The 144,179-nt window shown below is 34.3% G+C and overlaps 9 protein-coding genes across 9 annotated transcripts in view; 4 read left to right on the forward strand and 5 right to left on the reverse strand.

The window, feature by feature from the left end:
• Positions 1-5,463, reverse strand: part of LOC133333904 (transport and Golgi organization protein 1) — a 5,725-nt gene extending 262 nt beyond the window's left edge. Inside the window, exons 1-10 of the mRNA XM_061542218.1 lie at positions 5,305-5,463; positions 3,042-5,207; positions 2,063-2,680; positions 1,686-2,005; positions 1,484-1,627; positions 1,265-1,425; positions 1,097-1,198; positions 825-1,030; positions 228-758; positions 1-162 (exon numbers count right to left, since the gene is read on the reverse strand). The exon at positions 1-162 is cut by the window's left edge and continues 262 nt beyond it. Of these exons, the coding sequence (XP_061398202.1) occupies positions 53-162; positions 228-758; positions 825-1,030; positions 1,097-1,198; positions 1,265-1,425; positions 1,484-1,627; positions 1,686-2,005; positions 2,063-2,680; positions 3,042-5,207; positions 5,305-5,428 (4,482 nt within the window). The 5' untranslated portion in view covers positions 5,429-5,463 and the 3' untranslated portion in view covers positions 1-52. The remainder of the gene's footprint in view (positions 163-227; positions 759-824; positions 1,031-1,096; positions 1,199-1,264; positions 1,426-1,483; positions 1,628-1,685; positions 2,006-2,062; positions 2,681-3,041; positions 5,208-5,304) is intronic.
• Positions 5,464-11,734: 6,271 nt separating this feature from the next.
• On the forward strand, positions 11,735-14,279 carry LOC133333905 (UDP-glycosyltransferase UGT5-like). The gene is made up of 3 exons (XM_061542219.1): positions 11,735-11,963; positions 12,921-13,930; positions 13,997-14,279. The coding sequence occupies exons 1-3, from the start codon at positions 11,742-11,744 to the stop codon at positions 14,277-14,279; spliced, it is 1,515 nt and encodes a 504-aa protein (XP_061398203.1). The 5' UTR covers positions 11,735-11,741.
• A 1,746-nt stretch (positions 14,280-16,025) lies between these two features.
• Positions 16,026-18,640, forward strand: LOC133333893 (sterol carrier protein 2). Its single transcript, XM_061542202.1, has 4 exons — positions 16,026-16,139; positions 16,574-16,897; positions 17,154-17,344; positions 17,545-18,640. The coding sequence occupies exons 1-4, from the start codon at positions 16,095-16,097 to the stop codon at positions 18,614-18,616; spliced, it is 1,632 nt and encodes a 543-aa protein (XP_061398186.1). The 5' UTR covers positions 16,026-16,094; the 3' UTR covers positions 18,617-18,640.
• A 1,974-nt stretch (positions 18,641-20,614) lies between these two features.
• Positions 20,615-25,646, reverse strand: LOC133333906 (lysine-specific demethylase 9). Its single transcript, XM_061542220.1, has 8 exons — positions 25,241-25,646; positions 24,843-25,177; positions 23,217-24,782; positions 22,988-23,128; positions 22,785-22,924; positions 22,584-22,723; positions 22,220-22,510; positions 20,615-22,149 (listed from the first exon to the last, which is right to left on the reverse strand). The coding sequence occupies exons 1-8, from the start codon at positions 25,644-25,646 to the stop codon at positions 20,615-20,617; spliced, it is 4,554 nt and encodes a 1,517-aa protein (XP_061398204.1).
• A 1,403-nt stretch (positions 25,647-27,049) lies between these two features.
• LOC133333907 (UDP-glycosyltransferase UGT5) lies at positions 27,050-29,515 on the forward strand (the record flags this gene model as incomplete). The annotated part of the gene is made up of 5 exons (XM_061542221.1): positions 27,050-27,128; positions 27,405-28,056; positions 28,156-28,589; positions 28,956-29,175; positions 29,233-29,515. Coding segments are annotated over 5 exons (1,668 nt in total), but the record flags the coding sequence as incomplete, so codon positions are not given.
• Positions 29,516-31,471: 1,956 nt separating this feature from the next.
• On the reverse strand, positions 31,472-32,228 carry LOC133333908 (kunitz-type protease inhibitor 2-like). The gene is made up of 2 exons (XM_061542222.1): positions 32,111-32,228; positions 31,472-31,959 (listed from the first exon to the last, which is right to left on the reverse strand). The coding sequence occupies exons 1-2, from the start codon at positions 32,226-32,228 to the stop codon at positions 31,472-31,474; spliced, it is 606 nt and encodes a 201-aa protein (XP_061398206.1).
• An 11,899-nt stretch (positions 32,229-44,127) lies between these two features.
• LOC133333909 (trypsin inhibitor) lies at positions 44,128-44,511 on the reverse strand. The gene is made up of 2 exons (XM_061542223.1): positions 44,463-44,511; positions 44,128-44,311 (listed from the first exon to the last, which is right to left on the reverse strand). Exons 1-2 carry the CDS (start codon positions 44,509-44,511, stop codon positions 44,136-44,138), a joined length of 225 nt encoding a protein of 74 aa, XP_061398207.1. The 3' UTR covers positions 44,128-44,135.
• Positions 44,512-45,105: 594 nt separating this feature from the next.
• On the forward strand, positions 45,106-45,416 carry LOC133333881 (male accessory gland serine protease inhibitor-like). The gene is made up of 2 exons (XM_061542190.1): positions 45,106-45,175; positions 45,232-45,416. The coding sequence occupies exons 1-2, from the start codon at positions 45,106-45,108 to the stop codon at positions 45,414-45,416; spliced, it is 255 nt and encodes an 84-aa protein (XP_061398174.1).
• Positions 45,417-50,041: 4,625 nt separating this feature from the next.
• Positions 50,042-84,142, reverse strand: LOC133333884 (cGMP-dependent protein kinase, isozyme 2 forms cD4/T1/T3A/T3B). The gene is made up of 8 exons (XM_061542194.1): positions 83,751-84,142; positions 83,100-83,266; positions 58,738-58,957; positions 52,814-53,050; positions 52,569-52,718; positions 51,877-52,496; positions 51,616-51,805; positions 50,042-50,231 (listed from the first exon to the last, which is right to left on the reverse strand). Exons 1-8 carry the CDS (start codon positions 84,125-84,127, stop codon positions 50,066-50,068), a joined length of 2,127 nt encoding a protein of 708 aa, XP_061398178.1. The 5' UTR covers positions 84,128-84,142; the 3' UTR covers positions 50,042-50,065.
• Positions 84,143-144,179: the final 60,037 nt, after the last annotated feature.

Genomic DNA, 144,179 nt, shown 5'->3' on the forward strand with positions numbered 1-144,179 from the left:
TTTTATGTGGGGGCTTTATTTCCTCTAACGTGGAAGGGAGTTTAAGAACAAATCATACTAGCGATTTACCACCCCCACCACCTCCTCCGCTGGACTTTGATTTGTTGCCACCTTTTTTGGATGAGGAATTGTAGGATTTGTCGGAACCGGAACTGATATTACCTGAAAATTGAATAAACTATCAGATAAAATTTGCATAGAAATTAATTGCCCATTAGGTAATTTACCTTTATGGCCTGAAGACGATTTCTTAGAATTATTGTATGGATGTCTACTGCCACCCTTGTCACTGTCATAACCAGCCCGCCTTCTTGATTCCCGAGGACTGGGTGGTGGGCTGAAATCGGTTTCTGTGTCATAGGTGGACATAAGATCGCGTTCTGTGCCATAGTTGTAGCGGCTATCTGTGGGTGAGAGTGATCGATATGTTCGTGGTGGTGGTGAATATGTGTGATGCCGATGCCACGAATTGTTACTTTCGTAATCCAGATAGTCATCGTAGTCCATTAGACTTGAGCGTTGTGGTGGCGGCGGTGACATGATACGTCCCAATGGTGCTGGACGCATCTCACCTGGTGGCACAAAAGGAGGTGGTGGTGGCATACCCATAAATGGTGGAGGTGGTCCCATAAATGGTGGCGGTAGGAATGGTGGTGGTGGCATTCTGCCTAACATGGGGGAGCCAGGAGACTCCATATGTATGGGTGATGGGGCATTTGCTAAATCATCGCCCAGGCCTGCAGGACCAGCTGAAGGTTCTAGAAGAGAAAAGGAATAAAACAATCATACTGCCGTGAATTCAGCCAAATGCGGTATTGACTTACTATTGGCTTCATTAACATTGCCACCAGCTAATGCTGTTAATTTTCTACGTAAAGCTGTGGCTTCCGCCCTGGCTTCTTCATAGCGTCTGTCCGATTGGCGTGCTGCCAACCATGTCTCATGGGCACGATTTTCTAGTGTGCCTGTTTGGGCCTTGTGTGCAGCTACTTGAGCTTCAATCTCAGCACGCAAAGCATCATTTTGAGATCTAAACAAAAATACAATGGGCTTTGAGAACATTGAACGGATTTAACGAAATTTTAAAACAATTTACTTCAATGATTGTATTTCCTCTTGCATAGCCGTTAAACGTTCCACAGTTGTACTGGTTTCACCTTGTTGCTGCAACCACATGGTTTCCTTTAGGCTCAACTCTCTAAAGTTGTAAACAAAAAAAAAGTTTTTATTTATTTGGTTTAAATGTCTTTGGGTGGATTCATACTTTTGTAACTGGGTCTCCTTTTCCTTGAAGTAATTGGATAATACTTCTAGACGAGTTTGAGCTTCCAACTTGTCTTTTTCCGATTGGTTGAAGTCTTGTTTCAGTTTTTCCACTTCAGCTGTTGCCACTTGCAATTGATTTTCACATACTTTTCGGGCATCCTACGAAATGAAGTTAACTCTTACAACGTTGCTAATATATTTCAATTTATTGTATTACCAGTTCTAGTTCCAAACGTTCCTTTAGGGTGGCATATTTCTTTTGGGCGTCCAAAAGTTCTGCTCTGATATTGGCCACATCTATAACTTGGGTTATATTTACATTGGGATCCTTTTTCACATTCTTCAGACACTCTTCTAAGGCCTAAATATTTGTTGTGTTATTATTAAATGTCTTTAGTGTACTCATTTGACAATCTTACCTCCACCTTAGCCAGACTAGTCTGCCATTTAGTATGCTCCGCTTCCAGCTTACCACTTAAATCTACAATTTCGTTTTGTAGGCGTTTTATTTCGAAATTCTTTCCCTCCAATGCAGCGGTGATATCCTTGTCAAAATCATTTTTAACTTCATCCAATCGAGTGATAAGACTACCCTTTTCAGCTTCCAACTCATCATTGTCCCTTTGAAGATTAGAAATTTGCGATTCGTAGCGAGCATTTTGTTCGGCAATCAATAGCTGTAATTCGCTATTTTCACGGCTCTTTTCGGCCAAGCTGGCATTAATCTCCAAAATAGTATCTATAAATAGATGGCTCTGATTAGTAAAAGTTTTAAATTGTCCACTCTATCACTTACTTTGCTGTTCGTTCAATTGTTTTTGTAATTCTTCGACACTACTTATGATGCTTTCGTCTCCAGTCTGGTTACTTAATAATTCCGAAACGATTTTATTCAACTCAATGCCAGCATCGGCAGCAGCTTCTAATTCCTTTTGCAATGATGTTATTTGTTCTTGCAATCTAGCCTTTTCCACTAATTCTTCCTCTAATTCCTTTTTAATCGACAACACCATATCATTCGAACCGAAAGAATTATCCTCAATGCTGGACAGCTTCTGTCGGGTCGACATTAAGTTATGCTTAAGAATAGCATTTTCTTTGTGGGAAGCCAATAAACTACTCTCCAATTGATTGAGTTTCGAAAGTAAAGCACCCTCACTGCTGCTATTGCAGAAACAATAATAACCAAAAACAAAGAATAGGGTGGTTGCAGCAACTATGGCTAAGAATGCCAATAAATCACTGATTTCCAAGACCTTAGATGCCAAAGCTTGGACAAAGGTTTCCAGTGTGAATTCGGTGGTTATGAAAGACTTCAGCGAACAAGTACATTCTTCTTCTGAATGGTGCTTAACGGTGTTTTGTGTCGAATGAGGGCAATCATTGGGGCCCAATTTTTCACAGAAACTTCCATCTGCAAGACAAATAAAAGAAAATTTAGCAATAATATATAAATATGTAAATAGAATTAAACATTGACAGAGCATTTGTATATAAATGTGATACTTAATGAAACCACAATTGTTTTGGAAAAGATAAGAAGTAGGCCAAAAACCTCTAAAACAGCGATAAGAAAGTTGTGAGTGACGATGCCTCATTATGAAATTTATTTATTAAGTAAACTTTTCATATTCATATTGATTGTCTATAATCGGATCTATGTGTCATTATCAGAATTATCCACAACAAAAACCTCAGAAACAATCTATTCTTCACTAATCATAGAAGAATTTTTTATACATGTATAATAATTGAATTTGTAAAGGGAAACATACCTTCGTTAGTTTGGTGTAGTGATGCTGGATGTTTGCCACCCATATCCGGATACAATATTCTATTTAACTCATTGTCATCTTCAGCTGGATATTTGGGTTTCTTGCTGTTAGGTAATATATTATTTACGGTATCCATTATGGTGGCAAATAAACCTTTATCCTTCTTATCAATGTGATCGTCATGATGATGGGCTGGTGTAAGTGATGGCAATGATTTTGGCTCTTCTTCCGTTGATTTGGGTGGTTCCGGCGTTACTAGGGGTTGAAGAGGTTCAACATAACCCTGACCTTGTGGAACATCATTATAATAAGAATTGTCAACAGATTGAGGTTTAATTGTAGTAATCTCCGGTTCGCTAACTATGGGAGTGTCGTTAATCGTTATCTCAGGTTTGATTGTTGTTGTTGTTTCGCCTTCATATCCCGTAGATTGCTGCTGTCCGTAATAATCATAATATGGAGTTTCAGTAGGCAATGATGACTCAGTTGTGACTTGATGGTAATCGTATTGAGGTGGTAATGGTGTGTTGGATGATTCAACGTAAGGATTATATTGTGTGGGATTAACATAATCGAAAGTATTTTGCTGTTGATGGGAATCGCTATAGACAGGGGGAATTTCGGTACTAAGCACAGGTGCTTCAGTTGGTTTCAACTCTGGTTGTTGATATGGATCACTGTAAACAGGGGGTATTTCTGTACTAGACATAGGAATTTCAGTCTGTGAATCAAGGTTTGTGGATACTATGGGAGATTCAATTTCATTTCGAATATTTGCTGTGGGAATTGCGGGAGGTTGGTCTGGGGATGTAGGTATATCTGTTTGTACTGTTCCTTCCTGTGTATTGAGTGTATTTTCAATTGGCAATTCCATTGGTAAATCACTTTGTACCACTTGCTCACTTACAGGTTGCTCACTGGAATTTTGCTCGCCTTCTGTTGAGCTGACTACATTTGATGTGGTTTCAGGTGTTGTGCTCTCAGGAAGACTTTGTTCAGTAGATATGTTGATTGTGTTGAGAATTTCTTCCTCATTGTTGGCAGTATTTAAGGCTTCAGTGGTGGAGTTGATGGTACCAGTCTCAGAGGTAATCTCTTGTTTTAAACTATCTTGATTTTGCTCTTCGATAGGAACTTCTTGTTGCTTATATTCCTCTGATTTTACATCATCTGTGGGAGTAGAAGTGACTTCCACTGCAGGTTCTTGTTGGGCATTAGAATCATTTTGGTCCACATTTTCAACACTTTGCTCAGTTGAGGCTTCATTCAACTCAGTCACAATTTCCGGTTGTTCAGTGCTAGACGTAACTACATCACCCTCAGTACTTGGAGAAATTGTTGTAGTCTCCGATAGATTATCAGCAACAGTGTTGGGAGCCTCATCAGTCTTTGTGGTAGTATTTTCTGGGGTAGTAGTTTCCGTTGTTTCTGCTTGCTTAAATTCATTTGTTTCTACATTGGACTTGAATGGAACTGGTTCCATGGGTTGTTTGGTCAATGTTTCCTTGCTATGCTCATCATCTTCTTCGAGTTCTTCGTCTTCATCATAATCACCAATTTCGCCATCATCTTCTTCATCGTCATCCTCGGACATAGGAAGCGTGGAACCCATTGTATGATTTTCTTGATGGTTATCATTTAATGTGGGAATTCTTGTTCCATCCACAATAAGTACATCATCCTGAACAGGTGTTGCAGTTTGTAATGGCAACTCGGCACTCTTGTCTACAGGACTGTTATTGATAGGTTCCGCTTGAGTATTGACAACCGCGACATTTAAAGGAGTAGTAGGAGTTGCAGTTTCCACGTTATTTTCCTCTTGGGAATTGACAACCACGTCATTTAAAGGAGTAGTAGGAGTTGCAGTTTCCACGTTATTTTCAGATGCAGCGGGTAAGGGAGTAGGAGGAACGGCAGGCTCTTGACTACCGGGCTTTACTACATCCACAATATGTTTTAGATCCTTTTCTCTTATTAAGATACGTTCCTCCCTGATGTACTCTTTGGGTGCATATCCTTCACGGCCATTTACCTCTACTCCCCACAGAGATGGATTGGACCCAGCGCTCTTCGACTTAATTCGAATGGGGGAATTGATTTTAAATGAGACCATGCCCTCCTCTCCCGCCCGATAGTTAATTTTCCCCTTGCCCAAAGATATGATTTCTAGAAAAAACGAAAAACAAAAAACAAAACAAGAAAGTTAGCTCTATTATTTGGGCACCACGTAAGTGAGATACCAAGGTAAACCCCTTTCACTTACCTTTACATTTCTCATCGGCACACAACCGTTTGTCTGAAAGTCCATAGGCTGTGTCCCAAAAAACTAGGGTAAATACTAACGTCAGTGCTAATAAATTCGTTGTTGGTGCTTTGGTTTTCCACATTTTGCATTGCGTTTTTCGTTTCTCGTTTATCAGCAAATTTAACTGCTACAGACAATAATAATATTAATATTATTCACTATACTTTTCTATTTCTCTCGTGTAAAATTATAAATTTTTCTTTTTCGTTCGCCACATCACACATATAAAAATGAGTTTTTATTTGCAGAGTTGCCCTTTTTCGTATGACAGTAATGACTAGGGATAAGTAAATCGATTTTTGACTTATCGATTAACTAATCTTTTGGTTTGAAAAAGTTTAAATGTCGAAGTCGACGTTTGATCTTTGAGGAAATCGCAAAGTCGACTTTGAAAAATATACTTTCGATTTTCTTCATAAATACTAGGTTTTGTTATAACCAAGTTATCTGTTGGCAGCAATTAATATAAAAATATGAAGTCGATTTTGAATTAGTCGTTAAAAGACGTAAATGGGGTTGTAAAATTCTTCAAAACGTAGAAGCGTTGATAACAAGCTTCCGATAATAAAGACAATTCGGAAATAATGTTTCATTTCGATAAAGTGATTCGGTTAGGAAAAAAATAAAACATGAGTCTTCTAGCATATTATACATATATTGACTGCCTGAAAATAGGCTATAAAAATTGTATTGTATTTTATAATTCGAAAATGTTCTAATTTGAATTTTTCTATTAAAAATTTGAATTTAATAATGAGAATTGGTATTAAAAATATTTTGAATTATAATTTAAAAAAATCAAATTATAAATTGCAAAATTTGATTGCTAATGCCATGGGCGTTGTTCCCTCTCTCATTCGTTGTTCGACCCATACAAAATTTTCTGCGCGAACACCGACTTTTGTGAACAAAGAGAAAATTCGGTAAATTTTATAGTTTTTCTTTGGCAAAGGCGAAAATGCAAGCCAAGCTGCAAAAATTGCGAATGGTCTTTTAGTTTCCGATACTGTAACAGCCAATTATGTGCAATTTTGGTTTCGTAGATTCCGTTCAGGAATTTTTGATGTTAAAGATGCACCTCGAACAAGTAGGCCAACATAAAACTGTTTTAAACCGTCATACATTATTGCATTGAAAAATTTCTTTAATGATAAAATATAGTTATCTATGGAGGACTTGTATGAGAGAGGCATTATGAAGTTACTTTCATAATGCCTAAGAATTCTGCTTAGCCCTTTAAAATGGCAACAAATTTTGCAACAAAACCGTGTCCAAATAGGACATTCCGAAGAATGTTAAACAAAGTCCTACACTTCATATAAAAAATGAATTTCTTTGGATTTGGGAATTTTTGGGAATTTTGACAAGAATTTAGCTCAATGCTAACCACCGACAAAACCATCTACATAAAAAGAGATTTGTTGCGTAGACGAAAATCTGACATTGCAGTGAATGTTTGCCACCCACTTATATTTCTTCAGGATTAGAAAGCAATATGTAGAAGTATCTTGCATTAGAATCTGTCGATGGTGAAGTTGTTTACCGAGATCCACCAAACCACCTCAACTTTATATTTAGATGGGTATGTTCCAAGTGAAGTTGTCCCCTAGATCCGGATAATCACCTCAATTTTATATTTGGAGGGGCAGCTTTGGAATCCGATTTTCGGGTAGTACGGACTTCGGCAATATAAAAATAACGGCGTTTCCGACCAGGATGGACATTTTTAAGGCAATTATTTTTTTTATTTTCGATATAATGTTTCTTTAATTGCACAGCTTTTGTCAAAATTATTTACTTGTTTTTGCTTCTTCACAACATAAACTAATTGTCAGCATGACAATTTTATTTCTATTACAACAAAGTTGTTTTTGTAAAATGTTCGTTGTTGTAGCTAATGCATACACCTTATTAAATACAACTTGGTCTAAATGTAACTAAATTGAAATTTGTGATATAAAGATATAAATGGTCTAAAGAGTAAAAACTAGTAGAATCTTGCAGTACGGGAACAGACCCTATAGTAGTAAAATGTAGTAGGTTATTGGAGTACGGGAATAGACCAATTTCTTTTATAAAATTCATATACTATTTACAAAATAAAACCACTGTGCTGTGCTCGTATTGGAATAAAACCAACGAGAGTAAACAAAGGCAAATACGCTGCGTTGTGATGATCATTAACGATCTACCGGCAAATCTCTCCCTACCCAATGTAAATACATATTCTCATTAAATGATGGAGGTTACGAGAAATGTAAGCGAGCTCCAAACCAGAGAGACACGTTTTTTGTCCATCATCATTATCATCACGACGACACGAATCGAATAGCATTGGTGGCAAATGAAAGAATTCATTTCTCCCAATTTTAATAGTCGTCAGCTGTATTTCAACGGGAAAAGTTGTGTGTGCGGGTTAGTTCGAAGTGTGTTTCTAGTTCAAAACAAAGTGAAAGGAAAAAAGTACGTTGTCTTTTTACAAATGTCCACACATACTCCGACGAACGTGAACATTGACTAAAAAAACACTCGCCCATGCAAGAATAATGTTTCCTCATACACATGGTTTCCCACAGAGAGACAATTTTCCAACAAAATAAAAAACATCTTTGCGGTTTATTAAATGAAAATTGTTTGGCAATTTATAAAATTGATGAAAATGAAATTACGTTTCTTTTTTGTCTTCATCATCTATTACTTGGTGTGATGCAACGACAGACAGACAACGCATTTGCAATGAGTGTATAAAATGAAAATAGTTTTTTCTTATTTTATATAGATTTAATTTTGTGTAGCCGTTGTTGTTGTGGTTTATTTACATAATAAACTTTACAGAAATTGCAAATGATTAATGCGTGCGTGTGTGAGTGCAGAAAATTTCTTTCATTTTATTCAGTGAGCCATTCAAGCAACAATAACAACAAAACTGTGTTATCGATCGAAAAAGTTCTGTTTTTGGCCGAGATTCATTAGCATTGACTTTGAGTGTAACAAGTGGTCGGCCGGGTCATCATTACAACGGGTGTAACATCCATTAAAACAAAGTGTTGTGTGAAAATTAATTAGTGATCTAAATTTGTGGTAGTAGTGTGGGTAACAACCATACCATAATATAGTCTTCAATTAATGGCAATTGTTGAATTGAAAAACCGATTTATCTATCAAGTATTGTCAACATAGATCTTATGAAATTGCTTAAATTATCAATTATCTCAAATTAAATATAATCTCTTATATGTATGTATGTACATATTTAGATTTTGAACTATACTAGACTAGTTCTCCTAAAATTACAACTTATTATTCATGGTCATGATCCAAAATGTTGACTTTTTAGTTTTTGAATATTTAATAAAAAATGCGTTAATTTACGGAAATGTAAATGAACTGGTTATTTGCAACTTTAATTTCATACATACATTTTGTTTGGTGTATTCGCTAGCTGTGGTTGCTTCAAATTTTTGTCTACTCACATAATGTTTGTTGGTTGAGATATTTCTAACATTTACGTTGCAATGTTGTGATTGGTATTACAAACACCGAAAAAATGCGTCCTAAACCGACAATTTTAAGTTTATTTATTTAGAGTTTGGCCATTGACTTAAACAACAATAAAACAATTTTTTACAATTAGCAAATAAAGGATTTGTATATGTTAATTTTTTTCGGAATGAAATCACTTTTGTATTGGAATTGTATTTTTTCAGAATATTTTACTTAAAAACACTATGAAATTTTTGACACCAAGAATGGGGGGGGGGGGGGTCCCCTTAAACTCAAATAATGTTTATTCATAAGGTTAACAGGGAGGCGAATGCATAGCTTAGTCTTCTCTTGCTGTCAACATTTTAATCGTTAAATACAAACAAGAACAGGATAAAAACTCAAAATATCTTTCAAAAAACGTAATGATAGTAATGTGCACGTATCTGTGCAAAATATCTTTCAAAAAACGTAATGATAGTAATGTGCACGTATATTTTGGTTCGAATAAAAATATGTTTTGTTTATATAAATTTGACAGTCAATGAAGACTTTGAATTCGCCTCCCTGTTAACCTTGTGAATAAACCTTGAACTCAAACTTGTTTAAAAATCGATTTCAAAATACCAGGAACATGTTTTAGAACCCTTTCTTTAATTTTGTTTTAAATTTTCATAACGCAGTTACGTTTTTATTTTGAAAACATTTTTAAAATATAGTATATTTATTTACTTATTATTATTTAAAATATTTATTTATTAATTAATACTTTTAAAATAATTTGATTGGCAGTCATTGGTATGATGGAAATTTTCAACACTATGCAAAGAAGTGTTAACGGGCCGCCAAATGAATTAATTTTAGTTTCATCCGAAATTTTGTTTAGCCTTCGATTAAATTATTTTATAGTAAAATGCTGCTGACTTGAGGAAACTGTAATCCAATATAGCATTGAATGTAAATTAATAGTTCCCAATTCTAGAATCCATATTTTGGGTGTTTATCCAGATGTTATTAATATATTTTTATATCCTTTAAAATGTTAATCCAACCCTAATTCAGATATGTCTGTTGAGTTGTGTCATTTTTTTTTGTAACGCATATACGAAGAAATAATCAGTAGATATATTACAAAGTAGGCTATAGCAAACAATTGATTACAAATTGTCTGGCCATTTAAACCAATACACTGGTTTTATACTTGTTGTAAAGTCAACTTCTTGTAAAGACGTGCAACAGGTTGTTCGGTTTTCAAATATTATTCAAATACTGAACTTTTCTAAAATTCAGAATTTTTTCTCTCCACGAATTTTGAAATGTTAAATTTAATTACAATTGATTTATAAAATATTGCTGTATTTATGAAAATTATTATATATCTAAATTAAGTAAATTGTCTTAAAAGAGAAACTTGCGTCAAACGGCATTTACACTAGAACTTTTTACCGGTTTAACCTATTATATGAAGATTTATTTGGCATATAAAACTGGTAAAACGATTCAAGTTTATAAAAAAATTTTTAAGTGAATAATAAATTGCAGATGGATGATTTGGGTGCGGATCATTCAATATAAGGGAGACAGAGCAGCTTCGGCATTCGAGTACATTTGCTAGCTTTGATTAGCTTGCTAGCTTTGATAGAGCTCTAAACCAAAATTGCAGAAGCTGCCCCAGTCTCCCCTACTATTATTTTGATTAAATTCAATTTCTTAATTGCAAACAAATCGTTAACGGCTTTGCGGTTTTAGACATTTATTCGAGATTAGGTATTTGGCAATTTTTGAGTACCATTTTCCAAATTTTGAGGGTATTATGCCATATTTAACTTCTAGTGCAAATGCATTTGAAATAAAATCATTCTAATTTGATCAAAAAACTAATTTTGTACATTCCTTTGTAATAATCACCTTATCTACTGATTATAATTATTTCAAAGCGCAAAAAATGTTTTTAGTTACTTTGTATATTTTTTCTACCATGAAATTGTTTATTCAAAGAAAACAATTGAAAATTATTAGTTAACAAATGGGAAGAAAAAATAAAATGCTTTCACGTAACAGATTGCCTGCCTGTGCATGCAATAATACAATCGCTTCCCTTCATTTCGATCCACAAATTGACTGCACTTGAAATATTTTTACGGTTGTATTTTGTTAGTTTTCATTTTGTTTCAGCTACAAAATATTTAATTGTAGCTAAATATAGCCATGGCGTGAAATTCAGTTCTAATCAAAATGTTTTACATGTTTTCCTGAATTCTGTTTCCAAAAGTAGATTTCCGTTGAGCAAGCAAATACTTGTGGTATGGTTTGTATGCGAGCTAGTAATCGTGTAATCATTTGTAATCATTAAAAGTAAAAAATTATTTGTAATCAAACAATTCTACATCTACGTTTAAAATTCTTATATTTACCATTTGGGGTATCAAAGTAATAATCAGAAGATAAAAATTAATATAATTTGTCTTAAAGTAATTTATTTATTCGGCTTGAAATGAATGATGACAAACAAAAATACTCAAACTAACTGAAAAATGATAAGGTGTATGTCGATCGCATTTGTGAAGTGGTGAATATTAGCAATAACTAATTTAAGAGTGTAAAACCCAACAACATCTGGTCACTTTATCAAAAAAAAACAACAATATACGACTTGCTATGTAATGGGACCGAGTAGCAACACGTTTTACTCACATGCTATGTATAATCAGATGATGACTTTGCAAAAATCAAAATATCTCTATATGAACACAAACAAACAAAAATCGCCAAATACCGCTATAAAGCAATTTTTAAATCATTTCAGTTTAATGCACTGCCACTAATCGATCAGACACCATAGACCATACCAGATGGCTGCCGTTGCTCTAATATGGATTGCAGCTCTACTCGCTGTAGCTGGTCCACTACCAATGCCGGTAGATGGAAGACGTCATAATTTGAAAATTTTGGGTTTATTTCCACATCCCGGCGTGAGTCACTTTCACTTCTTTCATCCGATATTAAGAGGTCTAGCGGAAAGGGGGCATGATGTCACAGTTGTAAGTCACTTTCCTGACAAAAGTCCACCAGTGGGTTATACCGACATACCGTTGACGGGAAAGGAAACATTATCGAATAGTGTGGATTTGAAGGTAAGTTTGTTGCATTTCTATTGTTGTTATTTGTGTCAATCCATAAGACAAAGCAATCAAAATCAATTACAATAATGTGTGTACTTTATTCGCGATAAAATATAGAAAATAATATAAATATTAAATTTCCATAGAAAAGTGAAAGCCTATATTGAAATAGTTGTGTTGATTGCTAAACGTATGTTATGGGAATTTATGTTATGTGATATTATGAAACCCAATTTATTCTATTACAAAGTAACATTCGTGTCAATTTATTGTTTAGTTTCAGTACTTTGACATCATATGTTACAGATGTAGATATATGTACATTATTCTAAATACTGTCAACATTAATTTTATTCTTCAATGCATTTTGAAATTATTATTGCTTTCATTCCTATACTACATAATTAGCATTCAGCGATAGTCATTGAATCGGTTCAGACATCTGTTTAGAATTTCAAATCATTCTATAAACCCTTTGATGTCAACAAATTGTTCTCGTGTATTAAAATATGGTTTTTAGTTTTGAAAGTTATAAATTATAATATGTATATTAAACACATACATGTAAACCTCCACTTTATACATAAATATGTCTTGGTTCAGTTTAAGCAGCCAAATAACCCCATGTCCGACCCAGCCAATTCAACATTTTAACATAGATTAATATATTTTTTTACTAACTTTTTTAATATTATTGACTTTTATAAAGTAATCTCAATGATTGTGAACTCAAATCAGTGGGGGGTGATAAGAAAACTCAGTTGATTTAAGAATGTTTTTAAATTAATTTACTTAAATGTAGCTCACCACATATTTCTCAATGGTAATTAATAAGTACAACATTGAAATCATGGGACAACCATGACATGGTTTTGATTGCTCCTCTTATCTCATTTTTTTTCATACAGCTAACTAACTTATCAACATAATCAATGACTTACAACTTCCTGTTTTTCTTTCTTCACCCAGGTATTTGAAAATAGACGCTTCTATAATCATTTCTTGGAATTCTTTATGCTCTACGAATGGGGAAAGGATGCATGCAATCATACTCTTCGATCGGAAGCCCTCTACAAAGTAATGCGTCAAAAGGTACGCTACGATGTTATATTGCTGGAACAGTTCAACTCGGACTGTATGATGGGTGTGGCACACATGTTACAAGCCCCCGTAATTGGTCTCAGCAGTTGTGCTATGATGCCATGGCATTATGAACGCATGGGTATGCCAATCATACCATCATATATACCGGCACTGTTCTTGGGACAATCCGAAGATATGACTTTGGGTGGGCGTCTAGCAAACTGGATTACCTTCCATGCGATGAATGCTATGTACAAGTTGTTTACCATACCGGCAACTGATTCATTGGTACAATATAAATTCGGTCATGATATGCCTTCGGTCGGTGAATTGGTGAAAGAAACATCTTTAATGTTTGTCAATCAGCACTTTTCGCTAAGTGGTGCTAAACCATTGCCACCCTCGGTAATAGAGTTGGGAGGAGTGCACATTCAAAAGGCTAAACCGCTCGATGTTGACCTACAAAAGTTTTTGGATAATGCCGATAATGGGGTGGTATTCATAAGCTGGGGTTCAATGATCAAAGCAGAAACGTTACCCGTAGCCAAACGTGACGCCATCGTTAGGGCAGCTAAACGCCTAAAGCAGCGTGTCATTTGGAAATGGGAAAACGAAACATTAGCCAATAAGCCAGATAATATGTATATTAGCAAATGGCTTCCGCAGAGAGATATTCTTTGTCATCCAAATGTGAAAGTATTCATGACACATGCAGGTCTCATGGGTAGCTCGGAGGCAGCATATTGTGGTGTTCCAGTTGTAGCAACACCAATGTACGGTGATCAGTTCCTCAATGCAGCCGCAATGAAACAACGTGGCATGGGTGTAGTTCTGAACTATGAAGATATCGATGAAAATACCGTCCTCAAATCTATTAAAAAGGTTCTTGAAAAACAGTAAGTCTTCAAAACGTATATTTAATCAAATTGCATATTAACTTATGTATGTATTTGTGTGTTTAGATACTTCGACAATGCCAAAATGATCTCATATGCTTACAAGCATCGACCAAACACAGCCTTGGATACAGCCATTTGGTGGGTGGAATATGTGGCCAATACAGAAGGAGCTCCCTTATTGAAGTCTAGCTCAACCTATATGTCTCGGTTTGTCTACTACTCCCTGGATATTTATACCGTCTTGGGTTTGGTTGGTTTTACTTCGGCGGTAACATGGGGACTATTGATGCGCAAAATTAAAAATGCCAAACGTAATAAGGCCACGACAAAAGTTAAATCTAATTAAATTTTGAACTAGACTTCTTCGTATATACAAAATTATGTATATGTGGAATTGTTGTGATAACTCCCACTCACATTTAATGGAAGGTGAAATGTTTTCGTGCCAAATTGGAGAATTTGAAAATTAAATCAGAACGACCCACACATTGTTGGAAGTTTTTACTAAAATTTAATCCAGTACAAAGAAAAATTGTTTTTGAGAAACCACTATTTTTAATTCAGTATACGAATTTTGTTAATATAGTTTGTAGAACATTTTTTTAGTTTATATATATTTTTTATAATAATTAGTTAATAAAATAAATAAACAATTTTATTTTTGTTTTAGTTTGCTAAATTAATTGTATTTATCATTTGTTTTGTTCCCGTACTGCAAGAATCTACTCGATTTACTATTTTCTTCTATAACATAAAGGAAAATTCGTTATATTAGTAAAAAGTAGTAGATTCTTGCATTACGGGAACATACTAATAATCACTTATTTCATTTATAGAAGTCACGGAAGAAAATGATAAATAAAATAGCAAACTACTATGGTGGTCTTAAACTAATAAATGGATATTTATTAGTTTATGAGAAGAAGTGATATGGATATTTCAGAAATAGTTTTTACATACCTCTGTCGAAAACTTCCATATCGATCCAATTCCCGTTGCAATGTTCAAGTCGATTTGTAAATTTTCTTTGGATATCAATTTAGATATTCGATACTGTAACACTCAAGGGCTAAGCAGAATGCTCGCGTTGAGCCATCCGTTGCGTTATGTGTTAGCGAAAATACAACAACCACAAGGAAACGATAACAAAAACAACCGAAGTTGATGTGCGCTGCGCTTCGGAGTTAAATATATTTTAACTTTTTGCGTGCGTTAACGCGATAACAAAAAACGCCCTTCACAAAATTAATGCCAGAACTCACAATTTTCATTTATTTATCGCTAGCGTCATTTAAATGAAACATGTCGGTAGTACTGTAGAAAACACCCGTTATGTCAGTGATTTACTTTATATGTTTTTTTACTGACTACTTTTCTTTTGTGTGCCCGTAGCATCATAGTAAAGCAAAAATGTTATTTGTTATCGAAAATCGCTTGAAGTTGATGTGCATAGCACTTCGGAGTTAAGGGCTAAGCAGAATGCTCGCGTTGAGCCATCCGTCGCGTTATATGTTATCGAAAATACAACAACCACAAGGAAACGATAACACAATCGCATATCGTTTCCTTGTGGTTGTTGTATTTTCGATAACATATAACGCGACGGACGGCTCAACGCGAGCATTCTGCATAAGCATAGGAATTGGGACTATTGTTCTGTTCCAGAAAAATGGAAAAATGTCAAAATCGCTATCAGAGTTTAAAATCATACGAAATGTTCTGGAACGGAAAACTAATAAAAATGTCAAAATTAAATGGAAATACTTCAAAATCAGCGCAACAGCCAATCAGAAGTAGGCATTCCTGTTTACCATTTTTACTCGGCCAAATTTAACAACTTTCGATTAGGAATAGTTAGTGAAAAAAATAATTCTCAATATTGCGTAGGCAAATCTGTGTTCATGTGTCATTTAAATTAACATGTACCTCAATCGTTAATTTTATTTCAAACCTTCATTTCGAACTAATCATTCTAATAGAACGGAATGATATAACTCTATACATCTTATCGGCTTATCTATCCCTAGTACAAAATATAAATTGTGGACCTTTGTCTCGTTTGCGCAGAGAGTTCCACATTCAACAAGGCACCGCTGGACAAGTGACATTCCTCAATACATTCGACAATTAGAAAAAGTTTATTACCAAAATTAAAAGCAATATGGCCAAAACCCGTGTTTATGTTGTTGGTGTTGGTATGACCAAGGTAAGGCGCTAGAAACCATTTTCATCGTACTAAGTTACCAGAATCCAAGATTTGAAAGTACAACAACTCTGTTGAACTTTGATCTGTGCTTGATATTTACAAAAATTGTTCGTATGGAGTTGTTGTTTTGATTTTGATGTTTGTAAAGAGGTTCCCCAATGCCCAGGGGTCACACCCATTAGCAATAGCTGGGATCAGCTCCTTTGTATTTGACTCCTCACTGTGTATACAGTATGAATTGAGATATTAAAAAATATTACTGCATTGCATATACTATGTACAAGCATTTAATCTACAACTACCGATTAACTTTATCTGAACATGATTGTGATTTCAGTAGTGCCATGGGTCAATGTTCAATATCGCTTTTGAATATTGAAATATTAAAAATACACCTGTACAAAGAGTAACAAAACATTTTTAATTTTTTTTAGTTTGAAAAACCTGGTCGCCGTGCTGATGTCGATTATCCCGATTTTGCCAAGGAAGCCATTACCAAGGCTTTAGCTGATGCCAAAATCTCATACAATGAAGTGCAACAAGCTACCGTTGGTTATGTCTATGGTGACTCCACCTCTGGTCAACGTGCCTTGTATGAAGTTGGTATGACCGGCATTCCTGTGTTCAATGTTAACAACAATTGTTCCACTGGTTCCAGTGCCTTGTACTTGGCCAAACAAATTATTGAATCAGGAAATGCTGATTGCGTTTTGGCTTTTGGTTTCGAGAAAATGGAACGTGGCTCCTTGTCCGCTAAGGTATGAACACAAATTATCTCGAATATATATAATAAACAACGTTGATATGTAAAAAAATATATAATTAAAACATTACATAGCTACATATAATTATATATATATATATATATATATATAAAGCAAGTGTGATCGTCCAAAGGTCGAAAAATGATAAGGACTTGTACCCGTTATGAACCAGGACCATAATTAATTATTATGAATTGTCATTGACTATAACATAAAACGTTAACAAAAATATATTTGTATATGTTTTCAGTACTTCGATCGTGCTAATCCTATGGAACGTCACATTAGTGAAATGTCTGAATTGGCTGAAATTGGACCTGGACCAATGGCAGCTCAAATCTTCGGTAATGCTGGCAAGGAACATATGAAGAAATATGGAACCAAGCCCGAACATTTCGGCAAAATTGCCTGGAAAAACCACAAGCACTCTGTCAACAATCCGTGAGTATCTTTGCCCTTTTTATATATAGCAATACAAATTCCACATGAAGTGGTAACAAAGATCAATCTGTATTCATATCATTTTTGACTTATCTTATCAAAAAACACAAAGACTAATCCATTAGTGCAATAATACATATTTTATAGATTAGCCGTTAATCGAATACAATTTATATTTATTTATGTTTTATCCTTTCCAGTTACTCTCAATTCCGCGATGAATACTCCTTGGAACAAATTATGCAATCACCTGTTGTGGTCGAGGGTATTCTCACCAAATTGCAATGCTGCCCCACCTCAGATGGTGCTGGTGCTGCAATTTTGGTTTCTGAAGCCTACGTTCATCGTTTCGGTTTGGAAAACCAAGCTGTTGAAATTGTTGGCATGGAAATGGCCTCGGATCCTGAATCCACATTCAAGGACAAGTCGCTCATGAAAATTGCCGGTTATGACATGACCAAAATGGCTGCTCAACGTTTGTTCGCCAAGTCTGGCTACAAGCCCACCGATGTTCAGGTTGTTGAATTGCACGATTGCTTCTCCGCCAACGAATTGATTACCTACGAAGCCTTGGGTCTTTGCCCCGAAGGTGGAGCTGGTGAACTCATTGACCGCGGTGACAATACCTATGGTGGTAAATACGTTATCAATCCCAGTGGTGGTCTAATTTCTAAGGGTCATCCTTTGGGTGCTACTGGTTTGGCTCAATGTGCCGAATTGTGCTGGCAATTGCGTGGTTTGGCTGAAAAACGTCAAGTTAAGGATGTCAAATTGGCTTTGCAACACAATTTGGGTTTGGGCGGAGCTGTAGTTGTCACCCTCTACCGCTTGGGTTTCCCAAAAGCTGCTGGTGTCGTTAATAACTTGACTTCTGCTGCTACACACCCCACTGGTGAGGGCTTCAAGGTTACACCACTCTTGAAATTGTTGGAAGAGGAGATGCAAAAAGACACAGAAAACTTAATTGAAAAGGCCCGTGCTATTTATGGCTTCAAGGTAACCAATGGTCCCGATGGCAAAACTGGCTTCTGGGTTATCAATGCCAAGGAAGGCAAAGGTAAAATCACCTACAATGGCAAGGACAAATGTGACGTTACATTCATTATTTCCGATGAGGATGTTACCGAATTGATGACTGGCAATTTGCCACCTCAAAAGGCTTTCTTCCAGGGCAAAATTAAAATCCAAGGTAACATGGGTGTAGCCATGAAACTGATGAACATTCAAACTGCTGCCCAAAACCGTTTCGAAACTTTGCGCGCAAAATTGTAAATATTTTGTTATTGTTTTTTATTTGTATTTTGTAAATGTTATTTAATATTCGTATATAGCCCATATATGAATATTAAGATAAATGAGTACGAGGTGATTGTATGTATTTTATAATTGTAAGAGATTTTTATATTCCATTTTAATTTTATTAAATAAACTTTGTGTATATTGTAGAACATATTTGCGACTGTTTTCTATTTTATTTTTAACTGTTACATCAAATCGAAAAACTATAAATTTATTCTGATTGTTGTTCGGGTTACCGCAATTGAACTGCTGTCCTACTCTAATATTCTTATCAGTAAAGGTTTATTTGTAATGCCTGCCTGTAAATCGACGTATAGATGTATGAGTGTGGGCAAAAGAAATTAAACTCGATAATTATTATGCATTTTTATAGGCGATTAAAAAGATACATACTAAAGTAGTCATCAGGCTCGTCTTTAATAAAATTTACTGAAGCTTTACGTTTTTATACTTCCCTGTTCAACATTAATGTGGCTCCACATAATTTGGAACTGTTGTGTTTAATGTGTATAAATATAATTTATGCATCTCATTTGGCCTAATAAAAAATTCTTGAATTAAACATTTTTATAAATGACGTTGTTGATGTAGCAGCCCTATTTTTTACACAATGTAAACAACGAATATAATTTTTTGAAACCACTATCTTTTTCAGTTTTCAATAGCGGTCTCAATCCCCTTAATTCGCAAATTTACAAACACCACTCATCCCCCATTTGTCAAATAAAAGATGCAAATTTACAACTACATTATGATTATTTTATTTATGGTCTTAGACTACATCTTAAATATGTTTTTTTATGTATTTATACGCTATGCCGTTCAATTCTCACTTCTGTTTCTTCTTGTCCCAATAGGTGAGATATAATATATATATTTATATATGTGTTGTGTGTTTCATATATTCTTTACTTGCTTTTGTTTGTAATATGCATTCTCTTACATATTTACTCATTCTGCTATTCATTTTTTTAATCTTGGTAAATGGTAAAAATTTAATTTGAGTTTGTTTTGTTGGCTGATTTTTTTTTCCGTCTGTTTCTGTATAGTGCATGGTATGCCTAAATGTGTTTAAAATAATAAAAAAATAGTCCAACACAATAAGCAGTGGATGGCTGCACCCACACATAGACAACAAGCGGTTGGCTAACTGATTTCTGAACCATATAAATATATAACGTATGTATACTGTGTTTATAACTTTATGGACCTAATATACTATAATTATATAAGTGTACATTGTTATACAAAATTGTAACAAATATTAAAAAGAGATGTGCCATGATAATATATGTAAGCTAGCTTGGCTTATGTGTGTATAGGTGAGTCGTTTGAAAACAAATCACGTTGGAGCAGATGATATCAAAGGAAAGGATTGTTAGATTACAATTAGGGAAGCCTTATTTGTGTAAAAGATCTAATGTTATATTAAATATATATTTCAAAAAGGAAATGTGTTATCAATAAATAAAAAGAGTTTAGTTAATATATGCGTGGTTTATCCTCCAACGTAAATACCATAAAATAAATATCAACAATTTTTGATAGTTGGAGAAGACACTGATTAGGATGATGTTAATGCAGCATTAGCTGGAGATAAAATACAACATGTCTAAAATATATATTTATGTACATACACAATTCTATAAACAGTAAAACTACAAAAAAATATTTACGGTTTGAGGAAAACACAGGAATACGGGAACTGTTCTAGTTTAGCTAATTTGAGAAGGTAACCTTTATATCATTCTTAGGTTAAATTTCCCAGTGAAAGTGAAAAAAACGAATAGGTCACAGCTAAACTAGTGATTCATCTGTAACGAGTAACAACTAATCCCAATCTTATTTAAATATATAAATTTCCTTTTCATTGGGATGCTTTATGTCCACAAAAGTTCAAACCATTGTCCTCCCAATATATACAATTCTAAACGCGTCCTTCATTCTTTGGGGCTGAGTAATGATGGCAACTCAATGCATGGAAGATGTATAAGGTATGGACGACGACGACGATGAAGAAGTACTGCCGCTACTTGATGAACTGTTAGTGTTTGTTGAACTGCTAGTAGTTCGATTATCCATGCAGGCCAATATGGAGCTTATGAGATCCGCCGAAGATTTATTGTGCTTGCTCGAGGATACCTTTGAACAACTTTTATGAGATTTCGAAGGAGTGCCTGATGAAGAACTACTTGATGTTGAAACTTTGGTTGTCTTAATGGCTTTTGAATCGTTATTGTTTACTGGGGGAGGAGGTGGTGGTGGCTGTGGGGTTTGTATGGGAGGCGGTGGTGGAAGTGGCGGCAAGGGAGGTAAGGGCGGTAATGGCGGATAGGTTTGATTGGGACACGCCACTACCGTTGTCATTGGCGCTGTGGTGGTTTCAATTTCCTCTGATATGATCACTTCTTCCTCGTGGTCAACTACCAATTGCGGTTGTGATAAAATTATATCGTCAGCTATGTTTCCAGTTGCGTGAGGGGGTATAAGGGCTTCTTCGACGCGTATTATATTATTTGGAGGAGCAGGTGTGGGCGATGGAGGGGATGTTATAGTAGTGACTTGAATCGTGGTGGAGGTAGTAGTAGATACAACATTCGGTAATTGGGGAGATGATGATACGCTAGTGGCGGGTGGAGGAGGTTGAAAGCTGCTTAAATGAGTTGATGGTGTTGATGTGGGAACTGATGATGATGATGATGATGGAGGAGGTTCATCGGATACTATTTGTACTTGTATTTTTATTTCTGGTTCTTTTTGATTTAGGCTATTCACATAAGCTTCTCGGTGTGTAAACGGCGTGGGAGGTACTAGAGGCATAGGTAATGCAGGCACTATTGGTTCTGGAAGTTTAACCTTATTACTGGGTAAGTTACTGGAATTTGTCAGCGGCACCGTGTTAGTGGTGGATAGTGTTTTTGTTGAGATTGTTTCACTGCTTACTACTATATCGGCGGACGAAGCTTTGGGCTTCTTGGGAGTCAGCGAAGATGATTTATTCGATTTTGATGCACTACTGTCATCCTTATGTTTACGTTTTTCCTTTTTCTCTTTCGGGTATTCACCATCACTTGACTTAGCTTTCTTCGGCTTTTCTGCCTTATTGGGTGATGAAGCCACTGTTGCAACAACTTTATTTATCATATTGTGTTCAATTACCATTTTGCGCATATCGATTTTGGGTTCATCTTTTGCTGATTGTTTCTTTTTTGTGGGAGTTTCCGGATCATCTTTCACAGCTGCTGTAGAATCGTCGGTACCACTCTCACTGGACAAACGACTACGACTTTCCATGTCAATAAGCTTCTTTGTTTCAGATTTTTTAGCTTTCCCCTCATGGTTACGTTTGCATGGTGTCTTCTTAGTGTGGACATCATCGTGAGAAATGGGATTCGGTAGAATTGTCTGTTTTTCTTTGTATTGTGGTGGCTCTGCCAATACTGGATTATTCTTTTCGTTAATTACCTCCTGGCCAGGATAATACTGACGTAATCTCAAGTGCCAAGCTGCAAATAAAAAGGAAGGAGAGTATGTTTCAGGTTACAAAATCTAACAAGCAACTTAATATTTATTTACCAACACTGGTCACAGCCGTCACCGTGCGAAACTGGTGTATAATATTTCGCGGTAAAAAATATATATCGTTATCACATAATTTGATGCGAGCATAACGTATACCATCGCGTCGTAGCTGATTTAATTTGGCATCCTCAATCCACTGGACACATTGCGAAATTGGTGGTTCGTGTAAATCCAACTGGAGTGTTCCCACCAGTTGATTGAAATCTTGAGCTGCAAATGCTACCACATCTTTGGTAATGCGATTTTGTGTATACGATTCACCTCCATGGACTGCTTTAAGAATGCCTAAAAATGTGTTAAATGTTGAAGAGAGTATTAACAAATAATACAATGATGAATTAGGCGGATTCTAACTTACCAACAGCTGCTGTTGTTATACGTTCATGGCCGTGGCCTACATGATCCGCGTGTGCCTTAGTACGATCTTCTATCATTGTTTCACGAGCCTCTGATAGACGTGGTAAATATTGTAAGTTTCGTAATTCATTGATCCGTGTCCTGTAAAAAGTGTACATACAAAATTCATGATTTCATCTCATATAAACGCGCTATCGTTTACCTCTGACGTTTCAAAGGGGTTTTGCTATTCAGCTCAGCTGTAGGCACCAATTGTTCACCAGATCGTATCCATAAAATTGGACCATCGTTAGATAATCGAGGGTCGGTTTGCAATATTGAATAGGGTCCCCAAGGCATAGTCTGAAATCATGGATTTTATTTAATTTGCACTTTTTTCATAAGTTTTGTAAATAAAAGTTTTACCTTCTTTAAGAAAGGATTTTGTTCTATTCTCCCCAATAAATCGGGAAAATAACCACCGACTTCTTCATGTACTTTGCCCACCAAACTAATTTGATGTAGAGGTCCATAACGAAATGTTCCTTGGGAATAATTTCGAACAACCTGAAAAATTATGTTGATTACAATCCGTTCACAAAAATCTCTTCAATTGAAACAATTTATGTTATAATTCTCACAAGATTGAACTTACCTGTTCATAGTACTGTGCCATTGTACATGTTTCAATGTCTGAATTCCTTCCTAGGACACCAGCCTTTACTGTAAGAGTTGAATAATTTTCTGCCATATGTTGTAATAAATCCGGCAAGTATCTCGCCGCATCGTGCACAATTCCCATGACATGATGGGCATAACCTTCTTCATCTTCTGCGAAGCAAACTTCGAAGAACTCATCCACTAGTTCGTCCATTTCGTGGGGAGGAAGATCTTTAATTTCATCCTGGTATAGATGCACAACGGAGGCACCACCATTCGGATAAACTTCTACCTCGAAGTACTGGCCATATTTTAAGTGCTCAAGACCCGGTGGTACACGATTATTGTTGCGACTGGTACGTGAAACATTAGGCTGGGGTGGTGCCGGTACATATTGCGTTCCAACACTGGTACGTCTAATTTTTGAGCGTTTGTAACACCTGGAGCATTCACGACTACTACGCGACGATGAATTATTAGTCGAAGATGATGACGAAGAGCTGTGTTTATTAGACGACGAAGACGATGAGGATTTGTGGTTGTGATGGTGATGTGTGTGAGAACTGCTACCAGATGAAGATCTTCTCGAAGATGTAGCCGATTTTGATGACGACGAAGTGGACGACCCCAGTACTGTGCTACAACTGCCTGAAGGAGTGGAGGAATGAGTTTGATGTTGCACACTTTGGTTATGAATAACAGATGATGATGCTGTGTTTTGATGACTTGAGCTTGCATTTGAATGCGGCACAGTTGATGTTACCGCCGAAGAAGTTTTGTCAGCTGGAGAGGGCATCATAAGACATTCCATTTTTATTTGATTTTCTGTAAGTTTTGGCAATGGTTCAGCTTTGACAGGTGTTTTTTGACTTATATCTTGTTTTGGTATAAGCGATTCTCCTGTCGACTGGGGCTCTTCAATTGATTCAGAATTTTCCACTGCACTTGCAACTGTTGCCGATTTTTCTTTTTTAATCTGTATATCGACATTTGTTATCTCGCTTTTTACATCCATCGCTAAACAATTTTCATCCGTCTTTGTTACCTCGACATTATTGAAATTTAATTGTCTGGAGACTTCATTTGGTGTTTTACTGGTTCTCGTTTTGTCTTCGATATATTGTTTGATTTCCTCCTTAATTGCAATTGAAGAGGCATTCTTGTCGACGGTTGCAGAAGGTGCTTCAGAATTTTGTTGTTCATATTCGATTTTAACTGCAACAATGTTCTCGTTCACTTTTTTGGGAACTTCACTCTCCTTTACATTGCTTGATTCCTTTTCTGTTTTCTTTATTTCCTCTTCACTGCTCCTTAAGGAGTTATCGGATACAATGGCCATATCTTCTTTTATGATATTTGAAGATTTCTTGGAATCAAGTGTTTCAATGTGATTCGTTAACGGTGTACCTTGTTCTATGGGTTTTGCTTTTTCCTGTTCACCTTCATTCATGATATTTAAGCAATTTAATTTAATTCCACTGCTTTGGCTACATCTACTGCTTTCGGAACTTCTTCTACGGCTACTGGCCTCAGACGTCGAGGTTGATGACAATGGAGCAACCTAGAAATTAAAAAAAGGCTGTAGTTAATTGTTATTTTTAAATTAGGAAAATGTTTGTACTTTATCCTTATCCAAAGGTGATTCCTTAGTAGAAGATGGTGCACTACTGCTGCCACTTGTTTTGGTTTTTGATTTGCCACTACTAGAATGTGTGTCCCTGTGATGATCACTTGAGGAATGAGATTTCGACTTTGAAGAATTACTTCGATCAGAAGAGCTTTTCGAAGATTTTCCCCTCCCATGGGTGCTATGTGATTTGTCGCGATCGCTTTTATCCTTCGACTTTTTGTGGCCATCTTTATCACGCTCTCGATCTCGTTCCCGTTCTCGATCCCTGTCTCTATCGCGATCACGATCCCGGTCCTTTTCTTTTTTCTTCTTCTTGTGCGATTTATCTGGAATGATTCGAAAGTATTGAATCAGTGAATCTGATGGTTCGTATTCTAAATTGTTCCTACCTTTATCACCACTGCTGCGTTCCTTTGACGAGGTATTGTGATCGATAGATGCTGCCGTTGACGATTTATTCGCTTTTAAATCTGTTAGCTGTTCTTTGGATATATGTGTCACTTGATCTCCTATACCTCCTTCGCTGGGTATTTTTTGTGAATTTATATCACAGCTACCATCTCCTCCTCGATGAACTCCAGCATCAGCTGGTTTTAAATCTTTACCACCGGCAAATTGTTCAATATTTGTTTTGATAGTCGTCGTCGTTGACTCCGATGCTTTTGTTGTTTGTTTAAATGTTGGCTGCTGTTGTTGCTGCTTCTCCCCTTTTCCATCGCTCATGGACTGTGGCTGTTGTTGCTTTTGCTGCTGCGACGTTGACGACGTCACCTGAGTTTCCACAATATTCGACATTGCGCGCCACTTCTTCCCTACGACGTTTTCGGCACGTAGTAAAAGAGTCAACACACACAACACAACCTCTTTGGCTGGCTGGCTGACAGGCAGGCTTGTTGGTAAGTTAGTTGGTTATAAGTTATACCAAATGTAAGCTAGCAGCGACCGACAAAGAATAAAAAATCGATTTTATTTTGACCGCCTCTGTCTCGGGTCGGCGTATTTTAGCTATAGCGCGCAATTTATGACCGATATATTTTCTCTTTTGCCTTTCACTGGAAATTGCTTCAGCCGATTCTGTTCCTTACATTTGTTTTTTGGCTAATTTAAAAATATTTCCACTTTTTTCTTTGTATTACATTCTTTTCTTCTGCGTCACAATTCTTTGTTTTTCCTCGACTTTACAATTGCTCTACACTTCGTTCTACATATTGAAAAACGGTGGTGCACATTTTAGTCTTACTTTGTATCATTTCTTTATTCGCTATTTGCAATTAATTAGTTAATTATATTATTTTTTATTTTTGCAATTCTATTTCAACGCGTCACAAACATGGCGATTTTTCTCTGACAGCAACGACTCAGCGACTGAAGAAAAATTAAAAAACGTTCCAGCTGCTAACGAATGGGAGGAGAAGACAAAACGGCCGATAAAGATGAATCCAAAATGGTATAAACGAAAGTTACGAATGAGGTGGGATGGAGACTACATGGAAACCGTGTTGTTTTTAAGCGTGGTTTTACATTTATCGGGATCGGTGTTGAGAGTTTCTCTCTCTTGAGAGAGTAATTAGAGTTGCGCTATTTTTAATTTTGTAACAAGCGTACTTTTTGTTCACAAAAGGTACGAATTGACATAAACGTACCAAAACAAAAATTAGAATTTTTTATTACTCGTGAATACATTTACAAATAACTGGTGTAAATATTGGCCAATATTTCTCGATTATTATGATTTATTATCATTTGAAGTAGAATTTTAGGTACCTTTTCGTACGTTTTTGTTCCTACCTGTGGTAATGTTGTCCAACACAATTCACAATTTACCACTGAGAGAGAGAGAAACTCTCAACACCGATCCCGATAAATGTAAAACCACGCCAAGGGATACGTGAGTCGACGACTACGGACTAATCGATTGTGGTGTTTGCGAGAAAATCGCGTAATCGGCTTGGTGTCGATATGATATCGATTGGTTGTGTCATGCATGTTTACAACGTAATAACATAACTTGGGGTAAGAAATGGTAGTGTGTACAATATTTAAACAAAGTTTGGCAAACAACACGAGTCATAGTTCGATGTTCGATAATGTTAATTAGCTTTTCCATTTGTCACTCACTTATCAAAACAAAAATATTCTAAATAGCGTAGATTTTTGGAGCCCTATATAATCGAAAAATTGTTATGCTAAAGTAACTGATAACACAACACAAATTGAATTGTATTGTTAATTTGATACTTTTTAAATTGGCTTTACCTTCAATAAACACAAAGCACAGTAAAAATTGAAAACAATTATTGTGTTATGAAATAATTCTGAAAATAAATTTATATATTTAAAAACAACGCCATCTACTGGTACAAAGCACGGAAATTGTACGCCCGATATGTTATGCTAATGGATGTGATTCCACGTATATTAGAAACACGCCAATTGGACGGCGATAAGATACAGCGGATAGGTGGCTCCACAGTCTCAGTCGACTGATTAATTAACATTTGTTATTATTGACTTCTAGCCGCGAAATGTGAGTAGTTGTGGTCGTAGGTTAAGATAGTTCGTTCGACAGAATGTGTTACGCCATTAAGTTCATATACCTGTTTTGTTTCCTATTAGTTGTACCCAATGAGAGTAGAGAAATTTTGGGAATATTTCCACACTTTGGTTATAGCCATTTCAAAGTGTTCTATCCGTTACTACGCAACTTAGCCGAAAGAGGTCACAATGTAACGGTCATTACATACATCAAAAGTCCTGATCCGCCTTTGACAACATACCAGGAACTCCTGTTGGAACAAGTGGAGGTGATTAATGTTGTACCCTTGACTGAGTGGATGCCACGGACGTGGAAAGGTCTCATCGATGAATATGTGGGTCTTCATGTAGAGGGCCAGGAATCTTGTGAGCGTCTGTATGACAGTGGTTATATTCAGGAAGTGCTGCAACGCCATGAAAAGAAACCATACGACATTGTTATCACCGAATACTTCAACTCAGATTGTCAGTTGGTTGTTCCCTATCTCATGAAAACGCCAATTGTTGGCTTGAGTAGTTGTCTCTTGATGCCCTGGTATTATGAACGTATACTGCTGCCAGACACCCCATCATTTGTACAATCAGAATTTATTGGATTCGCTACACCTCTCAATTGGCACGAAAGACTAACAAACTTTTTACAAGCTAAAGTCTTATCGCTACTTTATCGGTAAGTGATTACATGTGATTGTTGAGCGGCAGGCCTTGGGGGGTAGGGAAACAAACAAATACTAATAATCAATATATTTCATTTGTATGTATATTCTAGTTTCCATACTAATCATCTTGATAATGAATTAATACGCCATCATCTGAATGTGACCGTTGATGTCAACGACATAGCAAAGCAACAGACCGCAATTATATTTGGAAATCAACACTATTCATTGACTGGCATACGTCCGCATTCGGAACAGTTTCTTGAAATTGGAGGCATTCATATTCAGGAGAATAAAGTCAATGAGAAGCTACCGGCGCCAATTGAAAAATTCTTGGAAAAGTCCACTGGCGAAAATGTTATTTTCATTAGTTGGGGTTCTATGATTCGTGCATCTACTATGGATTCGACTAAGCTAAATGCGATATTGACTGTTTTGCAGAAAAATAATTTAAAGGTCATTTGGAAATGGGAAACCGATGATGTTCCAATAAAAAGTAATAATTTTCTTTTTGTTAAATGGGCGCCACAATTAGCACTACTGTGTAAGTATTACAAAACAAATACAACATATTTATTCAGATTTCAATTTAAATATATTTAGCTTAACATTAAAGTCACTGATATTGTGATAACACGGTAGCATTTTTTATTTATGTATATATTTCCTAAAGAACTAAAATTTCAAGATATTCCTATCTTTTTATTGTATTTGTAAAAAAAAACCATGCTATTATATTATCCGATTTTATTTCAAATTTTCATCATCGTATTTAATTTATAAGACTTCATGTAACTTAAGTAGCATTCGACAAACAGTCTCCAACAGTTTTTCAAAATAACTCATATATTTCCGAAAAGTGGTATATTCTTTCAAATTGGGTTAAACTGATATTATGTTTATGTTCCAGGTCATCCGAAAGTAAAACTATTTTGGGGTCATGGCGGACTATTAGGAACAACAGAGGCCGTTTATTGTGGCAAACCGATGATAATAACTCCAATATATGGCGATCAATTTGTAAATGGTTTTGCTGTACAAAATCGAAAAGCTGGACGTATTTTGAATTTCGAAAATATAAATGAAAATAATTTAGATAAAATTCTAAAAGAAATGCTGCAAAACTCAAGGTAAAATTGAATTTATTCTATGATTTTAACATAACTAATACATATGTACTTCTGCAGATACGAAGAAAATGCCAAAGGACTATCGAAAATATTTCGCAATCGTCCCAACACGGCTTTAGAAATATCAACCTGGTGGGTTGAACATATAATGGAATATGAAAATGCGCGTGAAATGTTACATACACATGCTGTTGATTTGAATTGGTTTATATATTATTCATTAGATTCTATTTGTATTATATTGGCGACCCTCATTGGACTAATAATGATTTCATGGTATATAATGAAATTGCTGATGTCCTGTACCACAAAGAAGAAAAGCAAGTTAAAACAGCAATAGGTGATTTGAAATGAGTTGCCATCAACATGTAGAAAAGAGCTAATCCCAAATAACATGACAATATAAGAATTTTATGTATGAGCAACGTACTTACAGGTGATTTTACGTGCCTTCTATATGTAGTAGATATTTGGAAGTAGTGAATTAACAGTTATAAAAATAAATAATAAAATTATACAAAATACTTTGTAGTTAATTAATAGTTATAAAAGTAAATAAAATTGACATATACAAAATACATAGTATATAAATGCGTCTTCAATATAGTTAACAACACGGTATTGTTAATAATTTTCATATTTGCAGAGAATCCGATCTAACAGTAAACATAAATATTTACAGCCAAATGAAATGCATGCAGAACATTTTTGCACTTATTTGCTTCTAAATTCCTGATTTTTTCGTGACAGAGCTCATCACTATGTAAAATCAGTGTATGCCATAAAAAAAATCCAAGCTTCAACATTCATTAAAAAATGTTACCCAAAGATAGCGCTGATCTTTTTACAAAAAAAATTAAAAAAAGTCTTTAGGTTTATTTGGAAATTTTTAAATGAACAATTCACTGAACCGAAAGAAAACAATCGAAATCGGCATATCTTGTTTTTTTCGATCGAAAGAAGCCGAATGTAAAAGTAATTACAAAGTATACGAATGTAATACTCTCACAGTGAAGTTCATCATTTCAAACTGATCGAGGCTTTTTATATGAGTTATGTTGATGCTGTGAAAAGAATATTTAGGGATTTGTTCGTAGCCTCCACAATGTGCATAAAATAACAATAGTCTTTGTTGAAAATGTTTTTCTATTATGATTATGTTTTTTCTATCTGTATCAAGCAAGTTCCTAAAATGTAAAGCTACACCTTATTACAGTAGGTAAAAAAAAAACTTAAAATATTTTTATAGTCTGACAATACCAATTAAGAGTGCTACACCAAAAAACGAGAAATATGTATTTTAATTATAAAAACCCTTAAGGGAACCCCACCCATTCTCGATTTTAATTTTTCAAGATTTTCAATGTGCTGGTAAATCAATACCAATGCTTGTTAAGGTTTCTAACTTTGCACATATATATTTGATAATTTAAAAGAGAAGAAAAATAATTTACAAAAAATTTTTGTTTTTGTCTTGTTGTTGTTTTTTATAATTAAAGAAAAGTCATTATTTTTGAAGCAATAAATTTTGGTGTTAGAAAGAGTACATGACTGGCTCTCAATACGTATTGACTCTAAATTTAACAAAATTTTGAAAAAATATTTTTGGAAAATCGCCAATTTTTGATGAGTTGGATTGGCTTTAAATGTAGCTATACACAGAGAAACGTGTCTCCTTAATAGATTGTAAATAATCTAAAATTGTATGTCATTTTCTTATATGGGATACATAAATGTGAAACAATAAATTTTTAAATACCAATGAATTATTTATTCACAGTATTACCATAAATCAATCAGGCGATAACTAAAACATTTCTGTAATATAGGGCATAACACAGTCGACAATTCTACATGTATTTGCAAATTGCTTTGCAGCTTTGTGTTGCTAATAATTTCACCTTGAACAAGTCTAGTCATCATCGACTTTGCATGAATGTCATTATCAACTTTATATGGAGCAATATTAGTAGGAGTAATGCTGTAGTGAATTATTCTAAACAATTCATGTTTGGTCTCAATAAAAACAACAATATGACTATGACTATTTATAACGGGTATAAGCGATTACCTCAAAACCTGATTTAGAAATGACCACCTGCGAGCGACTTGCGTTCTGCTTATTTTATGAATGAATTGCTTTACTCATGATGATCGGTAAGGTCGGAAGAAAAAAATGAAACAATTGTTATACTAATAAATAGTTAGTTTAGTATAAATACAATAATTTATTATTTTTTAATGATATAAATACATATAAATATTTGTTGAGATAATCTTTTTAAAGAACAACATGTTACTCATCATATTCCTCATCTTCCAAATCATCTGTGGCCGTTGGATATTTCAGCTCTTTTTGTGGCGGATTAATATTAAAAGTCTTTACATTTGCCCTGGCCGTGCCATTGTTGACACTGACATTATCCCTGTACGAGGGTGCAGGAGAACTTTTGATTGTGAATTTCGGTGCGACAGACTTCGATGTAGAGCCAGCGATATTTCCTCGGCTGTTGAAATTGGATGACCTTGTATTTTGATTGACATTGTAGTTGGGATTATTTTCTGAACGTTCTCTTTTGAGTGGTACAATATTGTTGCTTTGTTCATAGCCGGACGAACAGAAGTCATTACATTCCTCCATTGTTTTGAAATTATTATCATTGCCGGCACATCCGCCCCAATAGAACATGGTACATTTCATGCGTCGAATATCGAAGTAGTAACGTTGTAATTTGGCACGACAGTAACCGAAATCCATGGGCAGTAGACATGATTCGGGCAGACCTTGAACAGAGAATAAAATGTGTGTTTAAAAAATTCGAAATACGAAATTGAATAACTCTTTAGAAAAGAACAATATACAGATTGTCAGTTTCTCTTACATTTTTAGATATAAAATTGAAATTTCTAGATGTTTCTTACTGGAATTACTTACCTTCATAACGATCAGGTCCATATAATCCCACAGCGCCTTCTACAAAGTTATTTTCTGAGAATTTCACAATAAACACTAACAGAAGTTGGAGTAAAGACACTCTGGATAGAATTTTCATTTTTCCAAAAAACGTAGCTGGAACAAGCAATTAATAATAATGCACTTGCGCCCAAGTGATGGATTGCGCTTGGTGGCGTTGTAATTCAAAACACTTTTGCTTGATTGTACGTCTAACAACTTAATACTGGACTAAGTTGTTGCCTGCTAAGTGAAACCTGCAGTTTTCACTGTTTGCGTGGTGATGCTGTTGGTGGTCAGTCAATGTTCGAATCGCTGCAATACGATGTGCAGTTACTCACAAAAAATGTATATGGACAACTCGATTTTGTCTTTGGAATGATGATGGCGGTGGTGTTGGCGGTGTTGGCGGTGTTGGACGCTGGGTGGTAAATTGTTAATGCTTTCCTCCGAGGGGCACTGAAGTAGAACTGAATGACTGACTGAACACACTGATGTTAATGATAATGGAAATTAAATGCAGATCTTCGCGAAAAATTTGCTAGAGAAAAATAGAAGAAGAAACACGAAATTTGCAATATTTAATTGTTCCGCTTACAAAAGAAATAATAGCTTCTGAATGGGCTGGCACCTGCCTTAACGGCTAGCTGGCCCACGGTGTTTGGCTAAAAAGCGTTAATTTAAAAAAAAATATACCTAATGTCTGTGGTGTTTAGATGCTTGATTGCGTATTGGCACTTGCGATCGCTTGAAGAATCCAGAATGAACTGAGACTTGGCTATTCAATTTTGGAATTTGTAATGTAAAGTAAAAAAGTTGCTTTTGAAATGAAATGCGAATTTATAAACACAAAAATTCTGCACTACTCCAATATACCTTGTTTTTGTTTTCAGTATATTTTTTTCTTTTTTGCTAAAGATGTTGTTGTTTTTGTTGTGAGAGTATGACTATATGTTGCCGTTTATAATCTGATATAAACAACAATTTAAAAAATCCCTGTTGTTGTTGTTGCTGCTGCTGTTTGGGTGTTCACTTGTTGCGGCTTTGTCTGCCTGTCTATCCGTCTGACGGCATGTCTTGCTTACTTGTTGTAGCAAGCATGCGGCGTATTTAAAACCAGTCCTCTTTGAGTCTGACTTTTTTCTACTCTTTGTAAATGCTTCTCACCTTCATTGGGTTTTAATAATGAATATTTTCTATGAAACGCACTTAGGGATGTCAATCAGCGATTGTCGAATGCAAAGTCTTTCAATTAGGATAATTTTAAGCAATTACAAATTAATATAAAAATTTCGCATATAAAATGGGAGAGATAAGTAATTTGTGACTTTTTGGTTTCATTGAATATAAAAATGCCTCATCCATATATTTTTTGAAGGGAAAACGTTCATAAAATTCTATTCTCGTGGCATGGCATGCAAAGATATTCAATCGGATATAAGAAATTATTGTTTGGGTGCCGAAAATATGTTTTGTTCGTCTACTTTTTTTCTTCTTGTAGCACATATAAAATTATGTAGCTGAAATCAATATTTGCATACCTAATAAATGTATTTACAATCTTGTCGCTCTTGGAGAATGCCGGTTGCGTTTCGCGAGATTTCAATGAAGCAAAAAAATATAATTTTATGGACGAAAACTAAATGTTCTACAAATGTCTACGTTCTACATTATAAAAAAATTGTTGGATCGGTATTTGCTAACGTATGGACATGAATTAATTTCTATTCCGCCAAGTGCGTTTGCTTCATTTGCATTTACAACAACAAAAATATACGAAAATTTGTAAGAAATTCCATTAGAAATATTGTCAGTTATTCATTTATTGTTAATAGAGTTGCGCGTGAATGTTTGACAAATCAAGTACATTTACGATCCCACTCATGCGTTATGGCTATGGGTATATATTTATGTTGTTCGAGAAAGTTATCTCCTCCAATTGTGTATATGAAATGACCAGGCTGTCCTATACATATGCATATTGTGGTTTGGCAATGGAAACATATCATCAGATTTTCAATAACATTGGGGGGTGATTGTGTTTTATTTATAAAATAACTAGCATAAACCCGCTACTTCGTTAGCGAATGTGAGAATTATTTAAACCCCAATACCAAACATTATTAACACTTTTGGAACCATTTAGTACCTATGTTCTCTTATAGTACTTATTTCCAAAACTACCTCCATATCTCAACCCTACACACCAATTCTGAACGCAAAAGAAATTTAGCCCTATACAAAATTTGTTGTCATTTTTTACCCTTTGTACTGGTGTAAAATTTCCAAAATTCAAATATAGCTTCCCCGAAATCCAAATTAAGTGCCAGTTAGTAAACATTAATATAAATTGCCACAACTTCCAATGGAAATCTTATTACTCAATTTCAGGATTCCAGCTCTAACGGTTAGCTTTTAATCCAAAATGTAACAAATGTAGTGCCATTTAGTACACATTAGTAGACATTTCCAGAACCTCCAGCATAGCCCAATCCTACATCCCAACAGCCAAAATTTCAGGATTGCCAAATTTAGTACACATTAGCACGAATTTCCAAAACTTTCTACAAAGCCAAACCCTACACCCCAACAGTGATTCTAACATCAAATTTAAAGATTCCAGCTCTATAGGTTAACCCAAATACAAATTTGGTACCGTTTAGTACACATTAGTACGAATTTCCAAAACGTTCCTCAAAGCCCGCTTTTGGTACCATTAAGTACAAGTTTCCAATTATAGTACGATTTAGTACTTTTATGTGTACGTAAAAAATTCCAAAACTACGTATATATCTCAATCCTACACTTCGACGGTAATGTTAATTTAAATTTTCGGACCGTTCTAGTACGAATTTCCTAAAACCCAGCCCTATCTGTCACCTTTGAACCAAGAATGACCCTCACCCAAAATTTCAAGATTCTATCGTCAGCCGTTTCGTCTGGGCGTTGATGAATCGTTAAATCAGTCAGTCAGTCAATCACTTTACTCTTTTATTAGTATAGATTATTTAATGCTTATATATATTTTTAATTAGTCTTTTATTTTTCATTTCAGGTTTTTATGAATTATATATGTTCGAATTTCCGTATGATGACAGTCGAAAACGATATACAAATTATTTGAAAATATGGCAGGCCCTCCGATAACGATCAATTTGGAATTATCCTCATCTCTCAATCATAAAATTCCACAAGGAAGGATTACAATAGAATATAGTCCAAATAAGTGGGCTAAGTTGTTAAGAAAATTACTTCTTAAAACTTATATTTGATATATTTTTTAATGTATGTATATATTTTTTACAAAGAATATTGAATTAAAAATAAAGAATAATAAATTTACTAAAAATACTATGTGTTTTTATTTACGGATACAACAAATATGGTAAGTATACTTGTCCCTACGCATGCGACATAATTTGTGTGATGACGTCACAAATTTTCATTCACCTGGTTTTATGCATTTTTTGCGCAAATTTCACCAAAATACCAGGCGCCCAGAAGAAAATAGAAAGTAGCCCGAAAAAAATAAAAATGGAAAAAATTGCATCTGGCAATGCCGTACAAAAAATTACGAAATTGGTAGCATACTTTTAGGCGCTCGAATTTTTTTCGCGGGTAGGGTGTTGCCAGACCAAAATTTTTCGAATTTATTTTTTTGGCGGGCAACTTTCTACTTCATTCTGGGCGCCTGGTATTTTTGTGAAATTTGCGCAAAATTGCACCAAATTATTGGGATTTTTTTTCAAATTAATTGGGAGCCATTATTGTGACATTGGGCGATATTGTTACTAAGGAACTAATATTGTGAACCCCCACTAACAAATTTTTTAGACGTCCATAAATAAAACACATTTTTAGCATTTCTTTAAATATGTTTATTTGTACATAAAGAAATAACTCAACTAGATACACTATTTACTTAATAGTACTTAAAACAATGGTAGTGTAGAGGAACAAATTGATGAACGATGTCAGGATCAGCTGGATATTTTCATTCAGAAATTGCTCAAACCTACCAGGCATCCAGAACAGGTAGATAGAAAATTTAACTAATTGGCAAACTGCGGGCTTTTAGCTCCGTAACATGTACCAGGTTTGATATTCGAAACAACATTTTTGGGCGTGGATTCTTTAAAAAATACCAGGGACCACAAAGTGGGTCTTCGGGCTGTCTTTCCTATCCTGTAAGGTATAATGAAGTAAAAAATTGGTCATTGGTAGGAAAACGGTAAATTTAATTTCGAAAACTTAGTTAGGGTTCTAAATAATTTTCACATAAAACATATCATATTTTTAAAATTTATTTTAAAATTTTATAATTGTAAAAATATGGAATGACAGTGTGTAATAAAACTTCAGAATTTCCTCTAACCATATCTGGAAACTTTAAAAAAAACGGTTTAGTAGTTGCCGAGATATTTGTATTTTAATTCAACGATGGCCCGAAATACACCTCCTGTTCGATTCTGGTCGCCTATTACCTGAAAATGAAAAACCACACAAAAATCGCAGACATTTCATATTGTCTGCTGTTGTATGAAAATTATAGCATACTTGTAGGGACAAAGGGTAGTTCGAGGTGCATGCAATTTCTTGTTGCTTGATATGTAGGTGTGATTGTATGTGATTTATGCACATATGCAATGTAAAATATATTTACTTACACATAAACACTGTAGCTGTATGAAGAAAAAATTGACGATTTTTGTGGTGTTTTTAATTTTTTGGTAATAGGCGCCCAGCATCGAACCGAAAGTATATTTCGGAGCATGGTAGAATTGAAATTCGAATAACTCCGGAAATACTTAACCGATTTTTATGAATTTTGCAGCAATGGTTAGAGAGAATTCTGCAGTTTTACACTATGACATTGCATATTTATTACACCTATAAAGGTGATTTTTTAGCTATTATCTTTTTGGCAAGACTGTTTTTAACTGTTTACACACATCTAGTGTTTTGTTTTTCTGTCATACATTTTCAGTTTGTTCCATAATTTAACGATGAATCGCCATACAAACGATCAACGTTTTCAAATCATTGAATTTTATAACTAAAATTCGTGCTTTGTTAAGAATGTTCATCGTGCGTTTCTTCAATTTTATGGCTGTATAATCGATCCATTGAAGCGTCTATTTTTTAATCCATTTCATATAGATATATACCGATTTCAATTTCCTTTACGACCATACTATTTGGCTAACGGAGCGCCACATAATGTTGCCGTAACTGAAAATTTCATAAATGTAGAATTTAATGTCCTGGTTGTTGTCTCATAACTCTGGAACTACTGGAGGTATTGTAATAAAATTGATGTCATATGAAAGGTAGGAAGTCTGACTATTTCGTGATCTATTCAAAATTTAAAAAAATGTGAAATGTTTTATTTGAAAAATTATGTAGGAGGATATATTTGTATGTTATTACCTTACAAAAGTTTTCAAAATACAATTTGCCGATTCTATGTCAAAGGCCAATATTTATCCTTTTATTTGTGTTAATAGAGCAAGTTACAGACCATGAAAGACATTTCTGAAGGAAAATATTTAGCTGTTATTGATCATTCCTTTCAAAAGATCGGCTTTGAACATTCTATATTCTGGGTATTGATAACTCTACAGAAAACAATACTAATTAATTAAAATACCAACGTATTTACGTATTTAAAGTATTGAACGCAAAATCTTGTTTAATTTATTTTTTAGCTTTTTATTTTTACGATCAAGTGGTAGCAATTTCAAGCAATCTATTCAAATTATAATCTATAAATATTTTAATGATTTTGTGTTTTATCGGTTATTCTAGAAAGTTATATGATGATCATCGCACCTGTTCTCAATGTAAAATATCTATTAAAGCTAAGGCTACGTTTATATTTAAACCTGAACATGTTTGTTATACTAAAATTCAAGCGATTAATTTTTGCTAATTGTCGAGCTAAAAATATCAAATATTTTTGCACCCTAATAAATACGAAAATATTAAATTTAATTTGTGAAATCATCTTCTGTGCTGTACAGCATACTAATTTGCGATGAGAAGTTTTTAAGAATACAGCAATATATCATTTGGTATGAATTCCGCTTTGAAAGTTAAAAAAATAAATAAAAACAGCCAACGAATATTTCTCTGGCTAAACTGAATCGTGATGGATATTTGTTTCTGACACATCATAATGATAAAAAAAACTTCATTTTTTATTTTTATTTAATTGAGATTCATAAAACTACAAAATCCATATTAAGAAATAAAAAAGGGATAATGAGTTTAAAAGTATAAAAAATTCCATTGTTTATTTGTTCTTAATGCTCATAGGCTTGTTTCTCCTTCCACTATTAAAACCATAAAATTCTTCTTTATAATGTGTAATGAATTTAATTTTTCTCATGTCCAACAAATGTATACTCTAAATTATCATTCCATTTTTTTCTCAAACCCTGCCTCCGTTAAGATTTGTTCCACACCATTAACATTCGATCGACCATTCTTATTTCCGCACACTGCCTTCATGGCGTTCTTTACCATCATAAACATTGCGTCGTTATGGTATTTATAAAAAAATCTTCAATCCCCACACTAAATGAAAAACTGAGTATACAGAAAAACCTGTTTGATTTTTGGTAATAAAAATAAGAAAAAAACAATTTTATTTTTGATTTTTTTTTGGTTTAAAAAAATATTGACAATAATAACAAAATCAATTACGTAATAACATTAAGAAAATTAATTTATGTAATGCTTAATTAAAATTAATGACAACTGGTTGCTATGCTTTTCCTCTTTACCCATTCTTTAGAGGCATGACTTCTCGCATTCTTCCTTGGTATTGAAACGATTGTTGTTGCCCTGGCAGCCACCGTAGAAAAAGGTTTGACAAGATATTGATTCATTATCGAAATAATAGGACAAATCAGATTTGCGACAAGGTCCAATCTCCTTGGGCAATGAACAATCTGTGAATGTGGAAAGTTAATGCATTAAATAAAAATTGGAAATATAAACTAGTGTTTTTGTTTTGTTTTACAAACCTGCTTTGTCAAAAGCTGTAGCTGAAGCGAAGATCACAACAATGATGCTGAGAACGACCAAAATAATTTTCATATTGAAAATTGTTGTTGTGTTGTTAACGTCTGTTACGAATGAAGGTACAAATTAGAATGATATCGATGAGTCGATGGGGGAGTACCATTTATACTCACAACTCAAGCTCAAGAGGCAAGTAGTTGTTAAAAAGGGCCTATATCGGGTTTTTTTTGCAATGTTAATTAATTAACAACTATTTTTTTGTGTTTACCTGACTATTAAGTAAAGAGCTTTGTTTGTTTGTTTTGGAAGAAGATACCAATCGGAAGTTGTGTACATCCCAAGCCGACATCAAGTGTGCCACTACTACTCAACGAAAATAATACTTAAATGCCTGATGAAGTAGTGACATAAATGATTTTGTGCAAAAAAATCCAGTGAACATTTTGGTGTTACCCTTGGGTATCCACTTGAGTGTGAGGAGTACTTAAGTGGCACTAACACGCCCATTTATTTGCATTGCTATTTTCATTAAAGTGTTGCAGCAAGAGTACCCTCTAGCAAAAAATAAAAGTTGTGTTGTGTGCAAAACTTGTTTTTTTTTACAAAAAATACTTATTAAATCGATAGTCACATTAAAATAAGAGAAGTTACAAGGATTTTGTTTATGACCCAAATGTTGAGAAACCACACTTTTAGTAACATAACCTGTAAAATGAATGTATGGTGAAAATGGATGAAATTGAGAGGTTACATAAATACTTTTAATTCAAAGATCCACAGAGGATGAACATTTAATTGCATTAAAACAAACTATGATCTATTGAGCGCATATTACGCTAAAAATATATATTTTATTAATCTTGCAATATGATAACCCTCTGGGATGGTCATCATAAGGGTTTTTTTTGCTTTATAGTAAAATTAAATTAATACACCTCCTGCTCGATTCTGGTCGCCTATTACCTGAAAATGAAAAACCTCACAAAAATCGGTCTTTTAAAAAAGGCAAAAATTGTTTTCATAATGTCTGCTGTTGTATGAAAATCATAGCATATTTGTAGGGGCAAATGGCAGTTCGAGGTGCAATTTCTTGTTGCTTGATATGTACAGTGGCGAACAGAAACGAATACATGTTTGCATTTTGGACACTTTTTACGCCATAAAAATAAAACTAAAAAAGCTAATTCAAAAATGTTGGTTGCATTTTATTGGGTATTTTGTACTTAACAAAACAACCTAAATTTAAAAATCGAACTCTTAAAAATAGCTAAGAAAAAATAAAGAAAACGAAATCAACCCCAATGTACTCACTTTTGCACGTTTGCATTTGTTTAATAATGTGCAGAAAAGGAATGTAAAATCACGTTTTTCAAATCTTTTTTTTTGGTTCTCATTAGTTTTTTTTAAGAAAATATATAAGTTTTACATCATTTAAATCCCGTTTACGAAAAAATTGTACAAAGTTTTGAACAAAAATCAAATAAATAATTAATAATAATAAATCAAGAAGAAATATATATAATAACCACTGAAGATGCTATTCGGAAAAAGCTGAAAAATCTGTTCTACCCTGGAAATTGCAAAGGGACTTAAATTGTGTCAATTATTGGTCATATGTGTACAGAAACGGTGTTCCGTTGTTCCCAAACCTCAAATTAGAGGTCGTACACCGCTTATAAGATGTGTGGACCCACGTCTAATGATAAGGGAAATGTAATTTGATAAGTTTTAACACCAAAATATGCTTCGTAAGTACTCGTCAAACCTGTTAGTCATTGAACGGCGTGAAGAGTCCTTCCCGACATTGGATATAGCAGCATTAAAAAAAGACTAAAAACCAGTATTATAGGAAAAAACTGCAAAATAAGGGTAAAGAATTTTCAACTAACCCAAAAGATGAATTCTGGTCGATTGGAAACGTGTGATCGGGTCCGACGAATCCAAATTCAACCGTTTTCAATCCGACGATAAGTATTTTTGGTGATGAAAACTAATTCAAAGGTCCAATGTGAATCACGGTTGAGGAATTGCCATGGTATGCGTAGGCTTTAACTTGTGGGTCCTGAACCGATGTTAAAAAATTGACAAAATAATAATGAAACAAGTCCATTTTGATCATTGTAGAGTCACATCAGTCAGTTTAGGTAGCTAAGAACGCCTATTCTGTAGAAGAAGTTATTATGTGTAGGACGGTGATCAAAGATATACGTCAAAATTCGTGAGAGAATATCTTCGTGAGCAAAATTTTGAATTAACACTGTGGTCAGCATAAAGTTTCGACATCAATCCCAACGAATTTTTCAAATTTGTTCAAAAGTGAGTACATTGGAGTTGATTTACTTTTCTCTGTTTTTTTCTTAAAAATTTAAGAGTTAAATACTTTAACTTTAGGTTGATTTGTTAGGTACGAAATACGTTATAAAATACAACCAACATTTTTGAATTTGCTTTTATATTTATATTTTTATGACGTAAAAAGTGTCCAATGTACAAACATGTACTCATTTCTGCTCGTCACTGTAGGTGTGACTGTATGTGATTTATGGGCATATGCAATGTAAAATACCCTGTAGGACTTTCATCAACTAGTTTACAAAATGTTTAGTTATAAAGAAATTATTAATCAACTGATTATAAATTAGCTAGAAAGTCATCTAAGACTCAACCACATTGAAATCAAAAATATGTTCATGTCATCAAAAACATAACAAACGCAAAACAAGAAACCGTTAGAATTGCATTCCACACAACAACAACGAATGCAAAGATGAAGAAAAATCATTCTGTTTGAAACTTCGGAGAGTGAAGAAGTGTAAATCGTAACTAATTGTAATTGTGCTCTTTAAGTGTGAAATTAAAAATAAATTGGTAAGTGTTTTAATAATATAATTGAAATGTCGTGACCGAAAAGTTAATTAGGCAAGATGCGAAGGAAATATTTCCCCGTCAAAACGGTTGAAGATTTATCTGCCCTCAATAACTTTATAGATGAAGACAATCGACTACATACGTAAGTATTAATTTTCCCCTTTTTAAACGTTGTTATTTTTATTAATTTTTAATTCAATAAATTTGTAATGTATTCACAGGTAAATTCAATGAAGAGATTAATTAAAGTCAAATTAGAAAAGACGCTGATGGAAATATTTGCAATAGAAATAATAATTTATTTTAACGTGGATGGAACCCATGGAAAAAAACGTCTAAAAGATTTCCAAAATGTTTTCGAGTGTCTTATGGACGCCCTGCGATCACTTCCAGTGGATCCAGAGAAAGAGCTCCGAAAAGCATTGCATATTATTAAAAAAAACGTCAATTCCATGACATATGCATAAAAAAAAAAACTATAAGTCAGTCATTTATATTAATTTTCTGTGATTAATTATTTTTTTTTATTTTTTTAACATATGTTATGTTCCACCTATGTATATAATTTTTCAACTGTGTATAATAAAATAAATGTATAATAAAATAAATGTATAATAAAATAAATAGTAAATAGTTATCTTAACATATACCAACTAATAGTCATTTCGAAAATTCTATATACAAATTAATCTCTTTTAGACCGATGACTATCTGCATTTTTTAATCTAACTATAAATGCGTCAAAAATAACTAGTTTGTAACCAGTTGAAAAGTTACTGACTACTACCGCGATCATCGCCATGTAAACATAGTCAGTTGGCCCAAAGAAAAATAATCGATAAATGGTCTAGAAGTGACTATTTTAAAATTAGTTTAAAGTTAGTTTTAAATTGGTTCATTTCCCTACAGGGTGTATTTACTTACACATACACACACTGTAGCTGTATGAAGAAAAAATTTCCATTTTTGCTAGATCGATTTTTGTGGTGTTCTTCATTTTTTGGTAATAGGCGCCCAGCACCGAACCGAAAGTATATTTCGGAGCATGGCAGAATTGAAATTCGAATAACTCCGGAAGTACTTAACCGGTTTTTATGAATTTTGCAGCAATGGTTAGAGGGAATTCTGCAGTTTTATTACACAATGACATTATATATTTATTACACCTATAAAGATAATTTTTAGCTATTATCTCTTAGGCAACACTGTTTTTAACAGTTTACCTCTGGGATGGTCATTATAAGGGGGGTTTTCTTACATTATAGTAAAAATAAATTAATGTCAAAATCTCTGAAAATTTAGCTGTAATTTTCAGAGATTTTTGCATTTTGTTTCTGTAAAAAAATTGCCATTAAGCACAACAATAATATTATTTGACCAAAATTTTCAAAATATAGATTTGATTGTGAATGTCTGAATGTGATGTTGTACCAATTTATCTATTGAATTTTTTTTCTCATTTAAATCTCAGAGATATTAATTATCATATAATTGTTGTTTGAAAAACAAAAGTTCCCCGGAATCACATTCATACATTGTATGCAACACAATAATTACGAGCGTGCTAATATTTAAACTAACATTTGTCTCTTTGATTATCTATTCACTGACATGACAAGTAATCGCTAAAAATCGTCAGTACATCTGTTTATTTATATGTATAAACAAATGGATAAGAGAGCCACTGCTTAAAACCAATATAGTTCAATAATATATATGTATATAGTTTAAGGTGGTACTAAACAACTCACCGTATATACAAATCTATACTTTAAAAAACTAATCCTGAAATTATTTCAAATAGGGAAAGGAACGTAATCGGTTTATCAGCTGTATTCTGGATATTCGCTAGGGAGATATCTCGCTTGTGAACATTTTTTTCACTTTCACATTTTTCATAACTGCCAGTCTCCTATTTAAAAGCGCTCAATTATAACACTGATTTAATTTCAATAGCAGAAAAAATAGCATCAACTTCATACATCCTAAACATTTGTAGAACGTTAATTTTAAAATTTACAATAAATTGCCTTTTTAATATTATTCATATATTTTATTGAAATAAATAAATGTTATAATATATTTTTTTGATTTGGTATTTCATTGATATTCAATATCGTAATTGTTGCATACAATCACGTCGACACTCCTCATAGGTGAGAAAATTATTTTGTGTGGCACCGCAACCGGAATAATAGAAGCTGATACACTTGCCAGATTTACGGTCGTATGCGTAACGCAAAAATTTGCCGCGACATAAGCCAGGTGTCTTCGGTTCCAAACAAGCTGAGAATAAAGAAAAAGAAAACAATAGTTGCGTGAATAATATTGAAAGGTGTAATGTGTGTATTGGTATAGATTGATAATGTTGCACAGTAAGTAGGAAAAAAATGTTTGTTTATTTTTCAAACGCTTGTTATGAACACTACTGTGGAACAAAGTTTTTTGGAATCTACTATGAACGATAGTAGAACAAGCGCTGACATTTCGTGATATATAAAATCCACTACAACCTTCTAATGAACATTTTGGACAAATTCCTGAACCCTAAAAATCCCGAACAAAGGGAGCTATTCCAAAAAAATATAAATATATAGATTTCTACCGACTTTCTCAAAATGCGAAACTATGGCCCAAAAGGGAGGAAATGTGCCATGAAAATACCTATAATTTATAAGGAGGTTATGTGAAAATAATCACGGCTAAGACCTAACAATACCAAAAAATTGGGACGTACTAATATGTCGCAGAGGGTAGAAAAATTTAAAAAAATCGATAGGAAAGCAGGGCGTAAAAAATTTTCCAGATTTCTTGATACAATAAAATCTAGATTATCCGGACCTCGTTAATCCAAATTATTCGGTAATCCGGCACATTAAACATCAGTCCACACACTTATTTGTAGATTTTGTCTATTAGTGCAGGTGTGTCGTCTTCAGTTCTTTAAAAATCATAGGTTATCATTTGAGCTTATCAATTGAAAATTAAAAAGAACACTGCAGTGTTCACTTATAAAATTCGACACCTTCTCTCTATTCCAATTCAGTTTGTTTAAAGTTGTGAATGAAATCACACTGAAAATGAAATTATTTGTTATTTTGTCATTTGTGATGTTGGGATTTATATCTTCAACACTTGGCCTTAAAAATGGTGCGTTGCATTCAAATTAGATTTGCATTCTCATTTCTATAAATAATAATTTTTAGGTATATGCGGTTTACAATTTGCCAAAGATGGAGATGAAGGAGGCATAACCTGTGATGCCTTGTTTCCTTCGTGGTCTTACAGAGCAGATACTAACGAATGTATCAGTTTTATATATGGTGGTTGTGGGGGCAATACCAATCGATTCGATACCAAAGAAAATTGTGAAACAATGTGTAAAGAATAAAATAATCTAATGTCGAAAATTTTGTTTTTAATAACAAATAAATGTGGACATACAATTATTGCTAAAAGTTTTAGAAAGAAATCTGTTTATAGGTAATAATGAGATCTATATTTCTTAAAAAATCATTTTTATATTCAAATTCAAATAAGGAAAATTGTATAAACATAACATAACAGTTTTAATGCGGGGAGTATAATTGACCATTAAATTTATATTCATATATTGTTTTATTGTATTATCATCACATCAGGAGTTGGATACCTCGCAGAAAATTGAAGTCCAGTGGTAGTTGCGAAGGGTATTATATGTACTCAAATTCAACGTGTCAATGTGAAATCAAAAAGACGACAATTTTTGTCGTATGATACTAAAAATTAAGGAATAAAATCCAGAAAGAAATACAAAATGCCAAAAAAAAGTTCTAGGTGCTAGATTACTTTTTCAGGTGCTAAACGAGTTAAAATCTAGAACTACAAGTGCTAAATTGACAACACTGGTCTCAGATGATATTGCAATGCTAAATGGTAAATTCATTAAAAGTTCAGAGCATACTTTAGGGAGAAGAAGAATTAAATAATATTTGAAAACGGCGCCAATTAAATGCAAACTTTTTCTAATGAACAAACTTGAAAGCGTAACGCGGCGGACAATTTTTAAATTTGAATATGCGACTGGAAATGTAAAACCAGAACCACTAAAATATAAGGTAAACATATTACGATATGCAAAGGTTCGATGAAATTGGATATTCCGTTCGCTTCATATGAAATTTACAAGTTTTCAAAATGTTGACTTTTTGTGGGGAGTTAACTGATAAGTCTCATCTTGGAAGATATCAAAACTTGTTTCTATAAGAAAAAAAACTGGAGACAGTGATATTAATAACTTAAGACCGATTTCACTTCTTTCAAATTATTAAGGAAAAAATGGATGCTGAGTTGAGTGGTCCTTATATTTCTCAATATCAATTTGGGTTTAAGAAGGGAAATTCAACAGCTCATGCTCTTCTGAAATTCCACAACGACATTATCCAGAATCTTAGGGAAAAACGATGCACTCTGGCGGTGTCACTTGACGTCGAAAAAGCCTTTGACAAAGCCTATCACAATGGCATTTTATTCAAAATGATTTTGGGAATAACGACAGTGAAGCTTTTTAAAATGACGAAAGAAAATTCTATGTTCAAATTGAAAACGTCCGGTATCCTTATGTGATATAACCTGCGGGTGCCGCAAAGCACCTCATTTATATAATATATCCATATATGACTTTCCCCATGTATTTGATGGATCCAAGGGTATACTTTATGCCGACGACTCTCTTCTCTACGCTCACGATGAGTCCCCGTCAGTTGCTCTTCAACATGTTTCATCGCATCTTAACCGAATGAAATATTTTTACAATGGGGCATTAAAATTAATCAAAGAGTAAAGCAATTTGCATTAGAAATGCTTCCGGAAAATGCAAATATACTGTAGTGCCGGAAAGTAAACAGTTAGAGCTGCATTTGGATAGTGATGAAATTGAGTTCACTGAAAACCTTAAATAATTAGGAGTTAATTTCAACCACCTTCTAAAATTCAACAGACATGCTGATTATAATTTGGAAAGAGCGAATCGCATTAAAGGTGCATTTTCAAATGTATTTAACATCAGTTAGAACTAAATTATTCCTCTACAAAATTAGCATACGTCCTGTCCTTCTGTATGCCTTTACTATTTGGTTCAACATTTCTCCAACCACGATGAAGAAATTAGAAGTTTTTGAGCGGAACATTATTCGATATTCAAATGAATTCATTTATAATGAGAGCAAAATTACACGACTTTCAGCATATGCGATTCGTAGAAAGACTTGTCGATTTCAATGGGTCTATTTTTCAGGAAATTTTAAACAGCGAACGTGAATTTAATTCGACGAATACGAATTATCTTTCCGCCTTAGGAATAATTCAAGGAGGGTCAAATTCATCTGACCAAAACTTTTATTCTTATTCTACACCTGGAACACATAGGGGGTAGTTTTTTTATGTAGTTTAAGTATATATAATTTTAGTTTAATTGTTTTGTTTCGGTTTTTTTGTAGTTGTAAGTCCTAGTTATAAGTACACATCAAAATATAGATAAAACTCTATTCGCTACAGCAAGTGTCGGGAGCAAACACTATTTATCTCATTTTAAAATTATTTTTTAATTACAATTAAATATCTAAAGAATGTTTAAGCATGTAGCATCCCCATTTTATGTAATGATATTAGAATAATACATGATAGTTTTAAGTGTCCCTGTTATTTATTGTTAATACCATGTCCTTAATGAAATGAATGAAGTCTCAATAAATACAAATCAAATCAATTTCAGAAGTGAATTTGGTAAAAAGAAACATGGGGTTTACATGCGTTCGTTTTTTAACCACATAAGACTAGTACATAAGCGAGAAACATTCACAAGTACAAACAAATGTATTATTAGAAAAATTATATTGTATTTAAAAAAATTACGTCATTTTGTTTTTTTTTTTGTTTTCTAAGTAATTTGAAAATAAGCTGAAATCTTTAAAATGGAATAAAATGAATTAAAATTCTCAAAATAAATTTTATGTATTTTTTACCCTTGAATAATAGTTTTTCCAATACAATAAAAAAGGGTTCAAAAAGTACAATTTTTGCTTTGGTTTTGTAAAAGAGTAAAAGAAAAATCTATTACAAAATTTGGCGTTGTCGTAAATTTTACTTAATACCGACTAAAAACGACAACGCATTCCACTACGCCTGCTACAACAACAACTACGCCTACGAGAACTGCCGCACAACGACTACGCCTACCGCAATAAGGGTGAGTATATATATTTTTATGTTTTATAATGATAAGGGACGGACAATGTATAATAAAGCACATACAACAAATAAATTGAATACAGTTAATACTATATCGAAATAGAGTTAAAACTTTATCATTTGACTTCATTCATAAAATATTAATCATTTTATTGTTGAATAACTTCATCGAATATTTGTCATTAAGATTTTCACTATGCAACATATCAAATATTTGTAATTGTAAATTACCCGTTATATTTTTCCTCTGTTGCTGGTTATTAATACTATCCACAAGTTGGCTTGTCCACACCAAGAACACTGGACACAATGACATTTGAATCAATGCCAATAAAACTAAAGTTGTTTTCAAATGCATAGCTCTTGAATATAAAAATCGCACACCGCACATTTAAAAACAAAAGAAAGAAAAAATATGCAAATTCAACACTTTGTACACTAAGAGGTTTACGATGACAGCTAGGTAAGTTAACGTTAACGGTGTTCACGATCGATCAACATACGATGAAATAATATTGGCATGTCGATGATATGAACTTCTTTAAAAATGCTAAAATAGCAATACGTGTCTTTTTGTTCTATTCTTTAACTTTCATATCTGCCGAAAGTTGATAGTTACATGGTATTGTTTGTTATGTCTTTTGCAAAGAATATATATTGTTCAATGAATGAATATAAAACAATACTTGCCGCAAAAAAAAAAAAAAAAAAAAAAAACAAAGCTAACTTTAAAGATGTTATTTTGTTGGTTTCGAAGGAAAGTCACGCCATGTGGGGTGAGTAAGGAGTCCGAGGGTGTGGACAATTTTCATTTTAATTGCAATGTTTGCTGCACCCACCCATTATGCACATTGATTTCTTATCTGTGACACTATTCTATTGCAGTTTTAAACGTCATTTTAAGAATTCGTTGTTTTTATTTTATTATTATTATGGTTTTTATAATTTTTATTTTTACAACTAAATACAATCTGTAAAAATAATTTCTTCTTACACGCATTATTACACTCTAATTACAATCAGATAGATACACAATAGTTGACATATATATTTTATTTAATTTAAAAATAATCAAAAAATATATATTTTTATTATTTTATTTTCATTTGTTTATATATTCTAATTGAAAAAAGCCATGTTTTTGTATAACCTTTTAATGCATATTTACATGGATGGTTGGGATTGTTAATGGTGGACATTGAGACGGTGGATTTGGTGAGATTTTTTGTTATATAAATTTTGAATAGGTCTAATAGAAATTGGGCTTATTTAAAAAAATTAACAAATTAAAAAATTAAGACTTACACTCTATCAATTTAAATATTTAACTCATTAGATTAGCTGTTTTGTTGTTTAGTAAACCTTACCAAATAAAGTGTGGGAATCGAAATCATGGTATAGATTCTGAACTCCTTTTTCTCATCATTTTTTATTTTATGTATGCAATTATTTTTGTTCTTTCAAATGGTAACGACAATAAAAATTACACATAAATTAGTATAAACAAAAAATATGCATTTTAAGGTTAGAATAGTTTGTTTCATATATCGCTAATTGATTAATTTTTATTGCAACCGTTCTTCCTTTTGTTTGGGGAGAGAACAAACAAAAAGTACTTGGAAGACTATAATTTAAAAAAACGTTTCTTTTTTCTATATAGGAGGATTTGTTTTTAACAAAATTGCAAAACATATTTATATATTTTTTATGTCCTAATTAAATATGGCTTTAGAAAAATAAATCCGTTTTTGTTGATTATTTTTTGAATTAATTTGCGCATTCCTCACTTCACTTTTCAACAAATTGTTCGGTTCAAAAATCTTTATCCCATCCGGTGACATCATCTGGTGGTGGTCCCTCTGGATCAGGAGGATAGTTATCGAAATTAGTTGTATCCGTTACACTTTTAACTGTGGGCTTGATTGGTGGCTCTAGAGTACGATTTTGTAAGCCCCACCAATAGAAACCATCAAACCATCTGGAAAATATAAGAAGATGAGAATAGATGAGCCATAGTGAAAAGTAGTAATATAAAAAACAAAAGGAAAATATAATAGTATCTATCGACGAACAATAAAAATACCGATACGATAGTAAGATCCCAACTGCAGTACTGTCTACTTACGTCAACTTAGTCATAGACGATGTCAATTCTAATATTAAGTCGTAAATACCGACAGATATATACCCTCAGCCTATGGCTTGCGGTGGTCTTAGGAATTATACACAGGTTTTATTATTCGTTATATAAAAAGTATAATTGCCGTCAGCGCCATTTATTGAGTGGGTAGATCTAAAGATCGATTATGAAAAATGTGTACCTCATTTTTTTTTCTTATAACTTTTTATATTTAAATAAAACTGGTTTCATCTGAATGGTATAATTTTATACTTCTAGCGAAATACAATACAAAATTAATTATGTTATTTCTTTAATATGAAATATGGTATTGAATGCTTCTTTAATTTAAATCGGTTATATGTGTGTTTTAAAAATTAATATTCTAGTCGTAGTAAAGTAGACTATTTACCCTTTCGTTGAAATTCGATAATCTGTTCCAAAGTTATGCGTTTTGAAAGGGCTTCAAAAACAGATGTACATGATTTGAATCCTATCAATCAATAGATGGCAGTTACACACCTCATTTATTTTTGCCATGACTTTCCCCGTCTTTAAACTTGATGGGTCATATATTGGAACCAGCCAATCACACAGACAGAAGACCTCCCGCACAAAATGGCCAACGTTTTGTTAAAATTAATTTTGTAATATCGGATAGTCCGGATTTGAACCAAACTTTGCGCAACCTAATATTTTAACTCAAACTGTATAATGTGTAGGATGGGACTAATCAGTCCACTATGAAGCGAACGGAATATTCATTTTCATCGAACCTTGCACATCGTGATATGTTTACCTTACATATATCTTGTTCGAAGGTGGGACCCGTCATCCTTTTCTTCTGGTACTTCCCTCACAAAGGGTCAAAACCTTACAAACCCTTACATTTAATTTGAAGGTAATTGAATGACCGATTAAATTCATTGTTTTCACATCGTAATATTTTACCAAAACCTACTTCAAATCTGAAGATGGGGCTATAGGGCAACCCCTACCAAAGATAGTCAATTATGGTCATAAAAACATATACAATTATAGGACGAATAATACCTTTATACAACAAATAATGCCGTAGACCTTCGGAATCCATAGCTTGAGGGTATATAACTGTCGGCACCACCGACTGACATTTTTTTACTTCTTATAATACTCTCAGCCTTATGGCTAATTACATAGTTAGAAAGTCTAAGATTATATATAAATATACATGAGCCATGTGGAAAACTCATACAATACTTACTTATGCTTTTGAATTTCGCTAATACCGCCACGTTGATAGCCCAAACGTTCAGCAGGATTGTCACGACACAGCTTCTTAATAAGATTGCGGGCATTGCTTGTAATATTGCGGGGGAATTCAATGGCATCAATGCCTTTTAGAATGATGTTGTAGGTACGCATGGGATCCGAACCGGTAAATGGTGGAGTACCTGAAAATAAAAAAATGAAAACACCAACAATAAGAATATATCCAAAATCATTAAGATTCGTTCGAACATACCTGTCAACAATTCAAACATCAATACACCCAATGACCAGTAATCAGCACTAATGTCATGACCACGATTCAATATAACTTCCGGTGCAACATATTCCGGAGTGCCACAGAAGGTCCATGTTTTGCGTCCCGATTGCAGTTTCTTGGCAAAACCGAAATCAACCAACTTCACATAACCTTTCTCGTCCAGCAGGAGATTTTCCGGTTTCAAGTCACGATAGATAATGTTGCGCGAATGCAAATAATCGAAAGCCTCAACAACACATGCCGTATAAAATCTAGTTGTGGAATCATCGAAATTTCCCTTATCACGTAATATGGTCCATAGTTCACCGCCAAGGCACGATTCCATTAACATGTACAAGTATTTCTTATCCTTAAATGTTTTAAAGAGCTTAACAATAAATTGACAATTGGCTTCGCCCATTATCTCCTTTTCGGACATGATGTGTTGCTGCTGACGGGTTTCGACAATTTGTGCCTTTTTCATTTGTTTCAGGGCAAATGAACGGCTACCATCGCCATGGATTTGTACCAATTCAACGCGACCAAAACCGCCAACACCAAGTGTGGCAATGACACGGAGATCGGTAAGATTGACATCGCGGAATTCTTCATTGATCCTGGAAGGGAGAAATTGAATAAATTAATTGTTTTGTTAAAAATGTCAGGTGAGGCTGGGCGAGTTGACTTACTTTCTTCTCTCAAGGGTACCTTCATCGTCGTAACGATGTTTGATTTCATCTAAATTCGATATCAGCTGATTGAATGTTTCACGATCGATGACCAAACAGGTTACACCCTCAGGTGAATCACAAATGATGTTGGCTGTACGTAAATCATCCCTAAATGAAAAAAAAAACAAATTAGAATACAATTATAATAAATAATATTGAAGACAAATGATTTTAATAAAAATAAGAAAAAATAGAAAACTTACCCTTGCAAGGCCTTTTCGCCAAAGAAATCACCTTTGCTGAGAATTCGTATGAATTTCTCTTCCTGAGTGCCGGGTTGTTTGATTGTGACTCGTACCTGGCCTTTGGATATAATGAAGAAGGTGTCACCTCTTGCCCCTTGGCGTACTATATAATCACCCTGTTGATAATGAGTTTCTTCCAATACATCGGAAATCTTGATGAGAGTATCTTCCTGAAGATTTTTAAATATGGGCACACTGAAAAAATAAAAATAAAACGATCAGATACAGGAAATTACGACATCAAAAATCAGGTTGTTGTAATTCATAAAAAACACACTTTACAAAGTAATGAGGAAAAACTAATGAAAAGCCACATAAAAAGTGCAACAACAACAATAATAATCAAAAAAAAAAAGTAAATAGCATTTCGATGCATAAATTTGTGCAGACTCCAAAAATTATCTCATCTTGTCAGACGGCGGCGGCACAATTCGCAATTCATAAATACATCCCCACCACTTACTGCCATTCCCCCATTCAGCTAGTCAACGAACTTCGCAAGACGCTGTTGATGATTTTCAAGAGTAACCAACATTTATTTGCTTGGCAGCTTGGGTTGGTTGTCTGTCGTTGTTATATCTGCCTATTATGATGAAGAGGACGTCACTGACGTACATACATAGATCCGCATAATGCGGTGATCTCAGCTTCATCACCATTATGTTTTTTTATTATTATTTGGAGGAAGTCATTTGTCGTTGAGAGCACCATTATGATCATCAGTCTGAGTGATCTCCATTGCCTTCACATCACTGTGCGCATGTTTCATTTACTTTTAGGTCTAATGCTGCTTTTCCATCAAAGTGTGTTTTTATTTGTGGTTATGGCCAATGGAAAGAAGTTGGTGGCAGTGCGGTTATGTGGCAAAGCGTGCAGCGTTATATGTGCAAAAAAAAAAACGAAATCAGAGAAAGTTTTATTTGTAAAATAATTTTCAAACATCATTGCTGCCATAATCACGAAGCAGTAGTTTTTTTTCTAATTTTTAGTCTGGGGTCTTTCAAACAGTCGAAGACAGAAATCATCAAAATAAACATGACTATGGCGCTGGTGATGATGAGACACAGGCCAGTCACTCACTATCACCACTTATGCTTAGCAACATTGCCGCCACCTTCTTTTGCAGCTACCGGCTGCTTGTTGTCTGTCTTCGATTGGACAGACCATTATTGCCAAGCGTCGAAATGGCAATCTAAGCGCAACCAACGAACCATCTAAGCTCTCCATCATCAAAACAAATCATTCAATCGAAATGTACGAATTCATGGCATGGCATTTTTTCGATGTAATTTTTTGTTTGTTGGTTTTATCAGAAGACATCGATCGGAACGTACATCATTTACACATTATGTTTGTGGGCCGATATCGAACAGTGGTTTGAAGCATCATCGCTTTGAAGAGAATTTATTTGAAATTTTGTTAATAAAAAAGTGAAATGTGTAACCGTGGGCAATTTGGGCTTCATGATAAAAAACAAAGTAATTATGAAGAAAATCGATCGTGAAAAGTCGACTTTGCGATTTCCTCAAAGATCAAAAGTCGACTTCGACTATAAGACTTTTTAATACAAAAAGTCGATTAATCGAAAGTCGTCCTTCTGCCTGTCTGGCCGGCTGGTGCGCACGATAATTCTCGAAGGGAGTAACCGATTTCATCCAAACTTAGCACATCGTAATATTTCAACCAATCTTAGTTCTAGTTCGAAGATGGGGAATATCGGTCCACTCCTTCTGGTACCTCACCCAGAAAATGGTCAAACTTGTGCAAGCAATTAATCTTATAATATCATATGAGCGGACTATGCGATTTGAACTATATTGTACAAAGTATGGTCCTCTTATCTTTACCAAGCCTTGATCAAGTCCAAAAATGGGACCTTTTGGTCTACTCCTTCTAGTACCTCCCGCACAAATGGTCAAATTTGTCAATATTTATGAATCCAATATCAGGCGAACGGAATGTCCGATTTAACACTAGAACGCCGAAGGCAGTCATTTTGACCGCTTTCCAATTTCAAGTACAAAAGCAACTGTGCATTTAATTTTTTGTACCTCATAGAATTACGCTTATTATAAAAAAATCATCAAAATTAAAAAAAAAGTGTCATTAAATGCACAGTTGCTTTTGTACTTGAAATTGGAAAGCGGTCAAAATGACTGCCTTCGGCTTTCTAGTGTTAAACCAAACTTTGCCCAACTTATTATTATCCTATCCGTAACAAGCCTAGATCACGTCCGAAGATGGGACCCATGGGTCCACTCATTCTGGTACCATCCCCACAATTGGTTAAAATTATTAATATGTTTAAATCCAATATTAGGCGAATAGAATGTCAGATTTGACCAAACTTTGCACAACCTATCATCTTTACCAAGCCTTGGTAAAGTCCAAAAATGGGACCCACTGGTCCACTTCTTCTGGTACCACCCACACAAATGGTCGAAATTTTCTATATATAACTCTATAACTCTGCACTACCTATTATTTCTACCAAGCATAGACCAAATGCAAGGGTGGGACCCGAAACATATACCTTATATAAAGCGAATAATAAAACTTATGTGTAAATTCGAAGACCTCCGCATATATAAAGCCGACATAAGCGTTGTTTAAGTTCTCCCTTCCTTCCCTCTCAGTAACCACTCCCTACGACTTTGAGTAGGAAGCTGAATCAGAAATCGAATTTCGAACCGATCTTTGACAGTTTAATCTGGGGATCTATGTAATTCATATTTTGGGTGATCTAGATAGATTTAAAGAGTTAAGAAAAATATAATTCAAAGGAGAGGTATTTTATATGGGGATAGATCTGATATCGCCTGGATACAAAGTGCTAATATATTTTAGAATTGTGACACGTGTTCTGCAGCTCGAACAAATGGTCCAAGCTATTTTTGACTCTGACCTGGGACACTTCCAAATAATTGAACATTCATCAGCAGAGCTGTAGGGTTAAAAGTCGCTTGTTTGAGCATATGCGTGAGAGCTCGTTTTTGGAATTTCTCCGAAGGCTCCTGGCCAGAGCTCCGATTTGCTCGATTTTACTCGCGAGTGAAAAATACTCCCGAGTGGGAGTACGAGAAGAGTACGAGTTTTTAAGGAGTATACTCTTCACTCTTTTATTTTGTTTGGGAGTGCTCGCGAGTACTGTTTATTGAAGAAAAAGAGTGAGAGTTAAAACGTTCGAAATAGAGTAAGAGTTCACTCTAAGAGTGAAATCGAGTGGACAATTAAATTTGATTTTTTGGTTGTTTGTATGTGCGTAGTAGCAAACTGTTCATGTTGTTGATCTTTTGTGTGATGTGGGGAGATAGATCATATACATCATTACACATGTGACAAGTTAGAAACCAAACATCACAAAACAAACAAAGAACACAAACAACATCAAACGGAACAACGGTATCAAAAACAAAATAAATAAATAATAATAAAAGAGTACTCGACAAGAGTGGAATCTGCTCGATTTCGAGCGAATTTCACTCCCACTCGAATACGAGCGAAGCACTTGCGCTCTTATTTGAGTGGTAGAGAAAAATAGAGTAAACTCGTTTTACTTTTTCTACTCGCAGGAGTACTCCCGCTCGAATTCGAGGAAGTTTCACTCTTTACTCGAATTCGAGCGAGCATTTCGGAGCTCTGCTCCTGGCACTCAAGCGGTCAAAATTTACCAGCCTATGTACGGTCGCATATGTGTGAGACCTCTCATTTTCTTGTTCGTTTTTAATATTTCTCCCAAGACTTCTGGTCAAAATTGACCTCCAATTTTGGTCAAGAACCATGAATCGTCACCTGTGGTGATCTTTGCAGCCATTGTCAAATTTAAATTTTTTTTATTTGGAATGAGTCGATTTCATTGTTCTTTCTAAACTTTTTTTATGGCTTCGCACACATAGTATCTCGCGATAATCGGTTACACTAAATATGAAATAAATCATTTTATTTCTATAACTATTTACTTCGGTACACCCTAATATCACACATGCATTGTTCACATAACTTTATGATGTTTTCGTCATATTAATGCCGTTGCCGTCGTCGCCGTAGTGGTCGCCTGACTTTACTTTGTTTCCTTTCCTTGAAACCAAAACAAACCGGCAAATCAAATTGCTCTTCTATTTGTTATTCATTGTGCAGAAGAGTTAGGCGGCGCAACAAGTTGTTGACAATAATAAAAACGTTAGCGTAACATTGTAAGCCTTATCGATGGTTGACTTGCGGCCTAAACAGTTTCTTAAATGGCAATGCGTATTTATTATTATTATTTTTTTGTTTGTTGATATAGTAAACATTGATTTCACTTTTGTACGATGATGTTGTTATTGGGGATATACGCACCATTCCATGAATGCAGCTCCGCGTGGTAGTTTGTTGTTGTTGTTGTCGTTGTCACTTGAAAGAAATGCGGATAAAAACAAAAGCGGTTTTGGCCAGTTTGGGGACTCCATGCATAAATACGTACATAAATACTTTGCCACCTCAATCGAAAAGACATTAGATGGACTGTCAGCTCTGTCCGTCCGCCCATCCATCAGTCAGCTTTAAGGTGGTTTGTGCAAAATGCAGAAAAAACCAGCATTGACTTGTTTGGACGGTGGTGGTGGTAATGAAGGTAAGCTGAAATTTTAATGTAACTACTTAAAAACTAAATACGCTGCGCTGTTGTATGGCGAGAGCATTGGGTGGTGCTGTTGGGGAGGTTGGTTGCTTGTGGTTCGTGTGCTTACCGCCGCTGCTGTTGCTGCTTGGTTAAGGTCATTTTGTTGGCGTTTTATTTGGCTGTTGTTGGTGTTTTTTCTAAGACATTGGTACTTAAATTTAAAAAATGTGTTTTTGTTGTTGTATTTCTTTTTATGGTCACCCCAAACAGCTTTTTGGTGCGTTTAGTGCCAGGCGAATATTACAAAACAATTTCATGAGGTCGTTATGCGTTTATTTGGAAGTAGACAGAGCAACAATAACAACACACAAAACAAAAACTAAAAGAAATTCCGCAGTTTCGTCAAATGATGCGCGTTGTGGTTGGTTGTTGAATGAAGCCGAGGAAATTGAAAGTGTTGAGAACTAAATGCGGTGCTATTTGGTTAAATGGAGTTTCTTATTCGGTTATGCGGAAAATGTGCATTATGTAACTTCCTTCATAACCAAGACGAGAAAAGAAACTCCATATTATGTGTGAACTATACTTTACTTTATTATTTATGGTTAATTACAAAAACAGATTTGTTGGTTGTCCGTAGCCAACGATGGGGAAATTTGTTTTTCACCTTAAAAGGTTTGTTGTCGATGTCACAAAATATGGGTAATATTGTGTAAAGAATCATGATTCACCCTTTGACGTTTTTGATTGTGTCGAAACTATTTCAACTGTGGCTATTTATTTTTAAATGAAGTTCAGGGAAAACGATGACTTCGACACCATTGCTGACTTTGAGCCTGAGTGCAACTAAGTTAAAGTTTGACCAGCAAGAGTTTACCGATATGTCCTTTGGCTAAATTAAGATATATTTTGTCCACTTTACCCAAAATATTAACCGACCTTTTACAAAAGAAATAGGGGTCTTCATTGGGCAGAACCGGTCCTACATGCAAAATATCTTACATAACTGCGACATACATGTCTAGATCGACTCAGGTAGTCGAGATATGACAATCAGAATACGTAAAAATAGGTCTAGGACAAAGCTATAATTCCCTGACAAAATAGTTGTGTAGGGCATAAAAAATTTGATTTTTTGGGGCGATCTTATGAACTTGGTCGGCTCAAGACCCTGACATACCTATTTTGTTAGGGTAAGGCAGTCCTAACATAAGGCAGTAAAGTGTGTTATATATAACATGAACTCAAGCAATGAAAAACATCTCTCATTTTTTCCACTCACCTTTTCAGGAAGTCAGTATATTCGGCTTGACGTATTAGACCGGTACGCATCATAATCGTTTGGAAACATTGTCGTTCAATGGCCCAAAGTTTACATTCTGTTATGGCGGTAATTGTGGCGGTACGCTGACAATTATACAAAATGGCCAATTCACCCAAAACCTTGGCTCCCGACAAGGTTGAAAGGTATTTGCCCTCACGGGAAACTTCCACACGGCCATCTGGAATGAAATAAAAAAATAAATGCACACAATTAGCAAATGTTTCAAATACCAATGTATCCACTACAATACTAGAATGCATGCCATGTATCTAAATCACAAAATCTTACCCTCATCTTCATTTTCATCATTATCTTTGGTCGTATCTATCGTTTCAATATCTTGATCCCGTAAATTCCCGGTACGTCGTTTCCGGGCATATGTGTGTATGGGTACAATTAAACGTGGCCTAGGGATGGCAAACTCATTATTCGCCCTTTGAGAATTGCGACTTGAATTGGAGTTAGTACTCATATTCGAAGAGTGACCCGATGATGTAGACGAATCACTGGCTTGTCGTGTGTGATGTGTGAGTTTTGTATTTAGACTTAAATCTTCAAATTGTTGTGACATAAATTCGGGAGTATTATAATTCTTAGTATCGGATTTAATATCCAAAGATATTTTACGATTTTTAGGTACTGGTGGTTTGGGTGGTGGTGATGGTTTACTAATAAACCCATTAAGGGGTGTTTCGTGATAATTGTTATCCCTGTACATCGCTGAAGAGCTGGAGGATGGAAATCGTACCGATTTCGAACGATTTACCGCAGCCAAGGAACGAGACTTGGTCAACGGTATGGATGGTGTTGTGGAGGGATGCCTAATGGTAGCAAATGTCTTAAAGTTATTATCACAGTTATTGCTGCTACCATTGGTCTCATGCTCTTCGGCAGCATTCAGGTCAGGAGTGGATAATAGCTTTTCCCTTAGGGGTTGTGGCTGTTTTGATATCACAGTTGGAATGTCTTCAGTTGTGTGACCTTCTGTGGTCGGGGCAGTGTTGGTTGTTGGTGTTTCTCTGAACCATGAATTATTCGAGTCAATTTTTGTTGGTCGCGAATTATAGACCATAGTTTGAGATCGCTTTAGGGAGGGAGGTTTAACAGATATCTGTTGACGTGGTCTGGCCGGTCGTTTCATTGTACCGGCATTTGTTGTCGACGAAGATTCCTCTTCTTCTTCATCGGGATCTATCCAATCGTCCCAGGTGGGAGTTAATTTAACGGGTTTGGGCCTTAGTGCTACAGTTTTGTAGGCATTTAAATTCTTAATGGTTTTGACAATATTTTTATCGGCAGTTTCTCTTTCCAGACTGCGTATCTGATCCAATGTCATTTGATATTTATTGAGGCTGGAGACACCTTCCTTAAGGAAACTGCCACCACCACTACTACTACCACCATTGTTGCGTACCGCCAATGTGGCAGCCTTTGGATTGGAATTGGACGGAAAGGATGAGATATTGGAGGGTTTCTGCATGGGCATCGATCTTGTACTGCCTCGATGTTGGTTGAAATTTTGTTGGGCCTGATACCAATTGGCCTCGTACAGCTCCACCATGGCATTGCTGCGGTCCAGTGAGAGGCTGGCATCGACCGCCTTGCCCGGATAACGTTCGATTTTCATTTTTTATTGCTAGTTGTTGTTGTTTTAGTTATATTTATTTGTTGTTTATTATTTCATAACACATTCAAGTCTTTGTGATCATCATCATCAGACCAAAAATAATCGCAGGAGCACTAAAATCGATCATTTGCGAAACACTTTTTATTCATCATTAGTACGACGTTTTGTTATTAATTTTGAAAAAGTTTTGTTTACGATTTCATTGTTGGCCCGGGTTAAGTACTATGCGGCGGCGAAGGCGCCTTCAGCTGCTGTGGCGGATGGTGCCGGTGTCGGCCCCCACACCAATGGATGGGATTTGTTCATTTCACAAACAGAAGACACATTTGGAAGCTAAATTTCGATGTTTCTTCTTTTGGTATTTTGTTGTTATTTTGCATAAAACGAGGTTGTGTTCAGACCGACCGACAATCGGCTAGATGGATGGCTAGATCCCAAGTAGTAATTATTCACTTATTCATTCACCACTTCTTCTAAAGAGACTAAATAACAATTCAATTCCAATTTGATTTGAAAAATTGTGGCGAAAACCTTAAAAAAATAAACGAAAATTGTTGTTTGGTTGGCTCGTTCGTTCGTTGGCTGATCGTTTCGACGATGTTTGCGTAATCGAAGAGAAGAAAACAATTCGTACATTGCATACCAAAATACTGATTATGTTTTTGTTGTTTCCAAACGATGCCGCTTCTGTTGTTATTGTTAATAGTTTGTTGTTGTAGTGGCCGTAGTTGTTGTTGGCTATTTTGTAGCAATTAATATTACAACATTTTATGGCAAATACAACGCATCACCAATTTTGAATATAATTATAAAGCAAAAACAACAACTATGGCCTAATAAAACACATTCAAGTTTGGGTGTGCTGCAGCAGGCTGCCGGCGCTGCCTTCATATTACGAATGCTAATTCATTGCCTGAAGAAATTCTCAATGACTTTGTCCGCGAAAGCGATGACATATTGCTGCCAGTGACGTTTGATTTGTGGCGGTGGTGGGAAAGTTTTTGTGTTTGTTTTTAAGTCACACAATGACAATGAACGGCGAGGTGAAGTGGGGGAGTTAAATTCACCTTACATAGTGTTGGTTAATAAATCACTTCAAAGCGTTTATATTTTATGAAGTGATTAACGCGTAACGTACTCTGCTTTTTTTTATCTGTTACGTTATCATGGCGGCGTGCTTGTTCGTGAAACAAAAAAGGTCGATAAGAAATGGCAACTTGAGATATGAATTCAAATCTTTAACTTGAAAAAAAAACACTTGACATGTGAAAAATCTGCGTGCTTTTTGCTGGTAATTAAATAGATAGTGATTGTTTTGACGGCAGTAAAAAAATAAGAGGGAATTTTGCAAACAAAAATGGTTGGAAAATGTGGGTTTAAGAACTATATTAAAAGAAGATCAAATTTTATTGGAAAGGATGGTAGTTATCACATCTCTTACTGCAAATATGGCACAAATACGTTTTTTACGTATTTATTTTAAGCGTCCCTACACAACTATGTTGTCGGGGTATAGCTTTGTGCAGCCCCAAGAGATTGTAACGCCGCGAAATATTGGTCTTAGACCTTTTAGTATACCGATCGTCACATCTCGACTAGCTGAGTCAATCTAGCCATGTGTGTCCGTCCGTCTGTCCATTATAATTTGTAAACACGATACAGTCCACAGTTATGGACCAATCTTCACCAAATTTTAAATGTAGGACGGGTTCTGCCAAGGAGGGCTCCCATTGTTTTTGTTAAAGTTCCATTAATATTTAGGGGATGGAATGTACCAAAAACTTTATATTTGCACCAGGAAGGGAATCAAGCCAAGGAATAAGTATGGCTGTTTTGATGAAGACTGGATTCCAATTTTATTGTTGTGTGTACGCGTAAATATTTAAAGCTGTCTATGTGTTAAGGTATTGTTTAGTATTACTATTTCCCGGAAATGTCGCGCTGTCGGTTGCTCGGTGGTGTTGATATAATATGAGGCAATTATTATGTGCAGAACATCACATATTTTACACGGTGAAGGGCATCGGACCAAATACTTAGGACGGTTATTTATATGATTATCGGTCAATATTTTGAGGTGACCAAATTTATATTTTATTTACCTCAGGAAAAAAAGATTTGGAAAATATGCGTCAGTTAGAAAGTGAATCTGTCGACCTATTATCGGTCATGAGCGTGCAATTATCACGAAATATTGCCCAGTTTCAAAATATAGAACCGCAGAAAGTTAGATTTTCGTGGTAGTTGTGTAAGGTATCATATGGTCCCCCGTCCCATTATACTGCTCCGCTCACTGGTTTAATAATGAATTATGTAATGTATTTTAGTATATTATTTAAATGAACTTCGTATATATGACGAGTTCATAAGGAGTTATTGTCCGGGGAAAATAAAGTCGTCACAAGTGATCTATGAACCCAAAACAAAACATCAATAGAACGTGTGGGTCTTTGAAAACGAGGCAAATCCAGCGCATGCTGTTCGTTGAAGAAACCTTTCGAAGTAAATGAACGCCTGTTTATTGGACAATCTGCCCATATGGCGCCTCTTCCGATTGAGTAACTTAGGGCCGTACATCGCAATTTTTTTTTGCCGTAAGTCATTCAGTGTGCACCGGACACGGCGAGCTCTCATACTTCGGCAGAAACCATCTACTTTTTTGCCGGGTCAAAACTTGTAATTTAAAGGTGCCTTAATCGAAGGGGTTATTACTTCGACATTATTAGACCACAAATATATATTAGCTCGCATATTACCTTGTGATTACTAGTTTGGGTTAGAATTTAAATATATTTAAAGCCCAAATCATGTTTGTATTTGAAGAAATCAACAACATAATTTTTTACAACTGCCACCCACACAATGATCTGGATTATAATGATTTCAAATAGTTTCCAAAAAATCACACCTTCGTAGGTACGTACGTACTTTGTAGTGATGACGTTATCGAATTTCAAATTCAACAATTATAACTTGACTTCTTGAAATTGTCTTTTGTTGTGCCAATTAATACCTTTCTAAATCAAATAAATAATAATAAAAAATTGTTCAATTGGTCTGGTCTATTGCCAAATAAAACTGGTTTATTTGCATTAGCCACAAAAAAATAAAAACATGAAAAAAGTACTGAATACAGACGGATAATTAGTCATAGCCAGCTTGACCGGTATTTTTTTTATTATTTTAATAACTTGAACAAAGTTTAAGTTGTCTTCGATTTTTTTCTTATGTCTTTTTTTATAATTTTAAGCTTATGTTTTGATATTAAAAAAAATTAATGGGTAATTGGAAGAATTATTGTAAATTGTATAGTTTTGAGAATAAGTATTTTTCGATTTATTTATCCACCGAGCCAAGAGAACTGATGCATGCATGTGTATTAAAATTGGCTTGATTTGTCATAGAAATAAAAAAAAAACTTGATTTGAATAAAATCCAAATGGTAATAAGAAACGAAAACAAACGAATTTATTTATTTTGGAATAATATGACTAACAACGCTGCCTGAATAATTCAACACAACAAAGCCACAAATAAAATAAATTTGTATGCAACAAAAATAAATTTAATATACACTTGTAGTGTATATTAAATTTATTTTAGAAGGCTAAGGACTTTTCGAATATATAAGCGGAGATATATATGTTTTCCCCCCAATGTCTAATAATAAGATTTAAAGTTCGATATTTTAATACACTTCTCGTGGCTCCATTTTCATTTCATGTTTTAAAATGTTTTAATTTTCTTCATATTCACGTCTAAATAATCTTGACTTTGTTCTACAGTCTTCTTTCTCTCTAAAAAACATTTTTCTTTTTGCGACTGTTACAAAAACAAAACTAATTATCTTAATTGTTAAGTTTTGTAGATCCGTGACCGTAGTCATTAAATGCCGCATTATCACCGTATTTTATAACCCTCAAATTCATGCCACTCAGTTGTGTTCAAGATGTGAAAAAAATGATACAAATCATAGTTCACAAAGTAGAGAGGGATAGAAGAGACAATCAACCAATGGATGGATAGCTACGGGGGAAGCAAAGAATATGAGTATTCTGAGTAGATCTAGACAAGGTCGACTGGTACATAAAACAATCATATGGCATGGACAATTCAAGCTAAGAGAGAACACAAATTTGCAAAGCAATAAAAATGAACTATAACAGCAGGCAACTGGAAGGCTTTTATTTAATTGCCAGCTGCCCCCCTTCCTGGTCGTATAATAAACCATTTCGCAAAGGCATAATAATTGTGCTCAGCTCGAATGGTGACTGTTAAGTACCTACACATGAAGTAACACTAGTGTCAGTTAGCAATAGTGGACTCCCTTCCCTCTCTCTTTGTTGTCGTGTCGTTTGGAAAAGTCTGGTCTGTTAATTTAATTCACATTTAAAGGGAAAATGTGCAAAAAATTAAAAAAATAAAATAAAAACCTGTTCCATTGTGGACACTAAGCAACTGCAGCAGCATTCGGATTGCTGGTGCCTAACTAAAAAAAGGCAACTCCACCCAATAAGCGTTGGCGTTCGCCTAGGACCGAACGTTACCTCCACAACAACGACAACAAAGAGAAAAGACAATATCAATTGTAATCTTTCTGGACACCGGTGTTGTGTAGCTGTGTTGTTGTTGTTAGCTAAGTATGGTAATAATATGTTACAGCTGTTAACGGTTCTTGAGTTTCAGGTATTTACTTCAAGTTATCGGCGTTTCTTTCTAGTACTCGTTGGTGTATTAGAGCATAGCACAAAGAAGTAAGTTGAGGGAAGCTATAGGAGGTAAATACAGTGGTGGTCACAGAATTAAAACATTTACTGTGGTAAACATTTTTTGATCCGCCTTCAATTCGTTTGAAGTATTTTTGAAAATTTTTTAATTCAGAACACTTCGATATACTGCACTTAAGAGATTTAGTGTGAAAAAAGAAACTTTTTGCGTGCAATTTTTCCATAAATAACGCTTTTTATGAAAATACATCGACTTTGAAGTGGCCATATAATTAAAACATTGTGTGGAATTTTTTACTTTACTGCATTTTTTTAAAAATATGTTTAGAAAATCTTTTTAATTTAGTTAAATTATGTAAACTAAGCACCGATAAAATCATTTCCAGATAAAATTTTTTGAAAAAATCTGTAAAATCTATCAAAATTGCCAACAATTTGTACAGTACACCTTACATTCAGAAAATCACTCTTATTATAGAAAATAAATATCCGAATGCACCAGAAATTGCTAGAATTAGCTGAAAACAATAAATAATTCTCAAAATAAATAAATATTTGAAATAAAAACTCAAAAAATGGGAATTAACCTAAAGTAACGATGCAATTGCAATAGCCTTTACTGAAGTAGGCCGGAATATTTTTGCAGTATGTGAGAAAAAATCGATTGATATTGGTATTTATTATACCAAATCGACTGTTCGAGTAGTACAGAATATATTTTATCATAAAATATATCTGTCAGAACAGAAAGAAAAGAGATCAACGCCTAGGTTGACGAGTAAAAGATTCAAGCACACAGCAGCATTTTTGATGTTCAACACAAGACTTCAAATATTTGTCAAACTGTAAAATTTTTACTTCCATGATACTAAAATAGATTAAGTGGAAGTTATTCGATTCAAAAAATATTATTTTGGAAAAATATTGTCATGTTCAATAGATTTTAAGGGTCAAGAGTTGACCATCAAACATACTGCTGTGTGCTTGAAACTTTTACTCGTCAACCTAGGCGTTGATCTCTTTTCGTTCTGTTCTGACACACATATTTTATGATAAAATATATTCTGTACTACTCGAACAGTCGATTTGGTATAATAAATACCAATATCAATCGATTTTTTCTCACATACTGCAAAAATATTCCGGCCTTCTTCAGTAAAGGCTATTGCAATTGCATCGTTACTTTAGGTTAATTCCCATTTTTTGAGTTTTTATTTCAAATATTTATTTATTTTGAGAATTATTTATAGTTTTCAACTAATTCTAGCAATTTCTGGTGCATTCGGATATTTATTTTCTATAATAAGGGTGATTTTCTGAATGTAAGGTGTACTGTACAAATGGTTGGCAATTTTTATAGATTTTACAGATTTTTTCAAAAAATTTTATCTGGAAATGAATTTATCGGTGCTTAGTTTACATAATTTAACTAAATTAAAAAGATTTTCTAAAAATATTTTCAAAAAATGCAGTAAAGTAAAAAATCCCACACAATGTTTTAATTATATGGCCACTTCGATGTATTTTCATAAAAACCGTTATTTATGGAAAAATTGCACGCAAAAAGTTTCTTTTTTCACACTAAATCTCTTAAGTGCAGTATATCGAAGTGTTCTGAATTAAAAATTTTTCAAAAATACTTCAAACGAATTGAAGGCGGATCAAAAAATGTTTACCACAGTAAATGTTTTAATTCTGTGACCACCACTGTATGTGAAAATTGTATTGCATTATTAGCATAAATTGTTGGTTATTAAGCCATCAAGTGTCTTTCGAGTTGTTGTATCAATTTGCATTTGTTTAAAATACTGAACAAATTTGCACGAAGAGAGTATTACATCATTTTGTAACAGGGGGAATATTGGTCAAAGAAATCTATTTGAAACTACTCAATTCAAATTATAATTATCTTTTCTACGTATAGATACGAGTAAGTTGAAATAATTTCCATTTACAATTACAACATTTCAAAATACTTTTGTTATTTGAACGCGTCGCATAATGGTGGGCTTTCCTTTTCATTGCAAAATTTAGATCATCAAGCTCGACTCGAAAGAGTATAAATAATCACTTAAAATCATTTCAAAATACTTAAAATCGGTTTGCATTGTTGTGGGAGTTTTGTAAAAACGATCGAAGCGGTGACACATGCAAAGTGCTTAGCAGAGAGAATAAGTATTTTGACACAGCCTCATTTTATTTTCAATAAATTTTCTATTTGAAATTTTGTCAAGCATTTAAAAGGTTTGTCAAAGGAGGATCCATTGCATATGAATCCATACATCAATGTTGTTTCTTTTCAATAAAAAATATTTATTTTTAATTTTTGCAGCTCTTCTCATCTAGATATAGGGAATACGGAATACCATATTCCTTTGTAATCGCTTAAACGGTGTGAAAAATCTTACATATATCAAAATATTCAAACCATTCAAGAATGGTATACAGTGGTGGCCACAGAATTAAAACATTTACTGTGGTAAACATTTTTTGATCAGCCCTCGATTCGTTTGAAGTATTTTTGAAAATTTTTTAATTCAGAACACTTCGATATACTGCACTTAAGAGATTTAGTGTGGAAATGGAAAATTATTTCATGCAATTTTTCCATAAATAACGGTTTTTATGAAAATACATCGACTTTGAAGTGGCCATATAATTAAAACATTGTGTAATTTTTTACTTTACTGCATTTTTTTTTTAATATTTTTTAAAAAAGCTCTTTAATTTAGTTAAATTATGTAAACTAAGCACCGATAAAATCATTTACTGATAAAAATTTTTGAAAAAAATCTGTAAAATCTATCAAATTGCCAAAAATTTGTACAGTACACCTTACATTCAGAAAATAACCCTTATTATAGAAAATAAAGGTCCGAATGCACCAGAAATTGCTAGAATTAGTAAAAAACAATAAATAATTCTCAAAATAAATAAATATTTGAAATAAAAACTTAAAAAATGGGAATTAACCTAAAGGAACGATTCAATTTCAATAGCCTTTATTGAAGAAGGCCGGAATATTTTTGCAGTATGTGAGGAAATATCGATTGATATTGGCATTTATTACATCAAATCGATTGTTCGAGTAGTACAGAATATATTTTATCAAAAAATATACCAGTCACAACAGAAAGAACAGAGATCAATGCCTATGTTGACGAGTAAAAGATTCCGCCACACAGCAGCATTTTTGATGCTCAATTTTTCTTTCTTTTAGGCTAAAATAGATTAAATGGGCATTATTCTCTCCAAAAAATATTATTTTGGAAAAATATTGTCATGTTCAATAGATTTGAAGGGTCAAGAGTTAACCATCAAACATGCTGCTGTGTACCAGAAACGTTTTCTCGTCAACATAGGTGTTGATCTCTGTTCGTTCTGTTGTAAACTGATAAATTTTTTGATTAAATATATTCTGTACTACTCGAACAATCGATTTGATATAATAAATACCAATATCAATCGATATTTTCTCACATACTGCAAAAATATTCCGGCCTTCTTCAGTAAAGGCTATTGAAATTGAATCGTTCCTTTAGGTTAATTCCCATTTTTTGAGTTTTTATTTCAAATATTTATTTATTTTGAGAATTATTTATTGTTTTTTACTAATTCTAGCAATTTCTGGTGCATTCGGACCTTTATTTTCTATAATAAAGGTGATTTTCTGAATGTTAGGTGTACTGTACAAATTGTTGGCAATTTTGATAGATTTTACAGATTTTTTTCAAAAATTTTTATCAGTAAATGATTTTATCGGTGCTTAGTTTACATAATTTAACTAAATTAAAGAGCTTTTTTAAAAAATATTAAAAAAAAAATGCAGTAAAGTAAAAAATTACACAATGTTTTAATTATATGGCCACTTCAAAGTCGATGTATTTTCATAAAAACCGTTATTTATGGAAAAATTGCATGAAATAATTTTCCATTTCCACACTAAATCTCTTAAGTGCAGTATATCGAAGTGTTCTGAATTAAAAAATTTTCAAAAATACTTCAAACGAATCGAGGGCTGATCAAAAAATGTTTACCACAGTAAATGTTTTAATTCTGTGGCCACCACTGTATGTGGGCTGAAGTAATGCATGTAACATAGTCTTATGTTCAAATACATACTTTCGAAAAGTTTTCCCTAAAATATTCCTCATTTCTACCAGGTTCACTAATATCAATTTAAGGGAGCCCCCGGAGCCTGTAGATATTGTGAGTTGTCTAGTCCTGATCAATTCATTAAGTTCACCTAAACGAACTTTTTATATCCTCCATTAAAAAAAGATACAAAAAGACAAGTAAAAAATGTCAGTCGGTGTTGCCGACAGATATCGATGGTTTGCGGAGGTCTTCGGAATTACGCACAAGTTTTATTATTCGCTTCATATAAGGTGTATGTTTTTATCAAAGAGGTTTCAGATTTATGGTTGATCAAATCGGTTATTCAATTTGCTTCAATTTAATAGGCCCCATCTTCCTACTTGATCTAGGCTTGTTAAAGATAATAGGTTGTACAATGGGTGGTTCAAATTGGATAGTCCGTTCGCATGTTTTTATAAAAGGAAACACAATTTTGACCATTTTGGGGGGGGGGGGACGCAGAAGGAGTGGACCGATATTCCCCATGTTCGAACTTGAACTAAGTATGAAAGAAATATTAAGATGTGCAAAGGTTGGATGAAATCGACTATACCCTTCGAGAGTTGTCCTGCGGACATTTGTAAATCGACTCCAAATTTTCTTTTTGGTCCAAAGAACCATCGGGTTTTAAACCAATATTTCGATCAGGCACAAATTCACCGTATAAAAGTGATACTCATTAGCGGTAAGGATGAAGGTATACAAATCTGTCAGGATTTTTTATGTGTGTAACTCCGAAGACCTTCTCTGCAAACCATAGAGTGAGGGTATAAAGTAGGTTGGGGGAAGAAAAATCCATTTGCCCGGTCTCGAAAATGTCGACAAAATCGGAGAAATGATCGAAGTTGACCGGCTTGTTAGCAGTCGTATCATCGCCCAGGAGCTAAAAATCGACCATTAAACTGTTTTAAACCATTTACACAAAGCTGGATTCAAAAAGAAGCTCGATGTTTGGGTGTCCTCAATTTACAGAAAAAAATAAAATGGATCGAATTTCCATCTGCGATGCCAAACGGAATGAGAAAGACCCATTTCTAAAACGCATGGTAACTGGAGAAGAGAAATGGATCACATACGATAACCCTGTGCAAAACGATCCTGGTCAAACGGTGGCCAAATCAGGACTAACGACCAGGAAAGTTCTGCTATACATTTGGTGAAACTGGAAGGAGATTATTTATTATGAGTTGCTTCCATATGACCAAATTCTAAATGCTGATCTCTACTGTCAACAACTGGACCGTTTGAAGATAGTAATCGACCAGAAACGGCCAGAATTGGCCAACAGAACAACGCCAGGCATTATGAAGTGACATTTAAAAAGCAACAAATCATACAACAAAACGGAGCATTCCAAATCCGACATTCCGAAGCATGTTAAATAAAGTCCTATAGTTTATATAAAAATAAGGGATTTCTTTTTCTCCAGCCTAATATCTGTCCGTAACGCCGACTGACTCTTTTTTATTTGTTTACACATCTATATGTTGGTTCGGTTAGAAAATGTGTAAATGTAATTTTGATTAAAAAGGCCACAGAAAAATTATTTTATAAAATATTGATTTATTTAAAAAAATGAATTTTACATATTTTCCCCAAAAATTAACTTCTATGAACCGAGTAACTATAATATATATATATATATATATATATATATAAATATCCCTATGAAATTTTTTACAGATTTAAATTCCTTTTATTCTAAAATGTTCAATAATTGGGATTTGAAAATAAATATTTATCCAGGGTATTATACATGTACTTAATCTAATATGTATATGGTATTTTTTGGATATATAAATATTTAATTTCAATAATTTATACACATTCACCTATTATTCTCCAAAAAATAAAAAAAATAATGCTGGCATGGCATGTTGATAATTTTCATTTTTCATTCATATATAAATATCATTTTTAAAACGATGGCATAAATTAATAGCTTGTTTGCCGTATAAGTATGTATGCATGTGGAGTAGTATATTATTACCATAAAATCCAGTTTAATGCAGCGGTTTGAAATTTCACTCTATATTGGACTCTACCTACTTTTTCGACCAGCGGGTATCTTCTGTTTCGTCTTTTGTTTCAAAAGAATGAAGCTAAATTCTGCTTTGTTAATAATCTATTGTTCTTGACATGCTTTTGCTGTATATCTTTAGTATTAGCTATTCTAAGCCGTTTTCAAAAAACGATAAAAATAAATTCATAGGTGAAATAAATGACTGGAAGCAAAGCAATACACTTTATTGAAAGCGAGCTGTTGGATTTTTCCATATATAAAAATTTGAATATTCAGCTATTTTTGTATTGAAATCAAAAGTAAACATGTGTACCACATCAATGTAGGACTTAGATTAAGAATAATGATATCGAAATGCAATTTGAAAGTAAAAGGCTTCAAAATTGGAGTAAATTTAACTGTTTTTATATTTCAAATAATTCTTTGCACATATCACCTCTCCTTGGCTATATGAGTGTAATTGTTTTCCTCACAAACCACTGTGCAACTTCACATGTCATTAAATTTTTAGTTTCAGTGCTGAGGGCCAAATCAATTCGTTCATGATATATTCTTTGTTTCATACATCATTCACAATACTATGGAAATTTACACTTGTTTTTTAATGACTGTGGAACCTCCTTCCCTAACAAAAACACTGATGGCAATTACTTATTGGTGTTCTACTTCTTCTTCTTCTTTATTAACTGTATGCCTCCTCATCATTGACTTCAATTGTAATGGATTTCACTTTCAAAAAACACCATGGATGATATTTAAATTTTGTTTTTCAAAACAATTGACGTTTAACCTTAAAAACAATTTGTGGTTTTTTGGGGGGATTTTCCTTTTAGACCAGAATTACCAAGAAATGGTTTTGGTTGTCATCGTTGCCGTTATCATTGTAGCGATGATCATTATTATCGCCAAGCATATCAACGTCATCGGATGCCCTTCAAAACTAAAATAATGTACTCGTATGTAGTCTAGGTTCAGTACGCGATACGCAATTTGAAGTTTGACACTAACTGACTCTGCTGGTGTTATATCGTCCACCCGTCCGTCCGTTCGTCTTGGTATCAGACACGTAAATTTCAAAAATTGGCTTAATTAAGGAGTTTCTTCACAACTGCAAATGACTTTAATGGCCCCGAAGACCTTCGTTGCTAATGTTGTGGATTTATTTATTTTTTATTAACGCCAGCTATGTGGTTGGTTGGTTAGTGGTAGAAGACTACAACGCTGTCGCTGCTGCTGATGAAGATGATGACTAGGTTTTGTAAAAATAAAGCAAAAATAAAAAAATATACGAAAATGTCTTCATTTAACCTTTTCAAAGTTATTTCTGAACTTAAAATTCGAATCAATGTGTTTGGAAAATATCAAAGTTTAAAATTGAAAGAGCAAATCAGCAGAGCAGTAAATTGGCAAAACTTGTATGAAACTAGCTGCACGTGTTCTCATTAATGAGCAACGTTTTGTATTCTCTGGTTCTCCCACTCACACGAAGTCTGGCTTAATCCTCTCAACTTCAGGTTGTTTTTGAATGTCGATGTGGTGATCGATGACAGTGTGGCTAATCGTGTAAACGAAGAATAAAACGCTAAATTCATAAGAAACACTAAATGGTGGTACTATTTAAATTTGTATTAAAAATGTTTTCAAAATATTAAATCTATTGATTTTTATAATGAAAACAATGATTTTTATTGGACTATCTAATTTTACTATCAAATAATTTATATAATATATCCATACAAAATATTCCCCCGACATGTTACTTTATGCGGAATTAAAAAAATGCGGAATGCGAACAATTCTATAGATAATATAAGACATCTGTTTACTGTAGATGATTCTTCCGCATTTTACTCATACACTATAAACATGGAGGTAGTTACATTTGTTTACATCAAAATTTCAATACACAATATTTATTAAAAAATAACACACACACACGAAAAAATATATATTGTACTGCAATGAATATTTGTTTAATTGTTGTTATTATTTCAACAAAAATTTATAAAAAATAATCCCATTTGTTTTGTTTAAGATAATAATTTAGAAGTCGCAATCAACAATTTCAGCTGTTCGTGCTGAGTGATTATAAAGTGAGCTGTGATTTGCCTGAAATCACAATATCATTTAATTTAGATCACATAATACTAATACAATTACACGTAAAGAAATCTCCTTATCAATGGGGACAGCATTTTTTAACAAATAATTATATTTTGCTAAATAATTTTATATACTGATGATCTCTGGGGTCAAGGGATTTCCCATCACAAATGTTCTCTATAAAGAACTATCAGTATTTTTGGCAATCTAATATTCGAATGTCTTGTTCTACATACATTTATCGAAATGAAAATAATTTCAGAACTTGTCAGGGAATTACAAAATGTTATATAGAGTGGGGAAAAGGTACAAACAAAACAAAAACAAACAAAAATTACAAAATTTTAGTAAAAATGTATGAATAAAAGAAATTTAAAGGTCTATTGAAAACATCCATGATCTCTATTGACTCACTACTACCCCCAATGTCCATATTGACAATATTGGCTTTCGAATGACACGTTTATATAAAATGTTTATAGGAAAATTCATGGAGTTGTTAACAGCGGTCTGTAGTACATGTGTTAATGTCAATAGGGATTCGCTATTGGCATTTCTTGCAGGGGGCTTCATTTCGGGGGCTGATTCAATATTTTGTTTCCAAAAATAAATTTTTGTAATGAAAAAAAGAGAAAAAATCGGGGAACCTCCACTGTGTACGTCCCTGCCTTCATATATCCAATGCCGTAGCTTCGTATATATATCGGGATAGGAGGTCTTCTTTCTAGAGTGATATTGTGTCTCCTTAAGAAGAATCTTAAGAGTTTTCTACTAATTAGACGGTGATATGTCTATCAGGACATTATAACATGTTTTTTATTTCTGTCTAGAATAGAATGCTATTCTTCAGATAGAAAGTTTTTTAGTGTGTTGTTTCATTGTTTTGGATCTCTGAAATATAAAATCCGAAACTATATTATTTTCGTTGTCTTCATAATAACCATTTCACTTAGAATTGAGGAAAAAATGCCACATTGCCAACACTAACAATACCGTATGACACGAATTCGCCTCCAATAAAACCAATACATTTTTCCACTAAACACTCCCAAAAACTCCAAATTGAATACTACTTAACGGTTGGTAGGTAGACGAGGTTTTTTCTTTTTCTTCTTCCTCTTCCATATGAAGTGCAAAAAATGTCGAAATAAAAAAAACAGCGGCCGTTTGTCATCAAATGACGACAACAGACAATTCATGTAATTTGCTTTCGACCGACCAATGACCGAAAAAACCAAACGAAACCGGAATTCAAATGTTATTTCATTTGGGGCAAAAAATACTTAATTTGTCGATGAGATTGTATTGAATTTACAAAAAAACCAAAAAAATGTTTCCTCGTAATACAACAAAGCTAGTAGGCAGCTTCGGTAATGGGTATTTTTTTCGTTTATTATTGGCGGAGATACCCTCAAAATGATACACAACACCAAATAAGAGCAATGACATTTACAATGCCAAATATTTTGATCGACTAATATGAATTGTCACTGTTTCTCGATTAGTATGCGGGACAAATGGGCATGAATATATTTTAGTGAGAGTGAGTTAGAAATGAGATAATTTAATATTCTCTTAGAATAAAGACATTTGATACTATGTATTAAAAATTAGTATCACGCTTCAAATTTTTTCCAAACAAACAGGGATGCCGCTTTGGAATAATTAGAACTTGTATTTAGTGTTTTTTTTTTTTAATTTGCCACAGTGAATAGGAATCTGTGGTCAGATTTATTTGAGAACCCAGTTTTTCAATGGGCGGGCAAATGAGGAACATTTTTTTTTCATTCCGAGTAAATTAGGAATGCCTTCTTTTCTCATGTCCCCAGTATCTAACCACTTTTGACAGATCATCTAAATTATCAATTAGTCCTAGGGAACCCAAGTAGTGAAACGCCAAATGACAATCTATAATTGAAAATTTATTAAAAATATTTCAATATCCTTTCTTACTAAATACCCTAGCTATTTCTTATAGTTTTTCCGACACAAGCAACAATTTTGATATGAATATGAACTCTGAAACTCGGCAACCATGTCGATATCGTTGTAACGAAATAGAACGACTCAACCAACATAACGACTAACGAGAACAAGGTTTAGAAACACAGATTAGAGTGGCTGCTTAGCGTGGATTTTGTTGCTGTGACTCTTGTCTTTGTTGGGTGATAAACACATGGAGCTAAGCTGGCTGGCTGACTGCCTGGCTAGAGCTCACTTTCACTTTTTTCCGATCGTGTTTAGGTGCGCTCTTTTGTCTGGGCCGAGTATGTGTGTGCATGTTTCTGTGATCGGTTCCGTTCCGTTTCTTTTGTTGTTGTTGTATTTTTGCACAAGAATCAATTTACATCCATGCAATGGAAACACAGCCAACAAACGAACGAATAAACAATAAGAAACCCCAAAATAAACAACAAATGGAAATAAAGAAATAGATTGAAAACAAAATGAATGCGAGAATTCTATGCACATAACTAGAATGTGTTTGTGTGTGTGTGTAACTAGTTTTAGCACCTGTCTTGTGAATGATGACAGATGTTGTAGGACTAACATGTATCTAATTACGATGAAGAACATTTTAATTTCCTGTAAAAATGCATAGATTTTGCCGTCGAGATTTACGTTTTTTTTTTGTAGCAGCATGTGCAGCCTAAGGATGGTAGTGACTTTAGAAAGGTTCTGTTCCACGTTTTTGCGAAGATTTAGTGTAGCGGGCTATCTATCCACATTTCGACATAGTACCCACATACCATTACTGTCCAATTTTATGTATGTATAAATATGTATTTGTGCATACTAATTTATATAAAAAAAGGTATAAAAAATTTGGATAAAGGGTTTGTATACCATACACAACCATGTTGTCAAAATATTATAGTTTTGTGGCCCCAATAGTGTGTAACGCCGCAAAATATTGGTCCTAGAACTACGTTTAAGTATACATATCTCGACTAGCTGAGTCGATCTAGCCATGTGTGCTCGTCAGTCTGTCCATTACAATGTATAAACAGGATACAGGCCACAGTTATGAACCAATCGTCACGAAACTTTGCATATAGGACGGTTCTAGCCAAAGAAGACCCCTATTGGTAATGAATCAAAAACTAATTTTTAAACCCTAGAGGCCATAATTATGACCCGAACGTCACACAATTTCGCAGAGAGAATGGGACCTAACCGAACAGTTTGTGTGAAAAATGTTACGCTGATCGCTTTGAGTTTTTACATGAAGTTCCGCTTAGGGCCAAGGACGACTCCTACAATTTTCCGTATGGTCGGCCCCGTCCTACTCACTGGTTCTATATTGGGTTTTTAAATTTTTCAATTTTGTCATAACCCAGATATAATGAAGCTAGCTAAATTTTCAAACTATGTAAAGTTGAGTATTTATTTTTATGTTCTTCAAGACCCAAGTGTCCTCTAGAAAGTCATTTTGTGTACTTTTAAATGTACAATAAATACTTTAAAGGGATTCTCTCCCTTGATATACTGAAACTGAACTTTCGGTAGGTCTTCATCGTATTTCCACTTTATTTGAGGCAAATCAGCCATAATTCGCTACATGTCGAATGTATGTAATCTGGAAATTGATTATATACCCCAATCTTCATTACCAATTTTCCGGATTATTGCGGTTTTTTAAATTGCTTTAAATATTTTTATTAATTTTGTCATCATTTATGTTTTTATAAAAAAATACAACTATTCATTGATAAGGAACACATAATTTCGTAGCATACCACGATTTTAATAATGTATTTTCACAATCCGACAGATTTGGGTTGTTCCGGAACGAACTAGTTCATTGCAACTATTCCAATTAAGGAAAGATAGGAACTAGGTCCAGTTCATTGGATTCTTTTTCTGATCTCGTTCCCTTTTGTGATCTCGTTCATTCGCTGATTTCGTTCCATTGTGATATATCTTTTTTAGTACAACACCAACCCGCAAGATGATTTAACTTTGTAACATAAATTTAGCCTAATTACGAAAATAAACCTTGATTCGACCTTTTATCATAATCAAATGATATATATGAACCCGCATTCAGGGTTTTGTAGATTACTAAACCAATCCCAATTTGTTTTTTCAATAACACCCAAAACGACACTGACAAGTTCATGAACCCGAGTATTACGTTCACGACATAAAACTGTTCGCCCTTTACAAGTGCAAATATAAGCCAGTTTTAAATAAAGAACAACACCTGTTTTTGAAATGTTCCCATTAAAACATGTGTCTTAATTCAGCTTTCAAAAAGTGGTCCACTTCGTAAGTAGGAATACAGTCGAACATTGTTATAATAAACTTCGAACATGATGGAGTTCACATTGATGAGTATTTCATAAACATGTTCGATATATTCTACATATAAAATGAAATATAAACTCAATTGATTTCAAATTATTCCTGTAGGTCCGTCATAATTGCCGGACCAAAATCTGTTCGAATGCAACATGTCCATGTGTGTGAGTATGCACGCGGTGGTGTTACCAGTTCAGCGCTTTGATCATTATGCATATCGAACAAACAAAGAAAACAAGTAAAAAGGTACAACAAAAACAACGTGTATACAATTCCAAACCGAAGCAACAACAGCTGTTGCATGATCCGAAGTCATAATGCATAAAGCGAGAAGGAACATGCAGCCGCAAAACAGCCACAATCAACGGACGAACGAAGCAGCCAACGATGAAGAGTTTCAGAATTTTGAAATCAGGAAATTTTATACATCAAAGAGCATTGTAATAATCAGCTGCAGGCCAGGCAGGCAGTAGGCAAGCTGCCAGGCATTCAGGGTAGGTAGTCGTCAGGTATGACAATGTACGAATTGCTTTGTTTTATTCACTTCAGATCTACTCTACACACATATTCATACATAATCACATCGAGGCTCATTATGTATGTATGTAGGTATGTAATACGTACGATAATAATAACAACAGCAGCCGTCGATTTTGTTGAATTTGCTTGGTAGCAAAAACTATATCACTTTTATGTTATTATTTTTCTTATTTATTATTATTCAAGTGGTTTCGATCTATTTATTGTATTTTTATTATCAAAACATTTTATTAAATATTTCTGCTGCTCCAATTCACATTTCAATTACATACAGATTTTCAAATTGATTGTTTGTTTCATATTAGCACACACTTCGAATACACTTCAAGAAAAACACATAAAACTTGGTTGGAATGCCGAAATGACCATTGTTGATTTCCTTGTGATGACGATGATTATGGTTTTTTGTTGTTGTTATTTTTTCTCTCTTCTTCTCTGTTTTGTATTCTATGATTTTCTTATGATTAATTTTTATATATTTTTTGGTATTTCTTCCGCAATGTTGTTTCGTTGTTGTTGCTTTGTGGTTATTAATTTTTACTTTATTTTATGTAAAATAAAGAAACAAGACAAGACAAAAATACCAACGTGAACTTAAACAAATAATTAATCGAAACGCGAAGCCACACTAATTCGGCTTTGAAACGAATAAAAAAATATCGGCCGTCACTGTCGAGCGAGCAATCAAACCGGAATGCGCTAAACGTTGCTCTTCGCGTAATGATCAAAACACGACTGCCAACCAGCCAGCCAACCATTGTCTGATCCCCACATCAAATGATCTGAGGTTAGTAACAAAACAAACACTCACACATACCAGCGCACAACACACAAAATTTACTTGGGTTGGAGCAAGCAAAGACATGATATACCAACCAAAACAATCGACCAAAAACGACGAAGTAAACAAGCAGCCAACAACGAAACAAAATATTCAATGCGAAAATGAAAATGTTTGTGCACGCTTCTTGTTTGTTGTTGATGAGATTACAGAAGAGCCATAAAGAGAAGAGAGGGATACATTCACTCTCTCACTCTTTCGCTCACACATATACAGCTTCAAGTGCTGTTAAGAGTTGCCATTCTGTTCAGTAACCCTGTTTCCGGTATATTTTACATGCATATTATGTAGGACATTTAATTGGAATAAATATTTGTCCAAGACAATGTTGAAATGTATGTTTACAATTAAAATGATTAGTTAAATAGTCAGAGAAGGAAAAATGAACGGGGAAAACACGATTTAAGAGTTACTAGGGTCCGTAACAACAAGATTTTTATTGAGAATGGAAAAAATGGAAGTTAATATTGCTGAGGTCTTCAAAATACAAAATATTAAAGGGTTCTGTTGTATTCATATTAACACATTTTTCGATAAAATCTATTTCCTAATTCAAACCCGAATTGGTCCTAAAACTAAATTTGGTTGAGAAATTACCTGTATATCTACATAAAAGAGTCTCCCTCCATAGTGTGTATGATCCCTATAGACCACTGTTCACCAAACAGGCGCCCGTGGGCGCTTTTGGAGAGTACCAATACAATCACAGTTCTGTGTTCGAACTCAACATTATTCACGACATCGAACATGTCGTATGCTTTGCAATGCTTTAACATAGACGATCTGTACCGAGAGAGCGAAAATTACTCTCCCAACGGATCTATGCGTGTGTCCAACACAACCATAGCAGTTTGCATATTTATTGTTGGCTAACCCTGCTATAGACAGACATGGCTAAATTTTTATAAGAATAACATCTAAACCAGGGTTAGCCAACAATACATATGCAAACTGCTATGGTTGTGTTGGACACACGCATAGATCCGTTGGGAGAGTAATTTTCGCTCTCTCGGTACAGATCGTCTATGTTAAAGCATTGCAAAGCATACGACATGTTCGATGTCGAGAATAATGTTGAGTTCGAACACAGAACTGTGATTGTATTGGTACTCTCCAAAAGCGCCCACGGGCGCCTGTTTGGTGAACAGTGATCTAAACTATCCGCACCACTGAAAACGATCACACAGATGTCTTTTCCCTTAGCGTGGTTTTATATTTGCCGGGATCGGTGTTGAGAGTTTCTCTCTCTCTCAGTGGTAAATTGTGAATTGTGTTGGAAAACATTACCACAGGTAGGAACAAAAAAGTACGAAAAGGTACCTTAAATTCTACTTCAAATGATAATAAATCATAATTATCGAGAAATATTGGCCAATATTTATACCAGTTATTTGCATAAATAACATATGTTATAATTTAAGCGTAAATGTATTCACGAATAATAAAAAATCTAATTTTTGTTTTGGTACGTTTATGTCAATTCGTACCTTTTGTTAACAAAAAGTACGCTTGTTACAAAATTAAAAATAGCGCAACTCTAATTACTCTCTCTCGAGAGAGAAACTCTCAACACCGATCCCGATCCCGACAAATATAAAATCACGCTTAGCCTTAAAGAAAATAAGGCTGTATACACTTTATTACGAAGGAATGTGCCCTATTCGTTTCAAGGAAAATTTAGTCGATTTTAAAATGTCCAACCGTTTGTCTATGGGTATAAACCACTTGATTCAAATTTTGCACATGGTAAAATTTCTTTCAAAATTAAAAAATTTAATTGTTTTATATAAAATGTTGTCAATAGGTAAAATAAAACTCTGGAATGTGTAATTTTTGGGAAATTTGGGCTTTGGGATAATAAACTATGTATTTAAAAAGAAAATCGAAAGTCGATCTTGAAAAGTCGCCTTTGTGATTTCCTCGGTTCACCTTTCCGGAATCTCCTCAAAAGGTGCCAACATTTAGGAAAATTTAAGAATATGGAGTATCTGAGCATACAGTAATATTTCTACCTACCCTATATTATATACGAAGATGAAGCCTATCGGTACACTTCTTGTGGTAACTCCACTACAAGGGATCAATATATAATATGAAGCGAATGGAATATCCGATTTGTCCGAAACATTCTTTTCGTACCTCCACAAAAAGAATTAACATTTGGGTGAATGTTAATAGTAGGGGAGACTGGGGCACCTTCGGCACTTTTTTTTTGAGCTCTATATCTCAGTACTTATTCAACATATATAACAACTTTATGGCTGATTATTGTCCCCTGACTCTTAATTATAAATAATAGTACAAAAAAGATATACAAAAATAGTATTAGTTAAAAAATTTTACAGTTTTGTAAAAAAAGTCAAATTCGCCGAAAATATTCGGCATTTGATGGGGCAAACCATAGTCATAGCCGGGTAATTGTCATCGCTATTAGTCTAGTTGAAATTCTGATCCTCTAAAGGCTCTATTTGGTTCTAATACGCCGCACAATCTTTGAATTATAGGGCTTTATTTTCTAGCGGCGGACGTTTACATCTGAAGGTCGCACACACTATCAGAAATAGAGATTTTCTATCGCATTTTCGTCAATACAAGCACGTCTGATCTTATATATGCGACTTGGAGCCATATTAAAGGATTAGTTTTAAAGACAAACTCAAAAAAATTTTAAGGAAATAATATTGCTCAATCTGTATATAATGTGCCCCACTTTAAAATGCCGAATGTACCCCGAATATACTTTTTATAGTTTTTTTCATTTTTTTCGATCAGATTTGTAAAAACTTATATTTTTAAATATTTTCATAATAACACACATCGTAGATAACCACTTTTTAATAATATTGTCTTAAAAATTTTAAAAGTTTTATACACGAAATACTTACGAAATGGAATTGAAATATTACAGAAACATCTATAAAAATACAAAAACCTATGTATCTAAATAAATTAGCTAGAAATTTCAAACTTTGTGTCAGTTATTTATTTTTTAATTTTTTGATGTACGGTGAGAGCTTCATATCGAAAACGCAATTGCCGAAGGTGCCCCGATGCCGAAGGTGCCCCAGTCTCCCCTATATGAAGCGAATGGAGTATCCCGAACTTTGAACATGGTAATATTTTTACCAACCCTACGGAAGATGAGATCTATTGGCCCACTCCTTCTACTATCTGAGATTTATTGATCGATCATGATCAAAATATTTAAAACTTTATTTCAGAAGGCTGGTTTTATTACTGGAGTATATGTACGGCAAAATACTTTTTGAGTGCAGAAATTTAAAATTATTTTCGATTTGTTGCTTTGATATAGTCATACTCTCGATTACAACAGATAAAACTTTGGTTTAGTCAACTACAGTAAAATCTCGTTTATCCGGACAATTGATTGCAGACCTCAATCCGGATTGCCAAATTATCCGGATTATCACAACAAAAAACTAAGGAATCAGATGAGGATCAGTGGCGAGATCATTGTCAAATATAATAAATACAATTTGTCCTAAAATAGATACAGTAGTGTTTGGCGGGTTACAATTTTGTATGACCTCTTTACTGAAGGCGTCGTGCCAAATTACCGCACTGATGACGGAAGCATTCACCCGCTCATAATTCTAAAAGGAGTTTCGTGCTTGCTACGATTTTAATAAAAAAATATGTTGAGAATCCTCAATGATTTTCGAAATGCATTCCCGATTACCGGATAATCTGGATTAGCGATGTGTGGATTATCGAGATTTTACTGTACTCTCAAAATCATCTTTAGGGAAATTCGATGAATAATATGTCAATATATTAAATTATTTTTTATTATAATTTTATTTTTTATGCATTTGTTGTTATTATAATTTTTCCAATATAATAAACAATCAACGCACGCTTATATTTGCATTATTAACGGTGAAAATTGTAGTAACACTACACATTTCCACCCAAGTCATTTATTTTTGCAAAAAATATGAGCATACTTTTAGGCGCTTTTGAAAATACGACTCTAATCAATGCAATGTAACTTACCTTCCATAACATAAACAATGCTGCCGACATCGCCCTCCTTGATAATGAGACTCTTGGCTGCATATTTAACCGGATACATACAATCGACAATTTCCCGGATTTGCGTTATGTCCAAATTCTTCATGAAATCATTATCCAAAATGGCAGATTTAATAAGTTCACGTGATCTGTAAAAAAAGATAGGAAGGAAGGAGGTTAGAAAAATTGCGGTTATAAATATTTAGTAAATATTATAAAGTAATTACTTAAATTGAGAATTGTTTTTACAAAAACAACTACTTTGGAGAAAAATCGAATAAATTGTCCGAAGAGAACACAAGTAATACAATATATATAACTATATATATAACCTTGGGTATTAGAGACCTGTTTATATTTCTTAATCAAAATGGCTATTTTTTGAATTTGGAAATAGTAAAGGAAGGATATTTACTCTCAAATTGTTAATCTTGATTTCAAACATTTTGAAATTTTAAATACATTTTCCTTTAGATGTAATTTGGAATGTAAAGATCTGGGCAGTTAACATTGTTTATATTAAATGTCAATAATTCCCATTTCATATTTTTAATCAAAATTGGTCCAATATTGAGGCAATTCTATCTACTTGTAATTAATATTTAATAAACCACAGTAAAACCATAAAATTACTTTGCACATTTGGGTATCTTCATCAGCTTATCCTCGGCCTCGACCAAATTGGTTAATGGCTCAGCACTGCATCCCTGACGTTTGATGCGTTTGTATTCCGATGGCAGGACTCGTGTCGATTCCATGCCAATATTACAATTTATATCATCACATTCCGTTTTGTGATGCTGGAGGAAAACCTGAGTCAACGGCTTGACCACCTGACGGAATTTATCAATTTCATTCTGCAATTCAACGACTAGGGCATCTTTGGTATGACACTCTTGCTGGAGCCGGGCAATACTCTGACAAAAGAAACGATTACGTTCTTGGCATTCGGTCAAAGCTTTCTCTTTATCGTGCAGGGCAATTTGTAGATGATCGATAACATCAATCATTTCCTGTAATTGAGAAGCAGTTGGGGGTGGCAGTGTATCGGTTTGACCATTATCATCAACATCGCTTGCACCATCACAACGTTCCAGATGTCGTTGACCCGCAGTGCTGCCTAATGACGAGGGAGCATGTTTCTGATGGTGATGTTGTGTTCCACTGCATTGGTGGCACTCTCGCAAGGCCTTTTTTAGACTTTGAACTTCATTGTCTTTGTCATCCAGGGCCAGCCGGGTGTAGTGCAGTTCATGCCGAAGATTGTCCACAATTTCCTCCAGACGATGACATTCTTTGGAGTAATTCAATTGACGTTTTTGGCTCATAGTTGTTGTTATAGTCGTTGCTTAGTGGATGCGTTGCGTAAATTACTTTAATGAGAAGCGGCGTAATTCAAACATGCATTTCCAGCTACAGTTTGCAGCGACGTTGCGTCAGCGCACACGTCAATCGAACGCACAAAGTGCGAAAGCGAAAGTTGTTCGGCAGTTGAATTGTTTTTGTTTAGTACGCTTTTAAACGATTGATGACGACACTATTTAATGTACCGGCTTTTTGACATTGTTTGGAGGTTTTTATGTATTTTTTGTTGGTTTGGTTTAGAATTCTAAACACAGCTGATCGAGTTTTCGGAACACACACAAAATACTAGATCACATCAACAGCAATTTGTTTGTTTGTTTTTGGTTTATGGTTCAATTTACTTCCTTGAAAATTAAAAGCGATATGGTTTATTTTTAAATTGAAAACTGCCTGCGAGGGCAATGCCATTTGCAATAAACTGTAACAAATTGTAAACAATTGGCTAAGTTCACATCATCAATTAATGGCAATCAACTTCAATAGACAACATCAAACAACAACAACAACAACATCGGCAGCTATACAGTAAGAAAAACAACAACATGAACATAGACAATGTATAACATTTAATAGCTGAGGCGACAGACAAGCGCTGCGCATGCGCCCTAAGCTGTCTACCAGTTAGTCAGTCAAGCAGCCAGCCAGTCAGTCAGCTATCATGCTTGTTGACTAGATGCATAAACATCCACTTTAACGTCCATTGCACTTCCCTCGGAAAAAGTAGTAGTGTAAACAACTTGAACCGAAACAATGGAAAATGATGTAAGAAAAAATATTGTAAAGTGGTTTATTGGGGTGTTCCGTTAAACCGATTTGCAGAGCCTTCGCAACAAGGTGGAGAAATGTTTGCAAAATCTGATATTTTGTTTAGAAAAATATCTCTTACACACTCCGATTGAGAGGCTGTATAAGTTCTTCTGTTCCTTGTATGGTGTAAGACAATTGAAAACTTAATTTTCTGCAAAAGAGCGGCTAGTAATAGTCCCCACTTCCGCTATTGGAAAAGTTTTAGACTCATTTTTCAACCAGAGGGGCTGGAATTTTGTATTCACATTTTTTTTGGAGATTAAAAAAATGTTTCCCCACTTTTGGCGCCCAATCGATAGTCCTGTAATTTGGCTTTGCGTGTTTTTGAAGGATGGAAAACATCTATGAAGAAAATGTTCTATAAATATCCATATTTTGCAATAGACCCTTATTCTGGTATATTAAATGTTTCCAATCGTAGGGACTGTAATTGGGCATACCGGTTTTTTGGAGGGCGATAAATGTCCCTGGCAAAGGTGTGAAACCGACTTCTGATCCGAAGCCTAACCCGAGCCAAAAGGCAATGGGAAAGGCTGTTGAGCACGCTCCATAAGGGTGTTCGACGTGTGGAGGGCTCTGTCTCAAAGCCCGATTCTAAGCCAATTCACAAAGGTGAAGCGGTTGGTGCTAACACTTTGAGTAGCCCCACCGTTGGTAGGAATATGAAGAAGGCCAAGTCTGGCAAGGAACTATCGTATTCTGGAAGAGCGAATGCTGCCCCCAGAACAAATCCGCACCATTCACCCAAAAAGACGATGATTTCGCGTCCGACTGACCCATCAACCTCGTATGCGGTTGTCGTTGAGCAGCAAACTGCGGAGAATAAACCGAGTACAGGGAGGGTATCAACCTCGTCTGGAAAAGTTAACTCCAAGGATCATGATCAAAGGCAGAATAAACTATACGACAGGTCGACCATGGTAGCTGCTGACGATGACCTTAAAGTAGCAATCATCGACAAATCTGATCTTTATGGTGCAGAGTGGTGCTGTAGTAATAAACTGTTTAAACAGGAAATCGAGAGATTTCCTCGTGAGAACTGTTGACGGCTTTGGCGCACTTAGGGAAGGGACCAACCTTGCTGCGGTCTCCTTATTTGAGATCCCACCCAGATGGATTCCCCCACCTTCGGAGGATAAGGAACTCCTGCTGAAAATGCTGACGCTGCAAAATCCCAACCTCACTACCTCAAGTTGGACTGTTGTCAGTCTAACACCTTGTAACGAGAATGGAGGGATGCTTGCAAGAGTGGCAGTTGACCCACCTGGGGAGGCTTATCTCAAAGAGCGTGAGGGAAAATTTAACTTCGGTTCAGGATGGGTTCGGTTTCGACTGAAAACATCCACGAAACTCAATAAGAGTAGGGAAGCGTCAAAGGCTGCGGATCCTGCAGATTAATCTGCACCACTGCAAAGCCGTTGTCGCAAAACTACTCTCGTCTCTCACAAACTCGAAGGAATAAAAAATTACAAAATTCGCAATGTCTAATACTGGAGAAAGTGTTTGCGTAGGCATCTTTAGTACCGATATGCTGCAAATTTAAAATACTTGAAATTGGCCCACAAACCCCAACTTCGAATACAATACAAACAAATGTGTCACGCGGAAATTATGGATTTAAAAGATGATTTGGATGAAATTCGCATACACAATTTTGCAAGTCGGCATCTAATTGTACAATGACATAAAACGTGATAACTCAAAATCGTCCATGTGGTCATTTTCAACACCATCGTAAATTTATTTTGATGACTAATGCCATGATTTGATTAAAATTCCAAAAACATTGCTCGAATAATGTAACATCGGTAGGTAATGGGAATTAAAAACTAATATGTATATTTGTTTTTTGCACTGCCGATTATAAATCCGCAATGTTTTGCGACAGCCGCAAAAAAAACAGAAACACAAAAAATGTATGTAATTAGTAAATAAATAAATAAAAAATTCATGGCGGATATTTTCAAGGCATACTAAGTGAGGGCTATCACCTACATCCCTTGTGTTACGTTTAGAGGTGAAGCGTGATTTGCATACGAAATGCCAAAGTGCTGGTAGGTAGCAGCCCGAGTGCGTCGATGATCGGACGCATTTTCAATGAAATCAGCGGGTGCGAGAAGTAAACAAATAGTTGACGTTACTAAATACACGTAGAACAATACTGACGAAGACAATCGATTGACCTTATTTACGGGTGGGAAGAGAACAAAGAATATTTGGTATGAAGTATAGTTGAATCATGCCATATTGGATTCGAATTAAATCGGAATCAAGTATTTAGGTTAGATTGAAAAGATTTCCGGTAGCAGGACATACACTTAAGGGGACCCCCCCCCATTCTCGGGGTCAAAATTTTTGTAGATATAATTCGAATCTACACTGATTAAAGAATGTCTCTACAAAATTTCAAGTGAAAATCTCAAGAACTATTGAAGATATATCCGATTTATTGTGTCAGCATCAAGTGACGGCTGAAGGGCTTTCAAACTTTAAACGCGTTTTTCTCTAAACATTTTTTTGCGAATGGCGGGCACGATAACTCAAAAACTAATAATCCAATCGGTTCCAAATTTTGCAACGTTTCTCTGGGAGTGTATAGCTCTCGTATGGACTAGGATAAAGCCAATCGGTGAAGATCTTCCTTATTTTTTAACTTGGTTTTTGGTAAAAAATCCGCGATTTTTCAAAAATATTGTTTCAAAGGGCCACCATTTTCTTAATTTTAGAGCGAAGTCAATAATCCTAGTTCATACGAGAGTCACTAACACCGTTGGAATTTTCGGATTCCGATGTTCCAGTGAGGAGTTATCATGCCCGCCATCAAAAATAAGGACTTTTCTTTAATTACAAAAAACAACAACAAAACAATAACAAATTTTTTTTGTAAATTATTTTTCTTCTCTTTTAAATCTTCAAATATATATGTGCAAAGTTACAAACCTTAACAAGCATTGGATTGATTTACCAGCCCATTGAAAATCTTGAAAAAATAAAATCGAGAATGGGGGGGTTCCCTTAAGATTGTGAGAGGCCTGTTGGACGCTTGGTTTTCCTATTTAAAATATTTCTATTGGGATGAAAGACCTTGGTGAGTATACGAAAACCCCGGAGGGAAAAATTCGCCATAGGTCGGAGACTTAGATTCATACTTTGATTTGTAGCTATTGTGTGATTTGTTTAAGATTTCTTTTGAACCGGATATTCAGATAATTAAACCGGTTTCAATACCTTATATGCATATCATTAGAAAGCTAGTAAACAAACGTGCTAAATGTAATGAACCGGACTATTTCCGATTTTGTTATCTAAATATACGGTTAAAAAATAGACCAAAAAGACCATCTACAAGTTAAAATATCGATTTCTTCGTCTTTGAGGCCCCACCCAAAATTTAAAGAGCAATATTTTTTGTAGAATATTGCGAGAATGAGAATTAGCATCTTGTGATAATTGGAGCCCGCTTCAATAAATTAAGGACGAAAAGGATACACAAGCAATTGAGTTGGAAGGACAAATATTCTAAAAAAAAACCCTCATTCGATTTTACTAAGGAAATATAATCTAAAAAATTACATACAATGAAAATGTTGCAGTTTTTATATTTGGGGTTAAAATAAATTTTCAGAAAATTCGAAAAAACACATATCTGTGTATGAAAGGTACTATAATGGAACCATCCATATAAAACCCCATCCCCATTTTCGACATAAAAAACTGTGCATATTAAGTCCGTCATGCAGTGTATATTAAGTCCGTCATGCAGTGCATATTAAGTTCGTTCACGTGGGTGTCAATGAAGCAGGCCCACCAATAAATCAGCTCGTGAGCGGAACTGGTGTGGCTTCATCCGAAAGAACAAGATTTAAATAATTGACACTCACATGAAGCCTGCTTTAATATTATTCTCTTCTCTTCCACTATCTCATAACCCTCTTTGAAACGGACTCAAATTTTAATACTTTGTGTCCTAATAAATTGTAAATTTATCTTCACGGGATCTTCGGTTCTGCCTCACATTATCAAGTTTAAACAACATCATTCGCTTCCATTCCATTCATGATACTATTTTTTCGCTTCAAGTCATCATTTTATTAATTCAGACATAAATTGCAACCATAAAAGGCTTTAAGCCATGCAACAATGACAGCATACAATTATATCCCTTTGGTTGGCTATTCGCACCAATGTCTCAAAAATTCTATTCAAATTCAAAAAAATATCCCCAAGCGAAAAAATAATAAAATTGAATGGAAAATATAAACAACAGCCACAATAATGCTTAATGACAGCTGTTGTTTGTTCTCAAGCTGACCACACGACGACAACGACAACGGCGGCGATCGATCGATGGATCGCATCACGACAGCTATTCACCGAACGCTGTTGCATTTAAATGCCACACTGCACTGCTATTGGCGTTGTCAAACATCGGCGTCAACAGCAAACAACTCCTCAATGTCACTGACGTTGCGCGTCACTGCCTGAGGAGGCCTCGTTGAATAAACTTGTAATTAAAACGCTTAATTTACGCCTATCACAAACGCCGTTCATGCTAATAGCTAGCTAAGCTGTTGAGTTGATGTTATCTTAATTTTGTTTCTGTTCTACAGAGAATGCAATGTAAAAAAAATCAACAACAGATTTTCATATCCATCCAATGTTTTTTTTTTTACAAATTTCTGCAAAAGTCCATCTATTTTTGGTTGATGCCTTAATGCACTTGAAGCGGTCACTGGCCACTCAATTTTTATCCATCGTTTTTTTCTTCTGTAAATTTCATAATTAAATATTTCTAGTTTTGCGTATTTCTCGCAAACAAACTGCCAACATTTGTTGAAAATTTATTTTTATTAAATTCACAAATTCGGCCACTAAACAAATCACTGCATCTCAATGGTATCGAAGGTGTGTAGTGGGTTAGACGCACGCACAATGTATGGGGGTGGGTGGTGTGTTGACCGAACGCAATATTTTCAAATACCGAAATAAAATGGCAAATATTTTATGTCTCAAAATTGTGTTGTATATAAACGTTTTGACCACTAAACGAACAAACTTTTTGTAACGATCGCGAAAACGTAATCATATTTTTATTATATATATTTTTTTAATTCCAGTACAAAATCCCTCGAAAAGCAAAATGAAATTTTCCAGATTTTCATAAAAACAAAACATTAGAATCCATGCCGAAAAAATGGAGCAGCAACAACATTATCGCAGCGCAAATGAGGTTTGCAACTTTTCGTTTCTTAACCGTCCGTCCGACCGTGTGTTCGTAGAGCGTTTTGTTTAGTGCGAACGCGATTCATCAACTGGTGCACCGTTTCGTTTGCCACCACAACAAGTCGCTCGTTAGCACAACAATCAAACTCACTGTGAGTTAGGTGAGCACAAAATAGACAACAAATTACTTCTCCACCAACACCCTCACCACCATCACATGGATCCCAGTCGGACACTGTTCGGTGTGGTACGTGAGCTGAAAACTGAAAAACAACTTCATATGTTTGATCGCTCATATCGTACATATGTTCGTTTAATAAAAATAATATACACTATATTACTTATATATGAAACTGCGTGTTTTGTGGATTCGACCGACCAACCAACAAACCAAGCATTCATCCATCCATACGTATGATGAACATCAGTCTTGTTGTCAGTACAGTGGTTATAAGCCCACCAAGCATGGGTTCTTATGCTAATGAAATGCCTAGGTCATTCACTAACATAAAACTTGTCTGGGTCTCCTACTCATATCGTACATTCTATATATACAGTAGAACTTTGATAATTCGTAACAAACTGTCGGTCCCTTGAAATTGGAATTACGAATTATCGAAGTTCTACTGTATATATATAGATTCTTATTATTGGAAACCCTTTTATAGATCTATGTATTCTACCATAGAATATTTTCTGGTTTTTAATAAATGAATACATTGTGTTGGACTAGTTGTAGAAGATAAACCACAAAGATCCTAGTACATGTCTTCTACACCTAGAAACATTTCTGCTATAGTGCTTTGTTTAAAGAAATCCTTCTGTATGTCCCCTAATATTGAATGCTTTTATAGGTTTCCTACTCATCGAAAACTTTTATAGATTTTTCACTTATACAATATATTCTAGTTAACTTCTACTAATAACAAATATCTTACAAGTCTTATAGTTATATGGTCGTCTTAATATAGAATAGCTTCAATAAATCTTTCATAGATCTAGACGTTATTTATGATAGAACACCCAGAAGACCTTCCAATGGCCTTAGCTTCATATAATTCCTTAAAAGGATAATCGAGTCGAGAACGCTTATAACGATCTTTATTATAGCGAACTTATTTTCTGGTCCCGAAGTTTTAATACATATTTTCCATACAAATATTTACTCTTATAGCGAATTACGGATATAGCGAACTATATTTAAAATGAACTATTTATTCGGTCCCAACATTCAGTTTTTCATATATTTTAATAAGTGTCAAACAGGAAACACAACTTGCCAGTTTCTTAATGAATAAATATATTTTTTCCGCAAAGCCAATGGTTTGTCTTACCTTGGATATAACAAACTGTTTTGCTTGGTCTCTACTAGTTCGCTATAACCGTACTCGACTGTAATTATGTTTGTATAAGATTGGTTCTTATATCACCTACATGCACTTTTCTTGAAGCACGCAATAATTCTCATTTACTTCGTAGTAGGGGACGATCTCGGACGTTAACGAACTACTAGTGACGAAGATGTGTGGCTCGTCCGCAGCTTCGGATACTTGTAATAGTCTTGGGCAATCTCGTTCAGTTCAGTGATCGAACGACCTAGGCAATTTTGTTTTAAAGTGAACTAGGTCGTTCACCTCATTCAGTTGCCTTATATCGTTCAAATGGTCACTCAGTTCAATTGTTATGGCAGCGCATTGCATTGCTTTTAAATATTTCTTAAAATTATATATTGAACTTCCAGCTATAACAATATTTGCATTTGGCCTTTTGAGCACAGCATTTCATAAAATGAGACCTCAATGGGCTTTTTGTTACACGTACCTACTTTCAATTTAACACATTTTATAAGAAATTGTTTTTGTTAGAAGCCGTTTAGTTAGTCGAAGACAGTGCACCTGTGAACGACACTAAAGGTGTAGAGCAAAATTTAATTTTCTTCAGTGACCGACGACGTTTATTGAGCAAACCCGTTCAGTGAGCAACATCGTTCAGTGAACGACGGCGTTTGGTAAACAAAATTGTTCAGTGAACGACAATAATCAACATTGAACTATGTCGTTCACTCAGTGGACTGACTTGTTCTAATAATAACTTGTAATTGTTGACGCTCTTTGTCAGCTCCACGCTCATACCCAGCACCCGCTCGTAGCCAGCTCATGCTCTTTGCGAGCTCCTCGCTCATTGCCAGCTCCACAGTGTGGAGTCCACACTAATAACCACAATAACTACTAACCGAACCCAGACGTTCCCAACCAGCCGATCACCAACGAGCCTACATTAGCTAGTCGATTAGTCTCGAGCTGATTTAAGCCAGCCGACGGTAACCAGCCGAATACCTGTGAGCACAAAAAATAGTTCCCTTGAAAAAAGTCGCACTATTCCGTGATATTAAAAAGGACAGGGAAGGGCTTCTTTGAGAATTTCACTCATATATAGCCTTTTCTATTCATAAAATACCTTCTATTGGTCAAAAGTCTATAGTAGTTCCTATATGAGTTGTTTATTTTGAAAGTGGTTTAAGTCCATTTTTTATTTTGGTTGGTACTTTATATGTTTTGTGAACTTTATTAGAAAACCAAGATTTCTATCAGAACCTAAAACGGACTTAAACACTTTCAATATATATATATATATATATATATATATATATATTTTTTTATACCTCAGGATTTATACAAGTCGTCCTCAATCTTCCCCACATAAAACACTGTGCAATGTCCACACTCTTATTGTCTTGTCAGTGGTTTTTCTCAATTTGTATTTGATTTGAGCAAAGAAAACTGACAAAAAAATAAAATATCAAAACAAAATTACATATTCTGTAGGAAATGTCAGTAAATCAGTATTGACATATAAAACACTGTTCGACTATACCCAACACAATGCATTTTACTATTGACATTTAACATGTGCTTGTATTGAAATCTTGCCAGTGGTTTTTCTCGCATATGTGGAATTTGTATTTGTATATATGACTAAAGTTCACATAGTCACTTGTAAATTTTTTATAATTTCTTTTGCTCAAAAAATTTTTCACCAATTAAAATTAATTTAATTATTCATTAATAAAAACTCGCGTTTTTAACAAAATATCTGTCTATTGCCGCCAACATATTTATAATTAAAGAAAAAAAGAAGAAGCATAACCATGCTCAGTTGGTTGGTAACATAACAAATGCTTCTTCTTATTACATGATATCCATATGTACATACAACACCCCACATATGTACACATGTATTTATTTTTGCACGAATTGTTTGCTGCCGAAAGACAACAACCACCAAACTTGTAATCATAAATGTTGGTGACTGGTGGTTTTATTAGCTATCGGCTCTACATCTGTCTTCTCTGGGTTTTAGTTGGCAAAAATAAACACGAACTTGGCTAACAGAGCATGAAATAAATTTGCTCTGTTGCCAAAAAAGCTTCTGTTATTTATTTGAAAGCTTTTGTTTTGAGACGAGATTTGTAATCATCGTCAATTTAATAAATATTTCAAAGTTTTTATAAAAGTTTTTAGACGTTTTGGATGTAAACTTCGCTTACAATCGAAGCTATTAAAGCTTAATTTGAGGGAAGGAATCCCAAGCTTATACATTTAATTTTTTTAAAGATTACAAAATTTTTGTTGTCTTGCCGAACCAAAATTAAACAGAAAACCCAATGTACATTGTAAATCGAAGGAGATATATTAAATTTATATCGATTTTCCAGTTTTTACGGTAACCACTAAATTTCAATATTTTACATAGAGAACTAACTAAATATGCATACAAAGATATGCTTAGCTATTATCATCAACAAATTCTATTAGGTAAAGGTGAAGAAATTATATATTAGGTACAGTAATGTGGTAATTACATAATAAATTTTGTCGGTAACATTTTGTTAGGAGATCCCTCCTATTATATTTGTTTGGCATATAATTCATGTGACTAGTAAGTAACACATTTAACATGATTGTTCCAAATTCAAAATCAAATTAAGATAAAAATCTTAAAACACCTGATGCACATAAATGCCAACATAGCTGGTGGGAAATTTTACGACTTCTTTTTAATATAAATTAAATTAAAATATAAAAAAAGAATACTTGAAAAAAAAACACACACACAAACAGGATATTAGCTACATTTATTGACTACTAATGATTTCTCTTAATAGACATATCTTGACTGTGACTTAATTTGATCAATTTTCAAATTTACAACGTCCGCTAAAAACATTCACTCAAACATGACTCACCACCGAGGGGAATTCAAATCCATCAAAGCAAAGGAATGTCGGATATTAATGAATAAGTTGCACGTTGCAACTGTCAGACGTAGCAAATGCGTAGATTTATTAGCGAATATTACCAACGCAATTCAGTCGAAATATCAGGCAGTTTCAGTCGACAGGCAGTTTTTTTTGGAAAAGGCAAAAACATCAGCAAATAAACATCATATACCACTTAAGTAGTTGGCAGTTAGTCATATCTTGAACGGCAACTTGTATCATGAATTGCAATAAATTAGATATGTTGCTGCTACTCCTGCTGCTTGTGTCGTCGTCGTCAAACGAAATGTAACTTGCTTCCGAAATTTGTACATATAGAAAAAAATCAAAATCAAATCAATTACAAGTCATTTATGAGAAATTTAAGTGAAATTAAATTTTGAGTGTTATGACTAAGACGGCCGGTACAGTAAGGTGCAAAACTTCACACATTTTTTTATAAAACTATTTCTATTTAAGAAGAGGGTTTAAATTTATAGGCCTTTATTGGATAAAGAACATTTATTTGTGAGAGGCATTCTATATACTCAGGTTATTTTATCTATGCACAGAAAAAAACCGTGTAATCTAAGAATAGTGTTCCGAAAGTTTTGTCAATGTCCGGATTTCTGCATTTTATGAATGCAATTCATAAAACTTTCAATACTGGTTTCGTGTAAGAGAGAGTGAAAAACAACTTTGGAGTGTGTTTGATGGACGTGACCATTTTTCTATGGCACAAAACCCACATTGTCGTTTTAATTTTTAGATTTTAGTTTTATGTTTCTTCCTTGTCAAGTCTCGCATCTCGTTTCTTTTTATTTACCTTACATGTTCTTGTCTTGCGTTGGGTTTGTTGCTCGTATAAACACTTGTTAGATATATTGTATTTAAAATGTATATCGAAATAATTTGGAAAATACATATGCGAATTTTATAACACAATGCAGAGGTTAGTAACAGTGTATAAAATAAATAAGCAGTGTATAAGTGTGTGGAGAGACGGCGGTTCGTTAGCAAAAGAAAGAGCTGTCAAACGGTTGCAAAACTAACAACCACAAAGTGAGGAGAGGAGGCGGAGGGTGATACCGAAACAAAACACTGTCATGATTATGAGAATTTTTTATTTCGTTCTAAGCAAGGTATATCTACAATATGGAAAAAATAAACTATGAAAATAGTCATCGATTTTTTTCAGTGCAGATTATTTAAATAAACGCCCTCCGAATTATCATTGCTGGTCTTCTGATTTCAAAAGGATTACAAGAGTTCTTCTGTCTTAAGCGGACATGCTAATGGTCTTTCAATTATATAAGAAATAATTGAGCTCTTTTATATATAGAAGACCCACTGGAGGTCTATTGAATGGAGAAGAATTACTTCTAAAAAGGTTCCACTATATCTTTTAATTACAGAAGGCCACTATATTTGCTATACATATAGAAGAAATAAAGTGCATATTTTAACTAAAAAAATAGTTACATTAGGTGTGTCGTGTATATACGTCTTAGTATTTGCGTATTTCAGGAGGTCTTTTATTTATAAAACTAGCATATGCTAGCTACTTCTTTAGCGACCATAATTAATATTTTAGTACCATTTAGGTTCTCTAATAGTACTTATTTCTAAAACTACCCTCATATTTCAACACTGGTTCACCTAAATCCAAATTGTACCATTTAGTACCTTTAGTACACAAATTTCCAAAACTACCTACATATCGCTATCCTACACTCCGACAGTAATGTTAATTTCATATTTCAGTATTCCAGCTTCATCAGTTTCTCCAAATTCAAATTGTACCAAATCTAGTACTGTTTAGTACTTTTTGTATGAGTCCGCGCTTTAAAAAGCACCTCCCATTCCAAATTTCAGTTTTAGCCCAATTCATTCACATGCTACGAAATTTCACCAAATTTATTACATTTTAGTACTTTTCGGATAGTTCGAATGTAAAACAAAACCTTTGCTACATCTATTCTACACACCACCATTGACCCTCATTTCAAATTTAAAAGTTCTAAACGGTTCGCCAAATAACATTTAGTACTTTTCGTGCCTTTCTAGTACGAATTTCTAAAAACCCAGCCTTATCTAACATCTTTGGGACAAGTGTGACTTTCATCTCAAATTTCCAAATTTTAGCTTCAGCCGTTTCGTCTGGACGTTGATGAATCGTCAATCACTTTACTCTTTTGTTAGTATGGAAAATGGCATATTTTGTACTACATGATGGCATATATCTATAGAAGAAGAAGAGTTGCATGGGTTCTATAGAAGACATACCGACTGTCTATAGGAGACCTACATTAGAAGTCTCAATGCTGTCCTACCGGAATTCTTAAGAATCTATAGTCTATAAGGAGATTTTCTGTATTTTTCTGAGGGTGTCTTTCGATATTGTATATACCGGATTTCTGATATTTTTTAAATACCTTCCAAAGGTATTCTATTGCTACCGCGGTCTATGTCTAAAGGAAACCAAAATAATAGTTTCCATATATTGAGGACCCATAAAAGATATTTTGTCTATAGACGATATATAGGAGGTAGTTCAATGTAAATTGTATGGTAGAGGGTCTTTTGGGTTCTGAAAAAATCACATACATGAATTTCAACTTACAATAAAATGGGCTTAGGACATGGAAACAAAAAATGTTCGGCAAATATGTTTGTCATCCTTTAAGAACGCGGAGGGAGGGGTAATACCTTCAGGATTTTCTGAAGTAGTCTATCTAAAAACGACTCCCAGACGATATCCTGTCCTAATGATGTAAGATTCGAATAAAAAAATCTTGAATTAATCATAACTTAATCTATTTTTTTACAATACACACACAATAACATCTGTTGGACAACAATTCTTTCCCACTGCAATTCACAATCAGGTTACGGCGCATTGCCCTGCAGTTGTTGCTGCCGATCATTTTAGTTTTTTTTTTGGAGGAAATTGAAATTCATGACACATTGAAAAAATGCGTGCCACAAACATTCAGTTAAAATGTTGAATGTTACATGATCGCTCTTGCAATGGACCGAGACCAATACCAATTGACAGATGTAAAGAGCGACGGATAGACACGGCCAAACATGGACACCAAATCAACTCACATGGCAATTAATACAAGAGTAACATAATTTTTTGTTGTTGTATCTCATAGATTTTTAAACGTGCTTGAGCTATGGCCGATTTTTTGCTTTGATATAAACATGGCTTTGTAGTTTGAAATTTACAGACACATATTTTTTTTGTTGACGCTAAGATATAAAATTGACAACTTGCACACTCGCGATTAATTACCAACAATGGAGGAAAGAAAATGAACAAAGAAAAGGCAATAGACTGACTGCCGGCCCAGCGCTGTTAGGACTGGGTGTTAAAGGCAATTTGCGAAGTGAACGCTTGTGCCACCGAACAAATTTGGTTGCACCAACATGTCGCATGCCCAAAAATACATGAATGTGGAAAACATCACAGCTTGTGCTTGCACCTTTTTGTTATTAGATTCAATATCCAAGAGATTTGATGTTTGGACACCACCAAAATTCACCAACCAACAAACCTATGGTTGGTTGCCTCCACCACAGTAGCTGTAGCAACAAACATTCATAACAGCAACACCTGTTGCTGGAACAAAAGTTTTAATTGAGATTATCTAAGCGTAGCAGAACCCAGTCAAAGATAATGTCAGACAATCAAATGTTTCAATAATAGCTGACCACCGCCGCCGCCATATTTGTTGTTGGCGTAACATTTCAGCGTTGTTTTTCGCTTAAAATGTTGCGTTGTTTGGCGCAAGGCAATGCATTTCGCTTTGGTGGCTGGGAAAAAAGCAACGGTTAGACAAGCAGACACTCACTCAATCTAGCCACGTTTTAGAACTTAGTTGTGTTTTTGTTGTTCTGTCGATTTCTATGTAAAAAAAAAAAACAATAAAATAATACTTCAACGCCGCTGACTATGCGCCATAACGAAAAATGCGGAAATTAAAGTATTTGTGCGTTCTTGTTTTGTTGCTTTTGTTGTTGTCGTAGTTATTGTTGCATGCATTGCAATTTGCTAAATGCCTTCCAGCGGTCTATCTAATTTTTCCAAGTAACTGGTTTACATAACAATGCTATGCCACCGAGAACAGTTGCTGGTTTTTCCATCTCTCATTGGGAGGGGAGTTTCCCGTCGGCAGACAGGCAGGCAACAACAATTAATTAACATTTTCTTTATGATATGGGGTCTCATGTTGCATGTGCATGCATGGACATTTACAAGAAATGATATATTTTATACATATCTTGACGATATCACCATTATTTATCCAGCATACAAAATACAGTCCAATCTGTGTAAATGCAACAATAAAGGAAAAATAATTTCATTCTAAAAACAACATGAACTGTTTTTCATGGATACATATTGATACTCCAAATCTTTCTTCGAACAAATAACATTCAATTCTGAATCCCACAGAAAGTGGTAGCGTTCTCAGAATTATTTCTTTAAATTAGAGCTACACTTTTGAGTTGTTAACTGTGCCACAATAATAGCTAGGCTTGTGAGTCTTGTTACTTTGATATTTGCAGATTTGTTTGTTTGGACTGCAAAGCTAATATTTAGTTTCTTATTAATAGGTAGTATTGTCAAACACGCCCATTTAAATATATATGAAATGGTTTGAGATATTGCTGCACAAATGAATTCATAGAAATGTTAGCAAATTATCACACAATATATCTTTGAATTGGGAAGGTGTTATTTTAATTCGACAGGTAATCATATTTTGGTTCATTTTATTGGGAATTATTCTTAGGAGGTTCTATAACAATCAATGTGGTTTAGTTATTGTGGTGGGTATTTTGAAATCATAGATTTCGCAATATAAAGATCATATCGCTCCACTTTCCTTATTATGGAGGTTTAAGTCACGTTTTGAAAAGAAGTGGGTGACATTTGACATTTGGAGGTCTTCTAATAAACATCTTTGCATAGAATGTTCAATACATGTTTTGGGGCTTAAACAGGCTAATCTTCCGACCGTTGTTTGTTCATTGATCTCTATAACTAAAAAAAAAAATACCAATCCGATATATCAAATTATAGCCACTTCGGTGAGAAAATTCGATTACAAATTTATAAATAAAGAAAACGGGACTTTGTGGAGGTTATATCAAAACTTAACCATATATAGACCATTTTCCGCGAATGTTTTAATGGATAATTTGCCACGAATGCAAACTCTAAGTATCTACAACATGGATGATTGTTTCGTTAAGAATGCTATTCAGCTCGGCTTAATATGCTTGTTGGCCTAGGAGCTTACATTGCCACTTTTGAACTCCTCTAAGTATTTTCCCGGTCATAACAACAAATTCTGTATCATAATGCCTCTCTCATAGAAGTCCCGCTTTTATTTGCAGAAAACTCTAGTAGTCGATTTTCACAATCTTCCCTAGATACAATTTTTTTTTATCATTAAAGAAATTTTGCAATGCAAGGAAAATATGATAATCGCTTGGTGCCAAGTCCGGACTGTATAACGGATGCATTAAAACTTCCCAACCATGCTCCCGAAGTTTCGCGAGTCACTGTAGATGTGTTTGGCCTAGCGTTGTCGTGCTGGCCAATTCTTGCCGTTTCTGGTCAATTGAAAAGGTTTTATAACATGTATATGGTCGATTATTAGCTCATGGGCCATGTTATTTCATTTCTAAATTTTATCGACATTTTCGACGACCGGCCAACCTGTGCGAGATGCATCTTTAACATCAAAAAATCCTGAACGGAATATACGAAACCAAAAATGAACATAATTGGTTGTTACAGTATCGGAGACATACACACCATTCACAATTTTTGCCGAGTGGCTTGCATTTTCGCCTTTGTCAAAGAAAAACTGTAAAGTATACAGAATTTTCTCTTTGTTCATAAGCTTTTTTAACACCCTGTTACTCACAAATGAATGCACCAAACAAAAAACAGCAAAATATTTTTTTTACTCTGAAATGTCATCCTTCCAATGAGCATGAATCTGAAATTGGTTGATCGATACTATACGAGAAATCTATGAGTATAGCTATCTGACGAGCGCGTTTTTCATTGCATTTAATTTGGTATTTTGAATTCTAATTGATGTGAAATATCCGTACAAAAATATTTGTTTTAAGTTATGTTTCCACATAAGCGGAACCCCTCATATTTGATAGTTTGGGGATTTTGGCTATAATTGAAATTTAATTAAGGTATGTTATATTTTTTATACAATAAATTATACATAAAAATTAGGATTTCATGATATTACGGTGTTAAATACTGCCAAGAAATGAAATATCTAGATTTTTCTTATGTCGGATCCGTCATTTTGAATTAATTTTATTTGATTTTCAAAATATTATTTCACATTTGTAATAAATAATTTGACTTATTAAAAATATGACCTCCATTATCGATCCCTAAAAATTGATTTTTTTTATGTTTTTTTCTTCATGCTATGAAAAAACAAGCGTTATTTCTCACCTATTTGTTATTTACGATTTTGAATTCACCAGTCCTGGGAAGTAGCTCAAGAAAAGCTGATAAGTATAGGCAATGGTTCTTCAGCTGCATTTTTTTCGGAAAAGTACCCTACAAACATTGAATTTCACACAAAATACTCCTTTGTTTTTATTTAGTTTGCTATTACTTATACGATTAATTTGTTAATTCAGTTATTGTTTAGGTTAATCGAATTGACGCTTCCAAATATGATGAAAATTTAAATTTTTTGCTTTTTTTATATGGAGTTCCTTAAAACAGAAAAACGCTTATAAGGAAACGTGTATATACACGGCACCTAAAATGTTGCGAGTTAAAAATAGAACTGCGTCTGTTTATACTTGACAAGATCGATTTGAAACGAAACTATGATTGTGAATACAAATTATGTATGGGGGAAAAATACGTTTAGAATTCTAAAGTTTCCATTGAAATTAGTTATTAAAATGCTTTTAGTATTATGCTCAAAGTTTTAGTAAATTAAAAAATATTCGCAAATCATAAAATAAAGTGAAAAATACGTCATTCAATTAACTGAGAGTAAATAAACACCTTCAAATTTCATAATATATTTTTGTCATTTCTCTCTTCATTTAGTTTTTGATCATCTCCCCTTTGCAGTTTTGCCAATTTAGATAAGATTGTCGGTTTGGCTATTTTTGTAGTTAGAATAAATACCTTTCCAACGTACCAACCTATCTACCAACCAACCTCCACCACTTGACAGATAAGAAAAAAATACACATGTTTTGATTTTAAAAATAGTCATAATCGTTCAGTCAACATTATTTATTTCTTTTTTCAATTGATAGTTCGTTTGTTCGTACGTCCGTCCATCCGTACGACAACCCTGCCTTGGCTGTAAATTTAGTTTAGTTTGTGATATCGGAAAATTTTATTTTATAAATAAAAATAAAATTAAATAATTATAACAACAACAGCAACAAAAAAGACCACGACGGGAGACAACTAAATCTCACACAATTTGTCCACACAAAAACGCACACACAAACAGACACACACCCATCTATCGTTGCAAACTTCACAGTTCGATTTGCGTGAAATATTCATGGAATAATGAAAACGGCATTAAAAACCTTCAATAAAGACTCAATAAATTACTTCCTAAACTAGAATGAATCGGCAATAAATTAAAAAATTGAAAAACGCAGTGCCGTGCACAATCATAAATAATATCCACTATGTGGAACCAGTCACTTTTGTTGCCGCTTTGCCAATAGGAGGCTTATCCACAAAGAATGAAGAAATACAACTAAGAAGAAAAGTCGTCGGGATTATAAATATACCCTACCCTACACCACGGTAACTCGACATGACCTTGAGAATTAACGTTTTTATTTAAACATATTCTAGTGAAATTTCAATTTACTCCACATTTCAGGCGGATCCAACAAATCTAGCCAAATTAAAATTTGTTCGGGTTTGTCCGAATTCTAATTTGTCCCACATTTGTTAAATGTACAAATTCATAAATTCCACTAAATTATTGCTGTAGGGTACTAACACCTTGTAAAGAAAAACCAGCTTATCTCCGACCATGGTAACAAAATTAAGATTCGTTTAAGAAAAATTGTGGCAAATTTGTGAAAATGTCTCATTTTTTTCCATTGCAGATAAGAAAAATAGCATAGGCACCTAATGGCCAGCAAACGATTGGCTGGCCATTTGTAAAACAAATCCCGTGGATGCAATGAAGAATTAGGAAGCTATGCATTTGAAACTGAATGGAAAAACGTTTAACTGGAAATAGCCAACAACAACGTGGTGGATACCAGCAATGATTTAGTTGAGATCATAAACACTTCATTTGGACAGTGAAATTAATCTATCTCTGAGAAAATGTGAATTTTCCTTAACAAAGTTTTCCTTAACATAGTAATAGAGAAAAATTGAATGCAGCTGCAGAATGTCCAGCCAGAAGACTTTTATTGAATTGGATTTTGTTATAATGCCTGCAATTTCATGAAAAATGCATTAAGCGGAATATAAATTACTTGGCGAATGGGCAATGTGTTTTGAAAATGCGAGTGTGGATATAAGTGTTAGGAAAATTAAGTGTTAGATGAAAATGACAAAATGCCTAATTCACATATACATATTTATATCTAATATCGAAATAATTTGGAAAATACATATGCGAATTGTGTAACACCAATGCAGAGGTCGATAAAAGTGTCTGAAGTAAAGAAACAATGGCATGCAAAACTAGCCACAATCGAGTGAGTGGAAATTCGGCGGTTATTAGAATCAGAAACAGAAGTCTTATTTGACTGGTTGCAAAAATAACAACCACAAAGTAAGGGGAGATTCGGAGAACGATACCAAAACCAAACGCAGCCGAACAATTAATAGTTGTGGTGGTTTTTTATTGGGAGGAATAAATTTGTTTTGGCAATTTTCACAATCCTCCCTAGATACCAATTTTTTATCATTAAAACTTCCCAACCAAGCTCCCGAAGTTTCTGGACAGTGACTGTAGATGTGTGTGGCCTAGCGTTGTCCTGGTGGACACGACATCTCTCCTGTTGGCCAATTCTGGCCGTTTCTGGTCAATTGTAAACAGTTTAAAACAGTTTTATGGTCTATTTTTAGCTCCTGGGCGATGTTACGTCTGCTAACATGCCGGTCAACTTCGATCATTTCTCCGATTTTGTCGACATTTTCGACGACCAGCCTGCCTGTGGGAGGTGCAACTTTAACATCAAAAATTCCTTAACAGAATCTACGAAACCAAATTGCACATACTTCGCTTTTACAGTATCGGAACCATAAACACCATTCATAATTTTAGCCGCTTTGCTTAGTTAAAGATTCAGAAAAATCCACTGTTTGGTGCGCCTTTTTGGTCTGAAGGCGTGATTGGAACTTACTTCTTCAAGAAAGACTGTCACCGGCAAATTCGAAGCGTAATATTTATGAGATAAAATATTTTTTTTGGTTGTTATCGAACAATAGGGAAAGGGATTAGGATTAGATTAGAATGATCGTATTTGCGGTTCAGAGAATCCTCAAGTAAGTGAAGAGAATCCATTACATTTAGAAAAATGCACTGTTTGGTCCGAAATGTAATTGGACCTTACTTCTTTAAGAGCGTATGTCACCACCAATTCGTAGCGTAATTGTCATATGATAACCAATTTTTTTGGGCTGCTATATAGAACTTGGAGAATCTGTGGTTTCAAGAAGACGATGCCACACAATTCGAATGCAGACTTATAAAAAATCAAGTCTTCGACGCTTTAATGTACGACTTAGAGTCGAAATCGATTGGTCGATATAAAAAATCAAAATTGGTCGATATAAGACATATCAAAACAGGGCGACCTTTTTTCCTGACTTTTAGATATTGTGGTTACATCCTATCAAAGAACTCTAAAGGTTTTACCTATCTTCAGAAAACCCAGAAATGTTCATAACACCATCTTTGGAAGTACCAAGAAAGTGCATAAATGTGCTTATCGGAGGACCAAAAAAGCAGAGGAATATCGTCATTAGTACGACAAGCCAAGGGATTCGTAATACAAAACATTAATTAACATCTGACCGACGAGGAATCCTGTAAGCAGCATCTGCTTGAACAGTACGAAAAAAACGTACCCACATTTACCCTAAAGAAGGGTCCCCTATGAAATTCACACGTTTAAAAAACTTTGACGTATCTATCGTTAGAGTTATTGTACCGTATTTCCTATCGAAACCTTGTAGATCGATAAAAATCGGATATGTGCAATTCACAGGGGTTTGCATTCCATAAAAATTTGTCTAATTTTAGCTAGAATAAGAAAAACTTTCCAAGCATCAACAAAATTAACCAGGCCTTTCACTTTTATAGGAAATGCAAAATTTCACGCTACTTTCTGACCCAACCTCTCAAAAATGTCTTTCGAACTGAAATTGGAGATATAATAACCGTCTTGATTATATCTTCAAAAAAGTAACTCTTTACGTAACGCTATTTTGGTCGTCTGTGGTATATTTTTCCTCTATCTGGTGTATTCCTATGTTATATTCTTCTATATTTGTATAATTTTCCCACATTTATTAGTTAATCCCTTATCCATTTGATCAGATACGCAACAAATATAAATTGATCTAAATAAAAGTGCGTCTGTTGGTTGGTTTGCTACACTTTTGGCATAATTTTGTTTTGGCCACAGCAGCAGCAGCTTTGGGTTACGAAAGATTGTTGTTGTTGCATGGTAAAATTGATAAATGCAACGATAACGGAACTCCTGTGGAGGTGTGGTTTTGTTAAATGGACATTTTTATGGTGGCCAATTGTAATTTAAAATAATCATTTGTGGCAATATTTCGAGACCCATTTTCGCCAATAAAATTTATGAGTTCGAAATGTGGAAAGAATTTTGGCATGCTGCTAACATTTATGGACAGCAAACATCTGTGTTCAAAGTACAAGATCTGCACGTATGTGCGTATGCAATTTCTTTTTTAAAAAATCAAATCTATATACATATTTATGTGTTTGCCTTATCTTAGATTTGCCACAATTGACAATGACAGACTTTGAGCTACAATCGAACACTGTGGTTTCTGTGGGATCAATTAAACGTCGTCATCTCAATGAACAATTTAATTTTGAAATACAGTATTTTTTTTTGTTTGCAACGCAACTGTATTTGGTGTTGCAGTTGTCAATCAGTAAGTCACTCTGTCTGTCACTTTGTGTTGTTATTTTTTGATTGCCACGTGCAGTGAGCTAATCAATCAAAGCCGCTGTTTATATAAGTTGTTATATGTTTTTTTGTAAGCTGTGAGTTTTAGAGGATAATTTGTCTAGTATTCGGTTGGAATGCGGACGGAATGTTTGTAGTCAACGGAGCCGACAGGAAGGTAGTGTATTACGATCTATGGAAATATTAGTTCTCTTTCATGTTTGTTGTAATTTTGTATTCAATTCACGTAATCAAATCAAAAACTATTTAAAATTGAACAAATTTGGGTGCTATTACATAGCATGGGAAATTTTGGCTTGAAATATATTTTTAAAATAGTTTTTTTTTTCTTTATACCCTACACAACTATGTTGGCAAGGTGTTGTGGCTTTGTGCATCCCCAAGAATTTGTAACGTCGCGTTGGTTCAAGACTCACCTTTAAAGTATACCGATCATCATATCTCGATTAGCTGAGTCGATTTAGACATGTGCGTCAGTCCATTATAATTTGTAAAGACGATACAGAACACAGTTACGGACCAATCGTCACGAAATTTTGCATGTACGATGGGTTATGACCAAAGAAGTCCCCTATTTTTTGGTAATGATCCGTTAATAATTTAGGGGATGAAATGGGCCAACAACATTATTTTTGTCTGTTTTTCTGGTGGCTCTAGAGGCCAAAATTATGACCCGAATACCACGAAATTTTACACATGCACTACAGTTTTGATGAAGATCGGTAAAAATTTAGTGGGTAAAATGAACCGACTTTTGATATATTATATATTAGTTGGGGGAAAAGAAAAAATGAAGCACCTCAAATGGTGGCCAAACCAGGACTAACGGCTAGGAAGGTTCTGCTATACATTGGGGGGACTGGAAGGGGATTATTTATTATAAGTTGCTTCCATATGGCCAAACGCAAAATTCTGATCTCTACTGTCAACAACTGGACCGTTTGAAGATAGCAATTGAACAGAAACGGCCAGAATTGGCCAACAGGAGAGGTGTCGTGTTCCTCCAGTATAACGCTGGCCCACACACATAACATCATAATCTTCGGATCTTGGTTGTTAAGTTTTAATTCATCAGCCATACAGTGCACCAAGCGATTATCATATTTTTCTTGCATTTCAAAATTTCTTTAATGATAAAAAATTGGTATCTAGGGTGGATTGTGAAAATCCACTATTAGATTTTTATTTGAAAATAGGGAGAAGGACTTCTATGAGAGAGAAAATCGACTACTAGATTTTTTTTTGCAAATAGAGAGCAGGATTTCTATGAGAGAGACATTATAAAGTTACCTTTAAAATGGCAACAAATCATACAACAAAATGGTGCATATTTGGAAATCGGACATTCCGAAGCCCTATAGTTCATATAAAAATAATGGATTTATTTTTCCCCAACTAAAACTTTGTTTTATAGTCACTCTAGTGGACATTATTATATGCAGAACATAACATATTTTACACGGTGGAGGTGATCTGACTAAATACTGTTTAGATGATCATTATTCGAGGGTAAAATCATCCAAAACCTAAAATGACCAACTTTTTATTTTATGGCCAAAATTTTCACCTCGGGACAATACGATTAGGAAAATATACCACGGTTGGAATGTGGCTGTTGACCTATATTCGACCAAGGGAGAGGGAAAATGGCGAAATATTGCCCTGGCTCGGAATATAGAACCGCAGAAACTTAGACTTCCGTAATAGTTGTGTAGGGTATAATACTGTCGGTCCCGTCCGCTTCGCTCACTGGTTTCTTATTAAACTTTGTTCATAACATATTCAAAAAAAAATAGTTTTTCTGCTCATAATTTTTGTCATTTATTTAGACCATATGTCACACAATCATGTCCTGAGGTTATGTCAATGCACATAAAATCCAAATGTGCCCAATAAAAATCCCAACAAAAATATCCACACAAACCGGAAAAAGCCTCAGGAGCTTTCTGGTTGTTGTTCTAAAAAAATAAATTATTACCACATCAAAAAATAATGGAAAATCCCAGCTAACCAAAATGACATAGTTTCCTTATTGCAAAAACAACAATAACAACGTACAAATTATTAAATATTTATCCACGTGTCAATGCGTCAGTCATCAACCAAATTAAAAAAAAATGGATTTTCTTGGCTTTGTTGCTTACTTTGGCAAGAAGTGGATGAATGGATGCAGCAGCATTGGAATATTAACGCAACTGTCAAACGGAACTGATTGTGCGTCGACGGTGTGTCTGACTGCAACTTTACAAAATAAAAGACAGCAACAACAATTAAAACTAATATATTGATCTGACAAATCTAACCATAACACAGATCGTTTAAAAAAATACGGAATTTTCCACCCAAACGATGTGGAAGTTATCTATCATAGGCAGGAAGGAGCACAGTGATTTGAAGTGAATATTTGTTGGGGGAAAATTGTATTCTGAAATATTTCAACCGACGTTAAAAGGATACTTTAGTAAAAGAAAACTTAATTTAAATGAGTTTTGATTGACATGCTGAGTTTTGATTTTTTTGGATTCATATTTTCAAAAACTTCCAAATTAGAATATCCCAATAACGATTTAGTTTTCGAAACCACTGTCCAATTGGCGTCTGCCCACCAAATCTAAATTGATGTGATTTGCCATTTGTCTGTCTCTCATTCAAACTGTCGGTCTGACTGACATAAAAGTCGGTGTGTTTGTGTGTGACGTTGTAATAAAAAATCTCAATTTGCAAGTGTCAAAGTTATGGCAAACATATAAATCAGGCAAATGATCGCGGCAGGCGGTTATAGATTTTTTGGCATAAAGGTTTGACGTTAACGTTAAGAATGTGTGAAAAATAAACATGAATAATTTTGACAGATGCATTTGCCAATCAATTGACAACTGTTGTGTCAATGTGAACGAACATAACAACAACAAAAGCAATGCGTCGTGCTTCTAATAGTGTCAACCAAAAACCATAATTATATGGAGGGAGGGTGGTACCCATTACGCACCTACTTATGCCACGTAATACATTGTGTGTGTGTTTAGGCCATGAACTGACTGACGTTTTGCTGTCTGGTATGGTTTAATCGGTTATATTTTTTTGTTTCTTGCTATCGTTACCTATTCCGGGTGATACACTTGCTGACAGACAGGGTGTGTAAACACCTACGCCACAAAATATTTTTTTTTGTTTTTTTTTCTTAGAAAATTGTAAATATTTTTATTTTGGTCGATATGGGGGAAGGGGTTGTCTGCGCGACAACACAATTAATGACGTCAATTAAAAGTCGATCATTTACAATTTGCTTTACAAATTCGTAAAATTTTTTGAACAGATGGGCTGGCTTCGTTCGTTCGTTCGCGGCGGAACGACATTCTTGCCAATGTTTGCCTTTTTTTACTTTGGATATTTTGTTCAGGGACACATCGAAAGAAAGAAATAAATAAATTGTATGTTCACGGTCTATTTGTTTATGTTGAAAAGGAAATTAAAAAGAAATGAAATAGAAAAAACATCCTAAAATAATTAAATCGAATTTAGGAAATTAACGAAATAAAATTGAAATAAAATAATCGTAAAATGAAATCCATAAAAAATGTTTGGGGAAGTGATATATTCGGTGCGCGTGTAGCCTTCACATCGGGATTCACTAGAAATACATAAAGGGAACAACTTTACCACAAATATATATATATATATATATATGAGGTTGAAGAAGAAGTAATCCATTATTTTTCCAGCAGATGGCTGTACTCATAAATTTCTCGTTGTTTTTTGTTTGGTGAGTTTCAGGGTGTTAAAAATGTAAGTGAACAAAGAGAGACATTTTATAGTTTTTCTTTGAAAAAGTCGAAAATGCAAATCAAGCGGCTAAATGGTGAATGGTATGGTCCCGATACAGTAACAGCCAATTATGTGCAATTTTGGTTTCGTAGATTCCGTTCATGAATTTTTGATGTACAAGATGCACCTCGTCGAAAATCTCGATAAAATCGGAGAAAAGATCGAAGTTGACCGACATGTTAGCAGTGGTAACATAACCCAGGAGCTAAAAATACCACAAAACTCTTTTAAACCATTTACAATAGACCAGAAACGGCCAGAAGTGGCCAACAGGAGAGGTGTCGTGTTCAATCAGGACAAAATTGGCTGTTACTAGAACCGCACACATCTACAATTTTACTCGCCTGAAACTTATCAAAAAAAGCTCTTTGGTGAAGCCTTTTTTTAAGGTGCATCCGCCATACTTCTTCGAAAGACTGGTACCAAGCGATTAATGATAACAAATTGGTATCTAGGGAGGATTGTGAAAATCGACTACTAGAGTTTTTTTTTCAAATAGAGAGCAGGACTTCTATGAGAGAAGTTACGAAGTTACCTTATGTTATGAAGTTACCTTGGCAACAAATCGGTGAATATTTGGCGCAAATCGGACATTTCGAAGCACGGTTAATAAAGTCCTATAGTTCATATAAAAATAATGGATGTTTTTCCCTAACCTAATATTGGATCATTTTATAGCAAGATTTGAGCGGTTAGAAGATTTTGCCATCACTTTTGGTATAGAACGACACTGCCCCATTTTCATTATTTAAAGAACATGGTCTCAATTTTCTGCCGAAATTTCTGTAAATTGGCAAGCCTAGTATTTAATGGGGAAAATACTAATTTGCAAAATTATATAGGTCCAATGGTGACCCGCTTTATGTTGCAGTGTAAAAATATCGATATATTCGTCCTTTAATCAGTTCCCAACATATCTAAGTCTTTTATTAAAGTCTGTGTAAATCACTATAGGTCCATACTTTAGAATATTCCCTCTACGCTAAGGATAATGGGGGTTTACACACTTTGGTATAATAAAATATGTGTCTCATAGAGTTATCTCAGAGATAAAGGAGTTTTGTTAGACCTTAAATGAAGATCATTTCTGCTCATCTACTTTCGTCATAAACTTTCTCAAAACTAAAAATTTCATGGCTATTTTCTTTGGATGACATTCGTTTTATACAATTTAGAGATGATTCAGATCCGTAGCTCTGAATTAGTTTTTGAAGGGATAAATATTTTTTTCAAACTTCACGCATCATGATATTCCTTCCAATCTTAGATTATGCTTGAGAATGGAAGCTCTCCGACCATTTTCGTGTACCACGCTCATAGTAAGATCAATATTTTGCATGCGAACATATCGGGTATGTTCTGGAACTCACGATGTGTTTTTTACACTTTACTCATACACTTCCCCTCAGAACTTACCACCTATTCTACTTTTCCCGTGTAATGTGTCTGACAGAACAGCTCGACGTATGTTCGATACACTTCTACCGTTGAAGTGAATGTCAGAACATGCCCGTATATTTTCCATTTTCGGTCTTAGGATAAAATATTACGATGTATTAAATATTTCAGATCAGGCAATGTAAATGAAAGCAACACAAATTCTTTTAGTCCGTTAATAATCTTAAGTGCGTAAAATTTGCTTAATACACCAAATTCGATTATATACATGTTACAAACATAATGCCCAAAAATGTATCATTTTAATATCATATAACTTATACCCGATTTTAATATTATTGCTCCTAGAATGATATATTAAAAAATGTAGATATTTAATTTTTCTACTCACTTGTCATCCTTATCGTATTTTGGGAACGTTACATTATTCAACAACACCGATGATTCACTCTGCGGCTCAGCTGATATACCCTGAGCACGTTGTCGCTGAAATGATTGACCAGATTTACGTACACCGCCAACGGCTCCAGCCGCTCCGCCCACACTACCCACACCGCCACACGGCGTCGATGCACCGCTACGCGAAAACGGAAAAACACTCTGAAACTTATCCAAATGCGATTTAAGTTCAGCTATTTCGTTGTCTTTGTATTGGAGGGCTCGTTGCATTTCCTGTATCTTGAGGTCCTTGGCCTGGATACATTGTAGCAGACGCTCCTCCTGAGGTGTGGCCGGCACATATGATGAACTGGTATTGCTGCTGTGTAAATTGTAACCACCGCCTGCGGTTGGGTCCAATACAGTTCCGGCACTGACTGTAGTCGCCGTGGCATTCGGCGTCGATATACACAGACCCTGCATCTGGGCGGCCAGGAGTTTTTGTTGCGTACAGTAATCGGTGGGTGTGGTGGCGGCGTAAACCGCTGTGCCCGGTGCTGCACTAGCGGTGGGCTGTAGGATGATGGGCGTGGTGGATGGAGCTGTGGCAAAGAGGCCCTGTGTTTGAGCCTGGAGCTGTTGTAGTTGCTGGTAGCGTTGCTGCAGTTGCAACTCCTGTTGGTGCAGATAGTTGCGTGTCTGGAGGTTTGGATCGGCGTTTAGTTGTTGAGCCCCCGTGGGCACGGTACCGTAAATGAGGGTGTGCGTTAACACGTCCGTGGGATTGAGTGGCAACGACAAACGAATGGCGGCACCCGCACTACTATCGATTAGCGCACCACCGAGCGCTTGCAAATTATTGTTGTTCACGAGGCCCAGATCGGGTTGGAACTGGATGTTGGCATTTGGTTCTTGCTGCATTTTAGCTGATGTTTCTGCTGCCTCGTCGGATGGTGATGATGAGTCGTCGTCGGCTTTGCCGTTCGCCAACGTTGGTTGCGAGTGTCGATGTTTTCGGTTGCTGTTCTCCTCTACGTCTACGCTGTCTGCTGCGTCTTGACTAATGGTTTGTTGTTCTTTTCGGTGATTTTTGGCAATATCTTCGTCAGGTGTTTCGTGTTGTTGTTCTTGGGCTGGAACAGTTTCCGCCTTGTTGTTCGAAGATTGTTTTTCCAAAATATTTACGTTGGGCGTGGGTGTTTTGTTTTCCTCTGCTGTCGACGTTGGGTTCGTCGCTTCCAGTCGGTGTGCGGAATTCAGTGAACTGATCTGACTTTGATCTTTTAAATCTAAATTTGTAGTTTTGTTTTTGTTATTATTTCTATTGTTGATGTCTGCGATTGCTGAAGAGGATATTGCTGCCGGTGGGTCTAGGGCATTAATTGAGGCACCATCCGTTGGTCCCAATCTTGCAATGGTTTTATATGTTGTTGTTGTTGGGGTGGTAGTGGATTTGGTTGTCTGCTGAGGTGCTAATGTTGTGACTTTTGTTTTTGCTGCTGCTGTTGTAGTTGTAAAGGTGCAGGTAGGACTTGTGGTAATAACACTGGTAGTTGTTGTTGTTGCTGTTTTCGCATTTGTTGTTGTTGCTGCTGCTGATGTGGAACTATTGCTGTTTGGCTTGCCAATATCGGCATAGGTGTGAAGTTGATGTTCCGGCCTTCGCTGGAAAGTAGCATCATTCGCACCGTTGTTATCTGTTGGGGCTGGCCTCTCTCTGGCGAAGCACAGCCGATCAAAACAAATGCGCATGCAAGCGATTTTGACGTTCAACCGCAAAAACGTTTATCACAACAATTGTCACAAAAGCCCTGCAATGGAAAATGTAATACCGAGGGTTATTAATAGTTTGGCAATTGATTGGGTGTTCAACAATTGTAATTATTGTTAAGGGGGGACAGGAAGTAATCAGGGAGTGGTGACAAGGGACTAGATGGCTGATAGTGACAGATAATAAGTTAAGTAGATATTACATTGGTTATCAGTAAGATAGCGCCATTAAGACTTATTTGACAAATAAATTGATTGGTATGTTGGGTAATATTGATTGCAAAAACCAAATGACAAAGTAAGTTTTAAGTTGTTTCAAAATGTAGGAAACTGTCATTGACATTTAATGCTATAGCTATTTGGTATATTTACATTGTTTAATGAATGAAATTTCTTAGAATCCCTTTATAGACCTACAAATAATAAATTATTACATTGCTATAAACAAAGTAATTTAAATATTGTTTATACAGACATACAACTTTTAGCAGATCTTCCACAGGTAGAAGACATACATTTTGAAATACATGTTCTATAGATGGAAGACTTGTAATGTTGATCTGGAGGAGCTAGTAGCCCTGTGACCCGTACATAAGGTGAACTGTCATGTAAATTGAAACCACCGTCTGCGATTGGGTCCAAAACAGTTCCCGTTCTGACTGACAGACCTTGCACTTGGGCGGTCAGATGGTTTTTTGTTACATACAAAAATCGATGGGTGTGGTAATATCGGGATATTCGGCTCCAGCTCCAAAACGGATGAATCTTTCTACATATGTTTCTGTGGAATTCTTATACACGTAACATTTATAGGGGAAAAATTTAATTTTTTTTGTTAATTATTCTTTCCGTTTCGCTTAAGCACAAGATTTTTAGGTTCTTAATGATCCTAGTAAGAAAACTATGCAATATTTTGGGTTCGGCCCGGCTGTACTTCTTATACCCCCACCATGAGGATGAAAACCAAAAAATACGCGAGATAAAGATTATTGAAATTGTCAAAACATCTAATAGTAAAGCTACCGTTATATGGGGCTATAATAAAAAGGAGATCAATATTGGTATTATTTGTACCGTTATATTGTGGCTACACTGAAACATGGATAGATATTAACAATGTTTGGTACAGATATATATGTTATTCAATGAGAATCAAAAATCCCAAATTACAGCCAATTCGGTTGAAAACCATGTCCAAAATTTCCAAAACACCGAATATTGGGGGTACCGTTATATGGGGGTTACCCTGAAACTTGGGTTAATATTAATTTTTTTTGGTATGGATATGTATTCAGTGAGAACCCAAAAAACATAACTACAATCAATTAGGTTGGAAATTCCAAAACACCGAATATTGGAGGTATCGTGATATGTGGGATTCCCTGAAGCTTGTTCAATATTAATAATTTTTTAATTTATTCCGTGAGAACACGAAATGACTGCCAATTTGGTTGGAAAACATGCCCAAAATCTCCAAAATACCGAATATTGGGGGTATCGTGGTATGGGGGCTACACCAAAACATGGACCTATATATCCCATTTCCATACTAAGCATTCATAGCTCTATCTTAATATTGCGATCTCTATCGGGATTTTATATCAAGAATATATTAGGTTGAGGAAAAAGAAATCCATTGTGTTTATATAAACTATAGGACTTTTTGCTTAGAAATGTCCGATTTGCACCGTTTTGTTGCCATTTTGAAGGTAACTTCATAATTCCTCTCCCATGGAAGTCCAGCTCTCTATTTGCAAATAACTCTCCTGTTGGTTGTTTCTAATCAATTGTAAATGGTTTAAAACAGTTTTATGGTCGATTTTTAGCTCCTGGGCGATGTTACGATTGCTAACATGCCGGTCAGGTTCAATCATTTTCGACGACCGACCTACCTGTGCGAGGTGCATTTTTAACATCAAAAATTCCTGAACGGAATCTACGAAACCAAAATTGCACATAATTACGAAACCAAAATTGCAATTTCGCCTTTGAAAAACTGTAAAATGTATCGAATATTCTCCTTGTTCACTTCCATTTTTAAAATGGTGCTAATGTAAATGCGATTTAAATCTGAAATTGTTTAATCGATACGAGAAATCTATCAGTACAGCCATCTGCCGAAAAAATAATGGATTTCTTTTTTTCAACCTAATATATACATTTTGGGGTTTCCGATGAATATTTGGAGGTGAAGCAAACGTATGAAAAAAAATCCGAAAATATCTTAAACTGTGGACTTTTGAAAACAAACAATCTTCAGTAGAAAAAAATAATTTTAATGAGTGACCAAAATCCCATAACCCCTTAACTTCAAAATTTTCTTAGTGTGTCAGAAAACCATGTTGGTTGTTTATCATAAAATGCGGGCAATTGATTTTAATGACTCAATAATGACATTCAAAACATGTGCATTGAATTTAAATGTTGTTACATTGGGACCCTCGCAAGAACCGCTGGCAAAAGGGTAGCGATTTTTTTATTTTAAATGAAACGCAATATAAACAAATTGATAACACAATAAATACAAATGACACTTGATTATGATGTTTTATTTAATTCCTTCGTTTGCTGTCGTTAAATAATAATGACAGCAACGTTTAGAAAAAATACAGTACGGTAGGTTTGAGATGAAAATTTACTGCGCCCATTTATTTGTTGGTTTTATTATTAAATATTATAACATTTATATATTTGTTTCCCTTCATTAATCAGATTTACTGCAGATGCAATTGCTTTTTTTCGAGACGTAATTTGATGATTAATTTGTTGGAAATATTTATAAATAGTTTATCAAATAGTTGGTGATCTGGTGGTTTGATAATTTGCATCATTACCTGGACATGACTTTATACTCGATAATGAAATTAATTAATTTTATTTTAGTTGTTGTGGAATTGAATATTAGGAGAGGTCAACGATGGGCAATTATATATTTATTTAGAAGGAAGCTTTATTTTTAAAAATATATTTAGTTTTTTATAACAAAATATTATTTAATATAATTTTATAAGTAAAAACCAGTAAAGAAAGAACCAAAGTTAGAATATATGGCACCCTACCCCACTTTGGGTACACACAATAAGTGATCTAATAATCGTATTGTAATGTATAATATTTTTATTTTCGTTCATCAAAATTTCGAATAGAAAAACAAAAATACATAATAAATTTTATATTTTAGCAAAATAATTAATTCAATTTATCACCATCAGCATCTGAGACAAGATGTCGCCACAATTATTGACAATTAAATAACAACAATTTACCACCATCATCATCAGACAGACAGCCAGCCTTCCATTGGCCTTCCATTTCTCTTCAGCTCATCTCATCGAGCTGTGTATAAAACAATTGTTAATGAATTAAACTGAATTAATTGGACGGTATTCAGAGGGCGTTCATTCAACTGTCGCTAACCATTACATTGCTTCCCAAAATCATGATGAGGATGCTGCTGATGATGATCGTCATCATCGCAATCTTCGTAGTTATTACAAATCTTCATTTGTTGACAATTCAATCGAATTGTAAATGAAAACAATGCCAAGCTAAATTATTTCCGTCACCAAATGAATGAATTGATGGACATGTCGTGGAAGTTAATAAAATTCCATACATTGTATTGTTAATGATCTGCGGATATACCTGTTTTTAGAAAAAAAATATATATTCTTTTCTTGGCAGTTATTTTTGTTGTATAAAAGAAAATATAAAATGCGTAAGCTTATGTCATGTTATGAAATAATTATTGTAATTGTTTTTGTTGTTATTTTTTTCTTTTTTTTCTTAATAGCAGAGAATTCTTAATTATAGATTGTAACTACATGTGGTCCAAGTTTGCGGCTTTAAATTATCAATTTTATTTTTTTCCTGTTCCCAGGCGTGTTAATTTTAACATGATCTGGTGTATGTTATAACAGCTTGGACAATGGAATTACATTGTATTTATAATCAGAAAAGGACGTGATGTTTATGAAATTGAGGTGAATTTTACACATTTATAAAAATATTCGAAATGGTTTCAAAATTAGATGTGGGTTCAAAATAAGAAAGGTCCTCTTCTAATAATCAGAAGTTGGTATCTGCCATAACAGCTTTGGGAGCAAAACAAGAACTTATACTACCAGATCAAGAAGCCGAAATATCAAATCACAACTCCTTAAAAATTCGTCTAAAACCTTGTCGAACACGGTAGCCTAACATGATCTATTATTGCTAATTGACAAGTTTGATATTTTTCTAACATCTCACGTACTCATTACGGTTTGATTTACTACATCGATTTGACCAAAAACTGGATTTAACTCCTAAATATTTCCGTGCTATCTTTTTTCATTCCATGTGGATAATATTAATTAGAACATAATCACCGATGAACATCAATTTTTGCATGGCGATGAAGCCAAAGTTCCCTCAAGGATCAAGGTTGTCCAAAAAGCGTTGCAGTGCCCGAAAAGATAATACAAAATCGTCATGTGATCATTAAAAAAGTATATACATTGAAAACCAATGAAACCATTTTAATGATTAATATTCGAAAAAAAAAAATTCAATTTTCAATAACACAACCTAGCAGTAGTAATGTGCAAATTTGCATAGCTCTACTTAAATATTGCGATCTCTACAGTGATTTCAACAGACAGACGGAAGGATGGGAATGGTTAAATCGACATAGAAGTTTATTCTAATCAAGGACACGTTTATTCATCCGCATTGGCGGATGAACTCAAGAGTACAAAGCAGATATTATTGCCTTACAGGAAATGCGATGTAAAGCGATAGGCGTAAGTAAGTCAGTCGATTACGCACTGTATTAATGCTGCCATGAAACGAGACATGAATTTGGCTGCGGATTTATGGTTAACAGTAGTATAAAAGGCCTCGTCTCCAGATTCACCCCAGTAGATGAGCGAATTACTATAATCCGTATAAATGTTAAGTTCTTCTACATCAGAAATATTTGTCCCCATGCTCCTACGGCCTAGAAACAGCATATGACCGCTGCCCTGGCAATGACATTAAAATTCTGCTAGGAGATTTTAATGCAAAAATCTGAAGGGAAAATATTTTTGGCCCCACCGTCTGACATATGCCTACTCCGCTCAACTTACACACCTGCTTGACGAAAGCACTTCTTGTCCCGATATGAATATAGAAGCACAATAGTAAAGAATTGCCCACTTCCCACAAACTGCAGCAAAAGCAACAATTGGGTACCACAGACCAGCCTTGGTACGATGCTACTGATATAAAAAAAACGCAGCGTATAGGGTAACCCTCCAAAACGTAATGCGATGGAGAATTTTCGGGAGAAAAGGAGCGAGGAGAAACATATTTTCAGACAAAAGAAGAAATAACAAGAAAAACGTGAGCAGGCGCAAATCGAAATGTACAGGAGTCAGAACGAATTCCGGAAATTTTACCAAGTAAAACATCAAACGGAAGGCTTTGGTGCAGGTGGGGAAGGCTTTGATGAAGAAAGAAACTTGACAGATATAGACAGGGTGTTGAGGATCTGGAAAGAACATTCTGAAACGCTTCTGGTATCAAATAGTGGCGGTGAAGAAGAACCTCAGCATCCTGTGACCCGTGCACAAAAATGGAGACAATACTATATGTGTCAATTATAGAGGAATAAGTCTCCTTCCCATCGCATATAAAGTGCTATCCAGCGTGCTGTGTGAACGACGTAAGCCAATGATCAATGACATTATTGAACCATACCAATGCGGCTTCAGATCTGGCAAATCCACCATTGACCAGATTTTCACTCTGCGCCAAATCCTGGAAAAGACCCTCGAAAAACACATCAATACATTCCAACTATTCGTTGACTATAACGCCGCATTCGAAAGACCTATCCGTTCAGAGGTGTTTAAAGCACTGTCTGCTCGGCTTATGGAAAACCGTTCTGTCATAAGCCAGCTAAGTAAGTAAGTAATGGCTAAACCTACTATTTACATTATTTCGAAAAATAATTGCACAAAATTCCAAAAAATAGTACTGCATTTAAAAATTCTTCTAAAATATTTTGGCATCATTAAACGTTAAGTAAAATATTTAAAATATGTTCTGCAGTTGAAAATATTTAACTCGTTGCGGACTTCAGTAAGTCGCTCTATCCACCAGAAATTCAGTGAATGAATTGCAAACATTGTGTTGTTTGCTTTTGGGGCTTGGAGGAGAACGACGAAAATAAAAATAAAAACCAATCTGTAGACAACGCTTGAATGGCAATGTCTTGGTCCATTACCATAATTAGTGGATGTAGTAATTTGTTGTAATCACTGCGACGATGTAGCGTGTAATCGGAGTCTTTTTTGTTTATTGATGTGTTTGTCTGTTTGTTCGGTGTTTAATTTACGTTTTTTTTTTGGATTTTGTTTTGAGGAATTTTATTTAAATACACCATAAAGGCCAGAGGCGTTCGCGTTCACAAGTGTCATTATATTATCACCCATAACTACTATGTAAACAATTTAAAATCGAATTTTATTTGTCTGTCTCTCGTTCAGTGTAAGTGAATAAATAACTAGTAAACAATGCAAACCACAAAAACAACAACATCAACACCGACAACATTTGGGGAACATGGAAATTTCGCATATTCAAATACGAGTACAAAGTGATAGGCCTGCAAACAATCCCAGTATTTATATTTCCTAACATGTTCCAAGTGATCTGTTGAACATGGGAATCGTGCGTTTACATAGAACATGTTGTGTATTGTCGATTTTTGTTTACAAAATATGTACAACTATATGTACATATAATTTCAGCACAGTGAAACCATGTAGTACGACAAAAACAATACTTAAACAGGGGCATCGAAATCTTCGACCGCTTACACAAATAATATAATTAAATGATCACAAACTATTGTGTCTTTTCAGATTTTAAAACAGAATTTTTGTTTTTTTATTCTGTTTGAAAACACTGCCTTACAAGTAACAAAGAATAATAAATAAAATATCCGTGCTTATACAAATTCCCACTGTATGTATATATATATATATATATTTTATTTTTACCCCTTAGTGCTAATGGCAGAATGTTATTTTAAAAATATTTTTCAAGGTTCCGCTCGTTCTGTTTCTTTGTAAGAAAATATGAAAAAACATAAACAATTTGTTGTTTTGAAATTACAAACGCAAAACTGAACGGAACCAAAAATCATCAAACATTGTCAACTTGAATGAAACAAGTTCGAAAAAAAAACTGAAATAGAAACGTTTAACTATCTAACGGAAGAATTGTAACTAGAAACTAGCCGGTGCCAGTGTTCTGTGAAATGTTGCCGTCCATTGACAGACAAGACAAAATACGAGCAACAACGCAGCAGCCAGCTGTCAAGAAACACCGCCCATAATTCGATACGTATTTCATTGAATGAAACTGTTAAAGGAATTTAATCAATAAATATTTATACATCCAGTAGATTTTCAAAGGCTTCAATAACGTTAAAAATATAAATTAATGTTTGGAAAAAAAAATAATGAAAGTTTGTGGTGCTGTTTATATTAATTTTGTACATACAACTGTGGACTGCTTTCTTCAGAAATGTTATGTTATGGAATTATTCAAAAAAATCGGAATGTATCCTTATGGGTCAATTGAAGGAAATATTACATGATACCTATATAAACAAGTGACCTAGGCTAGGTAAAGATAACAGGCTGTGGAAAATTTGGTCCAATTCGGACATTCCATTCGCCTGAAATTGGATTTACTTATAAATTTTGATCATTTTGGGGAGAGGTAATAGAAGAAGTGGACCAATGGGTCCCACCTTCGGACTTTGTATAGGCTTATTAAAGATAATAGGTTGTACAATGTTTGGTTCAAATCAGATAGTCCGTTTGCATGATATATAAAAATATTTTTTAACACAATTTTGATCATTTTGTGGGGAGATACCAAAAGGAGTGCACCGATATTCCCATCTTGGAACTTGAACTAAGTTTGGAAGAAATATTACGGCAAATGTTGGATGATGTCAGTTACTCCCCTTGAGAGTTATCTTGAGCACCCATCGGCCAGACAGGCGGACGGACATTCGTAAATCCACTCCAAATTGTCTGAAACGGATTTGATTCAATGAAACATGGGGTCTAAAACCAATATTTCGATGAAGCACATTTTCTCGGTATCAAAGTGTAAATACCCTCATTGGCCATAAGACTGAGGGTAGAAAAAGGAAATCGTTACATTAATTTAAACTGAAGTTTTTAGTAATTAATTTCGGTTAGAATCATAAAAATATGATGCTTTTGCAAGTTGTCTACGTCAAAACATAGACCTAGAAACCCATCATCGAACCTGATGTGACTATGGTGAACTCTCTTTTCTCTGAGCTGCCTATGGTCAACTCACTGTCTCTTCGTCAAATTTCTTCAATATCTGTTTTCGTGCACTAGCCAATTCGATAAAAAAATATATATATATTAAATTTTTATATGGATTGATTTCAAATTGCCATTATCATTTAATATCGCAATCAGATATCGAAAAAATATTCGCATTTAATAGAAACGGTCTTTAGGGGCACATTCTTTCTGGTATCTTCTCCACAGATGGCCTACCTTTTGATAATATTAGGTTGGGAAAAAGAAATCCTTTATTTTTATATGAACTATTGGACAGTGCTATGGAATGTCCGATTTGGGTCAAATATGCTCCGTTCTTTTGTATGATTAGTTACCATTATAAAGGTAACTTCATAATGCCTCTCTGATAGAAGTCCTGCTCTCCATTTGCAAAAATCGCTAGTAGTCGACTTTCACAATCCTCCCTAGATACTAATTTTTATCGTTAAAGAAATTTTGCAATGCAAGAAAAATGTGATAATAGTCTGTTGCCAAGTCAGGACTTTATGGCGGATGCATTAAAACATCCCAACCAAGCTCCCGAAGTTTCTGGCGAGTCACTGTAGATGTGTGTGGCCTGGTGGAACACGACACCTCTCCTCCTGTTGGCAAATTCTGGCCGTTTCTGGTCCAATTGTTGACAGTAGAGATCAGAATGAAGCGTTTGACCACCAAATGCCTAGCAGAAACTTCCTGGCTGTTAGTCCTGGTTTGACCACCGTTTGAGGTGCATCACCGCTGGCCACAGTCGTTTTCTTACAGAATTATAGTATGTGTTTCATTTCTCATTTCCAGTTACCATCCGTTTTAGAATTGGGTCTATCACATTCCGTTTGGCCAAGGCTTCACAGATGGAAATTCGATTCATGCTATTTTTTTTTTGTTAATTGGTTTGGCAGCCAAACATCGAGCTTCATTTTGAATCCAGCTTTGTGTAAATGGTTTAAAACAGTTTTATGGTCGATTTTTAGCTCCTGGGGGATGTTACGACTGCTAACATGCCGGTCAACTTCGATCTTACTTACTAGCCGAGCTTAGAAAAGATTTCGCCGGAGTTTTTCCAATTTGAAAAAAAAGATTTCCAGGCCTTCCCCTTCTGCGTGAACCATCAGCTGGTTCGCTTTTATATGCCTTCTGGGCTGGGGCATATGCATCCATTCTCACAACATGACCTAGCCAACGTAGTCGCTGCAGCTTAATACGTCTAACAATGTCGATGTCCGAGAATAGTTGGTACAACTCATGGTTCATTCGACGGCGATATTCATCGTCAACGCAGATCGGCCCAAAGATCTTTCGGTGAATTTTTCTCTCAAACACTCCAAGAGCTGCCTCATCTGCTTGCGCAAGTACCCATACTTCAGATCCATATAACAGCATGGGTAGTATTAGCGTCTTGTAGGGTGTGAGTTTGGTCTGCCGGGAGGTGACCTTGCTTTTGAATTGTTTGCTCAGACCATGGTAGCATCTGTTGGCCATCACTATCCTTCTCCGAATTTCAAAACTTATGTCATTTGTGTTGTTTATGGTGTTACCAAGGTATATAAAATTTTTGACTACCTCGGAGCTGTAGTTCTCAAGTTTCACTGTTGGTCCGAGTCTACTGGACGTCTTGCACGTTTATACCATCAGCTTGGTCTTCTCGCCGTTTACTGCCAGACTTTTCGACGACCGACCTACCTGTGCGAGGCGCATCTTTTACATCAAAAATTCCAGAATTTAATTTGCTGTTACAGTATAGGAACCATAAACACCATTTACATTTTACATTTTTTCTTTGACAAAGGGGAAAATGCAACCCAAGGGGCTAAAGGCTTGAATTTTTGCCTTTGTCAAAGAAAAACTTTAAAATGTACTGAATTTTCTCGTTGCTCACTTCCATTTTTAACACCCTGTAACTCAGAAATTAATGCACCAAACAAAAAACAGCTAAATATTTTTTTCTAAGAAGTGTCACCATTCCAACGAGAATCTATCAGTACAGCCATCTGCCGAAAAAAAAGAGTTTATTTTTCCCCAGCCTTATATAATTGGTCTTTATACAGACCTATGGTATCTATACACTTCCAATCGGTCTTTTTACTGACCAATTAGCCTTTATAAACCCCTGTGTTCTATATACAGACCAATTGATCTTTATACACACACACACCCGTGGTTTCTATAGAAACCTGTGATATCTCTGCAGACCTGTGGTCTCTACAACATTTCAATCGCCCTATATTTTTGAAAATCTCTTAGAATGTGAAATGAGTTATCTATGTAATTTAGATGTAATTAATTTGTTGTCTGCCAAAATAAATATTCATTCATTGTCATGGGCTTAGGGTATATATCTGACCTAGTTTCTAAATTATATTACTAGATCTACAATGTATATTTCTGGACTAGGCAATGATAAGTGTTGCCTGGCGTCATTTGACTTTTTCGTTCGTGCGATATGAACATTTTTATGATTACATTACTTAATATTTTCCTATATGTATCTAAATCCAAAATTTGTACAATTACATTGCATTACGTTACACTTTGGCCTCTTTCTCTTGATGACCTACTAACCGACAAACATACGAAATAAAAATACTTCAAGTAATAAATATATCAAGCTTGTATTGGTCAATTTTTGTAGTTTGTGTTAATTAAACTTTATAACCCCAAAAATATCATAAATTGTTTCGGCACATTGCAAACCAATACCAGATTTTTTTTTTATTTCAAAAAGGTGATTGTAATGTCATTCACCTTACACAAAATAAAAATTGTTTAAAATAAAAAAATTAAACTATAAAAGTGAAATAATAAAAATAAACCGAAATGAATGCATGCACTTGCAGTTTCTTATTTATTTTTGATTTTGCCATTTTTGGTCAATCTACATAAATTTAATTTAAGATAAAAATAATTCAATATTTCCTTCGTGGCATACAGCAACAACAAAAGTCAGCAAGCGTTTATCAAATTTAGCGATAACGACAGTGGGTTAAACAAAAAATTACAGCTTGTAGTCGGATAAATTTTCCGAGACCACTTGGCAGCCAGAAACACCATCCACACCAGCCACAATGTAAAACATCGAAATGTTCATGGCGTGCAGAGATTGTTGACAAATTTCGTACAGAATATCAAGACAAGACATCTTTATGGTGATCTCTTTCTATGGCAATGCATGTACGGATGTATGCAAGTCGATTGCGATGGGCCTGCCGGGCCAGCCCCGCAGTAACACATTTAGTTGCTAATTTTATGTGGTGCAAAGGTGGTTCTGGCATTCGACATTTGATATTCTGGTTGGCTTTGGCTAACAACCGTTGCAAGCAATCAAATGCCATACAACCATCCAACCAACCAACACACCAACATGTCTCAGAGACTGAGTCCGATGCCTGCCAGCCAACATTACACCGCATGCTGTTTCATGCCATTATATATCCGTAATTGTTGCAACATTTCCATGTGATTATCGTTAATTTTGTGTAGTGCGGCGACAAAACAAAACGTTTCGTCGTTCAACACAAGAGCTGAAACAAAAACACCAACAATAATATCCCTCCTACTTGTCTAGCCTTTATAATGGAGTGCGTTAATTTTGTTGTTGAATTCAACTAGGTAAATGACAACAACAACATATTGCACATAGAATGCAAACGTTTTGAACACCTAATAAGTTATTTAAAAAAAGCGTTTTGTAGGCTTACGCATTTTGCATTTTTTACAATAGGCGTGTAAAGTCTGTAGACAGTATTATAAACCTATTCAAAATGGGTTTGAAAAAAATTATACTTCATATCTGAGTTATTCGACCCAATTAAAATTTATTTCCAACTACTATTTTTGAAGATAATTACATTTTCTCCAAACATCATGGCAACTTGACAATTTGTGATAATTGCTATTATTGTCAATAACCAAAATGTATACAAACTTTTTATTCTCACTGTAAAATGTTAACCAACATTGTATTATTGACACGCACGTATATACAATTTTGTCGTGGAACTATGCATGTTTCCATAAACCTTGTTTAGCTTGGCAAAACGTCCGTTTATTGCTCGGTCACAAGGTATTCCACAACGACGCACCAACACACACACACACAAACAACAAATGTCTGTTGCTATGTATGTCGTTTGTTGCTATGTTCATAGTCGCATAATGACATGTAATTGCATTGTATCCGCATCCAATCAGCTACGAGTATTTTAACGTTACTGTCGTTCGATTGGTTGATTTGGATAGAATTTGAATTTTAATCGCCAGCAAACATCAATCAAATGCAAATTCACTCATTCATTGAATGCGTAAATGAATATTTTTGGTTGTGTTTATTTTTTGTATTAGGTGGTATAATTGGAATTGAAGTGCGTAAGTAATGATGTCTGTGATTGGATGATGGAAGATATTGGAGGTTGGTTTGAATGGATCGCTATTTAAAGGTATTAAAAAGTAAAAATCATGTGAGAAAAAAAATGATTAGAATTTTAGGATAAGGATTTCAAAGAAAATTGGATAATTCCATGAAATGTACTATAATATATATTTTAGCCGAACCTTGCAATAAAGTTCCAGATTTTCCGAATGCTATAATATTATGTATTTGTCATCAGATGTCAATATTGGAAGTGATTTAATGTCACACAAGTCTTAATTAATTTTTTAAACGTATATGCTTGATAATTGATATACATTCAGGAAAACTGAGCTAAATTTGGATAACAAAATCGGTAGTCTACGTAAAGAAATATTTTCAAACATCGAATCGAATGATTAATTAAAAAAAAATTATTTATTCTAAAAATAAATTATTGGGCTATTCCAAATTTATAATCTTGGTAGGTCAATTTTTATCTCGATTTAAGTGTGAAAAATTCCAAATGTTCAACATATTTCCAATATTATTCGGTGTAAAAGAAGTAATATAAATTGATTAATTTTTAATGTGGAAATCATATAAACATACATTTCGCAATCTAAGTTTCTAAAGTTTTTGGTATGGACCTAAATCTTTATTTCGGCAGGCATTTGGTTTTTTTTTTAGGTTTCCGCGAAAGCATCTAGAAATGGTATATAAATCATTGTGGTACCATTTCATGGTATTCATGGAATTGTTTTATTATATTAGGTTGGGGAAAAGGAAGTCCATTATTGTTTCGGCAGATAGCTGTACTGACAGATTTCTCGTAAAGTATCGATCAAACAATTTCAGATTTAAACTCTTTGGGAGGGTGACATTTTGCGGAAGAGAACAAAGATAAAATTCAGTTCATTTTACAGTTTTTCTTTGGCAAAGGCGAAATTGCAGCCAAGCAGCTAAAATTGTGAATGGTGTTTATTTTCGATACAGCCAATTATGTGCAATTGTGGTTTCGTAGATTCCGTTCCGGAATTTTTGATGTTAAAGATGCACCTCGCACAGGTTGGCCGGCCGTCGAAAATGCTGATAAAATCGGACATATGATGGAAGTTGACCGGCGTGTTAGCAGTCGTAGCATCGCACAGGAGCTAAAAACTGTTTTAAACCATTCACAATTGACAAAAAAATGTAGGGAGGATTGTTAAACTCGACTACTAGAGTTTTTTGCAAATATAGAGCAGCACATCTAACAACAAAACGGTGCATATTTGGCCCAAATCGGACATTCCGAAACATGTTAAATATAGACCTATAGTTCATATACAAATAATGGATTTCTTTTTCGCCAACCTAATATTATTGACTTGCAGAAAATACGATGCAAAGGAGATACTCAGACGATTACGCACTGTATTATATCTGCCATGGACGAGACAAGAATTTGGCTGCAGATTTATGGTTAACAGGAGAATTAAAGACCTTGTCTTCAAATTCACTCCAGTAAATGAGCGAACTGCTACAATACATATAAAAGCGATGTTATTCTATATCAATCTTATAAGCGTCCATGCTCCGACACAAAACAAAGATGAAGAGACCAACGACATATTATATGAGGCCATGACATTAAAATTCTGTTGGAGATTTTAACCAAAAATCGGAAGGCAAAATATTTTTCCATGAAGAAACATCCGACAACGCATCAAGATGATTGACTTCGCGGCAGCAAAAAAACATGGTAGCAACATATGATTCGAGCGTCTCGATATGTAACACGGAAATTCGACGTCGAAAAGCTGCAAACACAACATGTAGCAGAAATCTACTCCGCTCAACTTACCCACCTGCTTGACGAAAACACTCCTTGTCCCGATGGTAATATAGAAGCACAATGGCAAATAATTTTCCACTCCTTACAAAATGCCGAAAAGGAAACAATTGGAAACCGTCAATTAACCCGTGGAGATGAAAAACGCAACGTATAGGGCAACCCTGCAAACAGTAGCAACACATAACGCGAGGGAAAATTAAAGTATAAAAAACAAGAAAAAAGTGAGCGTGGGCAAACCGAGATGTACCAAATCGAAGGCTTTGGTGCTGGCACATCGTCCTGTAGAGATTAAGAAGGAAACCTGGTGACATATACAAGGAGAAACAATCTTAATGCGCTACCCGAAGGAAGTAAAGGCACATTTTTTGATACCCTCCCCATTGCTCATCGTATCAAACGATTATCAATCATATTCTTATGTATTGTCCCTTCAGAGAACTTCCGCTTTTTTATTTTATATTTCCAATAAACAAAAATCCCCAAATATGTACAATAAATATGCGGTTAGATCACAAAATAATTATGTGCAAACAATGTCTGGCAATTTTGTTTGGTGTGTTTGAACAGTTGCTAGTTAAGACGAAGTTCAATAAACGATATTTGATTATGATTATGCAATAATATTTTTATGACAGATATAGAATACAATTAGAAAATAAAAAAATGAAAATAAATCCTTGAACATAAGCCTTCTTGCGATCTTGATCAAAGCTTTGAAATTTCATGCAATTTTTAACAATAAATTCATTTTTTAAACTTAAAAATGTGAAAACAAATTTGAATATTTTTTTGCAACTAATAGCGGTATAGCATGTAACTATAAAATTTTGTCATTTGAGAACTTTCATTGAAATGCGACAAACAAAAATAACATTTAAATTCAATAAAACTTGAGTTATTCCGCCCATCTATTTTATTAACTTCCGCTTTTGGGTGGAAGATTCATTTCCAATGACATTTATCAGGGGCAAAAATAAACAACAACATCATCGTAGTCATCATCCGATACATCATTGCCTATAACTGGCTCACTAGTCATTTTAATTTGTTGTTGTTATTTTTTCTTACTTAGTTATTTATAGCAAGTATCAAATGAAAAATAAAAAAAAACAATATTTGTTGTTGCTGCTGTTGTCACTGCTACGATATTGTTATTGTTTTTGCTGCCGTGTTTTAATTGGAAATTGAAAACACAAACAATTTAAGCCAATCAAAATCAACAAATATTACACTAAATCAATTGAATGACAAGCGGCGCAAAGCGATGAATGCAACAACAACAGTTGCGGCAGTAGCAGCAGAATTTTTTCGCATTTTAATTTGTGTGTGTGTGTCTATGTTTTTGTTGGTGTTTGCGTTTCTATTATTGTTTTTCAAATTCAGTTATCATGGTATCGGATACACTCACTCATATACGATAGAATATAACAACAATGACTTAACCTCTAATGAAGACTTATTGAAAAACAACTGCAGTGTTACCCTTTTAATACAACTTTTCATCTATTTGACTTTTTTCAAATCGACAAAAAAAAAAAATAAAATTTATAGTGTGACAATTTTAATAAAAAAGGGATTTGATAAAAAAATGTCTCGAAAGGAAATAATAGCTCTGAAGAATTTATCAATATGTTATTTGTGTAACATCAGTGCGTATGACTGATGACGAAAATCATACGCCTCATATGACAACATTTAACAAGATCTCAATATCGGTTACAAAAACACAATTTTTAATTTAATTCGATATTATTACGATCAAAGAAAAAAACCCTTGACGATGGGAAAGGCATAAACTTTTTGAAATAATGTTTTACTACTTAAGCATGGGGAATACTGAGAAACTAGTGTCTATTAATAAAAGTCTTAAAAATATTCCTCCATTAGTAATAAGTGCTGGAAATTAATATGTTCTAATAATAACAATTATTTTCAATTGTATAGGGGCAAAGCTATTCAGGAACTAAGTTGTACACGAGGAATATTTCCATCAATTGAAAAAAATGCTTGAACCTGGAAGTAAATAATTTAATGTAGAGAAGTGAATATATAGCAGACTGTCCAAACACTTTTTTATTAAAAATTTTTTTCTGTAGATCTTAAATTTTGATCGCAAAAATTTCAAACAATGGCAACACCATCCCCTGGTTAGACTACGCCTGTATCGATTCTGTATATACTACGTACAGATGATTGTTGCTACGAGTAGCTACAAATTCATTATTCAGTTATGTGTCAAACAGAAACTGTGAGTAAATAACCAATTAATTGTGTTATTTATTATTAATAAAACATTTGTAGCTGCGAAAATCATCATCATCGTCGTCGTAGCCACCACCAACAGCTAAAGCAGATTTTGTTATACAATTGAAAAAAGTGCAAACGATTTGAAATTATAAAGATGCTGAAAACTCTAAAGTGGATATAATAATTGTGATGTGGTACAGGGTTTTCAGATCGAATGGGTGGGTATTTAAGGCGTACCATTGTGAGTGTTAATCATACGCCTCATATCACGGTTTATTTATAAAGGAGACAAATAGGCGTATGCTTTCTATTATTAATCATACGCATTATGGGTAATGTTTTTAATACAATTCAAAAGGTTCCCGTTCATGGAACATAAGGATAGTCTAAAAAAAGACTAGACTATCCTTATGTTCCATGATCATTGAAAATATCAGGACATTCCCTAAGGATTTCCTTCAAAACGTCATTGCCCATGATATTTTTTAGTATATTAAAATTTTAGTCACCTTATTATTTAAAAGATTTTAAAAATATATATTAAATAATAATGTTACTGTTTTTGATTTTGTTCATAATAGCAGCAAAATCATCCCAAAACTTTATTCTTTAATTTTTATTTGTTATCTCTACTAGATAAATTGTTTCTAGAAAATAATATGCTCTTAATTAGTTATCATTTTAACCACTGTTCTTATTGAACAACTCCACAACAACATTTGTAATATACAACAACAATTCCAAAAACAAAAATATGAAAACCCAATCACCACTAAATTCAAACACTTGATCACTTTAACCAATAGCAAATGTCAGCTAGCTGTGAACGTTAAATGATCGAAATAGCAACAGAATTTTAAAAATAACTGGAGAAAAAAAACACTTGTTTCGATGCAACAAAAACAACAACATCAATAAAAAACAAAAATAAATTTACAAAACATGCCAGACTCAGTGGAAAAAGTGTTTAACGTTTATCTGCCAGCCAACCAACCAACACGAGAATATAGGAAAAAATTGACAACAAAAAAACTTTGGTAACAGTTATTAACAACATCAAAATGAAACTTAGACAGCTTAAACGAACTTAACAGGCATAAAGACAGACAGACATACAGGCGGACGGACAGTTAGCTAGAGTAGACCAGCTAAAAACAATGACAAATGATCGTCGTGTTTGAATAGCAGCAACAACAACACAACCGTGCTAAGTTAAAATACCTTAAACGTTTAGACATCTTAGGATGGTTACGGGTTATCCGAGGAGTAGAAAGAGTAGGGAATTCGGATTCTTGGTATTTGAAAATTGTTAAAAATCTGAGCAATGACAGCAAGCCTTACAAATATTATCACGTCGTACAAGGAGCTACTAAATCATCAAAACATAAAAAATAAAAACACATTTCTGTGCGGTTTTTTCATTTTCTTGATATGAAGAATGTTGTATGGTATGAAACGGTTGAATAAAGTTTATTAACATGTTGTGGTAACGTTAATTTTGGAAAATGCGCTGACAGACAGATATCAACAACAATAAATAAGGTGTAATGATATAAATGAAAGCTATGAAGCCAAGTTTTCAACAACATGAATGAGAATTGTGGTTACAATATTTTTAAATAAAAATCTAAAATTAATTGTGATTTCTTATTCATAACAATTAAAAATAATTGTTATTATTAGAATATATTCCTTTCCAGCACTTATTAATGGAGGTATATTTTTAAGACTCAGATTTTATGATATAATATAAAATTGACATTTCAGTGGCACGCAAACGATTTGAAAAAATGTATAAAGATGCTGAAAACTCTAAAGTGGATATATTAATGAAAAAGTGGTGGTGGTACAGTGTTGTAATATAGAATGGGTGGGTATTAAAGGCGTATTATTGTGAGTGCTAATCATACGCCACATATTACGGTTTATTATTGTAATAACAGAAAGCAGACACATATGCGTATGATTACTATTATTAATACTACGCACTATGGGTAATATTCAGAAACGGAACAAATTGAGTATAGTTCAAATTAGAGCTTAACCGTAAGAAAAAACGGTAATATTTGGTCCATAGGTATTCGAATTTGGAGTACAGAATTCAGAATACAATTATTAGTTTGATATTTTCATCAATTTATGCTACGATTGCTTTTATTTCCAAACAACGTATCGAATCTATATTTTCAAATGTCGACATCTTGTTAAAAACTGTTTGTGTTTTAAAATGAAATTAACATTATTTATAGGGTTTGCCTCAAAAATCGTCTATTATTTGTAATTGATATCAGATATATTTCATACTTTCCGAAAGCTTTAAAAACACAGTTACAAATTTTTATAGTTTCGTCTAATTCAAGAGTTCTTTATATCACATAGATCAGAATTTTAGTTTCGAATTAAATAAAAATTATTATTTTTGTAACCGAAATTGAGATCTTCTTAAATATTGTCATCTGGACGTATGATTTTTGTCATCAGTCATACGCACTGGTGAACAACAAATATTTCTACATAGTTGGAGTAATATCAGTGTTCAAAGCTAAATTAGCCACTTCCTCAGAAATAAAGCAATTTGTTCTGAAATATGGTTAGGTGAACATTTCTTGTTGCTTTATAAAAATATAGACAACGATTTTAGACAACGTTAATTAGCGTTGTTAATTTACAATTATGGTATTTTGGTAATTACGTTACAACCTTCAAAATATCTATAATCGGTGCGGGTTCTTATATAAAGAATATGTCAAAATGATATTGAAAATATTCTGCGATAAAGATTCTTCGGAATGTCCGACTTAGGCCAAATGTGCACCGTTTTGTTGTATGATTTGCTGCAATTTTAAAGATATCTTCATAATGCCTCTCTCATAGAAGTCCTGCTTTCTATTTGCAAAAAAACTCTAATAGTCGATTATAGCAATCCTCCTTGGCCGTTTCTGGTCAATTGCTATCTTCAAACGGTCCAGTTTTTGACAGTAGAGATCAGAATTTAGCGTTTGGTCATACGGAAACAACTCATAATAAGTAATCCCCTTCCAATCCCACCAAATGCATAGCAGAACATTCCTGACCGTTAGTCCTGGTTTGGCCACCGTTTGAGGTGATCTTTGATCACGATCGCTCTTTGACAAGCTTTTTCGCACAGGGTATTCCTATTATTATCTATTTCTCATCTCCAGTCAACATCCGTTTTAGAAATGGATCTATCTCATTCCGTTTGGCGAAGGCTTCGCAGATGGAAATTCGATCCATCCTATTGTTTTCTGTTAATTAGTGTGGCACCAAAACATCGAATTTCCTTTTGAATCCAGCTTTGTGTAAATGGTTTAAAACAGTGTTATGATAGATTTTTAGCTCCTGGGCGACTGCTAACATGCCGGTCAATTTCGGTTTCTCCGATTTATCGACATTTTCATAATTAATTATATTTAAAAAAGTATCAAATTTTTAAGTTGACCTTATGTCATTTGTAAACTGTGACCTACAATTAATGAAATTATATTGGTATAAAGATCAGAGCTCCCGAATAGTGCAGAACTTGAAATATTTTATATTTGTTTAAAAATCTTGACAATAGATTTTCTATTTACCACATCATCAACCCATATATAAATCTAGATTATCCCACATGTTGTTGAATACTGATGAAATTTCGAAAATTGCATTTTTCCTTTGTCTGTACCGCAACACCTCGTTCACCATTAAAATAAACACTCCACGGCAGAGCCCATTATAAATGTGCATGGAAGGTAAACTGATGTTAATGGGCGCTGATCATTTGCTTCTGGTTAATTTGAAAAACACGAAATACGACGACTACTATTACCAGTTGTGGGAGTTCAAATGAGAATGAGAAACAAACATCAGAGGAGAGGCTACAAAAGATGATATCCAAAACCAAACTGATTATAACCATATTTATGATCGTTAGCGGTTGAATTTTTTGCACACATGCCGCTCTTCGACAGGAATGTCGTTATTTATTGTCATCACCAAATAGCTGGCCAGAGGCGCTTTATACCAGTTCAACTATGCCATCAACTGGACTGTAGGTGTTAAATCAAAAAGTTGTTGCTGTATCGTTTTGTTGTTTGTGAGAGTATCTCTTTCAACTGCACTTTAAATTGACAAAAATCTCCATTTGTTAGCAAATTATGAACATGGACAAGCCAATCGGCTAATACAAAACAAAAAAAATGATCGATCGTTTTTTCGCTGTTGTTGTAAAATGATCGATGACAATAAACCATCGGTGTTGAGGGCGAGGGTGTTTCGAAAAGTTTTGTTGTTTGAATGATATGTATGTGTGTGTGAGTGTAGAGTTTGTTGAACTGCTTTCATTTAGAAATTAGAAAATTTTTTGGAGATAACAAATTTTTTGAAATCAATTTGATTTGTGAACTCGAATAGAACTAAAAATAATATTTTCCCAGCGGGTAATCAAAGTTCATATGGGAAATTACAAAATTCTTTTAAAATTCCATTAAAAAAATTTTGAAAATTTTTTTTGCGAGCACATTTATGATTTTTGGTACATAGGTTAAGAAAAATATGCTGATTCGAAATCTGTTCGCGTTCACAAAATGCTGCGCACAAAAGTTTAGCGGTTTTAAATCTTGTATTTCAAATATATATTAAATGATTTTGTGTCACAAATGCTTAAACACCATTGTTTTCTTGGCATACTAGTCAAATCACACTGAAATACGGTTTAATAGTCGCGAAAAACAAATAGAAACATGAAGATATCGGAAAATAAAATAAATTAATTTTTGAATTAAAACTATTTTTTTTTTTGAATTTTCGATTTTTTTAGTATGGTTAAGAGGATACGGTTTTGCCTTAATCTTCTAAAATATACGACGCTTTCTTCTGCAAATTCTTTTAGATATTGTTAAATATCGGCAGATTCATCTGATAAAGTTTCGACGTCATTAATGGCTAAATATATTGCATTTACAATACATAAAAATGATCAATATTGAAAAGCTTGCAATTCGCGAATTAATTGAAATCAGTTGATGCGCATGCGAGTTTCGTATAAACCGAATCAATGTCTTTCAATAATTATTATTTTTTCAATGTTTATTTTAGCGGTCAAAGTGTGCCACTCGATGCACTTTACTATGCAAAAACCCTAAAAATGGCTAAAAATCACGCAACGTGCATACGATTTTTATATATATATATATATATATCAATTTTGGATAAAATACGCATATTATTCGCGTATCGATGTATTTTTGACCTATTTCCACGCAGATTCGCGAATTTTACAATACAATCATAAATGCATGTAAAATTATCGAAGAAAACCGCGATTATACGCGAATTTGTCAAAATAAGTTTTTGCAGTTTTTCCCACATTCAAGGTACCTATATCCGCCGTTTTAATGGGCGGAATTGAACATGGATGGGCTCATTAGATACGTAAAAAAAACTAAAATCACGCGGGGTTATTTGAATGGACTTTCTTATAGATATGTTTTTTATAAAAATTTACGCACTAAATTTTCGTCTTTGGAACCCAATTGCAAAGAAGCTACAGTGAGCACATTCATGAGATATACATAAACGAAGCAGAATATACGATATAATTATATGGATGCGCATCCTAATTATAAGAAAAAATCAAAAAACACAGAAAATCCGGCGTCAAAATGTCAGCATCCATTTTGGGTGGATGCAGTGATTATATCGAAAAATCATACATTAGAACCATATTGTCCATGGGGTATTCTGCAACTTAGTCACTGATCACATGTGTGTGCGTTGTGTAGTTTAGCCACAAAGGAACGAACACAAAAAAACTCGTTGGCTTCAACACATTTTCACCCATTTTTTTACATTACCACCATCACAGCAACTTATTATTTATTACCAATATTTCAAGATTTTGACAAGAACACTTCATTTTATAGAATTGAATTTAAATTATATGCAATATGTTCATATTTCGCGAGTTATAACCTTGCAAACCTCAGCTTCAAGGAATTTAAAAGATTTTTGTAATTTCCCATATGTAGCCAAATCACTTGTTATTACCTTAATTCATTTATTTGTTCGTATCAGTAATAATTGTGTGCAACTACATATATATATATATATATATATATATATATATTATAGATAAAAAAATCTAAAATCTATATATTTATATTCCTAGTATCGGCTATGTAAATGTCGATCAATGTTGACAAATGTATATAGAAAGGATTGGTAACCCAGTCATGACAATTTTCCCAAACCTCTAAATGATGATGTTATATATGTCGAAAAAGGGTGATGTATTCCATTGTTATAATAGTTATTGAGTATTGCCATGCGCCAGTAGTAAAAACATCATTAAAAAGTTTAAGTATTTTCCATCATTATGGGAAAAAATATTTTTTTTTTTGTTTCGAATTAAATAAAAATAGAGTTTTGAAACCGATATTTAGGTATCCTTTAAGATTTTCATCTGAGGCGTATTATTTTTGACATCAGTCATACGCACTGATGTTACATGAACAATAAACATTATTACATAAGAGCAGGGGTATCGAAGTATAGAATAAAGAAAACAGTGATAACCAAAGCAAGATAAAAGTGTAAATCGGTGTTGCCTCAGATTATAGTGTGCGGAGGTCTTCGGAATTAAACACAGGTTTCGATTATATAAGATATATATGTTCTGTCTAAAAGGATTAGGATTTAATGTTGATTAAAAGGCATTTTAATTAGCTTCAAATTAAATTTACAAGTTTATAAAATATTGAGCAATGGGTCCCATTTTTGGACTTGATATAGACTTGGTAAAGATAATAGGTTGTGCAAAGTTTGGATTTATATAGGATTTATAAATATTGAAAATTTTGACCATTTGTGAGAAAGTTACAAGAAGTAGTGCACAAATGGTCAAAATTTTCAGACATGATCTAGGCTAGGTACAGATAATATGTTTTTTAAAGTTTAGATCAAATCATACATTTCTTTCGCCCGAAATTTTAATTTATAAATATTGAAAGTATTTCCACCGTTGTGGGGGAGGCTCCATAAAGAGTGGACCAATTTGTTCCATCTTCAGACTTGATCTAGACTTGTTAAAAATACTAAGTTGTTCAAAGTTTGGTTCAGACCGGACTTTCCATTCGACTAATTTTGTATTTCTAAACATTTAAAATGTTTTACCATTTGTGTGGGAGGTACCAGAAAGTGGGGATCCATGGTCCCATCTTCGGAATTTGTTTGAGCTTGGTACAGATAAAATGTTATACAAAGTTTGGATCAAAACTGATAGTCCGTTCGCATGATATTATGACATTACTTCCTTGGTACCTCCCCCAGATGGCGTGGACCGATATTCCCCATGGTGTTTCGTGTGAACCCGCCCGCCAGACAGGGGGACAGACGGACGGACATTTGTAAATCGACTCCCAATTGTATGAAACGGATTTCATCCAAAGAAACATGAGGTCTAAAACCAATATTTAGACGAGTCACATTTTTACCGTATTAAAGTGTATATATCCTCAATAGCCATAAGACTAAGGGTATAATCAGTCTCTCAGTTCAGCATTACGTAGACGACAACACTCCACTTCTGATATTTGCCACTTAGAATCGACGCGGGACATTTGCATATCCAAAATAAGAGGTTCTCCATATTCTTGCAACTTGAACGAATATTGCAAATAGAACGAATATTATTTGACGATGTGTGTCAAAAGTTTGCTCAACGCAAACATTTTTATTAAGCGTATATAATGTTCGAATATTGGCTACCTTGATCCATTGGCTGATAGCCATAGCCTATTCTGGGATGTCCACGGAACATTTACCATGTAACAGATACCTCTATTTCTACAGTTGACTACATTATCGTTACTGATCAGTATTCCCAAGGCTCGTATAAAACTGAATTCAATATTATCATTTTCAAAAGAAAGTTCCGCTTAGTGAAATCAACAAAAAAAGTATGCATTTCAATGTCATCCAGTTTTGGGGTTTTAGGCTACTCTGAATAACACAGAGTTACAAAAATGTTAACAAATATAAAAAAATATATTTCCAAATTATCTCATTTTGAAAATGATTTTATAATTTTACATGTTCTTAAATAAACCTTATTTATGAAACATTAATTTATTAACACAAATTACATTTGTATCTCTAGGCGGAATTAAGTTCCAATTTATTGTAGCATTGTGTAATATACACATATCACGACAATGAAATATACATTCATAAATATATAAAACACCTGAAATGTAAACGACAAAACAGTTCGCAAACCAAGTTTGTTCTGTTTTTTATTTTGTTTAATTGATTGCAATTTATTTGACACGCCTCAGCAACATTGAATCAAATTGTTTTACTTCCTCCCAAAAAAATATTGAATTTTCGTTAAAATTAAATAAATTTTCATTTATTTTATTTTTCCGATTTTTGTTTATTTAATTTATTAATTTATAACCACACCACCAAAGAACAAAGACACTGCATTTAGGAATTATTTTTGTTTGGTTTTTAAAGTATTTGTTTTATTTTTATTGCCAAATTGTAAAAAACGATTTATGATTCAATTTTATGAATCAATCAAATCAAAGCTGTGCAAAAAATTTCCATTATTTATTGAAAATAAACATTCCAGTTGGAAATGAGTAAATTACATTGCCAAATAAATGGAAAAACTGAAATGGAAATATTGGAAAAATCTAAACCAATCATTTTAATTGTTTGCCGAAAAACAAAAAAGCACAAATCAAACAAAAACCAAAATCAATAACTTAAAAAAACTAACGACGAAAGCAAAGTCCGACATTTTGGGCCGCGGCGTTTGTTGCCATAAGGCAATAATTTGCTAAAATTTTTATTTATATTTACCGAAATGATAAGTTCAAAATAATTTATTATCCATTTGTTTATATTGGAACTTAAAAAAAAAGTGTGTCGAGTCTACAACTGGCGCTTATGGCCTGAAAATTTATCGATGTTTTACTTGGGATAACCTCCTGCTCCCTGAGGACATTTTTTATATCCTCAATCTTATGGTTAATGAGGGCATATACACTTATATACGACAAAAATGTGCTTCATCACAATAAGTTGTGCAAAAATAATTTTATAATATCATGCGAACGGACTATCCGAATTGAACCAAACTTTGTACAAACTACTATCTTTCTCAAGCCTTGATCAAGTCCGAAAATGGGACCCATTGGTCCACTCCTTCTGGTACCTCCCCCACAAAAGGTCAGAGTCAAAATGTTCAATAAAAATAAATACAACATTAGGGGCAATAAATGTTCGATTTGTACCAAAATTTGCCCATCATATTATCCAAGACTAGATCAAGTCCAATAATGGAACCCACTGGTCCACTCCTCCTGGTACCTTCCGCATAAAGAGTCAACATTTTCAATATTTATCAATTCAATATTAGGCGAAAGGGATTTCCGATTTGAACCAAACATTGCTCAACCTATTATCTTCAGCAAGCCTAGTTCAAACCCGAAGTTGGGACCCGTAGGTTCTCTCCTTATGGAACCTCCCCACAATGGGTCAATATTATATAAACTTAATTTGAAGAGAATTAAATAACCGATATAAAGCGAAAAATAAAACATATGTGTAACTCCGAAGACCTCCGCAAACCACAGGCTGAAGGTATATATCTGTCGGCCACACCGCCTAACACTTTTTTATTTGTTAGGAACATTTTTAAATAATGAAATATCCAATTAAAGTTTATAACATTTTCGTCATTTTCAAAATACTGGGTCCATCCTTCAACTACAGCTTAGTGGATAATTCTGTAAATAGAAAAAAATAGTTTCCCTTTAAGAAAGTTCGATTTAACTTGATGAAAGTCGAAAATGTTGCCATATCTGGGGAGGAGTAGCCTAATCGTATTTTATCATTAAATAATTTTTGCAATGCAAGAAAAGGATGATAATCGTTTGGTGCCAAGTCTGGATTGTGTGGCGGATGCATTAAAACTTCCCAAACAAACTTTCGAAGTTTCTGGCAAGTCTGGTCCATTTTTTAACAGTAGAGATCGGAATTTTGTGTTTGGTCATTTGGAAGCAACACATAATAAATAATCCCCTTCCAGTCACACCAAATGCATAGCAGAGCCTTCCTGGCCGTTAGTACTGGTTTAGCCACAGTTTGAGGTGCTTCACCGCTCTTTAACCATGATCGTTTCCGCACAGGGTTATAGTATGTGATCCACCCAATCATCGAGCTTCTTTTTGAATCCAGATTTTATAAATGGTTTAAAAAAGGTTTTATGGTTGATTTTTAGCTCCTGGGCGATGTTACAACTGCTAACATGCCGGCCAACTTCGATCATTTTTCCGATGTTATCGACATTTTCGACTAAAAAGTAACAAATGGATTTCTTTTTCATTTTCTTCAACATAATATTAAAAATTTTCCCTAAATATTTTTTAAACCTCCAAAATTGAGAAATTAGATTCAATTTTTGAGATAATTTTTTTTTAATTTAAACCCTTATATGTAAAGCAAATACAAATACAAATATTATTTTTCTTTAAAAGATTTATCGTTGATTATTTTGCGAAACCCCTCGTACACTAAACAAACACTTGCTAAAACAAATTCTTCACAACAAAATAATAATAAAATAAAAAACACAAAAAACTAAACAAAACTGAACACATTTCATAATTAAGATTTTAATACCACAACAGACAGAAGCAAATCTTTGTGACAAATCTATTGCAAATTTGTTGTTGTTCCTGTTGTTATTTTGGAAATAAAGTTAATTAAAGGTATTAAAACTTGTGTTTGTAGGAGCACTCGTGCCATGGCACATGACACACCAGATGACTGAATGGACTGAGGATGGATGGTGGTGGTTACCCAGACCGCCGGCTGATTGGCAAAAATAAATAAACAAAAAAGAATTGCAAAGCGCCAGGCGACTATTAGCCGCACTACTGGTGTCACGCATCCAAATCAATGATCGATAGAGATTTCTGGGTAAACAATAAATAAAACTGGCAAGGAATGTGTGTTTTTTAGTTTTCGCATAACATGTTTGTGTCTGGCGATATGATTTCGATTTTTTTGTTTGTTATTTTTATAATATCCGACCGATAATAAAGTGCTGCTACCAATGAACGCAACATCATCATCAAGCCAACAAATAAGTAATGGAATCACAGTGTCTGTCACAATTTGCACGATCATTTTTGTTTAACAAACAAAAAAACCTCAAAACATTGAAGAGTATCATATTGTCACACAGATAAACTGTCAAACGTTACTCCCCCATCTCCCATCACCATATCAAACACATAACTGATTAAGCCAATGCATGAATGAATGAATCTAGCCAACCAACCAGCCAACTAACTATTATCATCAACCGGTACTGTTTGTTGTTAGCATTTCGTGCCATTGTTTTTGTGTATCAGTTTTATTTTATTTTTTGTTGTTTTATTTTTGCCAGTTAATGTCACATCTTAACTGGGTCTGACAGCGAACACAACAATTACACTGTCCTACACAAATTAACGATGAAGGACGTCGCCTGTTGTGATAAACGACGGCGACAACGACATCGGAAGTAAATTCAATGAATGAATGAGGCGAAAAATTGGAAAATTAAAATATTTGATCACGAAATGATCGAACAATTGTTCGACATGAAGGTAATTACGAATGAATGCGAAAAGCCCTTCAACGATAGTGCATGTTTTTTTGTATTTGAAAATGATGATCAAGATCTAATTTGATTTGAATTTGTAAATACCCGGAACTAATAGTAATTAGGATATCTAATTACATATAGAACAAAAGCCGAGTTGGTTTTGCGCATACTTTAATGATCTAAAAGATAAAGTCGTGGTTGGTAAAATTTTCCGACAATAAAAACTTGAGTTCATTTTAAATGTTATATAGGTAAAGGGATAGGTAGTAATACAATTAGCTTATGATTCATTGCTGATATTTAATAATATTGCGAATAATTGTTAAAAACCTAAAATGTAGAGAAATGAATGTTATCAGATAAGGCTAGGATTTTTGGAAATTCGTATTTGGCGAACTCAAAGAACTACACTCATTTAGTTTATAATAAGGGTCATTGATGGAGTGTACGATAGATGTATCAAAGGGTTTTCGGAAATTCGAACTATAAATATATTAAATTTGTTATCATTTCGTTTGCGAATCAAGGTTGAGCTCGGTCGATTAAAAAGGAGGTTTTGGAAATGTGTACTCATGTATACGAAAAGTACTAAACATGACTAAATTTGGTACTATTTGAATTGTACTTACGAAAAGTACTAAATGGTACTATATTCAATACAATTTGGATTAGGTGAAGCAATAGAGCTGGAACACAGAAATTTGGAAATAAGATTACTACTGCATTGTAATATGTAAGTTTTGGAAATTCGTACTTATGTTTACTAAATGGTACTTAATTTGGTACAATTTGAATTTTTAGTAAACCGATAGAGATGGAATCACCGTTGGGTGCGAGGGAAGTTTTTGCAAACTCGTACTAATGTGTACTAAATTTGAATTTCATTTCCCGATTTCATGATCGGTTCCCCGAAATAAGAACTCTATAGGTTGTATGATATAGGTAGTTTTGGATATTCGAACTTATGTGTACTGAAATTGTACTAAATTTGGTGCAATTCGAATTTTGGTTGAACCGAAAAAACTGAAATCCTGAAATTTGGAGTTAGGATCACTGTTGGGGTATAGGATGTTTTAGAAATTTGTACTAATATGTACTAAATTTGAATTTGGGTGAAGCAGAATATTGCAAATTTATGTAATTGTTTGCTAAATTTTGTAAAATTTGGAATTGGGTGAATCTATAGAGTTCGAATCCAGAAATGTAGTTTTGCAAATAAGTACTACAAGAGTAAAAAGGTAATAAATGGTACCACATTTGGTATGCGGTCAGAATTGGCGTGTAGTGTTGAGATAAGAGGTTGTTTTGGAAATATGTACTATAAGGGAACAAAGGTACTAAAATGGTAGATATTGGTGTGTAGGTTAATTAGCCCTTCTGACATAAGTAGTTTTTGCGAAAAAAAATAATATAGATTGACATTCGCACACATTCACATTCGCTAACAAAGAAGCGGACATATGCTAGTAATATAATAGAATACTTTAACAACCAATTCTGAAAAATCGTGCCTTTAGGCTTCGCCACACTTTTTACTTCATTCCGATATGAGCATTCAACAATTCGATCACGAATATATCTAGGCGACAAAATGTGGCTCCTGGTTTGGGTTGTGAAATTTCGCTGTAAAGGTTTTGAATAGGGGCTCCGATCCTTGCTTGTATAAGTTGTAGATTATAAAGAACTGCGGATCTATATTCCGAGCCTGGGAAATTTTTCGTGATATTTGCATTATCTTGACCGATTAGCGGGAAAAAGCTCAAATTTAGTTGTTTACCCAAAAACTGTTGGTGCATTTGACCCGTTAAATATTGACGGTTCATTATGAAGACAGCCATTCGAATAAGTTGATCAGATCGCCTTCCCCATTTAATCTTTTTGATGTTCGGTATATAATTGTGGCGTCTAGAGCGCCTAGAAAACCAGACAAAAATCAAGTTTTCGGACTATTTCATCCCCTAATCTAATAATATGATCATCCCTGATCAGATAATATGATCATTAACGAAAATTTCAGGCGCCGTCCTTGACCTTAACCATGAACCTAAAGCAAAAATTTTTCAGCCCTCTAGTGTGGTAATGATAATATTAAATAATATCGGAATAGTAGACCGCATTAGCTATTTACGTATAACTCCCACATCCGAGTACATACAACAATATAATTGGTATCAAACTGAAGGACAACCACTCCTGTTGCATATATTATCATCTTCTGGGGTCTATGCTCTTAAAGAAAAAAATAAATATATACGCCATAGAATACAAATTTTGTAATTTTTCACACAAAAGTTTGGGTCCGTTTGGCCCGCTACATATTGACCGATCTTCCTCAAA

This window comes from Musca vetustissima, unplaced genomic scaffold, assembly GCF_032173495.1.
Source record: "Musca vetustissima isolate MV318-11 ecotype Yass unplaced genomic scaffold, APGP_CSIRO_Mvet_v1 utg1463, whole genome shotgun sequence".
Taxonomy (NCBI): Eukaryota; Metazoa; Arthropoda; class Insecta; order Diptera; family Muscidae; genus Musca; species Musca vetustissima.

Bases quoted from the DNA above. Each gene is read 5' to 3' on its own strand.
- LOC133333905 (XM_061542219.1), top strand. From the start codon at position 11,742: ATGCCGGTAGATGGAAGACGTCATAATTTGAAAATTTTGGGTTTATTT. The intron at 11,964-12,920 runs GTAAGTTTGTTG...TTCTTCACCCAG, and splicing joins CGAATAGTGTGGATTTGAAG to GTATTTGAAAATAGACGCTT. The intron at 13,931-13,996 runs GTAAGTCTTCAA...TTGTGTGTTTAG, and splicing joins AAAAAGGTTCTTGAAAAACA to ATACTTCGACAATGCCAAAA.
- LOC133333893 (XM_061542202.1), top strand. From the start codon at position 16,095: ATGGCCAAAACCCGTGTTTATGTTGTTGGTGTTGGTATGACCAAG. The intron at 16,898-17,153 runs GTATGAACACAA...ATATGTTTTCAG, and splicing joins GTGGCTCCTTGTCCGCTAAG to TACTTCGATCGTGCTAATCC. The intron at 17,345-17,544 runs GTGAGTATCTTT...TATCCTTTCCAG, and splicing joins AAGCACTCTGTCAACAATCC to TTACTCTCAATTCCGCGATG.
- LOC133333906 (XM_061542220.1), bottom strand. From the start codon at position 25,646: ATGTCGAATATTGTGGAAACTCAGGTGACGTCGTCAACGTCGCAGCAG. The intron at 23,129-23,216 runs GTAAGTTCAATC...ATAATTTTTCAG, and splicing joins TGGCACAGTACTATGAACAG to GTTGTTCGAAATTATTCCCA. The intron at 22,511-22,583 runs GTAAGTTAGAAT...ACACATTTTTAG, and splicing joins TATAACAACAGCAGCTGTTG to GCATTCTTAAAGCAGTCCAT.
- LOC133333908 (XM_061542222.1), bottom strand. From the start codon at position 32,228: ATGAAAATTCTATCCAGAGTGTCTTTACTCCAACTTCTGTTAGTGTTT. The intron at 31,960-32,110 runs GTAAGTAATTCC...TCTCTGTTCAAG, and splicing joins TGGACCTGATCGTTATGAAG to GTCTGCCCGAATCATGTCTA.
- LOC133333909 (XM_061542223.1), bottom strand. From the start codon at position 44,511: ATGTCAGCGCTTGTTCTACTATCGTTCATAGTAGATTCCAAAAAACTT. The intron at 44,312-44,462 runs GTTCCACAGTAG...CTTTATTCTCAG, and splicing joins AGTAGATTCCAAAAAACTTT to CTTGTTTGGAACCGAAGACA.
- LOC133333881 (XM_061542190.1), top strand. From the start codon at position 45,106: ATGAAATTATTTGTTATTTTGTCATTTGTGATGTTGGGATTTATATCT. The intron at 45,176-45,231 runs GTGCGTTGCATT...AATAATTTTTAG, and splicing joins AACACTTGGCCTTAAAAATG to GTATATGCGGTTTACAATTT.
- LOC133333884 (XM_061542194.1), bottom strand. From the start codon at position 84,127: ATGATTGATGTTATCGATCATCTACAAATTGCCCTGCACGATAAAGAG. The intron at 58,958-83,099 runs GTAAGTTACATT...ATTTCATTCCAG, and splicing joins CATTGTTTATGTTATGGAAG to ATGGCCGTGTGGAAGTTTCC. The intron at 52,497-52,568 runs GTAAGTCAACTC...TCTCCCTTCCAG, and splicing joins GGTACCCTTGAGAGAAGAAA to GATCAATGAAGAATTCCGCG.